General features: G+C 41.8%; 1 non-coding gene and 1 pseudogene across 1 annotated transcript; one reads left to right on the top strand and one right to left on the bottom strand.

Moving 5' to 3' along the window:
- Positions 1-47,568: 47,568 nt before the first annotated feature.
- LOC127212208 (testis-expressed protein 30-like) lies at positions 47,569-88,305 on the bottom strand (annotated as a pseudogene).
- On the top strand, positions 87,687-87,758 carry Trnal-cag (transfer RNA leucine (anticodon CAG)). The gene has a single exon. It is a non-coding gene; the product is annotated as a tRNA-Leu (tRNA).
- Positions 88,306-144,179: the final 55,874 nt, after the last annotated feature.

Below are 144,179 nucleotides of genomic sequence, written 5' to 3'. Positions count from 1 at the left end.
TGCATAACTTCATGCATCTGAATAAAATATGGAATCCACAAGTGAGAATGGTCCTTTTGAAGCCAGTTTAACTGATTTGCCTCTAGCTGCATCCATTTTCTTGCACATAGTGTAACTTTGCTCTCCTTTATGGCTGAAATATATATATATATATATATATTTCATATATATATGAAATTTCATATATATATATATATATATATATATATATATATATATATATATATATATATATATGACTGATACCTGGCTTAGTTCTAAAACTTAGCATAGTGAATGGTGGTGTCATCTTGGTGTGTTTTCTTGGAGTACTTTGTATAAGTACTCAGGAGTGCTCTGGGTATTCATATGGCCAATGTATGTCTGTGTGTTTGAAGAATATCTGAATTGATTTCAGAGTCCTTAGATTAGTTCACATACCCACTAGTAGTGATTAACTCTTCTCTCTTTGTGTACGTAATAAGTAGCATTTGCTGTTTTCTTTTTAAAACTTTTTATTCTTTATGTATTTTTCCTGTGTGTGTGTATGTGTGTGTGTGTGTGTGTGTAACATGTGCCTGGTGCCTATAGATGTTGGCAAATTGTGTCAGATCCCCTGGAGCCGGATGTTAAGATGTAGGTGCTGGGAGCCAAATCCAGGTCCTCAGGAAGAGCGTTTGCCAGTTGCAGACCTGATTTCCTGAGTGACTGAAATTCTTTCCAGAACATTCCTACAGTCCCTTGCCTACATTTTACTCTAGCGGTTTTAGAGTTTCGGCTCTGGTGCTGAGATTGCAGGTGCATGCTCAGCTTTCAGTATTTTATGTGAGTGATGGTGAGTGATGGCGATCAGCATCAGGTACACGTGCTTGCATGACAGGCACTTCACTGACAGCCATTTCCGAGCATTTGCTGTTCCAGCCTCATTGCCATTGTTAACTGGGAGGAGGTGAGCATCCCTGGTGGATCACGAGAAGGAAAAGGGGAAATCTCTGTGCTTAGGAGAGCATCTTTTGTGCACTACTGAACTCAGTGGGTATTGTGACTCACCCTTTAATACTCCCCTAACCCAGGAGAACAGAGGAATACACCAACTAAGTTCATTATGAATTCATTTCGTAGAAGTGCACAGTATAACCATGAGAGTAAGTGCAGGGACGTCACTTAAGGTCATGAGTTTGAGACTGGCTAGCAATATAGCAAGCTATCATCCCTTTAAGGAAGAGGAAAAGAGTAGCGAAAGTAAGTGTGATCAACGGTGCATGCGTGTGCATGCGTGTGCAGTCACACATACACAATCTGTGGCGGTAGTTAAGCCAGAGAGTTCCTTACATCAAAATTCAGCTTTTACATTTCATGCAGCAATGAAGCAAACATAAAGCTACTTGAACATTTTCTAACTAGCTTGACATTAATAGAAGTGCTCTCCGTTCCCCTAAGAGTGAGCTTAACCAAGTCCAAATAAGACTGTGCAAAGGAAATGCTCAAATCAATCATCAGAATGCTGTTCCCACCTGCCACAAGCTCCAAACTATTAAGCAGGCCTAGTGGGGGGAATGATTGATCTGAGCGCTGAATTTCATGGAGCAAATTACTGATGAAAAGCTGCAAGGAAAAAAATTATTTCTGAAGGAGCATCACAGCAGGATTCAGGCTGTTAATCCTCCAAGAGTCTCCTTCACGTGAAAACTGTTGGGTTTTACAAGATGATTAGAAACCCCAGGCTGACGCCCTCAATTTGTCATTAATGAGTTGCACATCCATGAGTGTTGCTTCAAATCTAAGAGCTTGAAGGACGTGTCTGTAAAAAGGAGGACGTTTGGATGGCAAGAGGTGGTGTTGGTTGCTGTTAACATCAAACAGTGAGGAATGCCTTTCCTCCGTTTATTTTTTTTCCATATGTAACATTGTGTTTTTTATCAAGGGGGCTGGAGACTGCTCAGTCACACAAGCATGAGACCCTAAGTTTGGATCCCCAGATACACAAAAAGCTAGGAGTGGCTGTAGGTGTCTATAACACTAGCTCGGGCAGGAGGCAGAGACAAAGGTAACCCTGGACATCATCGCTCAGACAGCCTACACAGTCCTGACCTTCAGCTTTAGTTTATAGAACAAGGTGGAGAGAGAGAGGGGGAAACACCCAAGGGCACTCATACACACACTTACCTACCCCACACACAAACACTCATTCACACATACACACACACACACAGAGACACACACAATAATCCGCATGGATTAATGAGGACCAAATGCTAGGATGCATAGAAATATTATCACAACACACGGCACTGCCTGTCACTGCTGACCCTGGATCTTCCACTAACAGCAAATGTGACCTCAATGTCCCGCATCCGCATTCCCTGTTGTGTACCTGCCACCAACTTTGCAGCTCATCCTCTAACAGCCTAAGGCAACTCCAAACAGTTCTCCTCTGCTAGCTAAGAGTGTTTCCGGTTTTCCTGCGTGGATGTATTATTAATCTGAACTATGCGAAATGGCCCATATGTAGCAGCTACTGCTGAACTTCATACAGCCCAGGCAAAATATGAGATCACAATGTCCTAATTGAAATCACAGCTACTGTTAAGCCTTCGTGATAAGATTCATATTGTTACACACCTGGCTTAAATTGCTCTACCTAATGTGGGTGGGACATCTGCTGGAAGTGCAATTCTGACTTGGTCAGCACTGTTCTGATTGATACCCCACTGTTCTGAATTCAGTGCTCTTGAATTCAGTGAAAAATCTTCAACAAGGGCTGAAGGCCCTCAAAGCATATGAACTTGGCCGACCACATGGATTCCGTCTAAGAGCTCTACGTTTTATCACTCTCATGACACAGCATGCTTCTGACGGTTTTGAGTAACACTAGAACCGGTCTTAGACAGTTTTGTATGGACATATAGTTCTACTTCCTCTGAGCACATATAGGAGAATCTGGGTATTGCTACCACTGCAAGTTCTTGGCCAGTGTGGTCATTACATGTTGAGAGACTATTCCTAATCCTATGTTAAGACTAGATGGTAGAGGACTTGCAGGATGGATCAATGGACAAAGGTGCTTGCTGCAAAGCCTGATGACCTGAGTTCAACTCCCAAACCAACCACATGAAAGAAGAGGACCATGTTCCAAAAGTTGTCCTTTGCCCTTGACACATGTGCAATTGAATGAGATAAAAGTGTAATTTTAAAAAAAGCCCACACACAAGAACAGACTGAGGGGCTAGAGAGATGGCTCAGTGATTAAGAGCACCACCTGCTCTTCCAAAGGTCCTGAGTTCAATTCCCAGCAACCACATGGTGGCTCACAACCATCTATAATGAGATCTGGTGCCCTCTTTTGGCCTGCAGGTGTACATGCAGACAACACTATATACATAATTTTTTTTTTTTTTTTTTTTTAAGAACAGACTGAAATTGGCATGGATGGGTGCTGGGAAATCAGTTGGAGAGTATTAAGGTGAGAAAGGCAAGAGTGACTTCAGCGGAAACCCGGCAGCACAAGTGACAAGAGGCGATACAATTCTGCAAGGGCACTGAAGAGAAAGTTCACTACTCTTCTAGATTGGATGTGAGGTGTGAGTCTGTGACGTTGTGTCTAAGAGAAAGCAAGGAGTCACTGAACAGTTCAAGATTTTTGTCTCGATGGTATGAAGAAGAAACCACCGGGCAGGTACAGGTGTGAGGAGGAAAGCCAGGGTGTGAAGTGAGTTGTTTAGTAGGAGACGCCATGGTGCACAGTCCCTGGGGTTTAGAGAGTTGTGAGCTGCAGATGTGTGGTTTCTAAGGTGATATATCGAGCCAGAATCAACTCAGATTCTTTTAAACCGAGGCCACAACCTCATCGTTAGCATTTCAACTTTTCATAGCTTCTATTTATTGATTGCTTTGGAGTAAATTCTCCATCTGTATAAAGAAATCCCCTCGGAGCACTGGCCTCTCTGTTCAGAGACACACCAATTTCATGGTAAGCAAAAGCTCCAAACTCAGAGCTCTGGTCTTGCCCAACACAGAGGTATTTTATTCTATCTGCAAGTGTATTTTCTCCAGTGTCCACCTTGTTCAGCACTGATCATGACTATCAATCGCATTCCATTTTGGCACTCCATGCCTCACCCTCATTGCTCTTGGGGGCTAAGAACTTTCTTCTAAACTGTACTAGTTTTCTATTGCTGTTTAAACAATGCGACACAAACCTAAAATGGCACAAGTTTACCTTACGTCTCTGAGTGTGGGGGCCACCAAGGCACTCTCAAGAGGCTCAACTCAGTGTTAGAAGGACTGCACTGCCTTCTAGATGATCCAAAGAAGAAATACTCTCCTTGCCTTTTCTAATTTTTAGATGCCAGCTGCATTCTTTGCCTCTTGGCCTCAGTTCTCTGTCTACAAGGCAAGCCTTCTTCCTATGAAAAGCACCCTTGCAGAACCCACCTGAATAACTCAGGTAAACGTCCCCATTGAAGAATCAGCTGCTTGATCATTTGTATCTCATCAATGTCTTTGCCTTTTGTCATATAGGCAGACATATTCAGCTCCAGGGATTGGAAATGAGGATGGGGGGCACAGGGGTGGCCTGGGGGGGGCGTTATTTTCATGACTACTGTTTGTGATCTATGGCTCTGAGCATAAAGCCTGAAAAGTAGAAGCACTCAATAGATGTGAACCAATCAACAAATGCATCTTTCAATGCCTGGCCCTGGGATTTTCCCTTTGTTAAGTAGCGCACCTGGCCAGCTCACTTCTGAAGAGTTTAAAATTAGCATCTCTCTGAGGGTTGGTAGGTGGCAGCAGGAAAGCCTGAAAGCGAAGCAATACTCCATTCCTGGTCTGAATATTGCCACCTGTATCTTAGTACGCGGAAGACTCTCCTCTTGAGCTGCATCCTAGGATATGAGAAGTATCGAGTTTAAGGCTGTGGAGCACATTGGGATGGAAGGGTACATTTGGTCAGGCTGAATTCTTGCTCCTGAATTCTACCTACCAGTGTTGAAAGTTCCTCCGTCTTACTTCAGTCCAGAGAACCGAAGGAAAGAGTTTATTTAAGCTTCCGACCAGAGCTAACACTGAAATGAGTTCCAAATGTATTGTCAAGAGCCTGTGTAAGTTTCAAAGTCAGGGCATCATAGCCTGGGAACAGAACAGCGAAACTCCTTGACCGCTCTATTCCTGTAGCACTTCACTTCCTCCCTGATAAGATTTATTTATTTAGTTATTTATTTAGTTATTTATTTATTTATGCTATGGATTCTACGTCTTCCCTGCTACTTCATTGGCTTCACAGGAGCATGCCTATGTGCCTTCTTACTCACCACTGTAGCCCAGTGCTTGGCACACATTATATACGCAGTGGCTGATAAGTGACTGTCCAATTATTACTCATGTCCATGTTGAGCGAGGGTCAGCTTTCATATGGTCTGCATGAATGAATGCGCACATTCACGGAGGATTTGGAGATGTATGCTTCCTCAAGGTTCCCGGGTGGGTGGCTCCGAATGTGATCCTTTGACGCGCTCTTCATCTACAGGCTTCTAGATCATCTCAGACACACCACTGTTTGTCAGATAACTGAAGCCAACTGTTCCTTCCCACGCAATGGAAATAAGAACACTGGGCACATCACCACAGTGCTACTGAAAATGTTACTGTGATGCTGACAGAGATGAAGTGGATGGAAATTTTCCCTTTCGGTGTGTCCTGGGGTTGAGTCTTTACCAGAAATCAAAAAGTAGATGTTACATGAGAACATAGTGTAAGGATGATTCACACATTGTATTCGTTTAGTTCTGATGTTGGTTTTTTTTTTTTTAATCTGACTCCTTTGCATTTGTGAATAATTGTGTGCAATTATTCAGTCTGTGATTCATCTTAAAATCAATTCCAAACACTTTATACTTTCAAAGCTAGGCTGGTTGTTTGTCATGAGCTGATTTCCCCGCCCCCGTGGTATTGTTTATGGAAGCACAGTAATTCCAAGGTGTTGCTGAGAGATCTATTTAGGAGGAATATTTGCAAAATGATATTTTTATTAAATTCTGCTCCAATATGGTGGTAAGAGCTTTGATACTATGATATGAAAATGGGGCAGTGAGGGGAGGGGGGACAAGCTCAGCTCTCTGATTGGATCTGAGACCTTCCTCATAGGAGGTAGCTCATACCTGCTACTGTCAACCTGCCCCAATCCCATGACCCCACCCCTAGCGAAGAGTTATTGGAAAGCAATGGCTGCTAGCGGACACAGAGTTGTTTTGTTTTGTTTTCCTGTTTTAAGGCCTCTAGTCCAGTTGCTTGTACCCTGCAGATGGACCTACCCCCACATGCCAACTAGTGCACTAACTTGATTCAGTAGGGTATATAGTGAAAAAAGAAGAAGAGTCTATGAAGTCGGGAGGGGAAATGTGAGGTGTTTCCCAGAGAACTTGAAACAGGAAGAGAAACAGGTATGACAAGGTACATAGCACGCATGTATGACATTCTCAGGGAATAGACAAATACAATAAAAATCATCTTTTAAATATGGAGCACACCAGAAAGACAGGCTACCTTAGTAGAGCTGATTCTTTGCTAAGTCGGCCTGTTGGTGTCGGAAAACTCCCAAGGTTGCCTTGGGATTGGTGCGCTTTTGAGTGTCGTTCTCAAGGATAACTGCAGAATGTGCAGTGCCTACAGGGAAGGCCTGGCAACAGCACCCTGGGTGCTGTTCTGGTGTGCCTAGGAATTTCCCTCCTAAGTGTCAGCCCATAAGTCACATGACTCCAGAGTCTGAATCCAGAGCAGGCTGATTTCTACAGCCCCTTGGACACTAACGAAGCAAGGCGTGTGTGGGAGAGACTCAGCCACCCCAAGCAACGCAACGTTCTTGAGATGTGGACAGCCACAATGAATCCTGGGTTTTCTTTGTCCCTTTCTTCTGTTGTGTGAGTAAGAAGCCTGCTCCAAGTAACTTGTAGATTTGGGAACAGCGTCTCACCAGACTCAGACAAGATGCTGACCATGGCAAAGGGAACTTGCTTCCATAGCTGCCAACTAAATCCCAACTGACGTCTTGACATCTTAGAATTGAGAGTCTGTATGAATCCTAGTGTGCCCTCAGTCTTACATTCATCTAGACTATATTCATAATGGAAATTATTTTGTGCACACTCACGAGTCGAGAGCCTTGGCCTCTTGAACCAGAGTTCCCCAGTGGGCCTCCCGTTTTGGTTACTCACTAGTTGCATAAAGCCTGGCAGAGACCCTTAATCTATCTCACCTTTCCCAACTATAAAATGGGAGTAAGCTGAGAGTACAAGCCATCTGCCTGAGATGCTGGAAAGATGAAATAAATCCATAAAGAGAATGAAATGCTGGGCATAGCACAAAATGAGGTCATTCGCTGGCACTCTTACCATTACCCGCCTCCCTTCCCAAATAGTGTTACACATGCTCACCTTCCTCAGAGCACCGCATCCCCTTGATAGGTTGGGGTCAAGTCGCATCTGAAGTGCCTGCATCCTCTTCCTCTGCCCCACCAGGGGGAAGTGATTAACAAGTGGGTACCAGAGGCCATGTCAGAGGTAGCCCTTACTCCCCACATTATGGTACCCACAGGGAGACTGTGCTGCCTATCTACTATATCTAAGCAGGGGATCTAGGTCCCCATCATACACAGTCTTTGGTTTCTTCAAAGCAGAAATTTTGAGAATAATATTTTATTTCCAGCACCAAACAACCCTACCAGCTCTCCTTGGTCTTCCAATGACCTACTGCAAGTCTTACCTAACAGAACCAGAGTGCCTCCTTGAGGCTCAAGAGAGCCTGGGTTCCTGACTCCTGCCTGTCTCCCCTGCAAACTCCACTCCAACCCAGTGCTGTGGGCCTCTGTCCATGTGGGCTCCTGCTGCCTCAGAACCTCCGAATCTTCCTTTTCTCCCAACCTTGATGCCCTTCCCTCAGTGTCTCAGTATTCGGGTCTTTCTTTCTTTTTCTTTTTCTTTTTTAAGAATTTAATTAATTTATTCAGATTACAATTAAATTGTTATCCCATCATTTGCATCCTCCCATTTTTCCCTCCCTTCCTCTTTCACCCTATTCCTGTGTGGGGACTGACTCGGGCATGAACTCTGGTGCCCCATATTTGGGTCTTTTGTGTGGTTAAGCTCTCCAGGTTTCTCCCTCAGAGGTCTCCACTCCCTCGCTACACTTATTCTCTATTAGGTTAGATGATGTGATTAGCCTATTTTATTGATCGAGTTTATTCTGTTAATTTTGTTTACCCATAAGCGTCTGAGTTTTCTATGCCAGAGCCTACAATAGACCCCGCACATGGAACAGAACATAGGACCAGTGTGCATCCCACTGGCAATTTTGTGCATAATATTAAATTTACTCAGACCATTTTTTTTTATGAGTGGAGCAATTTTGCATACATGCAAAATTTGAGAACACAGGCTCTGGCGTAAAGGTCCTGTAACAAAAAGTAACAGCCCTCCCTAAGATGTCTGGGTTCTAATGTCCAAAACCTCTGACTATACCTTCCAAGATGAAAGGAAATATGCACATGTATCAGGTGAAGAATTCTTTGATTGAGAGATTTTCCTGAAGCATCATTTGGACCCAATGTAAACAGCAAGGTGGGTTGTTGGTTGGTTGGTTGGTTGGTGTTTGTTTTGTTCGTTTGTTTGTTTTTGTTGTCATTGTTGCTTGTCTGAGAGGAAGGCAAAGCACCATGTGGGAGATGACAGCAAAAGCTGGTAGTAGCCAAGTGCCCTCTGAGAATATATGAATGGGGCAAGTCACAAATGCAACCAGCCTGTGGAAGGTGAAAAAGCAAGGAAATAATACTCCTTGGAGCCTCCAGGGGTGGCCTTGCTGACCAGGTTTTAGCCTCATGAAACTAATGTTGGACTTTTAGCCTCCACAACCAAAAATCTAATTAATCTGTGATGCTTTCACACATGATAATTATGATAATTTGTTAGAGTAGCCATAAAAAAATGATAATCCAGGGTTAGGGAGATGACTCCGAGGTTAAGAGGGCTTGTTACACAAGCCTGAGGATATGTATTCAAATCCCTAACACTAGCATAAAAAGCCAAGTATGCACTTATCCCCAGTATTGTTGGGGGTGGAGATAGGAGAGTCACTGAAGTTTCCTGGTTGCCAAGTAAGCTCTAAGTTCAGTGAGATACACTATGGTTGGTTGAGTGTAAACGGTTCCAATAGACTCGTGTATTTGATTGCTTGGTCTCCAGGTGGTAAAACTGTTTGGGAAGGAATAGACAGATGATAGATCCATGATAGATATGATAGACAGACAGACAGAACACATGTACACACACATATATTTGGCTGAGATGTAGTTAAGTGGTTGAATCTTGCCTAACTTGTGAAAGGCTTGGTTTGAAACACACACACACACACACACACACACACACACACACACACACACACACATTATGGGTAAGAAAGAGGAAATAATCAGTTGGAGAAATAAAGAGGTACCTAGGCATTGCCAGCTGGAGTTATCACAGATTTAAACGGTGTTTTTAGGAAAGGTCACCGTGGGAAGCAGAAAGCTAAGCCAGCACTTGTAGGTGACAAGGAAGCTGGTGCCACAGGTAAGAAGGAGTTCCAGGCAGAGGGAGCAGCCAGAGCAAAGAGCTTGGTGGGAAGATGCCCTGTGTGTCTGAGGAGCCACAACATGGCGAAAGCAGCTGGCACAGTGAGGAAGGGAGCAGAGGAGCCCCAGGAAGGAAAGGGCAATGGGGGGAGTGGAAGACTGTAGAACGGACCTTCTGTCTTTCCTTCGTCGCATGAGTAAGTGGAAGTGGCTTCCATTTCCTCTTCTACATCTCATATCATACTCTGAATCACTCTCATAATAAAGAGAGAGAGAGAGAGAGAGAGAGAGAGAGAGAGAGAGAGAGAGAGAGAGAACCCCATTTCTTGTTTTGAAATCACTTGGGTCAATTTGAAGTTAATTGACACACATGCACATTTGGTGTGAATCTTGGGTCAGGGCTTGGGTCAGGGTGTGCTGACGGACACCAAATTGTTCCAATGCGACCTTCGGAGAACAGCTTTTCCTAACTGAGTTACTTTGACAGGTGTTGACCATTTCCAGGTATTCTATTTCTACACTTCCTATTTTGCTTGCCCTACTCTTTCCTATCTCTATCGGAACTTGAAATAAAGGGTTGTTTCTCTCAACATTTGACTCCATAGCAATTGGCAAGATATCTGACCCACCGTAAGTACACAGCAAATGAAAGTTTGTTATATCATCGACAGAAACGTGGCTCCTCTGGTTTTTGTCAGTGATGACCCGGCTTGCCCACTCACATTCCCGGGAGGAAATAAAAATCATTTGCACTGAATTTTCTGTTATTCCCCTCAGTATTTACTGAGTGTCCATCTGTTCGAGTCATTTCAGAGCTTTCTGAACCAACCCTGGCATCACCATGTCATGTGTAATATGTGCACAGATACACTCAGTCAGAGGGAAATGCAAATGGGATGCAGTCCTTGCATTACAGAGTGTTTGTTTTTTGGGGTTTTTTGTTTGTTTGTTTGTTTGTTTGTTTGTTTTATTTTCAACTGAACTTACTTTTAAGCGATGACAACATGCACTTTGGGTCGGTGGGGGTTGTTCTCATTTGTGTTTGAAATCCCAAATTAGTGAGCATGATAAACTGCTATTATTGCTGGCGCTGGCAGCCTTATCCCAAGTGGCCAAGTGGCACTGTCTGACCCTCTACTCTGAGTCCTTCGTAGGTTCTCCCAATCCTCCCCTAATCCCTACCCTTTCCCTTTCTATTGACATGGAACAGCCCTTGTCAATACACCAATCACGCCAATCACAGTGGGAAGGGGGGAAGGCAGAGGTCACAGTGCATGGGGTTCAAGGTCACAGTGGGCGGAGCAAGGGGACCACAGTGCAAGTAATTCAGGTCAGTCCCTCTACTCAAGTCCACACATCTGCCAGGGCAGTGCAACTCGCGGCAGACATCAGGTACATTTTTTCCCTCATCCTATTCGTGATTATATACTCATTGTATACATAACTGTTTTAATTCTATGCTTTCTCTATGTAATATACATGTATTTCAATATGGCTGCAGGACAGTTTACTTAAGTTGCAGGTGACCCTCTTTCACTGTTACTATTTCCTAGAATATCTAGATCAAGATGAGCCCTTCCTTTCCTCTTCTGCCTTACTAAAGCATAAGCACAACTCCGCTCACAGCACAGAGACTTTCATAGACTCTTCCCACATCCTGCTCCCTGAGACTTTCTTACAGCTCTCCTAAGAATTCACTTGTCTCTTTCTTTCTTTTTTCTTTTTTTGTGGATTTCATATATGCGTACGGTATTTACACCAGTCTCTTCTCCCTTCTGTGTCCTTCTGCAATTCTAAAACTTGTGGCCTCTTATCCTTTAATTATTATCATTGCATAGATATACATATAAATTTATAAATATTTTTAAGATAAAAACTGATTTCTCCCAACACTCAAATTTTACTTACTACATTCAGAGTACTTTCCATTTCATACTGAATCAATTATTTGCCCAAAGCTTTAAAAAAGTTTTTTTTGACCATCATAAATTTCTCCTCACTCAAAACCATCTGTAATGCCTTCCAGTATCAGCAACATATTTTGATGCCAATGTTAACATGCTAAAAACAATCTTGACCTGTTTGTATGTGATTTTCCCCAAACACATTCTTAAAGTTGGTTCCTGAAATAAATACATGCGAATTTATTTTTTTGTTGTTGTTGTTGTTGAGATGTGTATGACACACTGCTAGATTAATGAATGCAGGAAATAAAAATTTGGCCTTTGCCTTCAGAAAAAATATATCCCAAGAAGAAGAAGTAAGAATTCAAAAAGGGGTAGAACACAAGAGACATCTGACCGGCTGTGTTTGGGATGTTGGGATTTAAGACACAACCAATGAGAAGTCATTAAAAACTACGTGAGTTGGTAGCAGTAAGTTGTATTTTGAAATGTATTGTGGTATCAAACTGATTGTAAGAAGTAAAGAAAGAATTGGGGGCGGGGGGAGAAAACTGATAGGATATTCCAGGAGCCACAGTGAAACAGAAGAATAGTTTCCAATAGGAAGGATAGGTTCAAATGCTAAATAACGTGCTTAATTATATCATGTGTGTGAGGGGTTTGAGGTGGCCTCTTGAGATTATGGCTTATATCATATGCAGCAGAAGGCAACATCACCTGCTAGGACAAAAATACCATTAAAAATCCAGTACCTAATAGGAGAAGACCAGCTTCGTGTAGCTGTTAAACTCAATTACAGTGTTATAAAAATTAAAACACACCTCCTTGCTCATACACGTGTCTTTCTAAGTGCCAGGCAACTCTGCCTGGGTAGCTCATGGTTGCCAAAATGGCAGGTGCAGAAGTGCAATATTCCCATGACTGCAGACATTTCTACCGGGCAGTACCAGACTAGAGGGAAACGCCTGTGGTAAGATAGTGCTGGCCAAGAGTTGCCATTCAGTTACTTATCTTTCCCAGGTTATTTTACTTACAACTATGCTATTGCCAAGAACCCTGCGCTCTCATTTAAGTATTCCCAGTTCTCTTTCATCTGATACTTCTCACAGCCCTTTGCGCAAAGTGAAGTGAGAAGACATGCTTAATCACCTCACCCCCATGTAGGTTATTTGTAAAGAAATATAGGTCATCAGAGAGGACTCGACATCCTCAACCAAGCTGACATGCTTTGGTCTTCCCAAAAATCACACTGCAAGAAAGGAGCTTGGTTTAAAATAATTTTAGAACCCATTCAAGAAGCACAGTGGGAAATCAATGAAAGAAATTAATAAAGGCCATATTTACAAGTTGATTGTTACTGTTGGAAATCAGTGACCAAGACCAGAGACCCTTCTCAGAGAATGTGACCAAGCTCTAAATTTTCTTCCCAACTAAAGAAGAAGCATGAACACTTATCTACCAACTCCAATTTTTTTATTGATGAATGGTTTGTTCCTGGGTTATTAAATGTTTACCCTTCTAACTTTCCTGGCATATTTTTGAGTGACCTTTAGCCGTAGGGTAAGTATCCAATCAAAAGACAAAGAAGTGATGGATATCTGTCTAAAGGACATCTCGCTTCTTCTCACAGTTCACGGAGACCAAAAATGAGCAAAAAAAAGAGATGAATTTTCCCAGAGTTTTCCCAGCTGTGCTGAGGGGCCACTTCAGAACAGATTTTGATGTGCTGAGTTTGTGTTAGATTTGAATTATTCAAGTGCAGAGATCCTGTGCCATGCATGTAATCCAATACACAAAACTGGAAATAGGATAAGTGGTCCACACCAAAGACCAGAAATCCTCCGCACACATAATATACTCAAGACCCTACAAATGGATAGTATGGTCTATATCTTACTACATTTCTGTTGCTATAACAAACACTATAAACTGGGTAATTTACAAATAATTTTAAAAGTTATTCCTGAATCTTCTGGATTTTAGAAAGTCAAAGATGAAGATGACAGCAAGCTCACTGTCTAGTAGTAAGGGTCCAGTCTTTGCCTCTAAAACAGTGTATTATCAGAAGTCATGACAGGCCAGGCCACTCTCTAAAGCCTCCTTGATGAGAGGACCAACTCTGTTCATGAGTTGAGCCTTAAAAAAATCTCACTTCCCCCAAGCCATCATAAACTATCAGTGGGACTCAAGTTACATACAAATCGAAAGGCAAGCAGGGCATATGTTGGTGAAGAAGGCTTTTCAGTTTCTGCACAAAATTATTCAAGCCAAAGAAAGAGGATTGAGGTATAATCCACCCTGCATGGCTTTGGATATGGAATATAGCACTAATATGAGCGTTTTTATCTGCACTTTGAAATGAGCCCTTAAGGTCTGTGTAGTTGACTTTGTTTGCAGACTAAAATGCAGCACATAAAACTGAGCTGAATTCAATATTAGGATGCTTGTTTTATTGATGCAAATATAGAGTTGACATTGATTATAGAAAATTGAGTTTTCTCTAACAAGATCTAAGAAATAGGAACAAGTAATCTATCGGGTCTCTGCACAATGTTCTCAGGATGTCTTTTCGTAAGCGCGTGGAGTACAATAATATAAAATTCATTGCCCTTTTAAAAATTTGGTTAAAAGTACAATAGAGGGAGGTAACCATGGTAGGGAGATGGTTATGTAAGATTTTCAAGTGTTTACAATAAAAAAGCAAATTAGATCAGGCATGACTCAGACAAAGAAATGATAAGCAATCATCTAAATTCAGTGAATGCTAGGACCGAATAACTCCCAGGTGTAAACAAAAGAAAGCCTTGAACTCCCAGCAGCCTACACATAGGAGGGAGGTCTGCAAAATCAGTTAGGAACATAATCTTTCTGTTTTTACAGGGTTGGGAGATCAGCTATCATGAGGCCTTCAGCAGAATGTCCAGCCAATTATTTCTGAAAATGACTTTGTTCTGTGTGGATCTGAGTTAGGGCCCTTTATGTAGGCAAAGCTCTCACTAAAATAAGGTGTGTGTGTGTGTGTGTGTGTGTGTGTGTGTGTGTGTGTGTGTGTGTGTGTTTTAGGGGAAGAGAAATAGAGGTAGGTGATAGGTAAATGAATAGAAGATAGATAGATAGATAGATAGATAGATAGATAGATATTAATAGATGGGAGATACTAATCAACAAAAGTAGAACTCTTACAAGAATATTACTGTTATTTTTATAGATATAAGATAAATTAGAGGTAACTAATGTATTCCTTCAATGTTTCAAAATATCATATCTAGGAAAAATAGTAAATTAATGAAACATATCCAAGAATGGATAAATTCAATGTGTTGACAACATATGACTCCTTAATCCACCAGGCATTGTTGATAGAACAAAACACAGAGTACAGTGTGGCAGTAGAGCAGTTTCTTGCATCAGACGTGAATGTTGGTCACCTGGAATTGCTCTGGAGATAAAGCGTCTGCTTGTTGAGTTTAATGAGATTCTGATGTCTAATAGCCCAGGTGGTGCCACTGCTGTGACGTCTGGACCACACTTGGGTAGCAAGATTGGTATAAGACCTGAAAGCAGAACTCTGATCCAACAATGACAGAAGGCTATGATAGTTTTCTGAGTTTTAAATCACTGAGAGTCGTGGCCACCTTAGCAAGATGAAAAGAAGGAAGTCCACAATGGCATGTGGCAGAGATAGGGTGTGTGTAACCCTCCCCCATCGTAGGATAGAGAAAGAAGCAAGCTAGAATAAAAACCAACTTTGGAAGCTCAGTCTTACACACACAGGCAAAGAGTAAAGAACCAGAAAGGCCTGACTGTAGCAGGACACACAAGGCACATTTACTTATTACATTATTCATTATCATTACTGCTGAGCTTAAAAAAATTTACACAGAAAAACTACCTTTCAAACATCATTTGTCTGAGATTAGAGTAAACTTTTAGAAACAGAAGTTGCCCAGTATACCCAATGCACTATAACAAGAAATATTTGCTACTACTAAATGTAAGGCAATCCATGTTTTTGCTTATTTTTTCATCACAAAACATCGTATTGGCTGTGTTAATGGTACTTTGCAATAGTCACGCGTGTCTTTAGCCTAATAAATCTTTACTTTTAAAAAGCTTCTCTCCATAGAGAGATGCTTTATTAAAGAAAAAAGTATCCTACCATCACAGCGGCAACCTACAGGGAGAAGGCTATTTCATCACTGTCTCAGTGGCAACTAGATTGGCGCATGTTGAAGATAGAGAAATACGAGTTGTGAACCAATTGGAACAAAGAGTGCTTCTCCACTTCCTCTCATATAGTGCCAACCACAGCTAATTTCCTGACAGGGCATCCCCCTTGAGAAGCCTGCAGCATCTTTTCTTCCAGATTCTCACCTTCTGACCTGCTTTCCCACCCAAGACAGCACAAGACCAATATCCAGGAGAAAACTCTGGGATGTATTCCCCAATTTGGTCCTTCCACAAAATAGTTAAGAAGTTAAATTTTCTTTTACAGTCAACGTACACATTCGAAATGCCATTTCTTTTCTATCTTGAAAAATGTAATACATTTAGTGTGCGTCACACTTGCCTAAAAAAAGAAAAGAAATCCATGATGAAAACAGATGTGGAATCAAGACCATATGCATCGTTAAAGAAGCAGTCTGACTCCCACGTGAAACACCACTGGGCACTGGCCACAGAGTTGTCATATGAATGTCAGAGACTCTAAATGACCAAGTTCTTGGGGCTGTGTGCCTCAGACCTTTAGCCACTGCACTTCTTGGCCTGAGATGTGGGGCCATGCTAGGGGTCCTGTCATTCTAGCAACCCTGATTTACTCTACCCCTTTCTAAACTTCACTTTTCTTGCATTTGGAAGGATAGAAAGGGAAAGGTTTGATATGAGCTAGAGGCAGTAGGGGGCAAAGGATACTTGACTCTGGTTTAAGAAAAGTCAGATTTTTTTCTCTCACCAAGGGGCTGGAAAGGACTGTGGCAAAAGCCTTACAGCAACAGATTACACATTTCTTCTCTCCTCTGTGGATATTTCCTTTAGGAACTTCATTGGGCAAGTGAGAGACATTAGAAGAACGAGATTAAAATATTTTAAATCTTAGGCCCAATTTCTAATTTTCAAGATGGTCATAAAGTCTGGAAACAGACATGACTATCCCCAATAAGCAATTCACAGATCTTGTATTATAGTACATGGCATGGCCAGTGATGAATGCTGCTACATTTTAAAGCCACACCCTATCCTTACTATATTACATTCTGTATCCATCTTTCTTAAAGGCCAACTAGGCCAGAAACATCGAACATACTGGTTACTATTTGTACTCGCTGTGGTCTGAGTGTTTGTGTGCCTCCAGAATCAAAATGCTGGTCCTCAAGGTGGTAGCATTAGGAAATGGGTCTCTGGTGATTCAATTATATCATGAGACCAGTAACCTCACTAGTGGCATTAGGGTCCTTGGGAAAGAAAGATGCTACTCATGGTGAGCTTGCTCCTTCCACATGAGAGGACACAGAAAGGGGATGGTACATCCTTAGTTAAGAAACAGAACCTCACCGGACAACCAAAACCACCAGTGACTTAAACACCCCAGTCTCCAAGTGTAAGAAATACTTTCTGTCTGTTAGCTATCCAGTGGATGGCATTCGGTTATGTCAAAATGAGCTAAAATTCTGAATAGCTCTTTTAAATGTCTTCTCATTGTCAACAGGTTGTTTCAAACCCCCATTTGTGTCCTAAGCACCAGAGTGAAATAAAAGTGATATTTACATGCAACCTTCTGGAACAACGTTTGGTATACGAAGTGCTTTTATTATAGTTGGGTAATCTTGAAAACACATAAGAGTCTGAGAGGAGAGAGGGTCGGCCACCAAGCAAAAGGCAGGGAGTACTCAGCTACATTTGAATTTCAGATGCACATTTCTCGGTTATAAGTAAACACCATGTCCTAGTTTTTAAAGAGTTACCACTGGACGCTGTAGCAGGAAGAAGTGACTTGGAAATTACACACTAGAAGCACACTCATGATTTGTTGGTGCAGTAAGTCACCATGGCAATCTAAAGGGAAAGAGACATGAGCCTACTAGGATGGAAGAATGTGTCCCAATGAGACACACACACGTGCACACACACCTTTAAGTTCATATTTTAAAAGAATACTTGAAATTCAAGGAGGATCTGCAGCCCAGAGTATTAGAGTATTTGCCTTTAGAGTGAAGGATAAATGAGTGGAAGCAAAAATACATAGAGAGAGAAGGAATGAACAACAAATTTCAGCAGGTGCCACTGCTCTCATTGTACAGCGGTTATACTGAAAATTGGTTTTAATGCATCAACCTCGTTCCAACTGGTCGTTTCCAGGGAGAGCTCAAACTTGGCTCCTCTGAGTCCATGTCTCATCCCTTGTTACTTGTATCTCCGGGTCCTAAGGCTACGTTCCTTTGCCAGACAAATAAACGCAAACCTCTCATTTCACAGCAGCTTCCAATCTACATGCTAATTTAAAGAGAGTGCATCAGTGTTTCTAAATTCACATTACTTCTTATTTCACTTGGTGTTTTATCAAAATATACCCACCGACCTAAAGTAAGGCTCATTGTATTCTTTCTTGATAGTCATTAAGAATGTTTTTAGAAAAGGGGAAAAGTTGAAGCCCAGGTGGATCTGAATTACAGCAGTAGCCTTGTCAGGTAATGACTGATTTAATGCCTCCTTTGATCAAAGTTTTCATTTGTATGTAAAGCAAGGACAGTAAAGCCTACTTGCACGACCACATGAAGAGTGAACAAGCTGAAAGATGGTGATATTAGTACGGACAACTTTGTTATGCTTAATCCATTTTTTAAAATTAAATAGGAGAAGAAAACATGTCAAAGCCTGGTGCTTGAGTTTGGTTTTGTTTTGTTTGTTTGTGATGGAGTCTTGCAGTGTATCCCAGGCTGGCCTCGGATGAACAATCCTGCCTGGTTTCTCCTATGTCCTAGGATCACAGGCATGTGAAACTGTACAGGCTTTTGTCATTTAAGCTTGAAAGTTTTAATCTTTGCTTTCTGTTGTTCCAAAGTTTATCAAGTAAATTAATGATAGACTCTGCTATGCTTGCAGACATGGGCCAAGCTAACTTTCCTCTCAGAGACTCCACCCAGCAGTGGACTGAAACAGATGCTGAGACCCACAGCCAAACATTAGACTGAGACCTGGGAATCATGTGGAAGAGTTGGGGGAAGGATAGAAGGACCCGAAGGGGACAAGAACTCCACAAGAAGAACAACAGAGTCAACTAATCTAGGCCCATGGGGACTCACAGAGACTGGAACACCAACCTAGGTGCATGCATGGACTGGACCAGGGCCGCTACTTATGCAGCTGATGGACAGGTCAGTTTTTATGAGGGTCCCTCAGCAACGGGAGGAGTCGGGGCTGTCACTGGCATGGACGCAGTTGCCTGCTATCGTCAGATCACTTTTTCCCAGCTGACCAGCCTTGTCTGGCCTCAGGAGAAGAGGGCACTCTTAGTCTTGATGGGACAGGAAGTGGCAGGGTGGGACGGCTTGGGGCAGAAAGGCTCCTTTCTCTGAGAAGAAGGGGAGGGGAGAATGGGGGAAGAAGATGGGAGGGTGTGACTGGGAGGAGTGGAGGAATAAGTATACATTAAAGAGAAGAATTAATGCTGTGACCATCTGTTTTTCTTTTTTGGCCTATTTACTGTTCATTGGATATCTCATGGGGAAGTTCAGTGTAAGTCAAAGATGCCTTCGTCTTAGTATTTCAAGTTTTATAACTCTGCAAACGTCCTATGACGAATTTCACACAGCATTGCTAAAATGAAACAACTGATTATTTCCTGAAGCATCCTCTGATGTTATGTTGGTACTTTATCCGATTTTGGAAATAAGTCTCAGGATTCATGTGAACACTCGTAGCTGGAAAAGCTGGCAGTAAGACTTTGGACCTGCAGAAGGCAGGGGAGCCATAGCCCATCTCTCTTCCTTTGTCAATGAGCTACACAAAACTGTTATAAACAACCCTATAAATCACATGCCTTGACATCTCCATTTGATAAACCATGTAGAATCCAATTCCAGCCATTTGATTCCTGTGTTCCCTTACACCCGAACATAAATCAAAGGATTAATAGCCCTAAAATTGATCTAAGTGCCGGTAAAGGCCTTGAAAAATTATCTTTGTCTCTGCACAAATCCCTTCATTTACTGTCTTAATGTGGTCTTTTCTTCTTTCTTTCCTGCACAGATAAAGGCTCAAGTGAACCTGCAGCCTTCTTTGTCTAGTGAATTACATCAGAATTACCCTTGAACTGGGGATTTTCTCGAGATGACTTGAGCATCAAAGAGAAAGTTAAGTTTGGAAAAGAATGTGGGGTATTAAAGGAAGAAAGGAGGGAAAAAATGGCAATGTATCTTCCATGCAGACAGCAGCCAGTTCTCAGGAAAACCAGCCTAGGCCATATTCAAAGTTTTTGTTTTAACTTTTTAAAAATGTTGCATGTATTTAGTGTCTGTGTGTGTGTGTGTGTGTGTGTGTGTGTGTGTGTGTGTGTCTGTGTGTCTGTGTGTCTGTGTATGTGTATGCATGTATATGTGTTTGTGTGTATGTGTGTATATGTGTATGTGTGTATGTGTATGTATATGTGTGTGTATGTGTGTATGTGTATGTGTGTGTATGTGTATATATGTGTGTATATGTGTATGTGTGTATGTGTGTGCATGTGTATGTGTGTGTATGTGTGTGTATGTGTATATATGTGTGTATATGTGTATGTGTGTATATGTGTATGTGTGTATGTGTATGTGTATTTGTGTGTGTATGCATATATGTCTGTGTGTATGTCTATGTATGTGTGTATGTGTGTGTATGTCTATGTGTGTGTGTGTATGTGTGTGTGTATGTTCATTCAGGAGTAACCATGTAACCATGTCATGATACACATGTAGAGGTCAGAGAACAACTCAATTATTCTCCGATTCCTGGCAGGAGTTCAGTCCTACGGTTCTGGCTGCAAGCAGTCCCTACTTACAGAGCCGTCTCAATGGCCCTTTATTTTAACTGTTAAGAGTCTTTGTACCCTCCTCGGGGCCTGAGAACAGCAACTTAACCCATTGCAAGTTGGTCTCTGCACGTCTAGACAAGCATTTCTGAGAAGAACCTACACCTGAAAGCATCCTGGCAGAAAGAGATACTATGACACCAGAATAGATGAGTCCCATGGTGGGTGATTTTGTTTTATTTAATTCTCCTAAGTTTAAAGTCAACCAAGCTTAAAACTTAGTTTCAGTATTCCCAATGCCAGGCAAAGTACCCACCTCTGTAACCTGACATCTGCACCCCAAATGTCTGACCCACCATGCTCTCCAGTGCACCCTGGACTGTGTCTCTTGTCAGACTGGATATCCAACTGCAGTGTGCAAAACTGTTGTGAAGTGGCAGATTCTTTTGAACTCTATTGGAAAACCACAGACCTGACATGTCGAATAAAAATGCCAGTGATATATGTCTGAATGAAACCTACCTCTTGGCTGATGGCTGCCTTATTCCTGAACCCACTTGCCCCCATTCATTCTCACTCACTCTCTTGATCTGTGTCTTCCTGCTATTTGTGGAGAAGCTTCTGGGCCCACTGGAAATGGCCAGATTTTTGTGAATGGGTGAGAGGACTTTCTTGAGGCTCAGCACTTCCTCATGGAGTCCATTGAGAATGAAGCCAATGTCCTCCTCCCCTCTCTCCTCATCTTCCTCTTCCCCATTTTCCTCCTCCTCCTCCTCTTCCTCCTGTCAGCCTTTCTCTGGCATGCTCGACTTGAGAACCATCAGAAAGTTGTAAGTATAGATATGGGTTCACAGGGAGCTCCTGCACACATATCCCTCACAATTTTATCTCCAAGAGTGTGGAGGGATTTGGGAGATACTGGCATATTAGCAAGCTCCTTCATTCGGGGAATAAAGCATTTACACCTTTGAATACAGAAGAATGAGCTTCAATTAGGTGATACATCGGAGGGCACGTGATTAGTGCCTCCAGTGCCACCAGGGTAGGATTAATGTGGCACTGGTTTCCTTTATTGATCAGCAATGACACTGGGGTGTGTATTAAGGTGACAGTCTCTGCTAATTCTGGGGACTTTATAGTTGTGGGAGCCTCTGAAATTGTAACAAGCCCCTTTTGACTTCCAACAACTTTTCAGAGTCAGGGCAGATGGAAGCAGGGGGCGGAGGTTATTGCTTAATTTCCATATGCCATGGGAAAAGGGTTCAGAATCAGAGCAGAAGCCAGCTGTGGGACTTCACAGCTGGCTCGTGGGCATGGCACCAGACATGGAGGACACACTTCAGCAGCAGTCCATACACAGAGGAGTCCTGTAAGGTCACATCGTCCTTAAAGGCCATCAGTTATAGCATCCAGGCACAGGAAGGAAAGTGATGGCCCTTGAGTGGTACAATAGAAACATGAAGCAAAGCAAGAGCTACTGGTGCTGTGAGCCCTAGACAGGGAACCAGGAAAGGCCACAACAAATCAAAGTCCACTAGAACACTGATGAGCTCACGTGAGCATCCATTACTAAGCTCCTCGTCAGTTAAAGCCAGACTAGAGAGTGATGAACCCAGGATCTGCTTTCAAGCCGTTTGGTAGCCATTGGGCTGGCTAAAATAACATCACGGGCTTCCTCCCAGGTGGCTTCTGGAGGCGGACAATGACAGTCATCGCCTGACCATTAGGTTAAAATACAGTAGCTCTGTCTCTCTTAGCTGCACGCTGCTGTTGCAGTGTTGAAATTGAGCCACAGTTAAGATGTTCTGTATCCGGGCGGCAATTCCCTTACTAAGAAGAAACCTATTAGTGAGAAATGGTTGTCAAAGCACATTTCATGTAGATTTAAGCCTAATGTCTAAGGACGGACCCTCTGGAGGGGTATTCTAACTTTTTATACCCAGTACCTTCATTCAGTTCACGGAAGCCAGAGGGTCTGTGAACTGAATGGTCCAGTCCTCTAATGGCAGTGAGAGCAGAACATAGGAACAGGAGATGCAGCCCCCAAAATTAAGTGACTCAAAAGCAGCAGTTGCAGAATGCCTTTGGTTCTGTACCTAGGCCAGAAGGGAGTTCTGGTCCACCTCCTCCTAAGGAAGCAGCATTGCCTAGAAGCTGTCTGTGAGGGTGGGGCCCAGATCTCTGGCCAGACATTATTAACGCCTTCTAGAGAACAACTTTGGATTTTATGGTAAAAAATGAATTCTATGTGTTCTCCAATTTCAACCCGTCTCCTAAATCATTTCTCCCTCTTCAGAGAGGGGAATAACATAGCCATCAGTAACAGCCCATTAGTGAGAAATTAGTTCCTTCCAGCCAAGAGGATAAAAATCTCTTATCTAAGTGGGGCCCTACATTCCAAGCCCCACAAAACTGAGAAGAGTTAACCCACTCAGGCTGGTCAGTCACCTGGTCAAGAGATCGCCTCTCAGGAATTACAAATGACTTTACAAAGATGGCCTCACCTTAAGGCATGTAGTAGGTGGAATAATTCTCTTTTTTAATAGATCTGTACTTTCCCTTCACAGAATTCCTGTCCCTATAGTAGCTTATAGGACCACAACTGTGTAAATCTCTCCATTCTTCCTTAGTTCGTTTTGTTCTTTGTAACTCTGTTCTAAGCACATTTTTCCTGGTATTTGGGCTTCTTTACTCTTTTGTTTACGTTGCTCCCCCCTCACCCCACACACCCCCATGCCCCACCCTGGTCATCTGCATCCATGCCAGCTCAAATCCATCAATGTGGTTTCCTTCCTCTTCTTTTTTTCCATCCTTTTCCTCCAGGTATTTACTGAGATTTACAGCTTTCCAGACCTGGAGTTTTTCTTTTAAATTATAATAAAAAATTTCCTAGAAAACAGAAAAAGATTATAGCGTTTTTGGGGGGACAGTTTTCCTGAACATTTCACTAGTAGAGTAGGGATTTGGTAACAGTAGGTGCAAAAAGTGAGTTGTTTGGCACCAACCTTTAGTCTCACTTTAGTGTCGACAGATGTTTTAGAAAACCATTCTTTAAACTGTTAGGAAGCAGCTCTGTCCTCCCAAGTGCCTGCTGACAGGTTAAAATTGAGCAGTATTTTTTTTGTCTCTTTTCAATTTAGGTAACAGGTAAAATAACTTCCTTTGTGCCTGACAGGATAATTCATTTTCATCACTCCATAAAAGCACTCAGCTCTTGGACAGCCTGCGATTTGACGACATTGCAAGCCAAAGGGAAATAGGTAGATAAAGAGCAGAAAAGACATCCTCCTTGGCCAGACTGTCACTTCCCCTTCACAAACGCATGCTCACAGCGGTGCTCAAGAAATAAAAATAAAATAAAATAAAAGCGTTTCAAATGAGCAACCGACATCAACCGTGCTGCAGCTCCCTGTATCATCCTGTTCAGAAGAGATGAAATATAAAATTAATACCAGTGTTGCACAGAGGGAAAATATCCGGAATACAATGAGGAGAGGACGATGTCTCTGTACTTCCACTTGCTACCTTAGGCCTCCAAAGGGTCACTCTGGCTAAGGCTGAAGGGGAAAGTGAGGTGTGAGGTAACTCAGCACCTGCCTCCTTCACCTGCTTCAGTCATTTGCAAGAAAAACGAAATGATGAAAAAGGCAAACGAATAAAGCCCTACCTGAGACAAGCTGAAGCTCAGAGGAAGAAAACACAAGGCTGCTTTGAATTTAAAAAGAAAGAGACTACTGCAAAACAAAACCCAGGGATCATCAGTGTAAATGAAGTTTTCCGCTTGACCTCATGTGGCTTAAAATATGATTAGATTCAAAGGTAGATTCAGAAAAAGAATATTGAAATGATGCTCATATGGGTACACTGTGATACTACACTGACCCTGTAGCTCACCCATATGAATTAACCTGACGCATTAAAGAGCATAAAAGCGCCACATGACAGGCATTGCTCAAGGATGGCGTCTCACAAAGCGCCAGGCTTTGGGGAACGGAAAGGCTTTAGCTCTCTGTAGTTTATTAAACTTTAATGTCATTATGAATCACTTGGGGATTATGTAAAAGTCAGAAACTTGCTCAGAAGATTCTAATGAGACCCCCTGTCCTCAGGATATTGGTGTGACTGACATCAGACTACACCTTGAGTTACAGGCATTAACCCCATGGATTTCTCCTCTTTCTGGAACTAACTCTGAGAATTTCCAAACAGCATGGAAGTCAAGTGGTGGCCAGGACCTTGTGCAATTACCAAAACATGGACACGCAAGTCTCATATAAAATGAAGGAGCATTTGCATAATGCCTCATGCATCCCTGCATAGGTTTTAAGTACAGTCTAGATTATTTATAACACTAGTGCCATGTAAGTGTTGTGGAAGCAGCCAGTGAGTTTTGTTATTTATGGAATAATAACAGAAATGTCTGACTTTAGAACAGATACAAGAGTTCTCTGAATTTCAAATTTCTGTGACTCTATGGAAACAAATCCCATGAGCAAGGAGGAGGCGTCCGTCCTCATTTGAATGTGCAGCGCGTGTAACCTGAAGGATGAAAATGGAAATCTCTGTGTTTATGATTCTGTATACCGAGCTACCATGCAAAACAGCAGATGTCTTCTCTCTGTGTCCTCTGACAGTTACATTATAGCAACATAAAAGCAGTTCAATGATTGGAAGGAGATTCTCAATCAGAAAACCAACTAAAGACCAAGAGTTAAGTTTTAAAGTAGTTTCTAGAATTCCTTTACCTAGGGCAAGGGGCAGGGGGCATGGCAGAGTCCCATCTGATATGAACACTGAAATGGAGACTTGGCTTTTGAAACACTCATTAGCATGGAGTGTCAAGTGTCAAAAAAAAAAATCAAAATTGGCTACATAGGGAGGTAGGGAGGATCTGGTAAGAATCGAGAGAAGGGAAAATATTATCAAAATATAATGTATGAAAAATTAAAGAAAAAGCCATACATTTGCCAGCCTTCCTATACACCAGTAACAATCATGCTGAGAATGAAATCAAGGCAACGATCCCATTTATAGTTGGGGAAAAAATAAACACTTGGAATAAAATTAATGAAAGAAGTAAAAACAAAAACAAAATAACTTCTACGATGAGCTTTAAAACATAAAAGAAAGAAAACTAACAAAGATACCTTGATGGAAAGACTAGCTTACCAAAAACAATCTATAGATTCAAAGAATTTCCCATCAGCATTCCAATATCATTCTTTAGAGAAAAGAAAAAAAAATATTAAAATTCACATGGAAGTCCGCCAAACCACCTACAGGCAAAATAATCTTGAAGGGGAAAAAAATAGACCTAATCTCAAATTGTAGTGCAGAGCCACAGTAACAAAAACAGCGGAGCACTTGCCTAAGAACACATGTACAACAGAGGAATAATATAGAAAATCCAGAAATAAACACACATAGCTCCAGCCACCGTTTTTTTTTTTTATAAAGTTGGCAAAAATGCATATTGAAGAAATGATAGCCTCTTCAACAAATGGTGCTGAGGAAACTGGGTAGATGAAATTACATCCTTATTTCTCACTATATGCAAAAAGCATCTCCAACTGATTAAAACATCTTAATGTAAAACCTGAAACCCAAGAATTCTTAGTGGAAAAAAATAGGGAAAATACTTCAAGATACAAAATAAGCAAAGAGTTTTTCAATAGGAGTCCAGTCACTCAAGAAACAAGGATGACAGTTGACAAGTGTGACCTCACTAAATTAAAAAGCTCCTGTACAGCAAAGAGTTAACTAAGAAAAGAGACTGATTCTCTGTACAGAATAAGAGAAAAAAATTTCCCTAAGTATACATCTGACAAAAAAATGAACATCTAAGCTATAAAAATAATTGAAAAAAAACCTAAAGAACTCAAAAATAAACAACCCAACCAATAAATGGGCTAATGAAATGGCTAGACAACACTCAAACAATGAGGACTTATTGTGTAAAGGCACTTGCTGTCAAGTGTGCTGACCTAAGTTTGATCTTTCTGGGCCACACATGGTAGAAGGATGAAACCAACTCCTCTGATATGCATGCCACATAAACATGCATATAAACCACAAAATAAAACAATAAAGATTTATTTTATTTGTGTCTGTGAATGTGTGTGTACATGTGTGCATGTGTGTGTACACGTGTATGCATGTGTGTGTGTATATGTGTGCAGGTGTGTGTGTGTGCACGTGTGTGTGCATGTGTGTATGTGTGTCTGTGTGGCCATGGATGACAGATGAGAGCATCAGATCCCTGTGATCTGGAGTTACAAATGGTGATTGGCTGCCTGACATGGGTGCTGGGAACCGAACTTGTGTCCTCTTGAAGAACAAGTGTTCTTAACTGCTGAGTCATCATTCCAGCTCCTGTCTGCAATACCCTGAATAAAGGCTAGGGACGACTTAATTACATTACTGGCAGTCCTCAGGTAGTTCTGGTGAAGAACCAAAACACCAGCTTTCTAAGTCATGCTACAAATCATTTTGGTATTTTTTAAGTGAGTTAGTTAATTAAGAAATTTCCATATCTTTTTGTATTAATCAGGGTTCTCTGGAGGAACAGAATCAATATCAGAATATACACATATACATGTATATATACATATTTTTCTTTATTAATTCGTTTTAAGCTGAAATGGTAACCATGGCTCTCTCACACTTGAAAGGTTGAGAACCTGGCAGCTGCTCAATCCATAAGGTCAGATGTTAGCAGTTTTTCAATCTGGTTCCAAGAACCTGGAGAGGGCTGGAGAGCCACTGATCTTTGGACACTGATCCAAGCCCCAGGGATATTGGCTCCTGATATCAGGGAAGTAAATGGCAACATCAAGAAAGAAAACAGAACGTTAGCATGAGGAGGGAAAACCAGGGATCAGAAGCAAATAAATCACCTTCCCTCCAATTAGCTAGGCTGCTTGCAGAACGCACTGCCCCGGTGTGGGAGTCTTGTCACATGGACAAGGGCAGTCAGGACATCTCGCCAACCGAGGCTCCCTACTCATGGGATTCTAATGTTTGTCAAGGTGACACTGAAACCAGCCATCACGTCTATATGGACTAAGTGAAAAGAATGATGTGAGGATTTGAGCTTATTTCTTGGGTTGTGAGGCCCAGTTGTGAACTCTTTTTAAAATCCAGAAATAAATGAGAGACATTCGGGCAGCTTGACATTGTTCTTGCTACCTTATGGCAACACAACGTTTAGACATTTATGGTGCTTCTCTCTGATCTCCAGGTAACGTTTGTCAGTCAGAACCACATGGTGTTTCCAACAGGATTATTTGCAGCCCAGAATTACTATCAATGGAAACCTTATCTTGTTACACTATTTTTCTGTGTTTGGTCTTCTGATACGTATCCATATGTGTATATATGTATATATGTATACACGCATCTATGTATATGCAGATCTGTGGTGTGATTTTCAGAAGTATTTGTTTACTATCGCCTAATCAACTCAGCAAATGCTTTCTTTCTCATCTAATATGGAGAATGTCACTTTGTTGGGAACTAAAATAGGAGGCATTCTTGACTATCTTACAAAGATTGAAATTGGTCCCCAAATAGTAAACAGAACTTAGTTCTATCTGACTGCAGTGTGAAAAACACCAAATTCAGCAGGAGCTACTGAATGTTCTTAATGTGTTACTTATGTGGTTGCTATGTGGGAAAACCACAACTAAAAACGGTTCTAGTTGGATGGCAATTCAAACAGATACATGCTATATTTGATTATATGATGAAACAAGAAGAAAATATTGGGGAAACCTGCTGATCTTTTCCCCTCTTCAATATCAGTTCTTAATAAACTAAACCCATTGTTCAGCAAAGCTATTATTTTGCTTTGAAGAAGGGGTCCCTCCCCCAACATTGCATCCTTGCTTTTTCGATACTCACGATTTCTGGACAGAGATTTTTATACTCACCCTATTAGCTTTATATTGCTTAAAGTAGCAGAAAAGCTAGCTGCTTTTATATAGAAAATATAAACTGTAAAATTCTACATTGCCCGATTAGATGTTACTGCTCTCATATTTAAGTTGAACCCTTCACCTAGTGGATCCAATGACTTGATGCTGTTACTTCATTGGAAGCAGCTCAAATTCACTCTATCCCAGTGGCTCGCCACCTTCACAGTGCTGTGACCCTTTAATACAGTCCCTTATGTTGTGTGGACCGCCGTCCCCCACACCCATGGCCACAAAATTTCTGTTGCTTTTTCATGATTGTAATTTTGCTACTGTTATGAATCATAATGTACGTATCTGCGTTTTCGATGGTCTTTGGAGGTCGTGACCCATTGCTTGAGAACCACTGCTCTAATCACCGAAACCAAGATGGTTCTGGTATGCAAACCTGTAATTTAAGAAGAATGCCTCTGTGTAGTTTCTGGGGTCACACACTAATGCTTGGTGGTCAGTGCTCTTGGGGAGTAGGAGGTTTCCTAAACCACATGTAGTGCCTGAATCACATCTCTGATGATCCAGTCCCCCCTGCTAGCACGTAGGGCAGCGTGCTGCCCAAGCTATGCCAATTCAGAATGGCTAACATGCCTAGCACCATGTAATTTTGATGATGGCATTCTTCCGGTAACACCGAAACTGCAAAACAAATCTGACACTTCGTGCGATGGATCATAGACTATACGTTATGCCAGTCTCAAATAGAACCATGACCCGTTCCCTCAAATGTCTGAACTTAAGATGCCAAGCCTCTTGGTCACTGTATTTTGTTGAATCTTTTTTCTTAAATTCTTTCACTGTTTGCTTGGTGAGCTTTACATGTAGCCAGCTACAAAGGGCCTCCATCTGAGGCTCATCCCATTCACACTCTAAACTTCATATAAACACGACGATTGTTGCACATGAAAAGTGATAAAGCTCTGGTTATCCTATTAGGTTTCGTTTGACAGCACAATTTTTGAGGTTTGTTTTTTGTTTTGTTGGGTTGTTTGTTTGTTTTTTGTTTTTGTTTTTATTTTTGGTGCTAGAGCGCAAACCTGGACATCACACAGGCTGAGTGCTTGTGCTATCTCTAAGCTACACTCTGAGCCCTTGACTTTTGTTAACGACTCCTGATGCTCCCTGCCCTCGCCCACTGAGGTTGTTGAAATTCTTCTCCAACTCAGCTAAGCCAACTCCTCTTGGGCTAATCAATACCTAATCCATAGTAGCAAGGGATCAATAACCTTAGGCCACCAACAAGTGAGGCCAAGAGTCTCTTTCTGCTATACATTTCATATGAATTGCATGAAAGACCCCTCAGTATCTACAGAGATATTGTTAAAATAGTTAGTTTCGATTTGTGGTACTCTTAATATCTTCCCAGGCTAGTGTCCTTGCTCCAAACTTCAGATTGTTTGATGTAGCTATTGATTCTGGCCTTGTTCTTGCCCGTTCTTTGCTCAGGAAGGCTGGTTTGTGCCCTTCGGACCTCTAGCTCCGTCATGGATCCCAGCTATAAAAGAAACAGCTACACTGGGGCTCAATGGGGGGGGGGGGTTCACATGTCACAAATTTGACTGTATACTGAATATCCTTTTGCATTAGATATAAAAATTTGCCTATAACCAAGATTAATTTAAGGACAGCCTTGTTGGTCATACTCTGGGCCATTGGCTGCCCTGGGCAGTAATCCTTTAATGGCTGACCCAGTTCAATCTTCATCTTCAAGTGCCTCTTCAACACTCTCCTGCCTAATTTCAACATCTTATAATATTTTATCTTCAAGCCCTTCAAAAATAAAAATAAAAAAAAAATAGGAAATGCAACTTCTGAGTTCGAGATTTGGTGTGGCATAACTTGTAAATGAAATTTTAACATGTGTTTCTAATTCATGCGGTGCCAGTCACTGTATCTTCATACCGATGGAGAACACCGCCACCCCCAGGAAGTATGCTCTTGCTGAGTGCGGAGCTGGGGAAATTACTTGTGTATTTGGAGCTTCTGGTACTGGGAAGGTTGAGGGAAATGAAAAATATTTAAAGCCTTATCCGAACTATCTGTGGAAAGTAAAGTGACCATAACAATATCAGGATATGAGAATAATATGGCCAGAAAGCAGAGACCCTTCAAATGACTACAGTCAAAAATAAAGACAGCAGCTTCTTAGATGTTGCCACCAGAGGCTCTGCCATGAATTATATCATTAAGGTATACGTTTCCTAGATAAAGTAAAAAAAAATATCCGAATAGGAGACAACAAATCTTACCTATAACATATTGTCAAGTGTTCTTCCCCAGGGAAGAGCTACACCATAGGTTACACAGCATTAGTGCCCATCCCTGAAATCATACAAGAAACATTATAGGGCCTGAACAGGTCGTAATTATATGTTTAAGAATACACATGCATGCACACAAATCTGTGAAAGAGCAGGACAAGGAGGACATGGGGGGCCTTGAACGGAGAGAAAAAAGGGGTGATATAATCTTATTTTTATTTAAAAAAATAAATATACTTTAAAGTGTTTACTTACATTATTTTACTTGTCATTTTAGACTTATTTATTTCAACTAACTCATTTTCCTTTACAGTTCATAAAGAGCACTCTGGTGACATTTCAATATGAGAGTGGCAGCTCTAAAAATTAAGTACTCAAAGTACAGTTTTAGAATGAAAAGCTGTTCTTAGACTAAAGTGATACATCATCAATATTTATACATATAAATATATCAATATATACTGACTTTTGTATAATTTTGTATAATTATACTAAACATTGGTATTCGGCTACAATTAGGCATGCAACTGAGATGAACACATTCCTTTCATTAAAAAAGAAAACTAATTCATCTAATAAACTAATGGTAATTCCAAACTGCTAAACATCTAACTTCATGATCAAAAGTATCTTTTAAATTATACTATATATAACTTCTGTGACTTCTTATGACACTATATGACAATGAGCATGAACTTTCATTCCAAAAACTTTCCTTTAAAATATTGAGTTTATTTTTAATCATCTCTACATGTACATTTTTGTGTGGATATGTAACACACGCGTGCAGATGCTCACAGAGACCGGAAATGGGTACTGGTTACCATGGAGCTGGTATTTCAGATGGTGGCAAGCTGTCCAACACGGATTCTGAGGCCTGAACTCTGGTCCTCTGTAGGAGTAACAAGTGTTCTTAACTGATGAATCACCTCTACAGCCCCAGCCAAAAGTTCTCATTGGGAAACTCTGGAGTTTGTCCACAACTACTAATTATGCTAAATGGCTGGGAAAGACAGAAATCTATATGGAGGTGTTCCCTCCAAGCTTTTAAACGTGCACCTTAGTTCAATGATGGAGACATTTGTGAGTCTAGACTAATACACTAAGAGTTAGTATTCTTTGAATAGTGTTCATTTCCTCAAAAATAATTTCCTAACTCTTTATGTATGTTAAAAATTAGACAAGCAATTATGTATGTTTGTTTGTGAGTAGGAATGAGACCAAAAGGTTATAGGAGAAATCCTACATATGCATATTTATATATACATATGTATACTCACAAATATATGAAATTTTCTCTTCCCTTAAGCAGTTAATGACTGTTATGAAAAAGTTGATGCCGTTACAGAAAATTTGGGCACATAAACAAAAGCTAAATTGTGTGGTTTAAACTTCAAACAAAGCAGGAGTTCAAAGAGAGGAACAAATGTGGGTTGTAGCTTCTTAGGGAACGCTGTGGGGAGGGAGACTGAAGACTGTATTTAATACTGTTGTGCAGGGCTGAATATGCTTATGAAACTTCCATTAAAGCATGAAGACCTTCCTCCCTGGGGGAATAAACTAATGAAACCATGAGCGGGGTAATTTTTGACCAACTTTTCAATTGGATTGACAGGCATGACACTATGAAACAGGATGGCACATTCTCAGTCGTACAGCTTCTGGAAATGTGCAGATGACCCAGAAAGAGGAAAGCTATTGTCTAGCCAGCCAATCATGTGGGATCAAGGCCAGGGATGAATGAGTTGCAGACGTCAGAGTAAATCCTCAGAGTGTGCATTCTCCTTTAAGCGGGGCAGGCGCAGGGAAGGGGACAATTGGATCTTGAGGGTGGATTGTCTTCCCAGATCTTTGGATGACTGCCTTTCTCAGGCTTACTGCAATTGCACGAGGCCATTGGATTGCCCCTAGCCATTGATGTTTACGTGAAATGACATATGTACTTCCTCTATACTGTATTAAGCTTTAAACCATAAGGTGACGGTTGAGCCACTGCATGAAGGACAGCTACCTTGAAAAGTTACCCAGGACTGCGCATCCCTAAGACTAAGAAAGACAACTACAGGCAAGGAAGGCACATGGCCCCGTGCTGATATTGTCCCCCAAAGTCACTTCCAAGGGCATGTGGCGTAGATTAAAGGCACACCTCCCACGTTTCTCCCTTTACCACTATGGCTTCATATCTCAGACTTAGATCCTTGATCCCAACACCTGCTTCACGATACACAGCTTGTCTCCAGCTTTGTCTTTTCTGATTGAATAAACAATCACCCTCCCTGTCCTGATTATTAAAACATCACCTATGCCTCAAGGGTTTGGGAATATCACCTTTTATTAACAATATGCTATCCTTTTGGATGATTTTTTTGCATTTCCTTTTTTTCATTGCTGATATTCTATTGAGGTACCAGTCACCAAAGGGCATCATGAAAGGGCATCAGCATGTAAACAACCATAAATAATTGTGAGGATCGCTACTCATAACATGCTTGTCTATTTCTGTCTCTTGTGTTTCTACCTCTGTTGGGGGGGGAGGAAAAAGAAAGCAGGCAAAAATCAGTCTAAACTTTTATTGGGATGATATTAAGTTTATAAATCAACTCGGGGTAACTGGCAGTTTTATGAGGCTGATTCGTCAGAATCAGACCAAGCAATGCCTAGTTTTCAAGCTTATTTCTGTGTCTTTCAGGAATGCATTCTGGTTTTGTCATGATAAGATTTGCATATTTCTTATTAAATATACTTTTCAGTGTTTCGTCTCATTTTTTGTTATTGTAAATGAGATGCTCTTTATTATTTTATGTTCAAGCTGATTGCCATATGTCAATCTCACTTGTCCTTATATGTTACTGTGTTCTTTATTGTTTAATTTACCCTTAGTGTTGAAGAGGTTTTATTGTAGAGTCTCTGGTATTTTTCCAAGAATGTGACTATACTGTGCTGAATGGGGAGAAATGGGTCTACTCTTATATAAAGATATTTGGCACTACCTAACAAAACTACATATGTACTTCTTAAGACATAGAATTTTCATTATTATGTAATTTGTTGTCTAAATATATCTCTAAAAATTTTAGAATACTTACACACAAGGCTATTCCTTGCAGTACTCTGTTGCTGTAAAATGTTGGCAACAACACTGCTAAAAAAACAATGCTTATTTTAAAATAAACTGCAGTGCATCTGCAAAATAAAGTACCAAGCATCTCTACAAAGGAATAAAGCAAGGAGATAAGCTGATTCAGAGATCTTCCTCTTATTTAAGAAAGAAGAAGAAAGTATTTGATCCATTGTGGGGGAAAAATGATGGCAGAGGAGATAAGTTGGGGACAAATGTGATTGCTTCCCTAGAGGAAGGAAATAAAGGCTGAGAGCAGAAAGTATGAAGGAATGGCAGATGGGCAGCGTGACTGTTCCTCTATGTACACTGGATGTACAGTTTTCACTTCTGAAACTATACTAATATTTTCCTTACTGAAAATTAAAAGAATAAAATGTTCAAGCCAGAGAAAATCAGAAAGCTGAAAGGAACATCTATGAAATGGAGGCTAAACAAAGCAAAGCAAACATTTCAAAAGAGTCACCTCAGTCCTGAGTGAGTAGAGAAGATAAATAAAGCCTCTTCATAAGAGATTTAAGGAGCATGCTCTTGGGGTAAATGCAGAAGGGCTTCTAAGCAAGTGTTGAACTCTCCTGAGTAGGTGGGCCCGGTGAGACATGAGTTGGCAATCCAAAACAATCATATTCTAGATTCAGCAAACAAATCATTATACTGCTGATAACGGTAACCAAGCTTCTCACTTTTGAAGAGTTACAAATAAAAGAAAATGAGCTCTGTTGTAACATATCGGTAATGGAAGTGGTATTATAGAATCATGGGTTTTTGGATAAAAATAGGTGGTAGATAGATAGGTACAGAGAGACAGGGAAGGAAGATGGCTAGGAAGGAAGGAAGAAGAAGAAGGGAGGGGATGGGGAGGAGAAAGAGAAGGAGGGAGGGAAATGCAAATCCACAGCATGTCGGTAAGTAGGTGAGTATATAGAAGATGATTGATAGATTAGGTAGACAGACAGATAGATAGATAGATAGATAGATAGATAGATAGATAGATAGAAAGATAGATAGAAAGATAGATAGATAGATAGAATATATATGATATGGAGAGAGAGACAGACAGACACAGAGAGAGAGAGAGAGAGAGAGAGAGAGAGAGAGAGAGAGAGAGAGAGAGAGAGAGAGAGAGAGAGAGAGAGAGAGAGAGAGAGAGAGAGAGAGAGAGAGGCCAGCTTTTGGAGAACATAGACAAAGAATAGGGTAATTCTTCTACCATTCTAACTTTTCTACAAATCTCAAAATGTATCAAAATATATTTAACTCATCTTGGCTAGAAGGCAAGGGTTTTCTGTAGAAAGCCACCTACAGAAGCATTTCCCACAGCCTGACTGTCCTGCCTCCCTCCTTGGCACACTTCTCAGGTGCACATAGGCCTGGGAGTAGGAGAGCAACATTAATTTGTTTCAGTGTCCTGTTTCTCAGGCACGTCATTTATCATCTCTGACCTTCACCCAGTGATGTGGGTGAAGGCCTAAGCAAAATGATCACTCAAAGATCAAATCCTTTTTGAAAATTCTTAATGCTTCTGTGACCAAATAACACACTTTTATGGAAATAAGTCTAACACAGAAATAAAATTTAAAATAGATTATTATGTGTATAAAGTTCTGAAAGTGAAAGCATGCATGGAGCATGAAAACAAGAGATCTGGAATTCAAAAAGATGAATTTTGGGGACTCAAGGATGGTTTCCTATGAGAGCCAGGCTAAAGCTGTGGCTAGATGCACAGTAGGAGTTGCCAAGTGGAAAGAGAAGATGGATATTTTTTATTCCTTTATATCTTCTAGGAACCAACAGAATTTAAGAACAAGAAAGGTTGCTTTTAGGCTAGCAGTGCAAGATCGCATGGAGAAATGTAAGAGGTATGCCCAGCAGTGAGTGCTATACCTCAAAAATGTTAAACTATTTTCCAAATTTATTTTTCTACTTAAAAGATATTAATATGTCAGTATTTTACTTTAAAACAGAATCTAAATTCTATAGTATATGTGGCTCACTATGCAAGTGTTCTAGTTCATTGTAATTACTCAGAAAAATGTGTTGAATGGCAGTACATTCATTACCCTGTAGCTCTTCGAGCTAATGACTACATATGATGAAAATCTCGCTGTGTTACAAAGGACCTAGAAGTCTCCATAAAATTACTACTCTCTACATTAAGAGCTGCCACAAGCCAATCTCGACACTGACAGGGAAATCCATCAACAGTGGCAGAAAGGAAAACTCTTCAAAGAATACAAAGCTTGGTGGCTGCTAAGTCATTTAAGCTTGTAGCAGAGAAAGCTGTAATGCAACACTGACAAACTATCCCATAGCTGAAAATCTGGCAATGCTATCTAATACCCCATGCCTTTAAATCAGAAGTGCAAATTCCTCCATGGTAAACTACATTATAAAACATCTCTAGAGCAGTAAATTTCACTCCCTTTGGGACTAGTGACTAACAGCAGCTTGATAATAAGAGAACAGCATGTGACTACAAGGTGAATCAATAAGAAACTTATGTTCTTAGTAAACTTGTGTTCACTTTGGGGGAGAGCGCAATCAAGTGGAGAAATGTTCAGAGTCTAACATGGAGCAGAAGTAGCATTAGCAATCTCTGTGACATTCTCCTGTAAACAACAACAAAGCAATCAGAGTAGGTAAGAAACTTTGAATGAAATATATATCCAAAAGAAATGCATGTGTCTGCCTGTGGCACACATCCCCTGAGATAAATGGCAGGAGCAACGCAGAGGAAGAAAACTTCTGATCTCTCCATGGCGTCCTTACTAAATTTGATCTCTGAATCAGTCAGCATCTTAATTGGCAACTAAATCCTTCTGTAATTCAGCCACTCCTTCGTTTCCAAGACTCATTTCTCACCACTCAGTAGCCAAAAGTAGCAAAATTCCATTGTCCTCTGTCTTTAGTGCTTTCATGTGGCAGACCTTCCCACTGGACACAGCTGTGATGGTTTAAATGAAAAAAAAAAAAAACCATCCTTTATAGGCTATTGTATTTGAACACTTGATCCCCATTTGGTGGCACTGTTTGGAAAGAAAAGTTTGTAGCCACATCCCACTTCTATTCACACTCTGACATCAAACATGAGATCTCTCAGCTCTCTGCTCTGGCTGCCTGCTACATTGCCTTCCCTTTGAGACCAAAATAAACTCCCATAGGCATAAGGTTTCTGTGCAGTTCAAATGGCGATTTCTGTACCTCCCATATCTGGTTGCAATCTTTATTCTGAGAATCTCCTATCTCAATGTTATGTAAACACTGCTCTCGAATTGTCCTCTGATATACCAATAAAGCATAATGTAGCCAATCACTGAGCAGGGAAGAGAATAGGGCTGGCCTTCCTGTCAGCCAGGGGAGGAGGAGTTAGAGGAGGAAATAGGGGATTCAGGTACCAGAGAGGTCCAAGAGAGATCAGGAGAGAGGAGCTGGAACAGGAGAGCTACAAAGTTCAAGTATCTCTGAGATGTACGCTGGGAAGAAGCCAAGTTAGCCTAGAAGGCTAAGAATAGAGTAATAACTGCTCAGGTCTTGTGCTGTGAAGTTTGCTAAAATAATAGAATAGAATATCAATTATTTGTGTGATAGCCAGCTTAGGAGAGAAACTGAGAAACAAGAACAGTTATATAAAAATAAATTTAATAAACTCCTTCTTCCATAAGTTGCCTTATCTATGACATTTTATCACATATTCAAAAAGTACCTAATACAATGCTTTCCTAAGGTTTGACACAAATACTGTGTTTCCGCAGAGCTACTACCAGGGTCCACTCCTCTAAATCTTGAGCCTTTGCAATTCCTTGGCTTTCGTTGTTCTTTTCATAACTTTCAGTATTTTGTCTTATATCCAGATATTGGACAAACATCACTTCACACTCAACAACTAGAGTATCATCTCTACTATGCTATGAAATAGGAAAATGAAGCAAACATCAGTTAGAAGTTTGGTCCAAACTAACTTACTCACGTCAGCAATACAAGACATAGCAAGTATTAATAATCACAATTTGGAACGTGTAAGTTTTCAAATGCAACACTTTGAATAAATGAAGTTTGGGTGCTTTTAACCAACTCCAGAAGTTAGCAGCGTGACAAATACGCCTCATAGACAGAGCTAGAAGATGAATGTATTTCCCAAGCCTAACGTCATTTGTGCATTCATGACTTGTTTTGTAAAAGGAAGAGATGCTTGTTAAAGAAGAAGATGTGAAGAATATGACTAAGTAGCTCTGTTATTGAGGAAAGCAAGCTACATGGCCGCAGGGGATCTGGCCTCCATGAAACCAAGGCTAAAGTTTCTCTGCATTTTTTTTAATCTTCATCTTTGGAGCAGCAGGAAGGTGTTCTCTCCAAAGCATGCACAAAAGTCATCTCTCTGATCTCAACATCCTTGCATGATTTTCTACTGACACACAGAACTAATTACAGAGCTGAAGAAAAATCCTCTGGAGAAAAATGGCAATGAGGATGGTACAGTATGGGTGGGGATGGTACAGTATGGATGGGGATGGGGATGGTGCAGTATGGGTGGGAATGTACAGTATGGATGGGGATGGTACAGTATGGGTGGGGATGGTACAGTATGGATGGGGATGGTACAGTATGGGTGGGGATGGTACAGTATGGGTGGGGATGGTACAGTATGGATGGGGATGGTACAGTGTGGGTGGGGATGGTACAGTATGGGTGGGGATGGTACAGTATGGATGGGAATGGTACAGTATGGATGGGGATGGTACAGTATGGATGGGGATGGTGCAGTATGGGTGGGGATGGTACAGTATGGATGGGGATGGTACAGTATGGATGGAGATGGTACAGTATGGGTGGGGATGGTACAGTATGGGTGGGGATGGTACAGTATGGATGGGGATGGTGCAGTATGGGTGGGGATGATACAGTATGGGTGGGGATGGTACAGTATGGATGGGGATGGTACAGTATGGGTGGGGATGGTACAGTATGGGTGGGGATGGTACAGTATGGATGGGGGTGGTGCAGTATGGGTGGAGATGATGCAGTATGGGTGGGGATGGTACAGTATGGATGGGGGTGGTACAGTATGGATGGGGGTGGTACAGTGTGGGTGGGGATGGTGCAGTATGGATGGAGATGGTACAGTATGGGTGGAGATGGTACAGTATGGGTGGGGGTGGTACAGTATGGATGGGGGTGGTACAGTGTGGGTGGGGATGGTACAGTATGGGTGGAGATGGTACAGTATGGGTGGAGATGGTACAGTATGGGTGGGGGTGGTACAGTGTGGGTGGGGATGGTACAGTATGGATGGAGATGGTACAGTATGGATGGAGATGGTACAGTATGGGTGGAGATGGTACAGTATGGATGGGGGTGGTACAGTGTGGGTGGGGATGGTACAGTGTGGGTGGGGATGGTACAGTATGGGTGGGGTGGTACAGTATGGGTGGGGATGGTACAGTATGGATGGGGATGGTACAGTGTGGGTGGGGATGGTACAGTATGGGTGGGGGTGGTACAGTATGGATGGGGATGGTACAGTATGGGTGGGGGTGGTACAGTATGGGTGGGGTGGTACAGTATGGATGGGAATGGTACAGTATGGATGGGGATGGTGCAGTATGGATGGGGATGGTGCAGTATGGATGGGGATGGTACAGTACGGGTGGGGATGGTACAGTACGGGTGGGGATGGTACAGTATGGATGGGGATGGTGCAGTATGGATGGGGATGGTACAGTATGGGTGGGGATGGTACAGTACGGGTGGGGATGGTGCAGTATGGGTGGGATGGTACAGTATGGATGAGATGGTACAGTATGAGTGGATTGCAATGTCAGCCCCACAGACCTTGCATGGGCTTAGAAAGCCAAGGGATTTTTTAAAACTACACAAGGAAAATGCACAATGAAGTCTGTGCTTCCTGCGGCCGCTCCCTCCCATACCTAGGGTAATTCGAACAGAGTGAGAAACTGCAGCCCCAGTCTCTAAGCATAGATGACAGTCTCAGACGTCATGGAGAGGAAAGGTCTAGGTCCATACCTGGGCCGGAATCGAGAAAACGGAAGTTTACAAGAAGCTGATGAACAGCCAAAGACTCACGTTGAAGAACAGGAAAAAGGAAAAAGGAAAAAAGAAAACCTTAAAACAGAATCATTACTCGCTGCTTCCTGACTATTGGCAGAAATGTGATCAGCCACTTCCTGCCACTGTACCTCCTCTGCACCCCGCCCCGCCCCCGCCCCCGCCATAAGGGCCTGTAGTTCTCAGAAACTTTATAAACTAAAATATATAGATCCTAAAACACCTGTTTATCTGAAGACAGTAAGCTAAAGAAAAGTCTCCAAGAAGAACACACTTCAGGGAGATGTGCCAAGTTGAAGCTCAAGCACCATGGTAAGTAATGGCAACAGAGCGAGAAGGATCAGGGGAGTACAAATGTCTGCCTCAGGCATTACCCGTTAGTTCCTGCCTCCCCTAGGTCCTCAGCCATCTTCCGATCACCTTAGCATGGCCTAAAAAGAGCTTATACTTCGTCCTTGCACTGGCCTTGACTTCGATACAGCTGGCAATGTGGCAAAGGATTGGATAGACCGGGATCTTTAGGACCCAGTGCACACAGTTTGTGTTCAGAGACATTTTCCTAGATCAACCACCATAGTCTGAGACATCTCCAACCAGATCACAAGGAAAACGGTTTCTGAAGCCAATTGATCAAAGAAAGTTTAAGACGACACAGAGAGGAACATTTTCAGCATTTCGAAAGAAAATCTAGGTCTGCTTCAAAACCCAATTGGAAATTTTAAAAAACACAAGGTTGGTCCGTAAACCATGCACCAAAGCCAGCAAGCCAACCCACAGTCATAAATAACAGACTGTCAGCAGATGGCTTGGTGCACCATAGAAGGAACCGGCAAATCCTACTGATAAGCCACTCAAATATGCTCTTATCTCAGTTCCTGAGAATTGTTTGGACAAGACAAACTGGAGGTTTTTTATTTCTAACCCCAAGAAGAAAAAAAAATCTATGCCAGGAATAAAACTTAAGGATTCTGTGATAACGTTTTCCCATTCTGTTTTAGCATTTATTTATAGGTTGCGTCTTATAAGCACTTATTGGTAAGCTGCAGTATGCCATTTCATACACGCACACAATGAGCTTCAATCATCTTCGAGACCCCAGTGTCCTGCTCCTTCCTCCCACTGTGCCCTTTATTCCACCTCCACATCCACCTGTTGTCATGTATTATCTCTAATTGCTTTTTCTTAATTACTATGTGGTATGTACATAAATATGTAAATACAACTTGCAGAGTCTACTTAGTCATATATATGTGTGTGTGTGTGTGTGTGTGTGTGTGTGTGTGTGTGTGTGTGTGTCATATATAATAATATGTATAACATGTATTAGGGTTGACCACTTGGTGTTGGAGAACTAATGAGGTGGCTCATTCCTGGAGAAAATTGATTCTCCCTCTCTGGACAGTCCTCAGTTGCCTGTGGCTCTTCCTCTGGAGTAGAGCCTTGGGAGGTCTCACCACCCCCTTCCATGTTAGCACTGGTGTTGCCATTATTCATGTCTTGCTTAGGTTACTGTAACCAATGCATTTATGCTCGTCCTGACTTAAAAAGAGCCATACCACACATTAGAGCTCCACTAGAAACACTGGAGGATATTTTTAAAGTAAATAATTATGAAATCTTATGTAACAATCCAGCTCATTGCAAGTCTATGAAAAAGATATTTTTTACACACTCAAATCCATTGCAGAACAATTTACAAAAAAAAAAAAAAAAAAAGCCAAACCCAGTCTCTTGGTTTTGTCTAAATTTTGTGTGGATTCTAAGTTGCCTAGGAGCTTTGTGGAAATGGTTTTTATTAACAAAACTGACAAGGAAGATCACAGATAAGAAGATACGCTCCCAAGGTTACTGGGTCATTCAATAGCAGAAGTCTCCCTGAGATTCACGCCCTTGACTTTTAAGTCTAATTCTTTGACCAATAGCATTTGAATTAACAGAACCCCAAATGGAACTTAAATCCTAATAATAAAATATGCAAAAAGCCTAATAGAGAAGTGAAAATGGTTTCCAAAAAGTTCACCTTACAGGCTTCAACAAGTCTGAGGCTATAATTTAAAGTTGACTATAAAGTCATGGTTATTTTAGGGAAACAAAGTACTGTAGAAAGGGCAGTCCTCCTAGCCAATGGGAATCCGCACAGCCCCCCCCCAAAAAAAGTGCCCTGCCTCTGAGCTGCAAATGCATACAACAGTGCATCCCTTACATTCTAGTAGATGGAAACTAGGTCATGCTTTAGAAGGATAGAACAACACAGCAGAAAGTTCAATGAGCATTGTGGTTTTCTCCTGACGTCACCTCCATGCACCCCCAAACATCAACATAAACAATGAGTAGTCACATTTGTACCTTTAACATAGTCATTGAAACCAGGAGCAAATTTCAAAGCTCATCAACTCCTAAAAGGACAACAGACACCTTGCCGTTACACCCTGGGCTCTACCGGAAGAAGCCCGTCTTGGTGTTGGCACCAAGTGCTCTTCCTTCCGTCAGACAGGAATCTCAATATTTGTGATCACAAAAAATAGGTGGTCAGTTTCTGTGTTGTTGAGGAGATGTCTCAGGCAACCACAAACTTAAATACTATTGAATCCACCCTTCATGAAGAACAAGATTGAACAAGATTGAAAGGTCATACGCTGGCTGGTTAAAAAAAAAAAAAAAATGCCCCTTCAAATCATGCCCACTGGAAACACAAACGAAAATCTGCACATGCAACAGCCTTCCTGTATTTGTTCTGGAACATGTGCTGGAACTTATGAAAAAGTCTCCCTGGATATTCGGGGTGTCAGAGGTGTGCCTCGGGACAGTCAGGAGCAGGTTGGCAGAGCTGAAAGCAGTCTCTACAGCAATGAAGGACAAGAAGAGTGACACTTGGGGAACTTTGCCGAGTTTGTTGGTCATCTAAGGGACAACCTGTTTCAGCATCTGTGTTTCTCCTCTTCTGAGTGTGCTTGTTAGGTTTGCTGTTCGCTTGTTTCCCTAACTCTCCGCTGAGCTACTGCACATCTCCTTGTCTTTCCTTCCACTCTTCTATCCTCCACACTACAGGGACCTCATTCCTCCTACGGTCAGCTTTGTTCATGTGACACGCCTTCCCCCAAACAGTTATTGTCTTTGCCCATCATGATCATTTAACCCAGTCACCAAGCTGCATAAAACACTTAAAAGCAAAAGAAATGAAATCTGTTGTTATCATCTGAGCTGGTAATTTGGTTGGCCGGCTTCTGTGAGATGCCTGCACAGAGTGTGAGACACAAACCCCATTCTCGACTGAACTTAGCTCTCCCTTCTGACTCCCTCTCCTACTTTCTGTTCTACACTATGCTATGCTATGCTACACTACATTATATTCCGTTACTGTATACACACACACACACACACACGAGGCTCGTCAGTTTCCACATTTTTCCTTCCTGTTCAATCCTGTCATTGCCACAAATGATATAAAGCCCCCAATTCCACCCCCCCTTCTCGGATTCTCTCATTAATTCGTTGTAGAGCTCCAAGCTTACATGCTCAGTCATCGACAACTGTTCCTCTCTTTCTTTAAAGAGTACATATCTCATCCTTTAAAGAATAATTTAAAAACTAAAGTATAAACACCCAAAGGAGAAAAAAATCAGTAAAAGCTGTGTTTTATTATGGAAGAATATTAGAGAAAGTAGAATTGACATTTCATACAAACATAATAGAAAGCACATATATAAATATATAGATATGCATGCATACATATTCACACAGCAAGTATGAAGGGATAGCATGTAATCCACATGTATTTTCTCTATCATATTAGGAAAATCACAGGATTTTTAACTCCCAGCATTTTCAACACACAGAACTTTCAACATTAAGCAACCTGAACAAAAATCATGAGTATCTTAAAAATATTCCTGATAAGAAAACAAGAAATAGACAAAGGTCTAATACCCAAAATATATAAGGAACTCAAGAAATTAAACACCACCAAACCAAATAACCCAATTGAGAAATGGGGCTTGGAACTAAACAGAGAATTCTCAACAGAGGAATATCAAATGGCTGAGGAACACTTAAAGAAATGTTCAACCGCCTGAGTCATCAGGGAAATGCAAATCAAAACAACTCTGAGATTCCATCTTACACCCAACAGAATGGCTAAGATCAAAAATTTAAGCAACACCACATGCTGGCGAGGATGTGGAGAGAGAGAAACAGTCCTTCATTGCTGGTGGGAATGCAAACTAGCATAGCCACTTTGGAAATCTATCTGGTGGTATCTCAGAAAACTGGGAATAGGGCTTCCTCAAGACCCAGCTATTCCACTCCTTGGAATATACCCAGAAGATGCTCCAGCACACAACAAGAAAATTTGCTCAACCATGTTCATAGCAGCCTTATTCATAATAGCCAGAACATGGAAACAGCCTAAGTGTCCCTCAGTAGAAGAATGGATAAAGAAACTGTGGTACATTTACACTACGGAATACTACTCAGCTATTAAAAACAAGGAATTCCCGAAATTTGTGGACAAATGGATTGAACTAGAAATGATCATAATGACTGAGTTAACCCAGAAGCAGAAAGACTCAAATGGTATATACTCACTTATATCTGCATACTAGTCCCATGAAAATCTTCACTTACCAGGAAACTGGGACAGAGGGGAGGACATCCTATTGGGACTTTAGATGAGAGAAGCATGGGAGAATAGCAAAGTAGAAGGATCCAGAGGGTCCTAGAAACCTACAAGTAGAACCTTACGATAGGCAGATTTGGGCCAAGGACAATACAGGCCATAAACTTCAAACCCCTCCCCAGATCTAGCCAATGGACAGGACATTCTCCACAGTTGAGTGGAGAGTGGGGTATGACTTTCACACGTACTCTTCTGCCTCATATTTGACCATGTCCCTGGATGGGGAGACCTGGTGGCACTCAGAGGAAGGGTAGCAGGCTACCAAGAAGAGACTTGATACCCTATGAGCATACAAAGGAGGAGGAGGTCCCCCTCAGTCACAGTCATAGAGGAGGGGAGTAAGGGAAAAATGGGAGGGAGGGAGGAATGGGAGGATACAAGGGAGGGGATAACCATTTAGATGTAATAAGAATAAATTAACAAAATAAAATTTAAAAAAGAAAAACAAGGAATAAAACAAGGCAATGTTGATGAAGCAAGGAATTAAAAGTTGGCTGCAAATATATTTCTACATCAATTTCTGGCTTGTCTACACATGATAAAATTAAAACATAAATTTAATAATATCTAAATAGGAACCAAATTAAAATATAAAAAAGAACTATTGGAAACAGATTTATTCACCATTATTAACTAAAGCTTTCAAACAGATATTTCAGTTTTATAAAAAGGAAAATGTTTTGAAACTTTTAATCATCTTTATGAAGACAAGTTTATGTCAATAAAATGTTAACCATAGCAACAAAAATAGAAGGTTTCATGATTGCTTTAAAAGAGACTGTCATCGGCATATCTCCAAGACACTTGGACATCTGTGCTTATTGCAACACTTACCCACAAGAGCTAAGATATAGTACCAACCCAGGAGGCCAACAACAGAGGTGGATAAGGAAAGTGTGGATGTGTGCACAGTGGGATGCTTTTCAACTACGAAGAAGAATGAAGTTATGTTCTTCATGGGGAAGTAGATACAACTGGAGGCAATTATATTAAGCAAATTAATCAGTCTCCAAAAGAAAGACATATGTTTTCTCTCATCTGCAATTCCTAGATTGTATATAATCACATGATCGTGTATTGAATGGAGAAGTAAAATTGTCTAAGTAAACACAGGGGGAAGCAGGGGAGGAGTGAAAAGGGAAGGTAGTGGAGAAATGGGGTGGGATGAGGAAAGGAGAGTGTGGGGAACAGCAGGGCAGGACATGCTCAACATCAAACACATACTGCAAGAAAATGTAAAAGGAAAATATTTAAGTGATGTTCAAATGATAAGTAAGAAACTGGGAGCTTCCTAAAGAAATGCGTGAAATGAAGACAGCATCCGGCAGCTGAGTCTCGGGAACCTGCTGTGTAAGAGTGCGCAAATTCTCTGTGCGCATATCGTGCCAAAACATTGTAAGTATATTACCAGTGGGCGTTCTCATACCCGCCCTTTGAAAATGTTCATTTAATGTGTTTAAAATCTTCCACATACAGGCACTGAGGTAATTTGTCTTATATTTGTTCACATAACTTCCATGTGTTGTACCCGTTGACTATAAGGGTAATTTGTTAACAAGTGACACTAGGACAAAATAATATTATGAAAAAAAAAATCAACAAAAGAGCTTTGTAAATGAAGGGTAAGACTGGAAAATAAATCTGATAACTTGAGGGTTCTCCTAAGGACTGTTTGGGTCTTTTCTTCTTTAAGGGGTGCTTGGGCCCCATCCAGGGCCTCGCACAGGCAGGATGATTTCTCTGGGACCTACACCTGCAGCCCCAATTTTTTGTGATCTTGTGATGTATCTTTTTCACTCAAACACAGCTGAGTTCAAGTATCAGACTGAGGAGACCCAGGGCCTGACCATGGCATTATCAGATCACTACGTGATTTACAAATGTCAGCCAGAAGGCAGTAACCATGGTAATACAATACTTTTAGCATAAAAGAAAGTAGCCAAACATGTAAATGAATTTTCTATTCGTATTTGAATTATAAATAATACCATATATTCACTATTACTCTTTTTCTTACACACGGGGCGGGGGGGAGGGACAGAGACACACACACACACACAGAGAGAGAGAGAGAGAGAGAGAGAGCTTTTTTCTATAATCCAGTGGACACTGTGGCTGTGGACGTGATGGCCACTAAAAATAGCTGAATATCTTTGAGAGGACACCAGTCAGAATGCACCCATGGTAAATTTCAACATGTGGCAGAGGCTGTTGTGAGGAAGATGGGAGAGGAAAAAAGGTTTTACTGAAAGCATAAAGCAACCAAATTGGAGAACTTCCCCTCATTAATGCTGGAGTATTTTAAAGCACCAAATACAATAAAAACAAGCGCACTGAAATATAAACTAAAATTTAGAACTTATGTCATTAGCATATCATAAAATAAAAGTCATTAACCACCACTAGACATTAGTAAGCCACAGTTGTTCTGAAAATTTATAGACACATTATCCATAAGGCGTGTTTTATGAACTATATTTCAGAATAATTTCTGACTGCACTTTGGGTTTTGGGTTTTGTTGTTGTTGTTGTTGTTTTTGAGGGGGTTTTTTGTTGTTGTTTGTTTGTTTGATTGATTGATTGATTATCTTGCAACTTCCAATTGACTATCCTCCTGCCTCAGACTCCCGAATGCTGGGAAAACAGGTATGTGCCTCCACAACCATCAACAAGATTCATTTTTATAAAAGGGCTCTAGTAGTAAAACACAGGACAAATGCAAACTTATTTTGTAACAAATGTTTCACTTTTCAAAACTTAACTATACTAATGAAAATAAGTTACAGACAACCTTCAATGCTTGTACATTATCTCTATATAATTATAACAGTGATTTCAAAAGACCGCTTGCAAAGGGTACTTACATAATACAATGTTTCAAAACTAGGGCAACATTGAAGAAAATGAGTCTGAAACACATCTCAAAATGCTGAGAGATACGCTCTGCTTTATCCAATTAACCATACATTTGTTGAAAATAATATGGCTTCTGATGACAATTATATCTTGTCTGTTTCAGTGATTTCTTGGATCCCAAACAAGATCTATGCAATTATTTATTTGAAAACATCATCTGTTGGCCGTCCTTTCACTGTCATGGAATGACTTGCCTCATGGGTTGTACTGGGAGCTTGCATTTTCTGGGCTTTATTCTTCCACAGGTTCTTTTCACACATTTTCCTCTGCTGAGGTTGACACAAACAGCACAGGATCCTTTATATGAAGGAGATCTTCATCTCTCAGCTTCTGCTGCTGCTTTGCATGGTGCAGTGGGTAAAAAGTACCAATGAGACCTCTAACAAAATCATGAGTGTCACCTGGCTCAGTAGGACACATTACAGAAGCAGCCACATCTGAACCCATCAAGTGACCTCCAAGAAGACCACCAGCAAGTGTGAATGCTCCTGAGGTGTCTAGGCAATTCAAAATTGCTTTTTATGCCTTAATTCCATGTACAGTGTTAAGGCCTTTGCAAGTAAATCTCAGGCCAGAGAGAGAGAGAGAGAGAGAGAGAGAGAGAGAGAGAGAGAGAGAGAGAGAGAGAGAGAGAGAGGGAAATGCAAGATGAGAAAACCAGTGACCTCAAATGAGGAAGACTCATATCTCTGGAAGCTCTGTCTGTAAGAATTATTCCAGGTGCTATACTCTTGTTAGGAACCAACCCAGTGGCATCCAGTAATTTATTTCCAAAGGTATTTTTAATTTTACCTCTGTGTGACTCCTTTTCACTGTCAAATAATAAAACACGAAGCACATTACATCTGAGAAGCACAGGGCCTCTCCTAGCAAATGCACAAATGAGCGCTGGCATCCAACCGCCCTCACTCCTGAACTCTGCCACTTGTTTGCTGTCTGTTCTAAGCTGCAGTCTCACACAAGTATTCAAAGTGAGGCATATGAGTGACATCAGAGTACACATGTCAGGAGACACCACAGAACGTCAGAATTGAATTTTCTCAGGGTTTTAGTGGGTACCTTTCCCGTTGCAGCCAAGAGAAACTCAAGAAAGATAGGATTTTTGAGAAAAATGGAAAAACAGCCACGTCACTGCAAAGTGTATGGCATGTCTAGTGACGCCATCAGTTCCTGGTCCCATTGGCCTTTGTGTCTTGGCTCATTTCCAGATAGGCATTGCCCATACCTGAGGAAAGACAACCACAGGCATTGCATATCTACCTGTCCTTGAGTCATCACTCAGAAAGAGAGAAAGGTGTTCCCCACTGGTGCTGGGGGCACAGCATTTGCCATGATTGTTTAGAAGCTCACTCATGGACCAATAGCCACACCACTGGGCTAGAGTTTCTGGCTGTCCGGTATGAATTATGGTCTTCTAGGTTGTTAAAATGCAGAGCTGTTGAGAAACAAGGAGAAAACCTTGATCCTTGTAAATCATGGTCTCCATCCGTTGCATCTGTCCTTAGAAAATGGCTACTCCAATGCATAAAGTAACCATGCTGAAAGTTAGTGAGTGAACCTCTATGTAAAATGTCCCTGTGGCATCTCTTCATCTTTGAACAAATTTTTCTGCATCTAAAGAACCGAGGAGAAAATGGGATTCAGGTGGCTACAGGAGCCAGCCAGCTTTTACTTTGATACAGTGGCCATTAAGTAAATGACAAGACCAGGCGAGACTGTGGCCCTGAGCAGCTGTCACAGCTGGAGGGGCATGTGATGTGTCCTTTCCAGGGTGGGACTAGCTGCCCTGAATCATCCCTAAGCTTACTAATAAAGGTGGAAGAAACATACAATATGAACCCATTAAATGTGACTATTGGGGCATTGCAGTGTAAAAAGAGTTAAGACAACGTCCTGAAATCATCACAAGTACCAAATTCCAACAGTCTAATTTTGGCTCATTTTCAAGGACAAGGTCTTGATTTCTTTATGAGAAAAAAATTCATATGACCATATCAGCCAAATGCTTTAATTTAAACAAAATGAGTATGTGGGATTTAAAATACCCCAGAAATATTTTAGTATAATTAGAATCTTGAACAAATTTTATATTTCCTGTACCTTTTCAAAATTCACGAAGAATTTTTCTCAATTTAGTATACAATTGTGTGCTGCCTAGACTCTGAGCATATGAATGTAGAGAAATCAAATAAATGAAAATATCTTTCCTGAACAGTTTACTTCTTATAAAAATTCCAGTGGAATTATCCTGAATAAAAATGTGAAAAATGAAAGTCATTCTCTCCTGCCAAACTTAAAATTGTCATTTCAAGAGTTCAATTGACATCTTTAATAAAGATTGGTGTTTCTCTCATAGGTGACATGTTTTCCTACTTATAGTTTGATCTTTAAAAACATGTCTACATTGAGCAGTCAGGACCTAACTGGGTTTCCTGCTAAAATGCAAACAATAAACTCAGCTCCTTTAAATCACCCCTCTGCTTTCAAACTGCAACTAGCACTGACTCTAATTTTGTTCACTTAGGTTTAGTTTCTGTCACTAGGCTCAGCAGTTCTGTGAGGCGCCTGGGACTGATGCTACTGTTTAAAAACCAGCGCCATTGGTGTGAATAAATTTAAGGATGTAGTTGTGAGCAAGCACCTCTCAGTTCTAGATGCAAAGATTACTCCATGACCTTATTAATTTTATCCTTAGGCTAGAAAGCCATACTGGCCACACTGAAGAAAGGTCTGCTTTGCGGCATGTGGTTTTCCTTCCTGGGTTTGGGTTAGGCTGCAGTCTGCAATCTCAACGTGAGATGTTGCTCCTGCATCCTGGGGAGGATGTGGGGAGTGATGCATACAGAAGGAAGATACAAAACTTGCCTCTTCTAGCCAAAAAGGCATCACCAATAAAAAGGAATTACTTACAAAAGTAGTACGTGAGAAATGGATATGTTGTTTGGCTAATAAAGTTCAGCATGCTATTCTATGAATAAATAGCACACAGTGAATAAAGTTCATTTGTACAGTTTGGAAAAGTTTTTTTAAGGTGGTATTGATATAATGACCCCCCTCCCCCACCCATCCATTCTAAGTAGCACTCTATTATTTTAGCATCTTTACTTTGGCTCCTGTGCTCTGTTCAGACACACTCCCTTTTCCTCATGGCTGGACTCTATCCTCTTCCAAACAAACCCACTCGGTCTTGGACTCAGAGTTGATTTTTAACTGGGTAGGAAGTTTTTAAGAGATAAATGTCTAGGGCTAACAGACGGCTGGTCCCAGACAATAGAAACGTGCTTGGCAGGCCCGTGGCATCTGGCACGTAGCCTTTCAGCTCCATCTTCTCCTCGTTTCACTGCAGCCCACCAGCTCCCAGGCTGAGCCTTTCCCAGGATGTTATCTTGCCTCCCTAGCACTGTGACGCCTCACCTAATTTATTCTTCTCTGGGTAACAACGTGCAGAGGCTTTGTCATCAGCCTTGCTCTCCGAGCAAAGCCAACTGCCGTCTGCTATGCATTTGGTTAGCACATGATGTACACATTAATAAGATGTTGTTCCCTCCACACAGATGCATGAGGCTAAAAAAAAATAGCATTATCATAACATCTTTCAGCTTAACTATTTTGAGGCTGCTGCACCCCCATATTACAAAGCCTTGCTATTTATACTATCATGCATATGGAAGACCCAACCCTCCTGTGAGATGTCAGTCCAATGTGCTCAGAGACAAAATTATAGGCCCCAAACTTAAACACACACTCATGCTGGCTGCTTAGCTTTGTTGAATACAAGCCAAGTTTATTAATAATTTTTAAGTCAGAAAGAAACAAAAAAAAAAACATTTTAATTTAATAAAAGATAATGAAGCAAGAAATATAGGCAAACTCCGCCCAAAAGGTGAACCTCCTGGGCCATAGGAGGTAGAGAAGAGCCAAGGGCTGCATGCACTGGCCCTGGCTGGGCTATAACTTAACATGTGATGATGGCTGTCTTCCTTTTTTTGAGTCTCTGTATTCACAGAGACATCGAGTGGATGTGCATTTTTACTGGCATGAGAACTTCTAAAATGATCTTAATGGTCTGTAGGAAAACGACAACAAAAACACTTTGACTTGACTTTTCAGATTATACGAAGAATTTCTTCTCCAAATGAATTTGATCTGTTATGAAGAAGTCTGTTTTTAGCAGCTGAGCGTGGCAGAAGTGTCCGTGTCCTCACCACCTATCTTCCCAGGAAGTGTAAGACGCTCAACCATATTGTTAGCTCAACTGGCAGAGACAGAGAGGACAGTCTGCAGGAAAGCGCTTGGTGCACATCGGTGGCTCTCAACCTTCCTAACGCTGTGACCCTTTAATACGGCTCCTCATGCTGTGGTGACGCCCAACCATGAAATTATTTTGTTGCCACTTCATAACTATAATTTTTCTACTGTTATGAATCATATGTAAATCTCTGTGTTTTCCAATAGTCTTAGGTGACTCCTATGAAAGGGTTATTTGACCCCTAAAGGGGCCATGCAGGTGGTGTATACTCATTTCACCCAAGGGTTACATAGGGAAGGGCTACTGTTTAAGGTGTTTCTGAGTGTCATAGCTTGGAGGTGGACCTATGGGAGGAGGATTATCTAGTGCCTCCTGTCATGACCCACAAACCCAAATGGTCCCCAGCGCGGAGTACTTCCATGGTTACCAGGCACAAGAAGGAAGGCTGCCACTCAGGACACTAGATGACTACTTTACTCCTCATCTAAAGCCATTTCCAGGAAGAACGTGAGACTCTGTTCTTGTGGGGACCTGAGGAAGCAGGCCTTTGCTCTTGGCCCGCCAGCCCTCATAACATCATTCCACACCAGAGACTAACACTTTGCTGTCACTTTTTTCCCTTTAGCTGAGAGTTTCTTGGGATTTCATTAGAAAGACAGAAACAGGACTTTTTCTTTTATTACAAAGACTGATTTATCTGTGTCAAGAGCAAGGTGAACTGTCTGTAATAGACTATCAGAATGGGAAAAATACTACCATGTGTGCGTCTTTGGTTCAGTGAGAGACAAAAGTTCTTTGCCCTGGTAAAGAACTGCTCTTCTGGAATTTGAAAACACTGGATTAAAATTTTAAGCCATAAACTGTATTATGCTATGCTTCATCCATAATACATATCTTCTCCCAATTCCCTCAACCTCTTGCAGGATAAGGGAGAAAAACACAAAATTATTCTTGAAATCCGTGGATCTCAAACTTTGTTGCACAGTAGAAATACAGGGAAGCTTTCAACATTCCCCCCAGTCAAGCTACATCCTAGAGCAGTTAAACCGGAAACCTCGAGAACCTCGAGGGTATGTTGCCGAGGTCTCTGGAGCCTTCAGAGCTTGCTGGGGCATTCAGGGAGGAACAGAGATGAAAGGCCACCTTCGGAAACACCCAGGTGTCCTCTGTTGCATGTCTCATTTTGAACCCAGGAATCATGACTTGAATATGAGAGTGATGATGTATTTAACAAGTGTTTCTCAACGTTGTCTTAGCTTTTCCACACACTTCTCACTAATAAAATCTACCAGGTGCCGGAACTGACCTGAAGGGACTCCTCAGTGAGGGCCCGAAGATAACATGGTACCTGAAGATAACACACAGGCTTCCAAAGGAGAGAAGCCACCATGCTCCTACCCAGCTATGACACCGGTGAACCATACAACAACCAGAATGGCATACGCACCCAATGCTGGTATCCACAAACTCTCTAATTGGATCTAAGACCTGCTCAATATGAAGGAAATCACAACTGATATTGGAAATTTAGTTAGCTAGAGAAGTCACGGGTCTTGGAGGAGAACCTATAGCTTTCGTTTTATTAAGCAGCACAGTAATTAACCAGGATAATCCCAAATATTTGTCCTTATACTTACAGATAAATGCAGCTGCCACCCGTCATCAACAAAACTTCTGTTTGCAACAGAGACCGTTACAGATAACCACAACCAATCAAAATGCAGAGTTTGCATCCCAGGCCCAACCTATATATTAATATAATTCCCGCACCTACAGCTCAGGGAATATTGCAGAAGAGAGGGTGGAACGGTTGTAAGAGCCAGAGGAACAGGAAGTTTGCTGTAAGACTGTATCTCTTGGGAACGTCCAAAGCTACATCCGTAAAGTCTCATTGCCTGTCTGTCTAAACATGAGCCAAACAGGGACAATAGACACAGTAACGTGGAGGGGGAAGCGCAGGAGGACTCAGCCCTATGCAAAGAACTAATGCAGGCAACCACAGGACACCGACACCGAGAGCAGGAGAGATAGTCTTCCTCCGGGAAGAAGAGCCCAGCACTTGTTTACCCCCAATGCCAAATTCCCAGCCCTGAAAATACACGCAGACAAGGAACAATATACAGACTGAGCACACTGCATTTATAGTTATGTATTTAGGATATACACACATATACATATATGTACACACACGTTCACACACAGAAATGTGATAATAGTTGATTTATAAAAGTCCACTAATTTGAAAGAAAGCAATGAGGTTATACGGGAGGGTTTGGAAAGCAGTGAGGTTATACGGGAGGGTTTGGAAAGCAGTGAGGTTATACGGGAGGGTTTGGAAAGCAGTGAGGTTATACGGGAGGGTTTGGAAGGCAGTGAGGTTATACGGGAGGGTTTGGAAGGCAGTGAGGTTATACAGGAGGGTTTGGAAGGCAGTGAGGTTATACGGGAGGGTTTGGAAGGCAGTGAGGTTATACGGGAGGGTTTGGAAGGCAGTGAGGTTATACGGGAGGGTTTGGAAGGCAATGAGGTTATATGGGAGGGTTTGGAAGGAAGAAAAGAAAGGGGAAATGATGTCATTATATTACGATCTCACAATTTAAGGAAAAGTTTGCTCAGCACATTTTATTAAGCAAAATAATGCTTTCAAGACCATACATCACATTTTCCAAATCTGACTACAATTCACATAGAACTGATTATTACAGCCAAGTATTTCCTGAATTGTTTCCATGTAAATATTTTTATTTGTGTAGTATCTTTAATATGGCTTTATTTGTCCTGTACATCTATTTTATATAGAGGGGAAATGTCGTTATTTTTATTTTATTTTTTCACACTGTTTGTTTCACATTCCTTCAAATATATATATATATGTAGAGAGAGAGTGTGTTTGCATGCATACACAGGCATGTGTATGAACACATACGTGCATGTCTGTGTGCATGCCATAACATGCACACAGAGAAGAAAGAACAAGTTTATGTAGCTCCCTCTTTCTGCCTTTATGTTGGTTGAGGAGATCAGACTCAGGCCGTGGGGCTTGGCTGCCAACGCCTTCACCACTGAGCCATCTTTCCACCTACACACTCTTTCTTAAAATGACAATCCCCTGAAGTAAACATATATAAACAAGACTGTCAATTTTATAACCAAGAAATTTCTTTTTTTTTCCATTCAAATAGATGAACGCTTTAAAAAACTGATTTCAAAATTAATGGGTTACTGGGAATTCAAGCTCTTCAATACTGAGGGTGAGAGTGTAAGTTTCTGTGACCTCTTTGAGAACTTAGGCTGTTAGAAATGTGAACTTGAGAGATGGCTCAATGGCTGAGAAAATTTGTTACTATTCCACAGGATCTGGTTCAAGTTCTAGCACCCACATGGCAGCTCACAACCACCTATAACTCGTGTTTCAGGAGACCTAGTGCCCTCCCCTGGCCTCTGAGAGTACCAGGCATGCACGTGGTACAAAAACACGCACACAAGCAATACAACCATACACGTGGAATAAAGATTTATAAAATAAAGATTTTTTTAAAGGAAGAGGATGAAGAAATAAGTGAGCTCTGAACTCCACCCTGATGCTGGTCAAGGGAAGTAATGCATCAGTAGCTACAGATGTAGATAAACAAACATAGATCAGAAGTAATTGGAGAAAGTATCAAATAGCACATCTATAAATAGAATACCCTGAAAATTTCAAGCTGAAGAAGCAGATATATATATACACACATATATATATGTATATATATAGGTATATATATATATATATACCTATATATATTTGGACAGATGAAAACATGCTGTGTGTTCTTCTCTTGGGTATGTAGGATAATATATATAATAGCCCAATCTTGTTTGAAAAACATGTAAATTAGTGAGCAGAATAGGAAGAGAGCTTTTCTGTATTGTCCAGAGTGTTTGCATTGGCATTAGCACAGGAGTGGAGTGCAAGAAAGCTGCAGCAACAGAGGAAAAGAGGTGTCTGGTTCTAATTTACTTTTTTATTATTAAACTGTTAGAATAAGCAACCATTGCTCTGTACTTCAAACTTAAGAGTAAGCAGGAACCATTTCCCTCCCTTGGCCCTCACGTAGCTTCAGAATGGAATTTTTACATCCTGACATGCAAAGAGGTGAACTACTTGCTGTTTGGGGGGGCATGTGTAGCATCCACCCCCCAACCTGCGCACACAAACTCCACAGGCCATCAAAAGTGTAGGGGTTTCCATCCCCCTCTCTCTCAAGGAACACAGTGCTGTTAATTGCTTGTCTTGTTTGCCTATCGTCCACTGTGGAGAAGGTTTCAAAATACACACCTGTCAATTCTCACTGAAAAATAAGGAAGAGGCGACCATGTAAGGTAAACAGAGCAAGCCATTGTCAGGAACAATAGGAAATCCGTGATATCTAAAATTGCACATTAGGCAAACATATGTCCTGGTTCTGTTGAAATCAGAAGTGGGACAAAAAGAACCCGGTAAGTATATTTGAGTCCAGTCTGAAATAGTTTTCCTTCCTGACTCATTATATCTAATTTTCCAAGGTAAATTCTAAAGCAAGCCTTCTTCTTCTTCAATGGCACATGCTGTGTGAGGATTCCTTGGAGGCAAAGGATGTGCCTAGGAAGCGGATGCTGTCTACTTCTGCAAAGAGCAAGTCAAACAAGGCTGTAGAAAAAACAGATTCGCATTCATCTGCTAGCGTTTTCGCTCAGAATTATTCATGTCGCCCGTCCCCTGCTGCGTCACCAGCTGAACTCCAGGCCAGCATTAAGGCTACAGTGTTTGGGGTGAGGGTTGGGGGAGCCAAACAAGTCACACAGAGGTCAACACACTGTGAAAATCATATGTCCCTCCCAGGCCACCTCTTAAATGTAGTAGGAATATGTCTACAAGGAGGAGGGACGTGCTGACACTTTACAAAAAGGAGATCTCCATTTGCCGCAAAAGATGAACAGTCTGAGACAGCCAGGGATGAGGTGATGCCCAGCTTATGTGCTCACATGGCACGTATCAGATTTCTGACCTAGGAAGCCTAGGGTACTCCCAACAACGTAGAGAGAGGGGGCGGAAACTCAATTCCATAACAATTGCAGCTCAGGCCAGCACCCTGGTCTCTAAGAGGACCACTGTTTTCCATTTCATAACTCAGAATTCTCTATCATTCCAGTGAGGCATTTTGTTTGGACTCTAGAGACCTGTGATGTCACTGAATTCAGACCCCACAGAAGGCAGCCCAGCCCAGCAATGCAATAATGCCATCTAAGACAGACAGACACTTGTCTGTTTGCTAAGGTGCCCAAGTGGTTGCTGACACTCATGGTAATGTTGTGCGGCTCAGAACTTTGCCCTCCTTAGTTGGAAATCTTCCTTGTACAAAGTTAAACTCACTCTTCCTATGTTCCCAGAAAACAGTGGAGAATTGTTGGTCATCACACAGAATGGGTATAGCTTATGAATAGAATCACAACCAATTAAAGTCTGAAAAACTAATTTATTCTTGTGTCAATCCAATGGCCTCATACCAATCTTTATTTTTCATATTTGGGATTATGTTTATATTGTACTCAATAGTGAATCACTGAGACAATTAGGTAAAAATATAAATTTTACCTAGTCTTAAATAAGCATGAAGACTTTGTTATTGGTGTTATTATTACATTTATTGTTATTGTTGAGCACAGACATGCTCTCCTGAATTCCAATCCATTTAACTTCCCTAAAGTCATCACAATGGAAAAGCATTTTTTATATATTTCTTGGTTTTGTATCTTTTTTTTATGTGTTGAAGATTAAGCCCAAGATCTTGTGCATGCTTAGCAAGTGAGGCAACTGGCCTCTAGCTCCACCCCTTAGAATTGTTTGTCTGTTTGCTTGCTTGTCCCTCTGTCTTGTTTAGTGACACGGTATCTCACTGTGTAGGCCAGGTAGACCTAAAACTCACTTGATAACCCAGGTGGGTCTCACACTCATACCAGTTTCTCTGCCTCAGTCTCCTAATTCTGGGAGTATTGGCATTAGCCTATCACACAGACTCCTGGGATTAATCATCTCTTGGAGCAATGTTACTAGAGCAATGTCTGCATGGGTGGGCTGCTCAGGACTTCCTCTTTATCCTGTGTCCCTGCATCTCAGGTGGTATGACATTCCAGGCTACATTTCCAACAGGAAAATACTTTACACTTGGACGGTGTTTCTTGCCCAAGTGTGAGAAAAAAATGTCTTACATAGCAGAGCTAACATGTGCACAAGAGATTTTATGGACATTTACTTACGGCTATCCACTGAAGAACCCCCTCCTAGGCCACAGTTTTCCCATGAAGCTGAACTTCATAATCTCAAGGACAGTGTATCTTACTTTAAATGTGAAACTAATTAAAAGCAATTAATTGTCCTCTCCATGTATCTGACTGTTTTGAACGATTTCATAAGGCAAAAAAATGCAAGATGTTGAGATTATTTTCTTTTCTTTAAAAAAGAACACAACGGCCATTGATGGACGAACACTCGTAGGCACTGATTCTTGGAACTCTGACCAGCTACGAGTCCCTGAGTTAACCACAAGTCACGGCAATAAGAGGCTTCTCTGGCCAAGGTTGAAATTAGCACAGACCTACGGGTATAAACATAAATATTAAGAAAGTAGTTTGACAACATGGCCGTTTAGGGGAGACCAAAAGTAGGTTCCTCCCTGGGTCCTGTGAGCTGGTCAGTGACCAACTCCCAATATGGTCAGCACTAATTGGAGTCAGGGGCTATAAATAATAACAATAATTTAAAAGGAGGACATAGAGCCAATAAGGAGATGGGCTGGCGGATCCCAGGGGAATTGGAGGGAGACAGAAGATGGTAGATAAGATCAAAATGCATTGTATACATGTGTGAAATTTTCAAAAAATAAACTAACTATTATTATATAAAGCATGTAATATAAAATTAATATTTCTAACATTTCTTGCTTAAATCCCGTAAGCCATAGGTTTTCATAATCTTTTATATTGGTCTCTTTTTGGGTGATTTTTCTTTATTTCTTATGTTTTTTTGTCTGATGTTTATTAGAGAACATTTTATAAAGATTGTGAGATGTGTGTGTGTGTTTGTTTGGTTGGCTGGTTTGGTTTTTAGTTTTTTTGCCTTTTGTTTTTTGTTTTGTTTTGTTTGTTTGTTTGTTTCGAGACAGGATTTCTCTGTGTAGCTTTGGTTGTCCTGGAGTCACTCGGTAGACCAGGCTGGCCTAGAACTCACAAAGTTCTGCCTGCCTCTGCCTCCTGAGTGCTGGGACTACAGGCGTGCGCCACTGTGCCAGGACAAGATGTGTGGATCTTATTTATATATGCTCATCCAGTATTTATTGGATACCTATTATGAGTATTATCCCATCTCCTTCATGAAAATCTTCCTCTCTTCTCCATGGTGAAGGTTCATAATTAGAAAGCTGGTTTTTAATAGCTGGCCAGTTCTCCAAAGTAGCATCCTCCTTTGAGGCCCGTGGCTACAAAACAGTGATTGCCAATCAAAATGATTTCCAAAAGCCTAGCGTTTATCTTTCAAGTTATTACTCATGTACATTTTAAGATGAACAGGTTCCTTCTTGTTTATTAATCAGTTATTCCTTGATGATCAAGAAAAACAATTTCTTCACATTGTTTCCATAAATTTTGCTGAGAGAAAGGTCTAGATAGAAGAAAACATTTTACCTCTGATTTCAAAACCATGGATGCCGTCTGCCAGTGTCTGGGCAGGAAACAGCCCACTCAAGGTGAAAATACTCACAATGATGCTGTGGGAAAGATCCCACAGAATGTCGTACCTACAGTAGTAAGGCAAGCAAGACTAGGCTCAGCTCAGATGGGGCAAAGAGTCAAAATCACAAACATGGCATGGGAAGAATGGCTTTTATCAAGACACGAGGATCCAATAATAACTAGAATAGTCTTATAAAGAAGAGCATTTCTAAAATAGGCACCTTTTACCACTTCCTGATTAGTTAATAGGCATGGCAAGTCCGGTGGCATTTCGAACAAGCTATTAGACCCATTCAGAGAGACCTAAGTATATTGACTTTGGAACTATATTAGCTAAACTGAGTAATGTCAGCCTCTCTTACTGGTTTGTGAGGCCATGGAGAAAAAAGAAGCCTGCCTGTGGTGATGCGAAAGCAAGTATCCAGACCCCCAGATTCATAGGGAGTGGTGTTACTGGAGGTGTGGCCTTGTTGGAGGAAGTGTGTCACTGCAGTGGGCTTTGAAATTTCAGATGTTCAAGTAAGTCCCAGTCTCTCTCCCTCCCTCCCTCCTCTCTCCCTGCTGCCTACAGAACGGGATGTAGAATTCCCAGCTACCTCTCCAGCACCACCATGTCTCCTGTGTATGTCCTGCCATGCTCCCCACCATGATAACAACAGAATAAATCTCTGAACTGTATGCTAGCTCCAGTCAAATGCTTTTCCTTATCTGAAATGCCAGGGTCATGGTGTCTCTGCACAGCAAGAGAAAGCCTAGCTAAGATGCTGCCTGGACCTCGGCTTTCTTGTCTACGTGGCAGAGCCAGTGGGTCTTGTCACATGCAGAGAATGAGCTGCAGCAGCATTCGCAGAGCACTGTGGGAACCCCTGCAGGGTGCAGGTGCTCGCTATTAACCACTATTATCACTAGCAAATAAGGAGACCACCGTCCACACTCAGAATGCGGCCTCTGTCTCTGGATAACAGTAAATCCAGTAGAAAGGAAGGCACCAAGGAAAGGAGATGGGAATGCAATCACTAATCAATGAAATGTAACAACCCTCTATGTCTTTCTTATAAGATGTGAGTCCATGTAGCTCACCAGGATCTGCTCCTGGCCTTCTTCAGTTCTCCGGTCTTTTCAATCCCCCTTGAAAAAAAAATCAGAGGAGGAGGAAGAGGAGAGTAGAACTTAGAAGCCATGCAGGGCCGCCTTCAACATTACGTGTGTCAGAGAATCACCTTGAACTTCTGACCCTTCTTTTGCCTCTACCCTGGAGTGCTAAGAGGACAGGCAAACATGTCTATAGCCAGGGCTCCACACATTCTAGACAAGTACTCCACAGACCAGACCATGTTCCCTGCCCCTCTGCCCCTCACTACATATTTTTCAAATCATCTGGTGCAGAAGAAAACATATAATTATGTTGGCATTCTTGAATTTACACATATGATATCACCTAGTTTTGGTCACTGAGATTAAAAATCTGCCTTTCCAAATGACCCCAGGAACAGTTTATTGAGACTATTTAAAGAGACCCTCCCCCCTTCTGCCTGGAAAACTACCACAAAATCATTGAAAATATAATATTTTTGTCCCACTAGAAAATCTGTGTAGTAATGTGATCATTCCAGAAATTTGCTATTTTGTGGTCATCAAGAGACAAAATGTTCAGAGATACAGGACTGGAAAAAAAGTAGAAATCAAAGACCAGTACCAAAAAAGTAGGTGTGTTTTACAAGAGAAACCTTGTAAGAAAGTCTTTTATATTTTATCGTGTTTCTTTAAATTACATTTGTCTTACACATTCATTTTTTTCCTTTTAACAGAATTTTAAAAATGCAAAGTGAACTAAATGTGAAAATATACAGAGAATGGCTTTTCAAATTTTTAATAGAGTTAGGTTAGTTGACTACTGCCAATGACTTCAATGGTTTTGTCATACAGAGTTTTTACCATTAAAAAATTATATTTCCTTCAGAGTCCTCTTATTATGATTCCTTTGGGTATAGAAGAACAATGGTCTGTGTTTTACAAGCTGTCCTACATTATAAACAGATGTTAATTAGGCATTATTGTGAACAGAACACAGGGTAACAACCATGGAGAAAAGTAGACTTCAGTCCCGGTCTTTCCAGGCATTAATTACATGCTGTGGGAAAGGAGAGCATTGAACATTCGCCACAGGGAAAAAAAAAAATGAGGGGGTCTTGACCTGAGGATTAGGGAACCAAGAGAGACAGTGGGATTAAGAGATGGTTGAGGAGTTGAGGAGATGGTTCTGCAGGTCAGAACCTTGACTCTGCAAGCTTGAGGACCTGTGTTCAAATCTCTACCACCTATATTCGCCTGTGCCCTGCTGCTGCCTGTAATCCCAGCATGGCGTGGGTGGGGGTGGGTGGGGGGCATGGGGGATGGAGGTCGTGGATTCTAAGAGCTCACTGGCCAGCAAGCCTAGTCAAAAACACAAGCTTCAGGTCTAGTGAGAGACTCTGCCTCAAGGGAATAAGGAGCAGCAAAGGAGGATAGGTGACAGCATGTTTTGGCCTCAACTGCTCATGCATTTGAACACATACCTACATACTCACATATGTGCACTGTGGGGGGAGAGAGAGTGGGAGGGAGGGAGGGAGTGAGGGAGGGAAGGAGGGAGGGCGGGAGGGAGGGAGGGAGGACAAAATAAGAACAACGAAAGAGATGGCTAAAATGAGGAGTGAGAAAATGAAAACATGGATGATCAGAGGACTGTGTAAAGGGTAAGTAGTGAATATAGTATGTGGGCGAAGGAGAAATGGAAATGAAAAAGGATTATTAGAGAAAAAATTAAATGTAGCAAAGAACCGAAAGAGAGCACACACTTCAGGAGCCGTACATGTTGAAGATTTCAGACTCTTATACACCAAATGAAGGTCAACCACAGAATTGTTTGAAACATATGTTAATCAATGGTTGCCAAGAACCTACATAAAATAGCTAAAAACCAGAACCCAAATTATTTTTTTTTAACTGGTAGAATGTATGAAGAAAACTAAATAATATAAATATAGTAATTCAGCTTCAAGTTCCTTCCTTTACAGTCTGGATTTGCACCAATGCTTTAGGGCCTTGTGTGAGTAGAACTCATACATTTATTTGAGAAATGGAACTGAAATACTGTAGCCTTCTTTTTCCATTTTTCCACATTATACCTAACTCTCGTGAACATCCAGGGTCCTTCTAGCATCCCATAGCTGTGGTACGCAACCTTCAGAATAACCTTCTTCCGTTGCCTGGCAGCAGTCTACTGAGCCTTAAGAGCTACTGAAATGCAGCTATTCTCTGAGGCCATCAGTGACACTCTTGGTTCAGTGGGTCATTCTGTCCTGCAGCACTATGCTTTCATCTCTATTGCAGAGTCCCTGCAGTGGCAGAATCACCTATTTTTTTGTACATGGCTTTGTCCAGACTGAAGCTGCAAAGGGCAGGAATTCATTCTTATTTTTGTGGCTCAAGGAACTACCTCATCCTTTAGAGGAGTAATTTATTTTTGGTCCAGCTATTAGCTGGTACTGCTGGAATTGGGTACTGCTAGTCTCTCATACACTGAGTAGAAAATGCTTTGTGTTCCATCAACAACCATCAGCCTCAAATAAATGACCATGGCATTAAGTTACTTTCCTTCCACACATCGATTTATATATAAGCTTGTCTACACACTGGGTCTCGGCTAGATTATAAATGAAGATGCTGGTGACTGGCACTTTTATCCTAAAGGTTATCCTGAGTGCCAGAAATAATGACCAACAGAAAGGAAATAGCCAACAAACTTATCTCCTGTCTGCAACCTAAAGTTCTACAGTTCAAACAATGAATAAAACTATAATATTTTTTGAGACAGGGTTTCTCTGTGTAGCCTTGGCTGTCCTGGCTTTGTAGACTAGGCTGGCCTAGAACTCACAGTGATCCACCTGCCTCTGCCTCCCAAGCACTGGGATTAAATAAAAATGTGCACCACCAAGGCCCAGCGAGAAAAATTTAAAGTCATAAAATCCATGGAAATATTTAGCAGTTTATGCCTTTTATTCTGTATTTGCAACGCTGCACTTTCTTTCTAAATGCTAAGCTTTCGGTCAGAGTAATCCTTGTGTGTTAGCATTAGTTCTCAAACTTTATTACTGGTCAAAGATAAAAAAAAACTCAAGCACTTCACTGTGGGCCTAGGTAACACAAATGAAGCCCAATTGATTGACAAACTGACCAAACTCAAGGTCTACATTGGATAGTCGTGGTAAAGGCTGACTGTCTCACTCTCATCATTATTTTTTTAATGATTGAGCATGGTTTTGTTATTGTTGAGACAAGTTCCCAAATGTGTGGACGGACAATGCTCCACCTCATAGTGAACAGTTTCCTCTCAGAAACGAGAGACTCAAACAGAAACTGCCAAGTTATGACTTTGGCAAGGCTACGTGCTTTTTACACTGAATGATCCTCATCAGCAGCCTGCTGAGAATAAGATTTAGGGGGGTGAGACTTCTAAAGTCCTTACTTGGTATCATATGCAACACTAAATATGCCATCTGTATAAACAGCGCGTCATGACCCTTCCCAAAGAGCAATGTCTCTCAGACCCATGCTCGGCTCTTGAATGTGCTCTGATTGACTCAGCAGGATGGGGAAGAAGTAACACTTGTGTGACTTTTGAAGTTTAGCACAAGGAGAGTTGGAAGCTTTTGTCTTTAGCCCCAAACCACCACAGAGGTAGCCCGAACCGCATAGGACAATAAGCTTAGAAGAGTATGTTGGTGAACTCAAATTTACAAGCCCAGCCAAGCCCAGCCATCAAGTGACCCTAACCCTGGCATCAGGTCTACGCATGGAAGATTGATGTAGCCGTACTGCCCAGTCGAGGCCTCAGATGGCTCCTGCTTTAGTTGATAACAGGATGTAACCATACAAAAGATCACTAATAATAGTGATGACGGTGATAACAATGACGGTAGTGAGGATGGTCGTGATCATGGCGAGCAAGGACCAGTCAGCTCATAGAAGCCTAAAGAGTTCTACCCACTTTATTATTAGGCACAGTAAAGCAGAACACCACTGTGCCCTGAGACTGTAGAAAAGCAGCTGATGAGAGAAACTCCATCTTCTTCCAGGCTGGGAGGCAGAGCAATGGGAACCGCTGTCCCAGTTCTAACAGCAGATGGGTCTCTCTCCCTTTGCTTTCCCTCATACAAATGCGGGCAGGAAAGTGGTGCGGACAAGAGCGCGGTGCTACCACCAAGTCGGGAGTGAAAATTTTTACAGGACGTGAGTCTGAAAAGTGTCACTCTTCCTTTTCTCCTCAGGGCTCACGGTCCCCCTTAGCTAGGAGGGACAGAGCAAGTCTGTTTTGCACCAGGTGACAGTGACTTTACCTCACTATATAAGCACAATAACTACTAATTACTGAGTACAGACGTCACCTATGGCTTCTCTGTGAACTTCAGTCAGTAAATGCAAGAAATTTCAAAGTAGACACTTCGGCCGTTCTTGGTTTGCACTCAGTTTTGGTCCATTGTAGTCCAGTCTCTTCTGTGCTTCTAAGCTCACAATCCAGAAACTTGAAAACTCTCAAAGGTGCTTTCACTGCCAGCACCCTTATTATCATTTTCCTGTAGGTTCATGATAAACTGCTGCTCTTCCTTTAGACCTGACCTGTCTAGCTCGCTCCGTGTAAGAAAACAGAAACGAGAGCTCAAGAGAATCTCGATTTCTTACCTCATATGCCAGATGCACATGCAGAAAGCAAAACAACAAAAGGCACATCTCTTTAAAACTGCATCTTTAAGTTTTATACTCAATTATGGATATGCATGCATGTCTCTGTGCAGGTGTGGGCACATGTGTGTAAGCACCCATGGTTGGATCCCTTGCAGCCAAAGTTACAGGTAGTTGTGAGCTGCCTGACATAAGCACTGGGCACCAAACTCGGGTCTGCTGCAAGAGTAATGTATGCTCTTATCCATGGAGCCCCAGAGGTATGGAATCTTAAAGGACATGAAATATAATAGCTCATATCTCACCAAGACTTGCACTAAACAGCTTTGCCATATATACAGTTTTTAGTTATGCAATTTTATTAATGATAGTTTGGTTTTAAAATGAGGCTCTTGGGGTTGCCACAGTCTATGCTTACCTTTGATAAGTGTGAAATAGTACTCTGAATTTACAAGCCAGGAAAATTTCGTTTCTCCTTTTGCCACTTATTTCCCAGTGCAGGTAATTCTACTTGAGACTTGTAATGGAAAACTTGAGATCAATAAAGAGTTGGGGGGGTCTGTTATTACTGATGGTAAAGAAGCCACAAGTGAAATATATCTGTTGAGATGCTCTAAATGCATTGCTTTTTAATTTTTTATTTAATTTGTTCTCATCTACAAAACAATAAAGAGAAGAGACCTTTTCAGACAACCCAATAGCACTGGGAAACTTATTTTCCACCTGTGTCATCTTTACATAAAACAAACAAACAAGCAAACAAACAAATCTACAAAGGGCAAGATCTACTGAGGTGCAGGAGCTTCCAAACAAGATGGCTACCTGAGCTGTAAATTGCCCATTGACTTTGTACTAATAAATCACTTTTTAGTGGCTTCAGGGTGGTCAGCATGAGGGATCTCTAGGCTGCCATTAACCCTTCTGGGTGCCAAAGAAGTGGTGTGCTCCCAGGGACAGTAGAAGCCAAAAGGAAATTGCAAGCATTGACCGCTCTTACGCTCATGCGGCTTTCCACAGCAGGAGAATGATCGGATGCTTCCCCCGCCCCCTTCTGTTGCCTTTCTACAGCACATCTTTTTATTTTCCACCTCTCCCGACTCCCAGTTTTTCTTGCTTTGCCCATTTCAATAGGCTAAGTTGATAGTCCTTGGACCATTCAACTTGTAGATCAGTATATAATACTAAATACACACTTAGTCTACTTTCAGACACAACACAGAACAACAGTTAGAGGGACTGCAAAACTGAAATTGGAACCTCTCCACATTCTGAGTCTACTGAAAATAATGAAACAGCCTTACGGGGCGTCAAAGATGCTTCTGTCTTTGCCTTTGGAGAAGCAACACTTCAGTGCTCTAAAATGATTGTAGGCCTCCATACATTTCTACTGCCAACGCCTGTTAACCCCAAGGTCAAGGGTCAAAACTTATGCTTGTAGAAGTTGTGTTTAGCACATAATCAGACTTCAGAAGTCAATGCAGAAGTAGAAGTTGGGGAGGAACGTACTTTGTAAGCTTCTCCTTATCAACTTGGGGTTCACTCAAGGTTGAGGGGTCACTTAATATAATACTTACCTGGTTTCTAGCTATAGAGAAGGGACCTATTTTGGAACCAGGGTAAGGAAGGAAGGAAGGAAGCACTGAGCATCAGAGTTGCAGCTTTAGGTTTTGAAATTGCTAGAAACTGAGGAGTGCCTGATGCACCCACTCTCTCAATGCAGCTTGAAAGACTAAGAAATATGCCTGCAGTCAACCGCAAACCACTTCTCTGTAACTAAAGCCCTCTGAAGCCTACTACTAAGTAGACAGTTTCCCTCCAACACAGCCAGCAATTTACCGACCTCCTCAAACCATCCCCTCGTCAATGTGGAACCCTCAGAGCCCCAAGAAACAAACGGTGGTGGTTTGAATTTCCAACCTTTGAGTCATCCAGATAGCTGTGCAGCAGCACAGGGTACCCCAGCGTGTGGTGTGGAAAGTAGCACCAGGCTGAGAACTGCCACCAGTCTGCCACCAGGCAACTACTGTGGGGCAAAACCCACAGATTGAAAATCTGTTGCTGTAATTTTACAGGATAACTTTATGTCCATTTTTTAAAATCATAAACACATTTCACTGTGCCTTTCCTAGCAATTTATTTTGTTTTTATTATAAATAATTATTTCTCTATAATGTACTAGAAAAGCTTTGCCAGTTTTAGTTGGCAAAATATGCTTAAATGATGTAGTGTGTCTCTTAGTTGTGAAGAATTCCTTTTGATAAGGGCAAAGTCAGCCGGTTTTGTCTTTCTGCAGATAACCTCCTAAGTGTCTATCTGTGGTGTTCGTGCCTACCTTATGTCTTTGCTCCTTGAATTTGTCCAGGTCCTCTTGAAAGCAAAAATCAAGACAGGATTAGAAATAAAAGAGATTTATTAGGATGACGCCCAAAAGGGTCTGATGGTGAGAGACCATCAAATGTCTCAGGTTGAAGCCGGAAACGGAAGAGTCAGGTGAGCAGGAGGAAGGGAGGAGTAGGGGAGAGAGGAGCAAAGTAGGGGGGTAAGTGAGCCGGAGGTAGGCAAGAAGATGCCCTGAGTTAGAATGCACAGCCTTCCTAACCAGGCCTGACACTGACAATCTATCATCTCAGCACTTGGAGGCCAGCGGGGTCAGGAGTCCAAGGTCATTCTCAGTGACACTGTGAGGATCCGCTATACAAACCCTTGTCTACAAAGAAAAGGAAATAGAGGAAAACAAAAGAATGCAGAACTCGCTGCGAAAAGTCAACGAGAACGGCACAACGTCTGTCCTTAGCCACCACGGGAGTTCTCTACCTCGCCAAAACAGAGCTTGGAACTCTTGTGATGTTAGACTGGGAACAACATTTAGAAACTGAGACGTGGGCACAAATGCAGTGAAGGATTTCAAAGCAGAGAGAAGGAGAGCTCGCTACCAAGAAGAGACTTGATACCCTATGAGCATGTACAGGGGGAGGAGGTCCCTCTCAGTCACGGTCATAGGGGAGGGGAGTAAGGGGGAAATGGGAGGGAGGGAGGAATGGGAGGATACAAGGGATGAGACAACAATTGAAATGTAATATGAATAAATTAATAAAATATATTTAAAAATAAAATTAAAATAGCAAAGGAAAAATAAAAGGTAAAAGATGTTTATCTAAAAAAAAAAACCAAAAAACAACAACAACAAAAAAAAAAAAAACAAGGCAAGTGCAGCAACCATTCAATTGTGGTTTTGGTAGTCACCGCTCCGAGAGGCTTATTTCCTGTGACCACCAGCCTGCTCCTGATTCACCAAGACGAAGTGGCCTCCAGTTTACCTGTGCAAAATAGGTTGCACCACTTCAACCCACCCTTCCTCTCTCTAATTACTCCTCGGAGCCCACTGGACTGGGGGACTGGGGCAAAGAGAGTCTGGTACTAGTTAGCCTGCAGACAAGGCTACAGCACAGCAAAGGGACAAAGAAACACTGATGTTTCTGCCTCCAACAATTTGAAACAAGCCTTTGTTGTTCGTTCAGCTGCCAGGTTGCTGATTATAGGTTGTTGGTTACAAAAACTCAAACCTTAGAACAAAAACCTTACTCTACAATTCAGCGATGCCAGGAAACCTCTCACTTCAAGGATTTGAGGGATGTTACTTAATCCACAAATATATCTAGTTCTATTTTTAGGAGTTGGGTGCAACCCTATTTATATTTCTCAATTGAAACTCAAAGGTGCGGATGCAGGTGAGCTTTAACCAAAGTGCCTGCATTATTGAAAACTCGGGACACATTTCCTAATATGTCCTCCTGTGTGTTCCTCAGCACTTAATGTCTCTATAGCAGTTCCTAAACAGACACGAATGGGAACAGCTCCTGTCCCTGTGGTAAGAAGTATGCATCAGTGCTCCACAGAGAACCACGCCTGAAACAGATCTATACTCAAAGAACTTGGAGAAATGGTAAAAGTTGACAGGAGCACCCAGCTTTGGCTTCAGAGGAAAGCAAGATCAATGCTCCCTCTGTTAAGGTGGTCTTTGTGGGCTCTCTTGATATATGCAGTCTCTAAGGACCAATGGACCCGAAGACAAGACCAAAGCTCCATTGGTAACAATACCAGGAATGACTTCATTTGGAAGTCATGAAGGGAATTAATGCTACAGAAAGCTCCTGTGCCCTCCTCAACCTGCCTTTGGTTTCCATCACTGGCTGGAAAACTGGAAGGTTCTCACTTCATTATGTTCTAGCCCAGAGGGGGGAAAATGGTGAGCAGAGAAGCATAAATAAGAATTCAAGAGTTAACGCACCATGAAAAAATTTCAACTTGATCTTTTTTTTTTTTTTTAATTGTTTTGTCTCTAGGCTGTCTTCTGGGGGTCATTAAATGGCAAAAAAAAAAAAAAAAAACCTGCTTGAACCATTTAAAACATAATGAATGTATTGGATTGCAAGAACAGGGGCCTGGAGCACATTTTGTGATGGTGGCAGCACTATGGACAGTGGGTAGAAGTGTCATCCCCAGTCTAAACAACATTAAAGAAAGTCCCCAGGGAGTCCTTCTAAAAGGAGCTTTCAGTGACATCTGTAATCGCCTTCTCTGAAGAAATCATCCTGGAAAACGGAACGTAGCCTAGGCCATTTTTACCGTCCTGTTTCAGAATTCTCCAGTGTTTCTAAGGGAACAAATAGAATGTTACTCAAATCAATGGAGCATATATCAGTGAAAAGTCTACATCGTTGTGTGCTATCAGATTAGGTGCAATAAAAGCAAACATACGGAGTATTTTATCACATCTCCTAAAAACGAACTGTTCCCATAAATTTTAAATGGGGAAACTAATTCTTTTAACGACCAGAAGTTAACCCCAAAACCTGTATTTTCTCAGTCTAATTAGGATAATTGCTTAGTAAATCATCCAGTCCCCTAAGAGATGTTTTGCTTCCATAAATGGATTTCCAATCATATGTAGTGGCTCATTAAGCTCTATGTCATAGAGTTATAAGCAATAAAAGCAAAGCCCAAAGAATAAAGACTATGAGATGGGAACCTTTATGTGGGCCTTGACCCTTCACTTTGCTGTGACAGCAAAGGCTCCATTAATGTCATATTAGTCTAAAGAAACTCAAGTTAAAGAGTAGCACACTTCCTCCAAGATACTGGAAAATACATTAGATCTGTCTGTCTCAGATGGTTCTATCAGGCCTTGAGTTCATATGGATTTATTTCCCTGAAGAAATCCCAAGTGGCCATGGAAAGTTCCAGCTTCTACATAATAAAGAACAACCATTACAGTGGTACTTGTCCCGGAATTGGGTACTCAGGGTAAAGCACCTCCTGTACAAACAGGTTCCGTGGGCTGCCATCCATGGCAGACAGGTTCCGTGGGCTGCCATCCGTGGCAGTGGTCTGCATATGTCACACGGATCCACACGTGAACCTTCCAACGCTGCCTATGAATAAACAGGAGAAGATATGGGTAAGATGCTTCTGTCTGGACCACTTTACCCTCCCAGTTATATTCTTATCTTTGTCCTTGAGCGGTAGTTACGTTTCTCTATTTGTAACTATTTCCCAGCTGAAGTGATCATAATTATAAGCAGACAATTAATCTGGTATAAGCTCTACAATGAGATGTTTCTGCCTTCAAACACTGGCCAAATGTTAAACACAGAGGGGGAAAAAAAGCTGACCAAAGTGAGAGCAGAAGCCCTCAGCAAAGCCTTTGCATATTGAACCCAACAATGTAAGGGAACATAATAATACAGTATAAGCAAGTGATGTTTATTCTAGGTGTGCGAGAGAAATGTGATACCTTAAAAATCATCCTCATTAATAACCTAAAGGAGAAGGTTATATAATGAGTCATATCACTTGACTTGTAAAAAGCATTTGGCAAAACCAATTCAGTATTTAAAAATGTCTCGACCCTCATCATAGAAACTTCTTTTTTCAGTAGATAGCAGTTAACAAAGCAAGCCACAACTGGTCAAGGTACGGAAAATACGAGACTATGGAATGCTCAGCCCTAAACAGGCCATCTGTACCACACTCCTTCCCCTCAAGGCTCAGGGAACATTGTAGAAGGTAAGGCAGAAAGACTGCCAGAGGCAGAGCAGTGGACTGTGAGGAAACTCTTTTCTGGACACAGCAGGACAGTTGCACATGTGAATTCACAGCAGCTGAGACAGTAAGCGCAAGACCTGACCAAGTTCAAGCAAGACCAAAGCCTAGCATGGGAAGGGCAGGTGGTCGCAAAGTCTCGTTGCTAGCTAGGGAACCATTGGTAAGTGGCAGCCACCAGAACAGAATGAGTCTGTTTCCTTTAATGGTATAGATGCTGGCAGGCCAAGCAAGCATCATTGGAAGGCCACACAGCTAAGAGTGTGGGCAACAGCAAATGTACTTGGTGGGTTAAAAAAAAAAAAAAAAGACACAAAGTTGGACAGGTATGAAATATCAGAAAGGATGGGAAGAGGAGGTGAATATGATCAAAAGACATTGTACAAAATTCTCAAAAAAATTAATAAAAATAGCTGAAATTGTAGGTATTCTAGGCATAGAGAGAAATATTCTCCATCATTAAAAATAAACAAATAAATAAAAGCAATAAACCCTTAAATCAATCCTTTGGTGAAGTTAGCTATAAAATGTGATTCAGGAATAGACAGATACCAGTTATGGCTTGTTTGGACTATGAATTTACCTTGAGAGAACTTTACAAAGTGTTTTGATCATTAAGGTGTGGAAAAGAAATTGCACCAGCAAGTGCTGAAACACAGCATGCCATGGCTTATGGACGTCAATAGTTGTCAAAGTGACAGTAACTATTTCATGTGGGGATCATCATATAAAATCTGTGGCTTTCATCATGAGATAGCCGCCCATCTATGAATGCTTTTAGTCTCTTCTGCTTCCCGTCAGTCATAGACTGAGTGTTCCTGCACTCGGTCTGGCATTTGAAGAAGACAGAAGAAGCCAGGATTCAATGCCTCTGGTCCCTGGAATCTAAGGTTAGTGTCTTCTGAGGGTTCTGTTTAAATACCTTGTGTTTGATGGAAGAAATCTTACCGCAGAGCCTTTTACCCTAGTTTTCATAAATGGTTCTATGTAAATACAACAGGGAAGCACTATTCTCTGTGCCTGGCTAAAGGCTTTCTGCTGAGAGGTGCAGTTGGCATACAGGCAATAACCAGAGTTATAGTTATGTCTCTGGCTCATGCCTCAGAACCAGAGGCAGATACTCTGATAATTTCCATTACATCAGCTGTAGGGGAGGGCCAAGGAAAGCTATCAAAGAGAACCTACAGGTCAAATACAGACACAGGCTTTAAGGTCTTTTATTCTTCCTCCACTGTGTTCTATAGGGAGCATCTCACATGGATAGCCCAAAATAAATCCCTGGCTTCCAAAATAGCCATCCTCCAGTCACCACTCAACCTAGGGCTGAGGTTTTAAGAACCAAACGTACAGGCTCGAAAGAAGGACATTACCTCAACCACTCTGAACCCCCACCTCTTAAAAAGTGGTGAGACCAGAGGAAGGAGAGAACAATCCAGAATGCAGGGCACACAGATATATATGTCCAGGTCTAAGGTGTCATGAGGGCTGATGCACTGCCTACAACAACCTTTGTGGAAGAACTTTGCCTCAGACAAGTCATATCCCGTCCTGGATACAGCTTGTACCCATGGCTGCTTGACACTGTATGACATCCTGGTGGCCTCATCTTTTGTTTGTTTGTTTGTTTGTTTGTTTGTTTGTTTGTTTTAATTTATTATTGTTACATCTCAGTGGTTATCCCATCCCTTGTATCCTCCTATTCCTCCCTCCCTCCCATTTTCCCCTTACTCCCCTCCCCTATGACTGTGCCTGAGGGGGACTTCCTCCCCCTTTATATGCTCATAGGGTATCAAGTCTCTTCTTGGTAGCCTGCTGTCCTTCCTCTGAGTGCCAGCAGGTCTCCTCCTCCAGGGGACATGGTCAAATATGACTGGTGGCCTCATCTTAACTCAGAGGGAACGCTAGGACACTATCCTGATTTCAGAGATCCTCTGCCACCAAGGCCTTTGCTGAGACTCTGCAGTTGCCATCTTCTTTGACGCGCTCTGCTTCCTGCCTTTCCCCACACATCTGGTATACATTCCACTATACAGTTCCTGCACTTTATCTTCCTATCTGAGTCCACCTTGTCAACCTGACCTTCCACAAAGATTATAACAGAATATACTAAGGAAAAGTTACACTAATCCATTTTTAATGTGTACACACACATTTTATATATATATATATATATATATATATATATATATATATATATATATATATATATATGGAGAGACAGGACAGAAGGACGGTATCAAGCAAGAAGAAAGAAAAGAAAGAAAGAAAGAAAGAAAGAAAGAAAGAAAGAAAGAAAGAAAAGAAAGAAAAAGAAAGAGGGCATGGACATCTTTTATGGCCTCTCTGGACCAGTTAAGCATCCCAGTGCTCTTATGTAAGTATTTTCTTCTTCTTCTTCTTTTTTAATCAAACAACATATCAAGAAAATTATCTCAAAGCTGCAGATCTACACATGTATCTGCTAATATGGAGTAGAAATCTAACAGCATAGAGCTCAACCTCACTGAGTTACCTTTGCCTTCTTCCATAAGGATCACTTCCTACTGTCTCCAGACAGCAGTTCATGATCCTAGCATGAAAAAAAAAAAAACCCTTCTCACTGTATCCACCATCTTTTAGGAGGCAGACATCACTACCTCTATGACAAGGAGAAATGTTTCTTTCAAGTTCCCAAGATGGAGGGAGCATGAGCGATAAATTCTCATCAAACAGTCAAGGGACACTTTGCTCTTGGTTTGCTGGGCACTGGTCCCAGGGTACATTGGCGGTGCAGACTGCAGTTCCTACTTTCACTCCATCAGGAATACTTCTGAAATGTCTCCCTCCCCTGCAGGGGCTTCAGAAAGCTTCAAGCAAGTGAAAACCTGGTTATACTTCTGGTTCTGTAAATTCATAAAAATTTTTTAAAAACTCTAGTAGGGAAGAAATGCAATTTCCAAGAAAGGAATGAGATATATAGAAAATAATAAAAACTCATTCTAGAGGGACTAAATCAACCAGTTTAATTTGAAAGGAGACAAAGGAAGGGAGGATCTCATTATGAAAGAATTAGAGCCCAGGTCAGTAGTCATGGTCCTCAAGGAGTCCAATCCTCATGGTGGCAAATTGTCCTGAAAGTGGCCTTTCAATAAAGGGAGACCTTCAACATGGGACAAGGAGGGATATGGAAGAATTAAAAGAATCCATGGGAACCCTTGAGACCAAGTATAAAGAAGACATTTGAGTCAAAAAAGCCCATCTTCTGGGTGTGGGAGAAAGTATTTTTTCATTAAAAATCCTAAGGAATAGTGATGAACTGGTTAAACAGAAATTCCTCCTGCATGAGAGATTTCAAATTACAGCTTGTCTCTTTCTATTATTTAAAGTTTGGAGATGCCCTGAAGTTGGAAAAGTGTTAATAAAGTATCTTATTTTAAAAAATAAAAATTTATTTTCTATGCTAATCAACAACTTCTCTGTGTTGTCATGGGGCATACGGTCTTCTGGTCACTTACAGCTGAGAAAGAACCTTCAACACGTGGGACAAACAACAAAGAAAGGATGATGGCTGTACCAGCACTCTGCTGTGACCTTGGCTGCCACCGTCCATCAGAACAGACTCTGCTCCATCAGTACAGAGCAGCATCCCGTTTTCCCATGCCATCTCAGAGCTCTACACCTCCACCCTCTTTGATACCTCTGTGTACTTCTGTGTCTTCACACACTCCAAGAAAACCTGGGTTTAGTTGTGCTGTATCAGAGACCATGAGAAAACCTACCATTAATCATTTCTTAGAAAATAAACATATCCCACTTGAAAGCCCATTTTCATTTTTTAAGAGGCAGTGTTTTAACAGAAGTATCACTTCTTATGTTTAAAAAAAAAAAAAAAAGTTCCCACTGCACGCTGGCAGAGCTCCCCAGCACAGCCAAGGCAGAACATCCTCCATTTATGGAACTCTTGCTGTGTGTCAGACATTGTGCTAAATATCTTCACAGCGGCATCTGTGCCGTGGTACAGTCTTCTCCCTCAGTTTCAAGATGAAAAAGAAAATATGACCTAACACTCCCTGGATGGTCCCTGGTGGGCAAAAATGAAGCAGAAACTTTGCTTCTTGGAAGGCATACATAGAAGGTCACAGTTTACCAGATTTCGAGACTCGGAGGGTGTCAGCAGCCACAAAACACCACCAGGAACTGGTCCCAATTTCTGTCAAAACCTTGGTCTTAGTACTATTGCTGTCCCCCCCACAAATCAAACAAACAAACAACAAAAAAAACCAATTTACTTTGTAAGAGGCTGATGACTCATAGCACCTTCATTCCCAGTTCTTGGTTCCCGTGGAATGAAGTAAGCTATTTCTCCATTCTCTTCAGGTGAAGAAGATAGCTAATCCTGGGATAACTTCATTCCCTCTCATTTTATATAGTCCAACAGATTGTACCCGTAAGTTTCTCCCACAGCTGAGACTTAACAGAATGATGCAAAAGGCAGAGAAGCTAAGTTTGCAAACTTCCATCTTCTTGAACCTGATGCTAAGTTGCTTATCCTCCGAGCTTTTCAGCCAGCCCTGTGTTCTGCCTCAGGAGGCTCAGACCTATGGACTACTCTAGTGCACCTTTTCCATTAGTGCTGGTCAGATTCATCCACTGGAAGTTGTATCAGGATCCTAAGGCAAGAAGCTAGTACAGGTGATCAATTATCTCCTGGTCCAGCATCCTGGGAAGCGTGGTGACGATGCCTCTACTGATAGCCATGGCATCTGACAGGCAGGACATAGCTTGGGTCCTAGCACCTCCTTCATCTGTCCCTTTAAGACTGGCAATGGTAATGAACTCCTATTGACACAAGGCTACCCATCATCCCTCACCACGTCTCCTAAGCCTTATGCATCCCCACATGTGCAATCTTTTCATCTCAACCTTCTCAAATTTCCCAGTCTTAATGCACCATCTGTTTCCTGTCAAAAATCTTGACTGATACAATATTGAAACTGTTGGCAAAAAGCTACAACCCTCACCAAAACTTTAGTATAAGACAAACTTAAGATACAGTTTTGAAAATTGCAAGAGATAAACCTTTTATACTGTCAAAGTTATTTTTCTACGTTAAAATGTTCTAAATATATTTATATGTTTAAAAAAAGAACAAATTCTAAGTTAATGAGTGGGTTACTCACTGACTCAAAATTAGATAAAAAGAGATATGTATCTCTGTCTATATAAATAAAAATATTATTGTTCATATGTCATATAAAGGGTTGGCTTATTTTTTATGATTACTAAGGTTAGTATGTTCTGACCTCTGTTCTTTTGAGGCCACCTAGCCACACCAAGGCTCTGCTTTCTTTTTTTCTTTCCTATGTTCTGACATAAAAGCCCTTCTTGTCCCAGAAATCTGGTGTCTAGGCTTTGCTTTGTCACCTAACGACATCGACCTTGGTTATAGTGTATAATTTCCCTGAGTCTCGACTGCTATTGTGGATTGAATGTTTATACCACCCACCCATACTTGTTCATAAAAGAAGCCTTGAGCCAGACTGTCAAAGAGTCTGGTGATGGAGTCCTTTGGAGGCACTTCAAGCTGTAATCTTGGGCCCTTGTGGTGGGAATTAGGATCTTATAAAAAGAGAGACCGAAAAGCTTGCTCTTTTTCTTCCATGTGCGGCCACTATCTCCAAAGCCTGTATTAAGAATGTACCCTGCCGAGCAAGGTCACTGGTTACATAGCCTTGGTCATTCTGGCTATCTGAGCCTTGGTTTCACTACTAAATACTAGACTAGCAACAATGTATACTCCGACTAGGCTAGCAACAATGTACGTTCCAGGGCCTTCTATGAGAATGAAATGAGATAACTCAAGGTTTTTAGCACACTGGTACTTAGCAGAGCTCAGTATTAAAGCATCATTGTCAATGCCATAGACATACAAATGTGAGTCGCTCTGACAAAGATAGAGGCGTCTCAGAAAAATCAGTAAGAAGAGGAGGCAGGACTGTATTCCATATTAGCCTTCACTTACCACACCCAAATGTCTAATCCATTGTTAACCATATGAGTGTTTATATTCAAGTCTTTGATGATGTATTCATATCTGAATTTATGACTCAATCTCAGTGTATGAATAACAATCTAAAAGCTATATCCTAAGCAGTTGTAGGGTAGGTATACAAAGTGACCTGCCTAGTAAGGAGGGATCTGACAAGGTATTTTTCTGAGTTCACCAATTGCATCTTAGGACAAAGATTAAAAAGTAGAGATGATGAGGAGACCTGAGAGATTTTTGCACTCCACTTGTCGTGTCAGGATGGATGGGCTTGCCAAATTCTGTGCATGTGAACTTTATGGAATGGCCTGCCTAGCTAAGCTGTTCATGGCTTAGATCAAAACTCATACTTGATTTTACACTCTCAGCAGCATCTCTGAGCAGTGAGCATGGAGCAGAGTTCGTCGCACAAATACTGTGTAAACAAGGGCTGAGTAGACAGCCTTTCACTCTGTGTGTCCACTAAAGGAGACTTCCTGGAAAAGCAAGACTCTGAAAAGCTATTTAAATGGGAAACACACAAGATAGAAATTTCATACAAGGATGGTCTCCAGTGAGAGAAATAACCTCAAGAGAACTGTATTTAGAATCAGCTTCTCACAAATTGTAGACCTCTTCTTTGATGTTCTTATGCAGAAAAAAATTGTTAAGAAGAAAGAGGAGAGGAATAAGGGAAGTAGGGAGGAGGAGGAGGAAGAGCAAGAGGAGGAATGGAGGAATGGAGGGACACACCTTACACGCTGTGGGAGAAGGTAAAGGTGCACTAGATGGCTACTCCAGAAAAGACAGATTTTGCACTCTCAGCCTGGGGGATGCAGAGACATGTATGACAGCCCAAGTCAGACCCATGTGAGCAGAAAGGCAATCCAAGTCTGATCCATGTGAGCATATAGTACTACAAACTGCTGGGTTATTTCCTCCCACTGATCTTTTCTCCATTTGACAAGTTTCACTTGTTCATTATCCCCAGCCTTGGGAGATCCTGCACATTCAATAATCTCAACTGCTGCAGAGTCACAGGAGATAAGAAGGAATTAGAATAGATATCTTGCACCTATGACTCTCTATATAAAGGATGTAAAACACATAAAGGAGACTGGATTTTAAAAAGAAAATTAGATTGACTCAAACACACCCCAATCTAGAACATTGTTAATAAATTGTAACACTGGTTAGGAGGAAAGACCCTAAGTGAAACATTTCTTACAGGATGTGAAAATGACCAATACCTTTAAATAAATCAGTGTCTACCACTGACTAATGGAGTAAGTCAGCTCATTGCAAATTGGGGTTGGTAGGATAACCCACGGGAAAGTTAATATAACTAAATAAGCCATATTTATACTTCTAAATGGCAGTGGAAACCTCAAAATTAGTACACCTAGCATATTTGGTGCTTATGTTTATTTTTCATATACATAAGAAACCCAAAGAGAGCTGATCTGTGTCTAGTGTGCCCTCAAATGAATGAATGCTCTTTCTAGTTTTCTATTCGTCTTTGAGTATAACCCTCACATAATAGGCTTTCAAGATAACTGCTGAAGTGACAACCATCCTGTTCATGTCTCAAACTAAAGAAAGAAGTCAATATTAGAAACTTCCCTTTGAACCTCCGTGACTAAGATTCTGCAATATGACTATACCCTCCTACCTGAATGGAAACTTAATTTTTAAAAAATATCTATCTTAGAGCAGTAGAAGGCTAAAAGTTCAATAAGGGATGAAGAAAAAGTTCCTTCACAAAGATTAAGGTTTCTCATAATAAACTAACCATGTAGTTTGTGGCCTGAGTCATAGGCTCTGAAGAAGTTGAAGCCAAAGTGAAAATTGGTGCTCTTGCCTAATAAGCTGGTTTCCACAGGGCTCTTGAAAGGCCTCCTGCAGAGGAACTAAGGGCAGGACGTGTTCCAGTGTTAATCAGTGCAGTGTCAGTCACTGTGCAAATGTGGTCAGGAGCAACCCGGAACACATCCGCACGAGACTATATAGTATAGCACAACGGTGCAGCTTTTCATGCCTACTCTGTCATTCTCTCTCTCTCTCTCTCTCTCTCTCTCTCTCTCTCTCTCTCTCTCTCTCTCTCTCTCTCTCTCTCTCTCTTCCCCCCCCCCCATCATAATTTTCCAAGCTAACCTGAGTTTGTTCTATAGTCTCCAGAGGGCTGGGATTCCAGCATGACTCGAGGTGTATCTTTTGAGAGGCCCCAAATGCCCCCATGTTAGCATTTAGTTTATTTTTTTTTTAACTATCTTCACTAATTTTTACTTTCTAGCAGATGAATTTAAAATATAAAACAGAAGTACTAGCTTCCATACAATTTTTATGACTTTTTATAAAGTATTTTGTTACATTTTAGGGATATACTTGTGGGTTTTTTTTTTTTTTAATAACCATTCGTCAAAAATATCAAGCTAAGACATAAGCGTGTCTTAAAAGATTGAAGTCTGAGAGCCCAGAGGGGTTTGCCAAGGAAGTGTTTTTGTGAGACTGTATTCTTCCCAGGGCACTTGCACAATACACCATCCAGACTGAGAATCTGGGGGAGATAAACATCTGCCGTTACAGGCTCCCCACATAGCTCGGACCAATCAGGACACCATATGCACTGTGGCCTATGTAAACTGCACTCCTAGAGCACACCCCCATAGAGCAGCCGTGCAGTTGCCATGGCAACAGGTACAGATGGACAAGGATGCCCTTCTGAAAGTACCGCATGGCTACTACTGAACACAATTTAACATTTCACTCTCATAAGTCTTTTTCCAATTACATATTTTAAAAATTCAACATATGAACAGAGTTGTCTCTCTTCTTAACAACAAAGAAGATAAAAAGCATCATAAAAGTCTGGTGACCTTTTTTTAACAGGGCATTTGCATCATCTCCCCTTTCCCCCTGACCCCCTCCCTCCCCCTCACGTCCAAGGCTCATGGAACATCATGGAACAAGGGGTGAGAAGAATGTAAGAAACAAGATCAGGGAAAGGTACAACAGAATGGTGTCTTCTGCACATGGCATAGCCAGTGCGTTCATGAACTCGCTGCACCTGTGCTTATCTGCACAAGATTGGGATCCTTAACGTGTCCTCATGGATTGGGGAGGGGCCTGAAAGGCTCCTCCCCCCACCACTACCCCCAGGGAGGAACTATGGGCAATTAAAAATCATTAGTGGAGGACACGTCATTTTCTTCAGTGGTGTAGAATAGCCTCCCGCCAACTCCTGTGCACGAAGCTCTTCTTGAACTCAGCGGGCCACAGAGAAGGTCACGAAAATAGGAGGGGACATATTGAGAAGAACGGTTGTCGTAGGAGGTGATGGGGGATACAGACAGAGGGTAAGATCACTAAAGTTCAACACAGACGTGTACAAAACCGCCAAACAAAAGATTTTGTTTTTTAACCTTAGTGATTTATGTAGGGTCACACATTTCCTTAGTGGCAGAAGCACTGAGTGTCCCGATGTGTACTATGACAGTACCCAAACAGACAGGCCCAAGTCTCCCTTGAAGGCATAGACATTTTGTACCAAATTTATTTTTACATACGTCATTTTTTGTTTCTTCTTGTTGTTATTCACATAGCACAGAAGCCTCAGGGACAACAAATGATTAGTTTTCTTAATTATATGGTTAAAAGTAAAAACTACTTTCAGCTCCCCTCACATGAAAACCCTACCTATCCATATATATATATATATATATATATATATATATATATATATATATATATATATATAGAGAGAGAGAGAGAGAGAGAGAGAGAGAGAGAGAGAGAGAGTTTATTTTACATATATATTATATATATAATAAATTATTATTTGAGTTAAATTTATAATGAAGGCTTAGAATCCAGAGATGTGTTTTTCATTGTAACTGTGTTTTAATCCCTAAGGTCTCTTATTAAAATGACTGGTTTAGACCTTAGATGCCTTTTGCTTTAGAATTCGATACCCGCCTGAACAAAACCCCACTCATACACTCTGAAAGGAATCATTTGTTTCAATCCTGATGGCACAGTAAAGGACAATGCCAGACAGTGTGGCTAGCCCACATGACAAGGCTGCCCCGAAAATAGGAATCCCAGAATATCTCTTCATGAGACTGGCAGCTGGAAGCTTCTCAGTCGCCTGGGACTGCTATAAACCCCAGACAAGACTTTGTTGCTTGCCTCTCCTTTCTACGTCTGAAATCTCAACAGCTACTTTGAGACATAATACTAATAGATCAATGTTTCGTGCAGCTATGTACATTGACAATCCTGTGGAACTGTCCTTACTGCCATTATATGCTCATGGTGTCATTTTCAGAAAAAAAGTTTAGGGGCTTTTGCTGCTCTCTCCATCTCCTAGGCAACGCTGGTCCAAAGCCCAGCCTCTGATGCATAGGGTTCCATTGGCATGTGGGAAACAGTGACTCTGAAAAATCCCTTGAACATCTAGGAGTCACAGAGGAGATTACCATTTGCCACACTCAGCTTCCTCCAGATGAGGCATACACAGTAGCTGACACTGGCCACCTGAAACCATGTGTCAAGCCCACCTCCCTTGAGCTCAGATCAGCCTTGGCTACTTCCACAGCTTAGCCAAAGGAACTCTTGGTCCCCAAGTCACAGAAGCTGAAACAGCATAAGTACAATCTGAAGAGCCATAGTAAATGATAAAGGTCTGGGCTACCTGTCCGTACAGTTCGCTCTGTCCTCTGTCCATGTCTGTCTTCTTGAACGTTGCGGATGGGGTTTTCTGAACGTATTACTTGGTGAGTGTGTCAGCATCCAGCTCAAATGGAAACACTGAGACGTGGTCACTGAATGTCCTGTGTCCAGCCACGGCCCTTTATCATGTCTGACAATAAAGAACTCCATTCAACAGATGACGTGGCCCTGCTCTCCAGCTCGAGCATCTGTGCTATGCTACCACTGGACCATGCCATAAGTCTCGCACGCCTATTCCACCACTGGCATCTCTAACACAACATCTCCTGTGCACAGTGTCAAACAGGCAAGGCTGCTGCTGCCACCTTGTACCATTTACAGGATCTTTTCCTTCTGAATCCTGCCCAAACCTGGAAGCCTCTATATCTGAGCAGGTCACATCCAAGTCCTCAGTATCCAATATGTTACCTCCCAACCCAAGGAAGTGGGTGCTTTGGGTGCACAAAATAATGATTTGTGCGTCTTTGGCAGTGCAACACACAGTTATTTGTCCTTGGTTTGGAAAGGAGTATTTTGGCAGATAACACGCATGGCATGTTACCACAAAAGTACCACTCATGGCAGTACCATAAAGGAAGGAAGGGAACACATTTGACCTGTGAAAGCCTAGAAAGACATGCTTACAAGAAATCATCAGCTCTTACACAGGACTCCTGAGCTCCGCCTGTGAGTCTCAGCATCCGATTTCATCAGCTGCTGGGGTAGAGTGGGGCAGGGGCAGCTCTCAGAGAATGGTTAAGTTAGGCTCTTGTCCCGTGTGTCTTTCTGGGTCTAGGTTACCTCGCTCAGGATGATCCTTTCTAGTTCCACGCATCTGGCTGAAAATTTCATGATTCCTTTGGGTTTTTTTTTTTTATAGCTGAGTAGTATTCCAGAGTGGGAGGGAAGGATAGAAGGACCCAGAGGAGACAAGAACACTGCAAGAAGACCAACAGAGTCAACTAACCTAGATCTAAGGGGGAGAGCTTACAGAGATGGACACACCAAGCAAAGAGCATGCATGGAGTGGACCTAGGCTCCCTACACACACACACACACACACACACAGAGAGAGAGAGAGAGAGAGAGAGAGAGAGAGAGAGAGAGAGAGAGAGAGAGAGAGAGAGAGAGAGACATATATATACACACACACATAGTCAATGGACAGTTTGATCTCTGTATGGCTCCTCGAGTAAGATGAGCGGGTACTGTCTGTAACATGACCTCTGTTGCCTGCTTTTGACCATTTTGCCCTAACCAGACTGCCTTGCGTGGCATCAGTGGATGGAGAGGAACTCAATCCTGATGACACTGGATGTGCTGGGGTGAGTTGGTGAAAAGGGTTCCCCTTTTCTGAGGACAAGGGGAGATGGGAGGGGGAAAGAGGATGGGAGGGAGGGACCAGGAGGAGAAAAGGAAAGGGCTTATGATTGGGATATAAAGTGAACATATAAATTAAAAATAAATTTAAAAAATAGAAAAAGTAACAAAACTCAAACAAAAAAGGAGAAGAAGAGGAGGAGGAGGAAAGAAAGAAAGAAAGGAAGGAAGGAAGGAAGACAGACAGAATTTGCAGAGCAACTCAAGTCTTGAAGATTTCTAATTGTTATTCTTATTACCAGCATCTAACAAACGACATACATTGAAACCTTTCTGAAGCCCATTGAAAGAGCGTGGCCTGCTAGCCCCTCCCTAATCAATCCCATTCTCTCTATGTAATCGCTCTGGACACTCACAAAGGCTGATGTCGGAGCAGCCCACCACCCTAGAGCACCAGTTGCTTGAGGCACCAAGCCTAAGTCTTCACACTCTTCACACGTAAATGCACCTGCCCCCTGCACAACTCTCACCATGAAGCCAGAGGCGGAAGCCTGAAAAGGAAATGAGGCATACTTCATGAAATATTTCAAAGACTCGTGATTTTGAGTTTCTGAAGAAGAGAAAAATAATAAGGGCACCTTAAGCAGCTAGGAATCTAGGACCTTCCTGAGAACTAACGCTTAGTATGCTGTATTTTGAGCAGTATTTTAAATAGAGGGGTGATTTTTATCCAGGTAGAGTTTCATAGGATCCCACAACTAGGCAAAACAAGAGGTGCCCAGCCATCTGTGATTAAAGGAGGGATCAGGCCTGGGTGTCCTGCACCATCTCTGTTTACACGCTTGCTTGTTCCAGTTTCACAGCTGAAGCCAGAAATAGCCTTAGCATTACTGCCTCTCCATGGTTGCCAGCCTGCAGGGCAAGTCACCCGCTCCTGCGTCAGGCACTGCTCACCAAGTCAGCGTCAGCATCTCACTGTTCTCCTATGCTGCTAATGAGCAGATCTGTAATAGAGAGGTGGAAGGGAGTCAGGCTACCCAGCACCCGCCTCCAGTTCTTCCCTGGCCAGGTCTCCGGCCTGCTCAACCCTTTCTCCCTGCTTATGCCTTCTTCCTCATCTCAAATGCTAGGAGGGAAAGGAGGGCAGGACCCCAACTCTGTCTCTAATGGCCAGAATAGAGTGGGGCAAAAAGAGAAAAAGGAAGAAGTTCATGGAATTTGAAAGCAGAGGGAAAGGAGGCTTACCTCCTAGACATTCTTACCACCCTTCCTGTTACAGAGTTTTTCTAGCTTATTCTAAGTTCTGAGGCCCATGTACCTGTCCATTGTACTTCACATCCAAAGCCTCCCAGAAGCATGTTTCAAAAAAAAAAGTAACAGTAACTGAACCTTTCTTAGTACAGCAGAGCTAGGGGAGCTCAGTCTTGTCAGACCTAACTGAAAGCAGGAATCAGAGCACGCAAGGGAACCCACGTGTGATGATGGTGTGCCCTGGAGACGTGAAAACATAATTTAGCTGTATTTCATTCCTGAGACCACCATGGGGTGTCGGAGTTATCCATACATTCATGACACCACCACATGTAACACTCTGCTATGACAAAAACCTGCTCAAAGCCCCCAAACTACCACGTGCACTAAGTATAAAACCCACGAGGATGCAGTACCACAGTGCTTGTGAAACAATGGACTCCTGATGCTGAGGACTCCTGACACTCACTGGGTAAGAGAATTTGTTACACAAACGTGAGGACCTGAGTCTGAGTCTGCGGCGTCCGTGTGAAAAGGCAGGAATAGTACATGTGCCTGTGACAGCAGCCTTTGATGGTAGAGGTAAGTGTCGTGGTGTGAATGAGAAGGACCACCATAGGCTCCTAGACTTGATGGCTCGGTCACCAGGGCATGGCACTATTAGGAAGTGAGGCCTTGTTGGGGGAAGTGAGTCACTGGAGGTGGGCTTTGGTGTTTCAAATGCTCAGGCTAGGCCCAGTGTCTCCCTCTCTCTGTCTCTGTCTCTGTCTCTGTCTCTCTCTCTCTGTCTCTCTGTCTCTCTCTGTCTCTGTCTCTCCCTCTGTCTCTCTCTCTCTTTCTCTCTCTCTCCTGCCTACAGATCCAAATGTAGAACTCTCAGCTCCTTCTCCAGCACCATGCCTGTCTGTGTGCCACTACGCTCCCTGCCATGACAAAACAGACTAAACCTCAGAGCTGTAAGCCAGCCCCGTTTCAATTCTCTCTTTCATAAGAGTTGTAGTGGCCATGGTGTCTCTCTTCACAGCACTGACTAAGACAACAAGCAACTTCTTGGAACCCGATGCTCAGCTAGCATAGCTGAAATGCAAGTTTTGAGTTTGAGCTAGAGACCCTGTCCCAAGAGAATAAAACATGGAGTGATAGATGACGCTACTGGACACTCCGTGGTCTCCACATGTGCGTGTACATATGTGCAAGTGTGTAAGCCCACAGAGATACAACCAGTACTACACACATACATAATATATATAAAATCACAGAGACATATATATATGCACACACAGACTCCTTCCGTAGACTACTTTGATTTTTGTAGTTTTTATCTGTCTTTATCCTATCCAGCATACACTATTTTTCAAATGTAAGTTTTCTCTCTCTTTTTTTTTTTTCTCAATCTATAAACTTTGTTCTCTAGGGTGAGCATACCGTAAGACCATTTGCAGTTGAAAGGTTATGTTTTTCTACTTTTATAAATCATTAAATTATTTCTTTGACTTTTTCCTTTTTTTTCTTTCAAGACCTCTTTTAATTCTAATTCTTTGTATTATACTCAAGATTAATTGATCCTCTGGCTCTCTTATTATTCCTCTATTGTTTGTACTATCTTCCAATGCTGACTTGTTTGATTCACCACATTTTTTAGTTTAAAGTGTCCTCTCCTGTTAAATATTATCTCTTATAATCTACTGCTGCTATTCTATAGATAGGCTATCTTATTTTATGGGTCTGTAGGAAAACATTAAGTGAAAATTAAGTATTTTTCTCTTGTTTCTTTCTTTTTTCCTGCTTTTTTTCTTTCTACTTATATTTTGATACAGAGTCTCACAGTACAACCAGGCTTCTCTTGAACTCCTGGTCCTTCTGAATGCTAGGGTTATATTTGAGGTTTTATATATATGGGATTATGTGTGTGTGCCATTGTCTGTTTTGTTTTGTTTGCTTTGCACGTTGACTTTGGGGGGGTAGCATTGAGACAGGGTTTCTCTGTATAGCCTTGCTGTTCTAGACTCACTTTGTAGATTTGTAGACCAGGCTGGCCTTGAACTCACCCCTGCCTCTTCCTCCCGAGTGCTAGGATTAAAGGCGTGCACCACCACGCCCGGCACACTTTGACATTTTTAAGTAGGAGTTTTCCTTTATTATCTGCCAGTTTACTGTCCATATTCCAGCTCTGGTTGTGCAAGAGCCACATACTGACTCCTGGCTGTGCTACCTTGCAGTGTCTTGTCATTGGCTTTATTCTTGGAGACTGACAGGTTCAGAGTGAGTTGACCTTGTGTGATATCATGTGCTTCCTGACCTCTTTCTTTTCCTTGGCTTGTTCTCCAGCTGCATTGCGCATCTGCAATAAGACTTTTCCTTTGTAAGCTACCAGCACCCAAGTTACTGCCTCAGGGTCCTTATCTGGAAGAACTGATCCTGCAAAACAAGTAAAACCCTTACAACCAATACAAGAGGCTCCCTTGTACTATAAAATTATCCCGTCCCAGTTTCTATTCCCAACGCCGCTATCAGTGGCACTTAGACAAATAATGGGTGTTTTGAAATATGTGTTAAGAAATAAAAGACCATTTCAACAAAGGAGATGGGAAATAAGTTTCTCTTTTACGTAGATATTTGATATTGATGCATAAAACTGGACAAGGATTTCCTCAAGTTGCAAAAATTATGTGCTTCCAAGGAGACAATGTCATATAAATTTGTCACAATCTAATTCATTAATGCATGAAAATCAGAGTAATGTATTAAGTAAAAAAAAACTGACAGGCAAAAATAAATCCTAAAGTATTTGAATAACATTAGGAAACTAAAATTCCTCCCTTCCTAATAAATGTCAAAACATTGAACATTGTCAATTATCCAATTTCCTACATTTTAAAATTCTAAGATTTTTTTGTAAAATAGAGCCTCTTAAATTCTGTAAATATTGTACTCCACCACAGAGAGAGAGAGAGAGAGAGAGAGAGAGAGAGAGAGAGAGAGAGAGAGAGAGAGAGAGAGAGAGAGAGAGACCCCTGACCAGGAACATATACATTCTCATCACTGTGGAACAAAACAAAATAAAGAAGAAAGTGCTTAAGAATTACAGTCTTGCATGGGGTTCCATGGTGTAATGGTTAGCACTCTGGACTCAGAATCCAGCGATCTGAGTTCAAATCTCGGTGGGACCTAATAAAAGAATTATAGTCTTGATTTACAGATGACTTAAAGGGATTCTCAATAATTATTCAGAACTTACTTTGTATAAGTCCAGGCATTAAAAAAGAATGGCTCATCCACTTAAGGCGAGGGAAAGCAGTTAGGCCACACATCAGACGGATGGGAGTGAGCCACAGATGTAGCCAACTAGGAAAAGACAGGGAAAGAAGTGTTGCTTATTTTTTCAAAGTTACAGAATAGACCCTATTGAACCGTGTCTACACAGCTAGGCTAGAAAGGCAGTACCTGCTCTCTATAAAGAATTCCTAGCCAGTCAAGTAAAAGCCAGGGCTCCTGGTGTTTCTGGCAGGCATGAGAGGGTAGCAGGCCTTGGCACTGCCCAAGGATCCCTTAGTCCTCAACATGAGCAGGATGATTGTTCTGACCAGAGACAAGTTGTGTCCTTTTTGCTGTCAAGGGACGTCTTTGTGCTATGCTAGATCATAAGATCAAACCCAGAAGTACTAGTTCCAACCCTACCTCAGCTTCATCAGGGCTAAAGCCCGAGTCCACACCCATTTCAGGTCCTGTTTAACCCATTGAAGGCCCTCAGCAAAGCCTCAGACACTAGCCCAACACCCACAGCCTGCTCCTTCATCACCGTAGGCCTCAACCCTCCCAGCACTATTCTGGCCCTGATGGCTGTAACGGGCTCCTTTTCTATGCCTTGTTGTCTGCTTCATGGTTTGCATCATGTTGCTGGTAAAATGTTGAGGACCGCCATGAATTTTAGTAGAGGGCATCTCAAATCTTCAACAAGAAACAGCTGTTCCAAGAAACAGCCACCATCGAAATAGGCCTAACCAAAACAATAGGGATTTTCTAGAAGTACACAGGGTGTTTAATGGTACCCAGTGGACAAAAAATAAAAGAAAGTAAAACAAAAAACCAACCTAGAGCCTCAAAAGGCAGCAACAAACATTGTACCATGCATACTCATGGACCCACAGTCATGCCTTCTTTCTTAGATCCCCCATACAGCCAACTTCTCTGGCTTTAGTATCCTCAGCAGGCCCAGGCCTGTTTCCACATGGCTTTTCAATCCCACCAATGAAAGGCTGTTGTCTCATAGTAAATTTGATGGGCTCCATCTAGTAAACTCGACCACTGACAACAAAAGAGCAATCAAGTTAGTACCTCTGGAAGGTTCTTTAGCACTATGGGAGGGCTATCATTTCCTGCATGGCAAGGAATGGTTTCTACTATACTCTCTCACAGGAAGCTCAAGGGATGAGTCATTGGAAAACCGTTTTTCATGGTGCTAAAATTTTATATATACTCTAAATTATGCTTTATTGGCATCGCACTTATTGAAAATCTTCTAAACCTATATTGCAAGATTCCCTGCCTTCCTAATCAGTATGCCGTGGGCATCTGAGCTTTTCTTTTATGACTCAGCCATCCTTATTATCATCATGTACTGTGCATTTTGCAGTACAAAGAGCCTCGGATCCTTTGGAGACTCACCGAGCTATTTTCACCCACGTAAAATGGCATAAATTGTTCTGTCTGAGGATCATATGTCTGTTATCATCCGCTTCCTGTTGCTTTCGGTGTGTCTATCTGAAAGCCCTTCGTCTCATGTTTAATTTATGACTGGTATGCTCCCTGTGGCTTTTCAAATTAAATCACACAGGCCATTCGTTACAATCCATTAGTTTGCCAGAACAGTAGTGCACCCAGGGTCCTCAGTTAATGAGGGAAAATATAAAAATACACAAAGTATTTGGATGGCCCGTCACTCATGAAGCTATCCTCATAGTGAAATAGAACACTGTTCAAGGTGCGCTTCCCAAATCTTCTGACTTAGTTAGCCTGACCCCTCTGCAAAGGGGGTGCAATGAAAGTAAACCTCTTCCCACAGTTACCACCAGGTGAAAGATTTTGGGAATTGGTCAAGTATGCCTGCCATAACTGAATAGCGCTTCCCGGTAGATTTTAATATGCACCTAAATTAGTTGGGCTGCTTAGAATACAAATTCTGACTCAGTAGAAGTCGACGGGGACACGTATCTGTTTGGTGAACAGGCTCCAGGAAGTGCCTGATCCTGGTAACAAGGACGTTGCGTGTTTTCGGCTGCGGCCTGCCGATACCTCAGATCTTTGCAAGGACACCACGGAGAGATTCAGAGTACGGGAGGCTCCGTGGAACAAGGCACAGATGTTACATAGACATGCAGGACTGTCAAGATGACGGGAATGGCCTTTCTGGCTAGGGAGGCCTCTAGCCTTCACAAGCCTCAGCACGGTTGTGGGTCTTAATAAGCTCAAATGGTCATCTGAGGGTAGGGTCATTTGGTCGCTGGTCGACGCTGGGTGTCACTCTGAGAAAGACTTAATGTTTCAAACTGAGCTGAACTGAGGACCAGGATGGGTAACAGTCAAAACCAGAGAGCCCGGACTTAATCTGCTACAGTATCTTGATAAGAGAGGGCTCTGAAAAGCACAAGAGGAGAGTAGGAGGAGACACGATGAGATGTCCTTCTATCATCCTTCCTGTCTGTGTTCCCCTCCTCACCAATAGAAAGGACCGACCGTGTCCTCCTAACCAATAGAAAAGACGGACTGTGATCCCTCCTAACCAGTAGACCGACCTCGATTTGTGGCTTTCTAACCTTTTTTTATTATTATTATTAATTTATTCTTGTTACATCTCAATGGTTATCCTATCCCTTGTATCCTCCCATTCTTCCCTCCCTCCCATTTTTCCCATTATTCCCCTCCCCTATGACTGTTCCTGAGGAGGATTACCTTCCCCTGTATATGCTCATAGGGTATCAAGTCTCTTCTTGGTAACTTGCTGTCCTTCCTCTGAGTGCCACCAGGTCTCCCCCTCCAGGGGACATGGTCAAATGTGAGGCACCAGAGTACGTGAGAAAGTCATATCCCACTCTCCACTCAACTGTGGAGAATGTTCTGACCATTGGCTAGATACCCAGGAGATGCTCCAGCACACAACAAGAAAATTTGCTCAACCATGTTCATAGCAGCCTTATTCATAATAGCCGGAACATGGAAACAGCCTAAGTGTCCATCAATAGAAGAATGGATAAAGAAACTGTGGTACATATACACTATGGAATACTACTCAGCTATTAAAAACAAGGAATTCCCAAAATTTGTGGATAAATGAATTGAGCTAGAAATGATCATAATGAGTGGCTTTCTATCCTTTAGTTAGAGACACGATTATTTTCTGAACATCTTACTAAAATTCTAGCCCTTCTATCTTTAAGCACCTCTTTCGTATTTGTTTGGCATATAAGACATTCTACTTTTTTTTTTAATCTAAAGTTTTGGTATCTTTATTTAATGGAAGTTTGACTTAAAAAATTGACCAACTACCTTAAAACTTTGGGTGAAATTCTACTGTTAAATGTTATGATGCAAAAGCAAGTATATGACTAAATAATTTTTAAACCGATGTCTTATGAGCATAAACAAGAATATGTTATAAGAAAGTGTCAAAGATAAAAGTGTATTAAAGTCGAAATAATCAATATTATTAAGCTCAGTAATTTCTAATCTGGAAACTGTGAAAATAGCAACATGAATCATGGGCTATTTTCAATGTTCTTACTGGCAGAGCCATTGCTTTGTATAAAATTTAATCAAACATGTATAAGACTGTGTTGTGGACTAGTATACTGCTGGTCACCTGTCCATGATCAGAAGTTGTGGACTGATTATGGCAAGAAAACCCATTCACGGGCATATTAAGGAGATCTCAGACTCAAACTGAATAGATTTTTATATACAATCAACTCTCAATTTAAAAATCAGCTGAGAATTAATACATCTGTCAAAATATAATTATTAAAGACTTTGAATACAAGGAGAGAATGTTTCTCCCAGAGGCCACAGGTTATTAAATAAAACTTCAAATACCAAGTGTGGGTTTCCTCCTGGGAGTTGCTGATCAAGGAAGCAAAGGCTTCCAAAACAATACAGGCAGTTGCCGTTTCTCCTGGCTGCCCATCAGAACATGATGGTAAGACTCCACTATTAAAGATACCACACACTTCGTCCATAGAACATGGAGAAATAAATCTTGATCTGAGCTGGATGTGCCCGTTACTATGCAGACTGCAGAGAGAGAGAGAGAAGTTATCAATAGTCTTCGGCAGTTGTGAGCCCTGCAAATCACAATAGTGATGTCATCCTGGCAGGTGTGCCTGTTGGTGCACTAGGGGCATGGGCATTAGGAGAGTCACCTACCACTTTTTGGTTGGATTCAAGGCTCATTCCACAGGAGGGAATGCATGCCTGGGACTGTAACCCTGGTTAAAGGATGGTAACCAAGGAGATCATGAATCCTAGTGGAAAATGGATGCCCTTCTGTTGACTTGTTAAATGGACACATGGCCAAATTGTGTTCTAGATATTTGTGCTTATACCACAGATTATTAGATTAGTGCTGTTCTCAAACTATATCACAGAAGCTTCCTATTGCAACCGTGATGGTTAATGTAGAGACTCACAACTTGTCAAAATACTAAGAATAAGCAATAGTGTAGTATTCAGCCCTAAATAAGCCATCTCCACCATCTCTGGTTCTCAAGGAAAGGAAAAGAGCCAGAAAAATAGAAAATCTAGAAGATGGAGGGGTATGTTACAGAAAGATATTTTCTGAATATGGCATTGCCATTGGACTCATGAGCTCACTGAGGTTACCTGCACAAGACTGGCACAGAATTTGGCCCACCATTATTTTATTACAGAGGTGAAAAAGCTAGTGAAGGATATTGACAAGTGACTGGGAGACAGGGTTCCACTTCCTTCAGGGAGACAACCCCTGATGAATTGTCCATGCTTCTGGAAATAACCCCATGCTCATGCAAGCAACACTAATTAGGCTCACTGGGACACACACAGACACACACACACAGACACACACACACATAGACACACACACGATACAAAAGGAGCAGGGACTCGTTGAGAAGAAAGGTTTCAGAGGTACTAAGATCAGTGATCATTTAAGCTTCTTTTTTATTGACATAGTCCATAACTCATATTTATCACACCTTTATAATCTGGGGCAATATTACAATGTAAAAGCATTCACAACATAGATGAACTTGGTACAACATTCCTTCAAGAACACGATGGCTTAGAGTTATTTAAAACTGTAGAGTTCACAAGAGAAAATTAATAAAAGAATTTTTTGGAAAGTGATCAGAAACCTTATCCAATTTAATGGCTTTCTTTTACACATAGGGAAATGGTTTTCAGAGAGAAGCGAAACATCCAAAATCAACAACCTGGAGTGCTAGAAACCACCTCTTCCCTCAGGGCAATTGCTTCATATACACCGTATCTTCTTTTACAACACGGAACACAATTGGTGGAGACAGTCTACTCTTACTTTCCATCTCGCACATGCCATGTGCCTACTTCATTTAAACGTCATACAGATCTGCTGAAGCTGAACTCTCAGCTCATAGATCCAGTGGCTGCCTATTTCCCTCGCCACATTAGCACTCCCCAGATCCTCTGTACAAAAATGTGAGTGTACAACTTGATAACTTGATTCATTTCTTTCCTCAGAACTTACATTCAGTCACTGACAAGCACTGCCATTTCTGTATACCCAAAACATATTTTCCACCCCAATGCTTCCTCCCCCACCTTCATTCGTCCTACAATAGCTCAGGTACCAACATGTCCCGTGTAAGTACCCACAATAGCCTTCTGTCTGATTCCTACCCTTCTCCCTGCCAAGACCTTTAAAATTCACACAAGGAAATACAACTTTCCTAGCTTAGAAATCTTTGGGCGGCATCTCTACACACAGGCTTTCACAGTACTCTAACTACTGCCTTTTGAGGCCAGATATTTCTTTGTTGTAGGTTTCATCTTACACATTGTTGCGAGTCAAGAAGCACACCTGGTTTCTACTGTGAGCTACCAGTCACAGCTCCGTGTTGATAGTGGGAAATTAAAAATTTAAAAAAAAAAGTCTCAGGCTTCACTTCTGGTGGAGTACCACAGCTTTATTTGCATGATTAACCTAAGTTTTCACATTAAAGAGATGAATAAGATGACTTTCAAATTTCCCAAGCTCATTCCATACCTTAATTTTCTCTCAAAGCCTCTCAGAAGCCTTTCTCACTCTGAAACTGACCTACACCACCCACTTCAATGGAGAAGTGCGTTTTCATACTTTAGACTTGGCTTCAGGTCTAGGTTTCAGTCGTGAAATTCCACAGAGACTCCAATATGGAAAAACAAAAACTTGAAATGATGCAGCACTAGCATTGTTGCAGTAGCCGTGCAAGAAAACCAGGGTTATAAGCCCAGGAACACTAAACTGGATCTGTGACTTGACTTCCTGAGGTCACGGATTTTAGTGTGTGGGTGGCAGGCCCCATAATAAAGGCCAGCTATGCAATGGGCCAGATCTGGCTGGGAAATGTTAAAGTCTGCCTGGGGAATAAAGTTCTCTGTTCCGTTTTGTTAAAGAAAATACAAAATCAGGAAACAGATTCAAAAAAATCGTACATAAAAACAAATGTAACATTCTAATACACTTGATATCAAAACATAGATATCATATTCCCAGGAATAGCTCCAGGATGTCAACACTTTGAATGCTGTGGTGCCAAGTCTGCTTCAGGTCAGACCACCCGTCTTGATTTTAAGAAAGGGGTAGCTTTAGGTTCCTGCTCTGGAAACATGTATCCCCTGCCAAGTGGATCTTATGGTCTCATTCTAGTATCTTTTGGCCTTGGTACCCAGGCTTTAGAAGATGTAATGAGGAGCAGAGTGTCCCAGCATGATTGTCATAGCCTGATGCAGATAAGGAAGTTCAGCCAGGCACTGATCGTCACAGGCTGACACGGTTGCCTTAAAAAATTAGCCTAAGCAACAACACAAACCATCCCCAGAAGGACTTGCTACATGGTTTGCTTTGGCCTCCACAGAGCAGACGTCACTGGTGGAGCTGTGACAGCAAAACTCAAATACACGTCCTTGTAAGCAAAGCCTCTGTTTCACTGCCTATAAGGACTTCCTAGGAGAACTCTAATGGATTTTTACCAATATTCTTTGAGAAGTTCAACATTCTCATGAGCCTTGTATAAGTATGGCACAGCCAATGTTAAACACTTAAGGTGCCTTTGGGCGTGGTTCCAGATTTTACAGATCTACGTTGTACATGGTTTATAAACAATTGATTAAAGCATTGCTTCATGTTATGTAGAGGAAATTGGCTTCCATGGAGCTTAAGTTATTGCACATGTTAACCCAGGTTAAAGAGAGAGCTAGTATTAGTAATCCAACTATTGGTCTGTGTCCAGCCAACTCTTTAGAGTATTTATACATGGAACATCCAGCTAGACACTGCCTGAACTAGAATTTGAAAATGGCACTTAGAATTCTCCAAGCTGTTCACATTTGAGAAAAGAATGGAAAATCCATGTGGGTATACCAGATAGGCAAAGAGAAGAGAAGAAAAAGTTAATAATCAAATTATAAGTCCAAGTAAACATTCTACAACATTGTTACAATTTTGTTATTAAAAAAGTTACAATTGAAGCTCCGTAAAAATATTTTAGGAAAAAAAAATGAGTTGACATGAAGCAGAACAGAATTTGAGGGCAGGCTAGTATGTCTATTAGGTTCATATTTATCCAAGCCATTTGATGACCATTCATCTAGTGCCTACAAGCCCGGGGTTACATGCTGAGAATATTGAAATGATTAAAAGCATTTCATATCAAGATAATCACCACCCACTGAGAAAACAAATGAACAATAAATCCCCAGGCCTTAGTATAACTATGTTTAAGTATTATGGAAGAAGAATAGATAAAAAGTTTTCCTCTTGCCAGGGTAAAGTTCCAATTAGGGGAGATTTTGACAGTGAAACTCAGTCATAATTTCTGATGCACCCTGTAGTGGTAATTTGGCAAATACCTTCCTAAATGTTATAGTAGGGTGTCAGGTAAATCCGTGGGTAACACCATCGCTGCCTTTTTCCTTTGTTCAAACTGCTCACTCTGCCTCTGAACAGAAGTGGATTCTCACGTGATGATGCCTTGGAAATACAGCCTCGGCTAGAGCTAATGCTAGAGTTGTCAATATGGAAACTGAGACTGATTATTTTCATATATGGTCCCAAAAGAGTAATAGTTCTTTTCAAGACAAGAAAAAGCATTACTTAGAAGAAAAAGTGGGGAAGAGCTTAGAACACATTGGCGCAGGAGACAACTTCCTGAACAGAACACCAACGGCCTAGACCTTAAGGTCAACATTTAATAAATGGGACCTCATGAGGCTGAGAAGATTCTATAAGGCAGGAAACACTGTCAGCAGAACAAAGCGACAGCCTACAGACTGGGAAAAGATCTTTACCAACCCTACATCTGACGAAGGTCTAAAATCCAAAATATATAAAGAACTCAAGAAACTAAACACCACCAAACCAAATAACCCAATTGAGAAATGGGGCTCAGAACTAAACAGAGAATTCTCAACAGAGGAATATCAAATGGCTGAGAAACACTTAAAGAAATGTTCAACATCTTTAGTCATCAGAGAAATGCAAGTCAAAATGACTCTGAGATTCCATTTTACACCCATCAGAATGGCTAAGATCAAAAATTCAAGTGACAGCACATGCTGGCAAAGATGTGGAGAAAGAAGACACTCCTTCATTGCTGGTGGGAATGCAAACTTGTACAATCACTTTGGAAATCTATCTGGCACTATCTCAGAAAACTGGGAATAGGGCTTCCTCAAGACCCAGCTATTCCACTCCTTGGAATATACCCAGAAAATGCTCCAGCACACAACAAGGACATATGCTCAACCATGTTCATAGCAGCCTTATTCATAGTAGGCTGAACCTGGAAACAGCCTAAATGTCCCTCAGTTGAACAATGGATAAAGAAACTGTGGTAATTTACACTATGGAATACTACTCAGCTATTAAAAACAAGGAAATCCTGAAATTTGTGGGCACATGGATGGGACTAGCAATGATCATACTGAATGAGCGAACCCAGAAGCAGAAAGACTCACATGGTATACACTCACTTATAATTGGGCACTAGCCCAAAAGGTCCCACAAAAGGTCCTGCAAACCTACAAGAACATCGTGATGGGTGGATCAGGGCTCAGGTGGCTCTGCTCAAACTATTGCACTAACCAAGGACAACACAAGGAGTAAACATTGAACCCCTCCTCTGATCTAGCCAATGGACAGGACATTCTCCACAGTTATGTGGAGAGCAGGGACTGACTCTGACATGAACTCTGGTGCCCCATATTTGACCACCTCCCCTTCATGGGGAGGCCTGAGGGCATTCAAAGAAAGACTAAGCAGGCTACCAAGATGAGACTTGATAGCCTATGACCATGTAGTAAGGGAGGAGGTCCCCCTCAGTCATAGACCTAGGGGAGGGGGATAGGGTGAAAGCGGGAGGGAGGGAGGAATGGGAGGATACAAGTGATGGGATAACAATTTAGTTATAACCTGAATAAATTAATAAAATTAAAATTAAAAAAAAGAAAAAGAAAAGTTGCTTCAGATAACAAATAAACGCTAATTAATCAGAAAACGTACTGAGTAGATATGGTGATACTAAGAACTGTAAAATATGCTTAAAAAAAAAAAGGAAGAAAGAATATAAAGCGCCTTTTTTTTTTTTTTTTTTTTTTTTTTTTGCATTACATTCTTCCTCATCAATACAAAAATACTGCCTACCGTCAAGTTGGTGCAAGGAAATAAAAGGCTATATTCCTGGCGTTTAATTCCATTTCTGTTTAGTCCTTTGGATTTTACGAGCAACATCTGGATATGACAGTTCTCCATTCTACTTGTACTAAATGTGGCGTTCCTATTCGTTCTTGCACTGCACGCAGGATAAAGAGACTATGGATCGCATTGATGATCTGCAGCACGGTATAGAACTACAGCAAAGCCCCCTCTTCCTTCTTTCTGCGCCAAGTGTTCGTCCTCCTAAATGCACCAGCTGTCTTCACACCACCCTGGGAAACAGGTGACTATTACAACCATGGTCTGATTCAGGATTAGACATCAAATTAGTGCATAAGGTAGACCCAAAACTCAGAAATCTTTTTTCATACTACTTCATATATTTTCTTTCACGCCAGTAGTTAGCAAAAGGCAAGGAACAAAGATATTAGACTCTGTGTGCTTAGTTGTCCCAGTCTGTGATTGCTAGACTTACCAAAGAGAAAATATGGAAGCTATGGTGACGTACTGACTGCAAATAAATATTGAATAATTTTTAGTATAATGATGCTTTATGTATGCTGTTCATCTGAAACTCAAACGGTGGGATTCCTATTTTTTACCTGTCAATTTATCTGCCACAGCCACTCAATTCTGCCATTGTGTACAAAAACAGTCACAGACAATATGCATTCCAATAAACTTTAATTTACAAAATCACGGGCTAATATGCCTAGGGATGGTCATGATTGGCCAATATCTACTGTATTTCACCAGCTTAGTCTTCACTCACAGATGGCCTGGAAAGAAAAGCCAAGCTCATATTATCTTTATATTTGATTGCTAGATCATTTAACAAGTAAACTTTAATTCATATCTTTCATTGACCATGTAAATGGCTCACTTTATCAAATTATAATAGCAAAGCACTTTGGACTTTCTCCAGTTTAAATTTTCACACTCAGAAGGCTATAACTACTGACTCAACTTACAGAACAGCCAGCGGGTAAGAAGCCACCTGTTCGGAGATAGCCAATCACTTAAATGACACTGAAGAGTTATTTTGATTGATTTATTGAAATGCTAATATCTAAATGATAATTTTCAACATTTTATTGATTCTTTATGAGTTTTACATTATACACTCCAGTTCCATTCCTCTCCCTGTCCCCGCTTGTCTTCCCTCTGCCCTTGTAATATCCCCAAAAGAAAATTTTTTAAAATAAACAGAATAAAATAAAACATAGAAAACATCTTGTCGTGGATGCTGTAACATGTCACTGTGTCCCACAGTATACCTCCCTGTCCACACTTCTTGATTTGTAAACATTCGTTGCAATGAGTCATTGACCTGGTTTGAGGCCTCTGGCTTCTGCCACACCATCAATATTGACTCCTCCTCCACGTTATCCTGTTGTTGCCTTAGGTCATGGAGATCCTGCAGCTTTGGATCAGCAGGACCAGCCCCTCCATGCACTCTAACAGTTCATAGATGATGTAGATTTTGAGGTGGACCAACCCAAAGCCTTGGATCTGAGCCTGGGTAGTAGCTAGCTGGACAGCCCATTGCCTGTCCTGCATCAGCACAACCATCACTGCTTGGCTAGCCTACCCAATGCCACCACCAGTGGAGGGAGGTAGGATCAGCTCTCCTGCTGTTATGCTCACCAGTACCCATGCCACCAGAGCCAGCTCCATTGTGTTGCCCAGTAAAGGCACAGGGCCCACTCTCTCAAGTGCTGCAGCTGGCATGGGGCTGGGACAATCTCTTTCTCCTGTTCTCATAACCGCAGGGATTCCTCACCCTTCCCTTCACCATCAGGGCCAGTTCCACTCTGTTTCCCAGTGAAGGCACAAGGCACACTCAACCAGTGAGGGGCAGGGCTGGTTCTGCACAGCCCTTGGATATCTATGTGGTCCCTGGTGGCTACCCAGACCAGGTCTCTCTAGTGCTAATATGAGCCACTGATATCGACACCGACCTCTGCCACTGATGCATGGGCTGGGACTTCACCATAGCCTCCAGTGGCAGGGCTGGCCACTCACAACAGCCTGCTCCTCTCCACTCTCACATCTCCAATTCCATCTTTCCTCATAATGCTCAAAGTGTTCAGCTTCTCTTTCTCTCTCATCTGTCCACCACTCACTGGTCCACTGCAGCTGGCAAGCCTCTGGGTAGCCTCCTCTGCCTGCACCACATGCTATGGCAGCAAGCAGGCCTCTAGGTGTCTACAGCTCAGCCATGTGGCACAGCTGTGGGCAGGCCTTTGTGTGTTTATGGCCTGCCCACCGTGTGGTGACAGGCAGGTCTCTCAAAATGCTACGTTTTTATAACTAGGATGCCCCTCCCTCAAGCAAGTGAAGAATAAAGCAATAATAGGCCTATAAGAGAAATGAGAGCATAGCTTGCTCTGCGTCTTGTCTTCCGAGAACTCAGTATTTGTTCTTCATCTGTTCTCTTCTGTTCTTACTACTTAACCTGTTAACACTTGTTTACAGTGAAGACGCGTCATAGTGGCACAAGAGGTCATAGAGCCCAACAATAAATACATTTCTGCCCAACTGCAAAATATTTTTTCAATTAGCATCACAGTGAGGGATGAGTTTTATAACACATAAGTCAAACTTTGGCTTTTTCCATCACTGCAGAACACACCAAACAAAAAGCTGAGTCGTTTGAAGGTGAGGTCGTGAACAGCACGAGGTAGGCAGAGGAAGTAGATGCAATAAGCTACGACTATCTACTCTAGACCAAAAGAAAAATCCTCAAGACTGCCTATGGCCCAACTTTTTCTGAGAGTGTCTACTTTCTACGGAAGTAGATAACGGTAGGACTGCAGGGTCTTAAAAATACTAATCTTGCCTTGACACAACAAAGCAACTTCCCAGGACAAACGCACGTGGGAAGCAGCATGGGACACGCAAAGGATGATGGGAAGGCAACTGAGAACCTGTCAGGATGAAATTCTTTTTCTTTTCCTCCACTTTGTTATTAAATTAAAATTATAATGATTTCCTAACATCATGTGGTACCACACCATTTTAAGACAAAGAATGCCCTGTGATGTTCAACGGATGCTCAGGTCGGTTAGTAATGAGTGACCAAATCTGAAAGCAAAGGAGCCAGATCAGCCTTCTCCAAAGACAGGATAAAAAAAAAAAAAACTGTCACGAAACACCTCAAATTCCTTAGAGCCAGAGAAAGGGTGACCCTAGCCAATGGTCAGAACAGTCTCCACAGTTGAGTGGAGAGTGGGATATGACTTTCTCACGTACTCTGGTGCCTCACATTTGACCATGTCCCCTGGAGGGAGAGACCTGGTGGCACTCAGAGGAAGGACAGCAGGTTACCGAGAAGAGACTTGATACCCTATGAGCGGATACAGGGGGAGGTAATCCCCCTCAGGAACAGTCATAGGGGAGGGGAATAAGGGGAAAGGGGGAGGGAGGGAAGAATGGGAGGATACAAGAGATGGGATAACCATTGAGATGTAACAAGAATAAATTAATAATAAAAAATTATTTTAAAAAAACAGAAATTAAATGGCATTGAAATGCTTTAAATAAAACGTCAAAAGATGTATTAGAAAACTATTTGCCTCCAGGAGCTATGATACCTAATAGTCTTGGGAACATAGGTATTGGTGTTTATAATTCTAAAAATATAAAAAAAGATAGGCATGGATAATAAATATGCTTGTGATACAAAAGAGTGGCCTTTCAACAGCACAGGTCACTAAAGAAGAGGAATGAATTGGACCGGGTTCGTCAGCAAACAGTCAGAAGCACTCTTTCTTCCTCTCTCCAAAGTGGAGGTTCTAGTCAGCCCTGGGGCTGCGGTTACTCTAGAAGATTCTGTTATTTTATCCACTACATGTGCCATAAAATATGTTCATTTTTCGATGTTGGCAACTTCCTTCTTCATTTCTCCTTAGAAATGATTGTACCATCTGCACCTCCTTTTCCTCTTCTCTAGAAAGGAGAAATATAACCAGAAAAAAAATTTTTTTTGATCTTAACAAATAAACATTCTGAATAAGCTGAAGTGCAACGGGTAACAACAGAGAAATATCACACAACCTAGACAGACCTGCAGAGAAAGCCGATTATTGGGGGGTGAAGGAATGTATACACGCAGCAGACACACAGAGAAAAAGACCTGATGCCAAGCACAGCAGTGATTCAGGAAGCCGAAACTTTAAATGCCCTGAAGGGTCCTCCTTCCCGCTTCAGTGTTGGTCAGTTTGAAGGCAGACAGCGGCTTGCTTTTGACTCAAGTCCAGTGGTTGAGGGAGAAGCTGGCTACCTTGGGAATCCATGAGCTTTGTTAGGCAGCTATGGCTCCTCTCCCTCTCTAGCTGCCAGGAAGACTGACTAACTCCTAGTCTCTCGCTAGAAAAGAAAAAAGTTTAGTAGGAGAGTAAAGCTATGCTAGAATTCTCGTGTTATAAAGTATAGATGAAGGTATGGAGTGGGTGGGTGTGGGTGGGTGTTGTTTTACTGATTTTGTATAATAAGCAATGCCTATAAATCTTTACATCTGAGAAAAGCTATCTTTCACCTTTTAAAAACCAAAGTGAAGCATTTCAACCCATGCATTTGTTTATGCATTATTTCAGTAGCTACCCCCTACCTATTCCAAGTTCAGTTCTTGCCTTTGGAATCCAATAGCGGCCAACTGACATCATCACTCCATATATGCTCTTCAGTGACAGAAATCAAAATAATGAATCAAGAAATTTCAGGTTTCTTGTGGCTTTAATGTGTCCTATGATAGACATTATAACATAAGATGTACTCATCATTAATGTGGCAACTAGAAAGAAAGAAAATAGAAAGTATTTCTTTATTAGGATCTATGCCATAATGGAGGGTTGTAGTTAAAGATTCTCATTGGTATAAGAAAAATCTTGAGTATTTTAGGCAGGTAAGTTTTTACCACTTAGACAATTCATAGGCTCACAACAACTGAGCAGAAGGTAGACTTTCCACACACACCTTCTACCTCCACATGTGTATAGTCACCTTCTTATCAATATCTTCCAGCAAAATGGCATTCCCTTCATGAAGCTCATGGACCCATATGTCTTGACATAACCACCCAATGCCCACAGTTATTATTATAATCTATTCTTGTGTTGTACATTTTACCAGTTTGGGAAATTTATGGTGAATTATTTCTTACCCATCACCATAGTAACATAGAATCTGTCCATTGCACTAATAGCCTGTGGTTTATCAATTCATCCCCCTGCCCACCCTAATGCATACCAAATACTAATCCTTTTACTATTTCCATTGCTCTTGCTTTCCTAGAAAACCATGCAGCTGGATTCTACAGTAGATGCCATTTTCAGGTTGTTTTCTAATAAGTAGTATGCATTTAAGATTCCTTTATTCCTTTTGATGGCTTAATTGTTCATTATGTTTGTTGTTTAATAACATTGCATTGCCTATAATTTCCACAGTTCAATAATTTAGCTACAGAAGAATGCCTTTGTAATTCGCAAGTCTGAGCAATCATGAGTAAGAATGCATCCATAGGTAGGCTTTTGTTTGGACAAGTTTCCATTCCCATAGGTAAACATCAAAGAGTAAAATTGTGGAACTGCATAAGAAAGTGTCCTCCTGCAAAGCAGCTGTAATACAGGGAGAGTTCTAGTGCTCCACACAGTCGCAGGCACAGATGCTGTCATGCCTCGTATTTGTGCAGTCCCAAATGCTGAGTGGTGGTAGCTCATCACTGATAAGTATGCTGCAAAGAATCCTTTATATGACTGTTTCCCATGGATATATCTTCATTGCTAAGATGTCTACTAAGGCATTTAATTCTTTTTTTATTTGGGTTATTGGTTTTCTCTTGTTGAGATTTTAGAGGGATTTTTTAAAAATCTTTTTTGTGAGTGTGTGAGTGCATGTGTGTGTGTGTACATGTGTGTGTGCATGGTTTGTGTGTGTGTGTGTGTGTGTGTGTGTGTGTGTGTGTGTGAACAGCTGCGTGTGTGTGCCACAGATTAATAGCCTTGTCTTGCTCTCTTATTGAGGCAGGGAATGGGCTTGCAGAACCATGACATCCCTTAGTCAGGTAGTCTAGCTCCCCAGGTTGCTCCAGGGCGTCCCTCTCTCTGCCTCTCAAGCACTATGATTCCAACAAGGACATCATGCCTACCTGAGTCTTCTGGATACTGAGGATATGAACTACAGTCTTCACTTTTGCCTGGCAAGTACTTCATCCATGAAGCCAGGTCCATAACCCTGGAGACTTTAGAGGTTTTACATCCTTAGATAACCATTCTGGATCCCATCAATCTTTTCAGGAATATTTTCCCAGTGCATAGCTTCTCCTCTCATGGCATATCTTTCATATACTGTAGTAAACATTTTTTATTTAATAAAGTGCATCTTGTAGAAGATTTCATAGATTATGACTTTGCTCCTGTATCTACCAGGTCATGACCATGCTCAGAGCCATAAGGTCTTCTTCCACATCTCCTATGAGTTGCACTGAATTGTGTCATGTTTAAGTCCATAATTCTTTTTGAGTCATTTTGGTGAAAGATAAAAAGTCTTAGTCTAATTTTTTTTCTTTTTGGATGTGTATGTCAAGTTCTTTTAATGATGCTTAATAAAATGACTATCTGGGCTTCATTGCATTGATATTTTTTCACCAAGGATCAAGTGACCAATTAATGAACTCTCTGTTCTGTTCCATTGACTTATGTGTCCTTGTAGCAGCTCCACACTGCAGGACTGATAAATACTGACAGTATGATCAGAAGATGCACATTATCTTTCTTTCAACTTTGCTCTTCTTCAGCACTGTATTGGCTATTCCAAATGTTCTGGCGCTGTATGTTAAAAGTCGGAATAACTTTGTCAATCTCCACAAAATATATTGCTCGAATTTGAATGAGCCTCCTCATTTTCTAATTGACACACGAAACTGGATTAGTTTATGGGACACCAAATGATATTTTATGTGTATATATTGTGTAATGTTTAAATCAGGATGTTTTCATTGAATTCTTTTTGACACTGAGTTGTTTGCGCACCTGTGTCCTCCTGATAAAACTCTTGTCAGATGTAGACTTTGAAAATGTTTTCGCCCACTCTATCAATTGTTGTTTACCATGTGGTTGTCTCTTAGCTGCTTATTCTTATTTTATTGCCTATAAATTCACCAGTGAGAGGCCTCACGGTTTTTGTTTCAAAATTTTGGTATGAATTCAATTTAATCAATATATGGCTATTTGGATACCTCTATCATTGTGACTTTTGGTTTCAAGTTGTCAAGTTGATGGGTGTAGGGCTCTTAGGGTTGTTCCCTGCATGCCTTTGTCACTTCCTCAATAGCCATGCAGTAATCCTCTCACTTTCCCTTCTGATGAAACTCACTAGCATACTTATTTTTTTTTCACTGTAGCTAGACATTTATCAATTTTGTTGATTGATTTCATCGGTTTTCATCTGTTGGTTTCTTGTTTTTAATTTAATTGACTTCTGACTTATTTTTTATTATTTTTATCATTTTCCAAACTTTGGGTTTAATTCACTTTAAGCATTTAAAATCTATGAATTTTCATCTAAACATAGCACTGCTTTGTTGTAACCTAACAGACTTTGATACAGCATGCCATTTTCATTTAGTTGAAAATATTGTTAGACTTCTTTGCGCTAGTGTTGTCTAAGAGAGTGTATGTTTGATCTTCATGGGTTTAGGGCTTTTATATCTACTCTTTCACTACTTCTATTTAGTTCTATTCAAGAGAGGTTTCATTTGAGTATTTTTTGTTTTTTCCTTTGCCTTTACTTTTGATTTGTGAAGTTCAAATATGATGTGCTTTATTGTAATTGCTTTTGTTCTTACTGTCATGGAGGTTTCATGATCTCTTGTTTTGTCCTGTAAGGTGTTTTCTGCGTTTCTTGGATATGTGATTAGGAAGCAGACGTTGGGTAGATTTCAGTTCAGAATTTATTTGTGGAAAAATGGCAGTAATTGTTGCTTCAAATATTTGATTTGGTTTCTTCCTTTTTTTTTTTTTTTTTTTTTTTTTTTTCTCCCTCTGGTATTCCCACTATCCACATCTTACAATGTTAATTGTGACACAGTTCTCAGAAATTCTATCTTCAAGCTTTTCCTTTTTTGTTTTTGTTGCTATTGTTTTTGTTTTTGTTTTGTTTTTCAATTGGAGAAGCTCCAATTGATCTGCCTTCAAATTCAGATTTCTTTTCTCTGCTAGGTCCGATATACTAATAAACATCTTAATTTCTGCCATAGTAGTTCTCTCTCTCTCTCTCTCTCTCTCTCTCTCTCTCTCTCTCTCTCTCTCTCTCTCTCTCTCTCTCTCTCCTCCCTCCCTCCCTCCTTCCTTCTTCCTCCTACCTCTTCCTCCTCCTCTTTCTTCTCCTCTTCTTTCTCAGTCATCCCATCTTTCTGACTAAATTACTCATTTCTTATTCTGTGTTTGTCTACTTTAAACATTAAAACTCTTAACATATAAATCAGTGTTGTTGTAAGTTCCTGGTCTAGGAACTCCAGCATCTTTGTTATAACTGGTTCTATTATCTGTTCTGTTTCTTCAAATTGCAGGCATGTATGCTTTGTTTTAAAGTATAGAGGATTGGTTCCTTTTCAGTGTTTGAAAATGTTTTATTTGTTTTTGCCTTTCAGCATACTTTGTCACTTTTATTTCAGCCTTGGAAAGGCTTTGTACCTGATAGGTCTACAAATCAGCTTCATCCCTAGCTCTTGAGTTTTTAAGACACCATCTTGCTTGGTGGACTTCTAGTGGACTTGAAAATCTCTCAAGTAGAAACCTAGGCAACTATCAAGGTCTAATGATGTCATGCTTCTTCAAGAAGAAGTTACAGCTAGTACTTTACTAAACCAGGATAATCCATAACTACATCCCAAATATCTGTGCTTATACCCACAGACAAGTGTAGGCTAGCCCCCTCATCGAGGAACCTTCTTTTTGCAATAGATAGAAACCAGTACAGAAAACTACAACCAATTAAAATTCAGAATTGGGGAGCCCAGTCCCAAAGGACACATCTGTAAAACAATTCCCACAACAAAAGCTCTGGGAACACTGTGGAAGAGGGAGAGAAACATACTGTCAGAGTCAGAGATTCGATGTGTTTCAGGTAAGATTCTATCTCCTAGTGATGTCAGAAGCTACACCCACAAAGTCTCACCAACATGACTGCCCAAACTTGAGCTGAACAAGGATAATATCAATAGATATGTAAAAGTGGACTAGAGAAAGCCCAGGATACCAGGAAACTAAGGAGTACTGAAAAGCATTGGTCACTCCTGAAAACATACAAGCAAGGAACATTTTAAAGGTTGAGCAAGGTGTATTTATATACTTAGGAGTATATATGTATATACATATTTACATATATATAACAATAATTAATGAAGAAACATGGCTTTGAATCAGAGTAAGGTGGATATATTAGAGGGCTTCAAGGCAGAAAAGAAAGGGAGAAATGATGTAATATATAAGCTTAAAAAATAAAGGAAATAATTTTTAAAATATCCTTCTTTGGCAATCTTGTTTTAAAAAGCAGAGTGCTCTAACATATTTCAAATGTTCTTCCTCCTTCTCTGCTAAAGCTAGAAGAGGAGGAAGAAGTATTTTCCTCTGACCGCCTATGATTGCCTGGCCCATTACAGGGTTCAGTCTGTAGTTTCCACACCAGGCTGGCTAAGCTTCTAACAATGTGCCAATTAGTCCCCTTTTTCCTGCATTAGCCTTAGAACTTAAGCATTTTCCTGTCTGCTTAGGTAAACTATGACACTGTAGACTGGTGTCTCTCCAGACCTGAAGGCTGTAACTTCCCTGATGTCCTGATGTCTCTCCCAAATGCAAGAAGAGTTGATTTTGAATATGGTTTTTCTTTACTTTGCAGCAATTTGGGATAAAGTGGCAAGATCCATACCCCACAGAGACAGAATCAAAAACTAAAGTCCAATACTGGGGACTTTTAATTTAAGTTTATCACCTTACCAGAATATATTGAGTATAGAAAAAAATAGATTTTATTTATCTAGACAGATACGTTGAAAGCAGCCTTGACAATGAGTATCTAGTGACAAAAGATAAGGGCTCAATACATATAATAAATACAGTCTGCCAGCCCTCCAAATAAACACTGGGTGCTCAAAAACTGTGGTTCAGCAACCTTAGGACTTCTATCTGGATTTTAGATCAGGAAATTCAATTATACTAGGTACTTTATGTAATTAATCAACCATGAAAAGATATCGACTTCTTCAAAGCAATTAAACCAACAAATGGTTAGACTTAGTAAACATGTAACTATGCTGATATAGTCCACATGATAGGTTAAGATGAGAAAACACAACAGAAACAAACCACAAATACTTCTAAGGCAAATGTAAAGGCTTTTTAAGTCTAATGTTGTTGAGACACCTAAAGTACAAATGAGACTATCTTTGTTGTAACAAAATTCCACAGACTCAGTAGTTTATCAAGAAGATTGGAGGCTGGGAGTGTGGCTCCATAGGCAGAGTACTTGCTAGCATACACAAAGCACTGGGCGTAGTCCCCAGCACTCTATATTCTAGCCATGGCATTGCACGCTTGTAATCCCAACACTCAGAAGGAGCCAAAGAGTCTGCAGCTTAAGGCTATACTCAGCACTCAGCGACAAGGCAAGTTCGAGGCCAGGCCACAGGAGATGTCTGTATTCTTTATGAGAGAAGAGCAGGAATGTACATCTCACACTTAGAGAGTCTGAGATCAAGTCCCTACCTGGCTGTCTATGGAGGGCTGCCGCTCTCTGCTTCTAAGACAGCAACCATGTGCCAACGCCAACCGAGAGAAAAGGGGTGGGTTGCCCTCACATGGAGGAAAGCAGAAAGGCAAGGAAGCTGCCACTGACATGCAGCGCCTTTGTTAAGAGGCTTAATCCAGTCACATGGCAGGAATCCTCCAAGTCCGGTCACCTCTCAAAGACCCCTTAAGATGCCACTGATGACTGTCACATTGTTCGTTAAGTTTCAACACACGAGTTGTAGAGGGGACACGGTCAATCTATGGCAGGGCCTTGACAGAGCAACAGATGCTCGCCATCTCAGCCAACTCGTGGATATGGAGAGAAAGAGCCTGTGTGTAGGCTGAGGCTAACCATCCAGACAGCTGCAGAAGCAGGCATGACCACCCATATGAAACAGAACAGAACTCCTGGTTGTGAGCGGGCCCCCAGAAGAGATGAAAGTCACATATTGCTCAATGCCAAACATGAGGTGCCCAACGATAGAAACATGTTCTGACAAATCCAAGCCAAAGAATGTCTCAGAATTACTTAAATGTATGCCTTTTTTTGAGCTTATAGGGAAATTTTTATCTCCTGTTTCCTATCGCCTGAACTCTTGTTTCTATGTTACACAGAAGGCCAGACCCTGCTGCCTCTGTCTGAAAATAGTTGGCAACTCAGAGGAGACATATTTCAGAAACTTTTAGTATATAAATGTCAAATCAAATTAGGCTCATATTTCCCCCTTGGTTGAACTATAATTCAATGAGAGTTTTACTATGTAAATTCACTGGAAATCCCCAGGCTCTATAGCTCTGCCAAATACTCTGCATGCGACAATGGCAATCACATTGTTCCAATAAGAAAATGCTCTGTCTTGAAGACAGGACTGAGAACTGATATAAAATTCTAATGCCTTCATCTTGCCCGATACAGTGCTATCTTCAGAGAACACACAGTAAATAAAGCTCAGAAGGGTTGCTGTTCTGTGCCAAGTTCACCAGATTGAACTTAGCAAGAAAGCTTTTGTCTCCCTAATACACCCCTAGCACCCCACTTCCCTAAGCTTATTTTCATTGCCTTCAAACAAAGGGTGCATTTTATGTTTGATCCTTCCTTTCATACAAATATTGCCCTGTGCATAATCTTTCAGGATTAGCTGCCAGTTTCAGGGTGAGCAATTGGATGTGCGTTTCACATGTATCAGACTATCTTGATTAATGGAGTAAGGCGAGGCATTGGAGATTGCTTGTTCACCACACAAGGGACTTGGGGGATTAGTACCTAAGCGGCCTCATACAATCAATAAATGAGTTTGTCAACTTTCCAAAAGCATAGAGACTTTAAACAGCTTCAAACCTCTTAACTACCCATGAAACGCACGCGTTAACTTCATGAAGTTGCAGGCGAGATCGCTAATACTCTCAAAGGATGGCGTTTATTCTAATTTCCACTTTGCTAAGTGCTGTTAGATAACTCCTAAATGACATGAAAGTTCAGAGTCTTTGTTTCCAGCAAGCATTAAAGGAGTCCCTTTGAATTACATAACTTCAAACCTAAAATACTTTCCTGTTCGACTACTATCTACTTATAAAAGAACTTAAGCCCAGTTCAGCCAATGTAATTCTTTCTCTCGAGTCATAAGGAAAAATTAAGCCAGATTTCTGTTGCTGGTCTCTTGTGACAAATCTGATATAAATGAAATGATAGTCAAAGATGCTATGGAAGGCCGTATCCAAAACTATTCTTGGAACATAATAGATTGAGAACATCTCCCTGGTTCTCACAGCATCTCTGAGTGGAAGAGATTCAGACATCACGTCATGTACTCTCACCATACTCCCAACTGCATGGCTCCTTCTCCAAAAACCCCAATAAAATATGTGTAGATGCCTGCATGAGTTTTTAAAAGACAAAACACAGCAAGCAACATAAGTACAAATGGTTTCATAGCCAGGGGCAAAGCAGTGCAGTTTTAGGTACGTGCTATAAAGATTAAACTGATGATACAGACCCAGTCTGAAATCCTTACAGGAATGGTTTAGCAAAGCTTGTACTCAATAGTTTAGAGTAAATGAGAGACTATGAGGTGGCTTGTATTGAAGGAAAGATGTGCAGTTTTTAGGACAGCGTATGTAAGAAGGGTTCTGTCTGGAGACAGGGAGCTCTTTACCTCTCTGTACCATCCTTGGCCTGGGTCCTTGGGTTTCAAGCTTGACCACATGGCTCAAATGAGTGTTAGTATACGATGTAGCTTCTGTATTTACTGTGTTTAGAATCTGTTTAGGTAGAAACACACACACACATACACTAGAGACTAGGATATTTATAATATATAGAAAAATCTATATTAAACAGTAATAGGCTAAAATCATAAAGCACCTATGTAAGACTTATGGCTTCTCTATTTGTTCCCTTATCTTACTATCCTTTTTAAAAAAAAAAAAAACCTCTCTCATTTTTATATAAAAAATACTGTTTATTTTTCCATTGTTCTTTTTCTTCTCTAAGAAAAACTTAGGGATGAGATGCAAATAAGAAAGAAAATGAGGTTCTTGAGACTCTTGGCAGGCCTGCCTTCAGAATCTTGCACATTTCTCTGGCACCTGCAACTCAAATACACATCTCACCCCCTTTCGTTTCAACAGACTGGACTTAAATATCTGTACTTATGTCCCCAAGTCAGAACTCCTGATACAGGAACCTCAGTGACTGGCTTCAAAAGATCAAAGTGGCTGTTACCATGTATATTCTCCATACCCCTCCCCCACCCCAAAAGGATGTAGCAACATGGAGCCGGTAAGTTTAACCTTATTTGGAGAAGGGGTCCTTTTTATGCATGACATAGTTATGTCTTTTAAGATGAAAACATCATTTAGAGTCCCAATAGGATGCCTTCCCCTCTGTCCCAGTTTCCTGGTAAGTGAAGGCTTTCGTGGGACATGCCCCTTGGGCTAGTATGCAGATATAAGTGAGTATATACCATTTGATTCTTTCTGCTTCTGGGTTAACTCACTCATTATGATCATTTCTAGCTCAATCCATTTATCCACAAATTTCGGGAATTCCTTGTTTTTAATAGCTGAGTAGTATTCCATAGTGTATATGTACCACAGTTTCTTTATCCACTCTTCTACTGAGGGACCCTTAGGCTGTTTCCATGTTCTGGCTATTATGAATAAGGCTGCTATGAACATGGTTGAGCAAATTTTCTTGTTGTGTGCTGGAGCATCTTCTGGGTATATTCCAAGGAGTGGAATAGCTGGGTCTTGAGGAAGCCCTATTCCCATTTTTCTGAGATAGCACCAGATAGATTTCCAAAGGGAGAACAGCAAAATAAAAGGATCCAGAGGGTCCTAGAAATCTACAAGTAGAACAATATGATAGGCAGATTTGGGCCCAGGGGTCCCGCTCAAACTAAGGCACCAGCCAAAGACAATACAGGAGGTAAACTTTAAACCCCTTCCCAGATCTAGCCAATGGTCAGAATATTCTCCACAGTTGAGTGGAGAGTGTGATACGACTTTCTCACATACTCTGGTGCCTCACATTTGACCATGTCCCCTGGAGGGGGAGACCTGGTGGCACTCAGAGGAAGGACAGCAAGTAGCCAAGAAGAGACTTGATACCCAATGAGAATATATAGGGGGACGTAATCCCCCTCAGGAACAGTCATAGGGGAGGGGAATAATGGGAAAATGGGGGGGGGGAGGAATGGGAGGATACAAGGGATGGGATAAACATTGAGATGTAACAAGAATAAATTAATAAAAAAAAAAAGATGAAAACATCTTGATTTTCATTAATACCTGGTGGGCATTAATCCGAGGACAAGCGCCTTGTAAGAGAAGGGAAGACATACAGAGGAGAAGATCTGAGAACAGAGGCGGTGGCATTTGTCTGCAATCCAAGGAACACTACTGACTTCCTGCAGCCACCAGGGTTAGAAGGACACAGAGTGGATTGTCCTTTGGCCTCCAGAAGGAGCCAACTTATAAGAGCTCTGCCTTTGTGCCTCTGCCCTCCAGAAACACAAGACCAGTTTACACGGTTCTCAGCCACCTGGTTGTAGGCAGCCACGTGAAACCAATACGTTCTCTAGTAAACAATTTAAGTGATAGCAACACGTAATTGTAATACCATGCACTAACCACAATCACCTTCTCCACCACAAGAATTTCAGGGCATTGTGGGTGGCTGGAGGTTATTTTTTAAATAGCACTCAAAATCTCAGAAGTATTTCCCCCTGTGGCTGAGAGTGAGCTCTCTGTCATTTGCCCATTACCCATCATCAATTTCCAGATAAGAATGATGCCCTCCCCTATCCTGATACCTCGGTCCCAGGGATCGAGAACTCAGGACTGCTATCAGAAAGTATTATAGCACAGAGAGTACTTCACAACGGCTAGTGAGGGGCTTGAGAGATGGCTCAGAGGCTAAGAGCACTGACTGTTCTTCCTGAGGTCCTGAGTTCAATTTCCAGCAACCAGATGGTGGCTCACATCCATCTATATATAATGTGATCTGATGCCCTCTTCTGGCCTCCAGGTGTACATGCAAGTAGAGTAGTGTATACATAATAATACATAAATAAACCTTAAAAAAAAAAAAAGCAGATACTGAATACGGCCACTGCCTGAGCCAACATGCTCTGCTCTATATAGGTGCAAGAGGAGACACTTAAATTTATTTCCACATGAAAGATAATGCCTTAGAGTGTGTGAAAAGTGGTCCTATATAAGCCCTAGCAGTGGAATGCCCTGGTAAATCAGCATTCTCTCAAAGCTGCAGATATCAAGTTACCACAGAAAGAAACACAGTGCCAGCTCCAGACACTGGCAGCTTCCCCTCTCGCCTTGCTGGCTTACATCTGAGCACCCAAGCATCCCCTGGAGCATTCATATATGAAACTTGACCAAAGGAAGTCCCAGTTGCACTTTGCCTAAACCAATCTGTTTTCCTTGCTAACTGATTCCTACAGTGCGTGATGAAGACCAAATCTACCTATCTCTACTGATGTCAATTCATCCCAGCTTTTGGCCACTTGTCATCTTTAGAACAAGAGATACATACACTTTTTTGTCATTTACCATGTCATTATATCTAAATAATGTACATGGGTGACATGATATTAGGTAAGAATCTCCCTTCCTAGAAGTAAAACCCCAGAATGACAGCCAATTCAACTACACTGTAAAAGTAACTTTTATTCACCTGAAGTAACTATCTTCTCAGAGGCTTACTGCCTCCACCTGCTAACGTAGGCCTAGTCCTGGAAGCTTCTAGCCAACGTTAAACTAGACCAGGCTGGCCTCGAACTCACAGTGACTCACCTGCCTCTGCCTCCCTGAGTTCTGGGATTAAGGGCATACACCATCGTACCTGGCTTGGACACTTTGCATTTGTACTTTAAATGTCTACTTAGTTATTTTCTCTGAACAAGGAAATAAGTCTGCCCTACAATAATAGTCAGGGCTCTACTGCATTGCTGCCCACCTTTGAAACAGATTTCAGATTGTGTCAGTCCTGCCAAGATGCTAAAGCCTTGAGAATTATAGCTAGGGCACCAAACTGTACTTATTATTCCTGTGAGCTGCAGTTTTATTCTATGGAACATTCAGAAAGATAGATGCTGTAGCAATATTGCTTTCAAATCTTGATTATCTCTAGAAAAAAAATGTTAAAACGAGGAAAGGTAGTAACACAGCAGAGAAATGAAAGGGACGCCTTGGAGTTCACAGAGAATGCCATCAAAAGCACAGAGCTCCATTTCTAACCTCCTTTCTTATCCTTTCTCCCCCTTCTTCATGCCTCCTCTCCTCTTCCTCCACCCCTCCTACCCCTCTGCCTTTTCTCCTCTTCCTCCTCCTCTCTGCCTTTTGTTGTCTCTCCCTCCTTTCTGTCTCTCCTCCTTCTCCTCTTCCTTTCTCTTCACATCCTCCCTAGTGGCTATACAGACACCGGAAACATGGCATCTGGATCCAGCACACCACTGCAGGGTGTCTTAGAGTTAAGTGCTCCATGAGGATTTCAGAATCTTCCACTCCTCCTGAGACCCAACCCAAAGCTGCTCCTCCAAGCATCCTCCTAGGGTTGGCATCCCCACCGCCAATCACCACCATCATGGAATAACCTAAGTATTCTTTAACCAAATTAATGCTCATATGACTGTAAGTACAATTTATTTATGTCATGAAGGTCATATTAGAAATTGTTAATAGTTAGCATATACTAAACAATGCTGTTCTAAACGCCTTCCTTTCAAATAACTTTAAAGGAAAGGGTCAGCCCCATGTTATCAGTGATGCTTGATCCAAAATGGAGACTTTTAAAAGAAGTGACAGAAACTCAGAAGAGCCTGAGAGCATGCTGCATGGTGAGATGACAGAGGAGGACGACAGCAGTCAATGGTGCAGTTTGACTATGGGCCTTCAAAGTCCCAGAGGCAGACCACTACGGCAGGCAGCAAAGCCAAACCAAGAAAACAGAATAAAGTGGTATCGAGATGAAAGAGTCAGCAAAGCCTTCAAAATCTACAGAAATGTGGACACTACAATTGAAAACTCTTTGGGTTTATTCATCCTTAAAATTATAAAATTAATGTAATTTTATCTCCTCACAGGCTTTTAACTAGCATTTGTGACCTCAAAACATTAGGTACAGTAAAGTCAATATTAGGAATCCCTAAGAAGGATGTAATATTTAACAAAGCATTGGCTGTTTAAATATACAAGCACCTGGAAAAATAAAACTATATTAAATCTAATATAAAGGTGGTGAACCAGAACACCAGCTTATTCACATGAATATTTTCATTGCAGGTGTGTCAAAGCCATTGTCTAGCAAAGTTCAGAATGACTTCAGACATCATCCTAGAGTTCCTTTACTTATTGTATATCTGGAAATTCTTATTGGATGTTGTACAATTTAGAATCTACAGATTGGGCCAGTGAGATGGCTCAGCAGGTAAAGATGTTCACTGTACAAGTCTAATGACCTGAGTTCGATCCCTAGGTTGTATGGTGAATAGAAAGGCATGATTCCCAAAAGTTTTCCTTTAACCTCCACGCTAGCTCTATGTTACTTGTACATACAGAGTAATAATGCATAATGATAAAAACCATTAAAAATTTTAACAGTAAATATATATAATGCTATCTTCTTCCAGAGAATATGAATCATTTCCTTTGCTGGGCAGACACACACGTGCTCGTGCACGCGCACACACACACACACACACACACACACTGACAGTTTAGGCCACATGTTACCATGCACTAGGCTGTGTCAATGTTGAGTGACAGCTTTAGGAAGTCTCCGACCATCCCTGCCATGCACCTACACCTGAGGGTGAGCTCCACATAGACGTCTACCACGCTGGTCAGGTACCCTTCTGTTAGTGTGTCCATCATAACTCGGGCCCTGTCTCCTCAGTCTAAAGGCCTGCTGGCAAATACACTCTGCCCTATATTTCTGGAATGTTGGAATGTTCTTAGGAACGCATCCATATAGCACCCCAGTGTAACAAATATCTTAAGGGAGGAATTGGCAAAATGCTGAGTCTTCTTCTCTACCTTCTCCTTTCCAAAAGCATCCTGACTCTGCAGCAACCCATGGCTTGCTTGTCTAGTCCCACCGGAGTGATGGTTTCTCTCCCACCATTTAAGAACCCTCTGCAAAGCTACTTTGCTGGATTTTCAGCCTTCTGCCCCATTTCTATAATTTCTCAATGCCCAGGGATAAAATTTAAACATTAAAAAAAATCTTTTGCAGAAACTCTTTTTTCCTCAGATCTGTTCTTCAAGTACTGACTGCTCAGTAGCTCCCCCCAAGAGCTTGAAGAGGATTCTTTACTCTTCCTTTGCTAAATCCCTTCACCTTTGGTCTGAACATTGGTCTTCTGTCAGTATCCAACCTCGTGTGGAAGCAGGAGCTCATGGTATGTGAACAATTCAAGTAACAGGAAATCTATTGGCCGAAAAAGGAAAAGAACAGATGCACAGCCTCACAAGCCATCAGGACATAGGACATTAGTCTAATAAATCCCATGGGAGCATCAGGTTAAGAAAATACTTAATATCTAGTAACATGGAAATCATGCCAATTCAGGAACTTCCTGGCCTTGTTGGACGGAGTGGGAAAATGCCACAGTTATATTGAAAGCAACTAGCAAAGAGTGGCGGGTGCCCTATGGGAGTGGACTTTGGCCTGTGTTACAACTTCCTGTGCAGGTGTATTTACCATGGGGTTGTTTGCAGAAGGCAATGGGGGTCACTTAGGTGACCATCCATAGGCCAGAGACTGAGTACATGTGGTATATGTTCACCACAGTGTGCTATGAGACTGGTAGAAACGATGGACTGAATGCTAATATCAGCGCTTATGTGCATTCAAAAGTGAAAAACAAAACAAAAACAAACAAAAAAGAGCAAAACAGATACCCTGAACTCAGATCAAACACATATACACATTTTATATTTTTAAAGATACCAAGAACACAAATATGTCAGAAACAGTTACCTGTGGAAACAGTGTTGACAACAATAGGAGATAAAAGAGTGAGAGAACTCTTTCAGAATTCTTGCCAGGTGCCTGGCGTTGCTCGAAGTGCTTGACATCAGCTGATTAAATCCATTCTGCCGTGCTAGGAGCCAAGCGCTATTATCACTCCTTTTTTACAGCGGAGGAACTGGAGCACAGAGTGGTTATGTAACTTGCTCAAGGTCACACAGAAAGTGATGGAGCTAGAATTGAGCCCTAAGCAAACTGGAATGGGAGTCTGTGCTCAGAAATGTGAGCACTACAACTCAGTCTCTGTGTGTTCTCAATAAGGAATCAACGTGGTGTCTGTGTATTATCAAGTGCAGATCACTGAATAAGGCAAGCTGCAGTGAAGGTCTCAACTCCTTCTCACTAGGTCATCTCTCATGAAAACTATTTTCAATTCCACACAGCACAGACCACTGTAGGTGTGTAAACACCATTTGAATAAGAGGGATCTCAGCAGAAGTGTATGGTCTTACACTTTGTGTTCCGTTTATTTGAGAATCAGGGCCATGGTCTTTGGCTGTGTGTTGCCTTATATATGCGACTACAATGGCCTCTAGAGATTGGCTCTCATGAAAGCAAATTGAGAGACATCTCGCAATGTCTATGAGGAAGAAAAGGGCCAGTAAAATGAGCCCCAAGTCCCCAGCCTTGGAGACACTGCAACCAAGTAATGCAATGGTAGACAAAGTGGCCAAGAAGAGGCAAAACAGTCACCAGAAGCTCATAAGAACAGCTGTGTCAGTTGGTGATCATTGTTTGGAGAAAAAGAACGAGAGAATTGGAGAAAGACGGAGCCATAGAAAAAAGACAAAAGAAGGCCACAGGAGAGTGAACACTGGGGACAGAGGAAAAAAAAGAAAGGGGAGGTAAGGAGAATCATTCATTTGACTGCAAAGAAAACTCTCTCTCTCTCTCTCTCTCTCTCTCTCTCTCTCTCTCTCTCTCTCTCTCTCTCTCTCTCTCTCTCTCTCTCTCTCTCCCTCTCTCTCGGTCTGGTCATTCATTGTGAGATACCCGGGCCATTCACCTGTTTGCTTCTAGATCTACTATATATCTACTGCCTGTTGTCCCCTGCCACAGGCAATATTTCGCAGGGGGCTGCCGATCACAGCCTTCATGTATCTTCCTGCCAAGTTTCTGGAGAGATTTATCCATGCGTAGGAGGTGCTGCCCCTGGTGGGACAATGGAGAAGATGGAAAAGCCGGAATCTCCTCACTCACTCTCTGTCTCTCACCAGAGGTGGTCAGCTCAGCCCCGGCTCTGCCTCCTCCAGCATCACAGCTCCCACCAGATGCTTCCAGCCTGCTGTGCTCGGCTCCTGAGCTCTAGTACCACCACCTCCTCACTCAGCACTCCCTAAGTCATCCGCCTTCCCTTGAGTCCAGCGCCTGTGTCTTCCTTCTATGCAGATCGAGCCCCACAGGCAGTTCCCTCTACTGAACTTTAGATACCACACGGATTTCCTCCCTGGGCCCCATCTAATGCATATAGCCTTTCCCGCCTGTTGCAAGTTCTGTGCTAAGCAGAATAGTGTCCATGCTACGCCAAGACTCTACTTCCTAATCCCAGAGATCAACGCATACACCCATCTCACAGGGAAGTGAACTTACATGGTTAAGATAAACGTCCCCAGATGAGGAGCTTGTCTTAGATTATTCACACGGTCCTGTGCAGTCATAGGCTCCTAATAAGCGAATGGGGAAGACAGGAAATGTGTCAGAAACAGAGTTCTGATGGCAGAGCCAAGGTCAAAGTGATAAGGTGGCTGGGAAACCAGCCAACGTAAGTAGCTCTGTCAACTAGCGAAAGCAATGGGGAGGATTCTCCCCTTTATCTTTTAAAGGCCCCTCAAAACAGCGCTAGATGTACAAGACATCCATGAGATTTCTGACATCCAGAATTACAAGCTAACAAGTCTGCATTGTCTGGAGCCTCCACGTTTGATTCCTCTGTTGTAGCAGCAATAATTAGTTAATATACTGAAAAACGTTATCTAGGAAGAGCACACAGACTAGGGACCAGGAAATAGTAAACAAATCATACAGACCTACAGAAAAGTAAGACTCCTGCAGTCTCAGAGAAAGCAAAAGATATATAAAGGGTAACCCATTCACCAAAAGCTAGTCTCAAAACTCAGTCTCAATAGGCACAGTGCAGAGGCAGGTCATGATAAAAAAAAAAAAAATAGCATGATAAAAACTCAAGCAGAAGGTCACACTTCCTCTTACCAGATGGTTGTTAAGAGGTTTAACACCCAACTTATAGTCAACCTCTGACTACAGCATAGAACAGAGGTTTCCAACCTGTGGATCACACCCCTTTGCGGGTCAAATAATGTGGAGAGCTCCTGAGGACCACACCCTAAGATGGCACCTGGCACGCCGCCAGAGCCGCCTCTGTAGAATACAAACAAGTCCTTATTTGGATATAGCCCACGGCCTGCGGTAGTTCCGCCTTCGTGGACCTATGAGGTTGTGAGACGTGGCGTGAATGGATTGGATGATAGTATGCCTTATTAGTGCGTGACGGGTGTGGTTCGGGGGAGTTGCTTGCACGAAGAGCTTGAATAAACTGCTTGGAGAAGAACTTGGTGGTTGCGTCTTTCTTGCTGGCCGAGTGAGACGCGACAAAATAACCCTTTCCCTGATAGTTACATTACGATTCATAACAGTCACAACTTACAACTATGAAGTAGCAATTGGAATAATCGTATGGTTGGGAACCATCACAACATGAGGAACTGTATTAAAGGGTCCCAGCATTGAGAAGGTTAAGGAGCCACTGGTCTAGAACCTTATGTTATCTACCCTCTGGCGTCTAACCCCACTTTGTTACATCACACCTCCTTTTCCCTTTACTTGCATTTATTCAAATTTACTTTTTTCTTTCTTGACCATACACACTTGTAAAATGCTAAGATCCTTTTCAAACAAAATAGAGTATGAATAAATTATCAATAATGGATGCTAGAGGCAAGAGAAAATGGAAAAGGAAAACATCGTGAATGGCAGACATCTAAAGATCTAATGCAATCACAAGTCAATTCTGGAGTGAATCTCTTTCCAGTTCGGTCAGGTTATATGTTGGCAGTACAACAGTCAGACAGGGTGGGGAACGTCATCTGCATGTATCCTAAGATAGAGATCTGCAGTATCTGGAAATAGAGGAACATATCCACCTATCTCCAGGTAATACCATAGACAGACAGACAGACGGATGGATGAACAGATGAATGGACGGATGGACAAATGGGCAGACGGACAGATGGATGGACAGACAGACGAATGGATGGACAGACAGATGGATGGACGGATGAACAGACAGACAGACAGGCAGACAGACAGAAGGGAAGAATGACTGGTGAGATGACTGAAAGTCACAGGCAGTGGAAAATCCCAGGTTGAGGATAAAGGTAAGAAGTAAAGAGACATGTTCAGATGTGGTCCCTGGCACTGACTGTGTGTTTGTGTTCTGAATTGTTTTTTTTTTCCAGAAAATGAAAAGAAAACACACACACACACACACACACACACACACACACACACACACCACACCTTCAATGCTGCACATGAAATGGACCTGGGACGGTGTTTGAGATTTGTGCGTGCCCCTCCCTAACTTAAAGCTAAGGTCCGCAGGCTGCCCATTAGTTCTAGACAGAACCAGGCAAGACTTGAGCAGCTGCTCTTCATAAACAATTAGTTGAAGATTTATAACGCACAGGATATAATCACTACCCAAATTAATGCCACAGACTAAAGGCATCAGGTAACTGATCTACAGACCAAAAATATCCTGACAGCAGGGAATATAATTGCTTATTTATACAAATGGCCTGTGCACTCAGGCATTCTGTGTAAATAGATCGGTACAGCCATTTCCAAGACATTATAATCCATTAGGTAAATTAGACATGCTTTACAGTCCTAATGATACAATCCCAGGACCAAATCCCTCCAGAAACATTTATCCAACTCTGCTCTCAGACAAGCCTGGCTCTGCGTGAGGCCATTCAGCTGAGAAAGCTATGGCATGCTTCTATTTTGAGAAGCAGCAAGCGCAGGGCCTTGAGGTTCAGAGTGCATACCTTACCTTATTTCTGTGGCAAAACAGTAACCTGCTCTACAGAAGCACACCTGCATTTAAATGCACCACACTGTGGCATTTTTAATACCAACCATCACCCTAGTCTCCACTGTTAGTGTCTCCCGAATGCCCAGGGTCGGGCCTCCTTTCTCCTACGTGCTCCTGTAGCTGCTGGTTGCCTGAGGCTGGCCGTCCCCAGGCTTTCTCCCAGGCGCTGGTGTCTCATCACTGCATCCTTTTCATCGTCTCATTGGTTGTAGACTCGTGTCCTCCGCTCACTTAGTAATGGGCAGACGGAGCTACTTCTTCGCAGCAGCACAAGTAACGTTGCTCCTTCACCACAGTTGTTAGTACATATTTTCCCACTTATTTATTGGAGAAGTCTGAAAGAAATAAGTCAGGCCCCTGATCCAAAACATTCCATGAAACGCCTTTGCTTATAACCAAGGTGACCTTGGATTTCTTTGTTCCATCTTGAATGCACTGTTCTGGACCAGTTCTTAAAAGCCCTCCTTTAGCATCCTCAAAGGTAAGTGTCTCGGGTTTGGACAATAGCTGTACTGTTCAAATACAAGGTAAAACAGGATGATGACGGCTTAAAGCTCTTCTCCGTGTCGAACAGGCATCTCTCTGACCACAACCTACCAAAAAGCCAGAACTCCAGGAAATCTCAAAGACCAACCAACTATCCTGACCCATTTTACCTATGAAGCACTTACAGGTCTGGAGTACTGCCCTTTAGAATCACAGAGCCATTGGGCTAGAAGAGACCACGCCCCCACCCTCTCACTCCCCTACTCCCTAACCCCCCATCCCCGTTAACCCGCCCCCAGCCTTATTAAGCACCTCGACAGTTTTATTGATAAGGAAACTGGGGCTTGACTTGCCTATGACTGATCAGACACAACTGTTGTTGCATCCTAATTGTTGACCCAGGAAAGTTTTCAGTGACAAGAGCCATGTAATTAAGAAGCTGTGGATGCGGACGGTGGTGGTGGTGGTGGTGGTGGTGGTGGTGGTTGTTATTGTAATGTAAGGAATAATTTTTGCATTGAGCCTTGCCTTCCCCCGATACCCAACAGCTGCGGACTGCACAGGGTTAGGGGTGCAATCTGTTCTTGGGGAAGCGCTTTAGCTAAATAACTCAGAAAGAAATCACACGCACAACCCCGACTTCATTAGCACCACCTGTGAGCGTAAGAAAAGGCAACACAAGCACATTTTAAATAAAACCTCTCAGCCAGAGCCTCATGGCCAGCTGCTCAAGCAAGGCTATAAGTGGGTCCGGCACACTCTGACTCCTTCTGCAGTCCACCGAGTTCTGAGTAGGGCTTACCTCTTCCGGTTCCTCTCTAGCCATATTTCCTCTCTTGAATCTTCCTGCTGGGAATTGGAGGTGCCATGCTCGGGTTTCCTAGTCATTCCTGGGTTATCTCAATCGGAAGGGGGATAAATAAATCAGTCACCTTAAGCAAACTTTTCTCAAAGGATTCCTGCCAGGAATAGCTGCCGCTTGACAGCAGCGGCTGGCCAACTTCTAGAAAAGTATCCTAGGAATAAGATGGTGAGCTCCATGCTTCAGACTGGCTCAGCCCTTGAACTCCCAACTGTTCAGTCTGATCCTAAATCCAGGTGCTCCTCTGAAGATGTTTGGCCACTGTGATGACAAAGCTCTGTAATGGCTGCCTTTCAGTAAGGGAAGTCGTCGGGACATCCCACATGAAGGCTGTCCCCGCAGCCTGTAAGTGCAGCGGGGAGGCTTCCCTGAGGGAGTTCTGCCTCCCGCACGCACGCGGCTACAGATCACGCCCCAGCCTTCCTTTGGATTTTTCAACTTGCCTTCCTCATGCTCACAAGCACACAAAGCAATTCCTTGCAATCAACTCTCACTATACAACTCCCACTGGTGCGTTTCTGCGCTTAAGCCCTGTTATAAGGGATGCTAGAGACCCTTGGCGTTTGCTCCCACTTGCTGCTGAATTATACAGCGGAAAATAATGAGGTAGGTTTCTATTTGGCATGTACTTCTGGCCTAACCAGTTCCGGGCCTTCCAGAACGCACTTACTAATACCAAGACTGAGCCCCACACCACATCGTTTAGATTAGAAATCTGGAGATATGGCCTGGGCAGGGCTTTTCATATGCTTCCGGAAGGCTCTAATATGAGTCAAATTTGAAAGACATTGAACTGGGCCGACTGAACTTATTCTGCCCTACATAGTCGGGACAAGGTAGTCTGGCAGCCCAGTTACCATTTGTGAATGCTGCCGGCAAGACTCCCGCAAAATCTTAAGAGCAACTGTGGTCTTGTAGTAAGAGTTCCACATTTAGCAAAGAAACACATGGGACATCTAATTAAATTTGGAAAAAAAATAGTAAAAGAGGAGGAAATTTGAAATTTATGAGGAAATTATGAATATAGAACATTTAGGACATTCTGACAGAATCATGTGCTTCATGACAGAAGCATGTGCTACATACTTTAAGACAAAATTCTGGAAGACAAAGGCATGCTCTGTGTGCACAGGATGCCCTGTCAACCCTCTAGTCTCTGGGCATCCTCAGAGCAAGGTCCTCTTTCACCAACTCCTTTGATCTCTTTTTAATCCTACATGTTGTCTCAGAGTCCTAGCTATATGAATAAACATATCCCTCCTGTCCCAAGTCCACAAAAACAATAGATTTGTTTTTATAAGAGTGGCTGGATTTCTAGAGGGTAGATGGGAAAAAATGGGTCTAAGGAGCAAAGAAATAGTGTAACAACAGCAGCTAAAGATTCAGTATGACATGCCATGTAGAACATTGCCATGGAGGCCTTTCTCTTCGTTTTCCTCCCTTAAACTCAATCTCCCATTCATTCCTTTTTTTTTTTTTTTTTTTTTTTTTTTTTTTCCTCTTTTTTGTTTTGGTGTGTGGAGGGGTGTTCAGACAGGGTTTCTCTGTGGAGCTCTGACTCTCCTGGAACTCTCTTTGTAGGCCAGGTTGGCCACATGAGATCCTGCCCGCCGCTGCCTCCCAAGTGCTGGGACCAAAGGCGTGCACCACACCCAGCCCTTCCTGTTCATTCCCAAAACAGAATAGATAACTGAGTGATGCTCCAGCTCCCTGATCTTCTTCTGCCTGAAGTGCCTCAGCCGAAAGATGCCACAAACAAACAAACAAACAAAACACATTCCTTCTCGATAAGGATTGAGTCCCTAGAAAGAAACTACACACCCAGTTTAATAGTTATGCTAGGTTTCTCTATGTTAAAAATAAATAAATAAATAAATAGTAACTTTGGAGTCCTCTGCGTTTGGGCCACTCCTGTTTCTGTACTTCCAGTTTTTCATACAAGGTGGCTGCTGTTGTTTTTCCTGAGTGGAGCCAATTTGAAGTAGGGAAACTCATTTCCTGCACAGTCCATTAGCCTGGGATGGTAGCTAGAATGCACAGTGCTACTAACTCAGCCTCTGGGTTTATGGAGCTTTCCAGAGCAGACTGATCATCGTAATGATCTGAGCCGGTTACAAATTAAAAAGACAGTAACGCATCCTCACCTCACACCTAGAAAATCAAATCCGTGAAAAAAAAAAGTTTATTTCAACAATTAACCAAGTTTAGAAGACACAGCTCTGTACTCTTGCTGGCCCTGTTAAAAAGGCAACAGGGCCACTCTCAACAATGCAAGATGAACAAGAACTGTTTCTGCTGAGGAGATGAAGTGGAGATGCTCCCTGTCGTTCACCTCAAATCTCCACGCACATTTGAGTCTCACACGTGTAAGATGGGTGTGCTAGAAGAATCTCCAACCATTCTTCCAGCTCCACGACACTGACTCATCAGAATCTTGGAATTTTAAGGGGACATTTAAAGTTGGGGGATCTTGGTTTTTGTGGGAACAACAGGCATTAGAGGTAGGAAGTAGTGACAAGAGACCGATGAGGATCTTCTGTGACAGTTGAGTACACTTTTGATGTCTTTTCATATCAAAGCGGCTAGATTTAGGTATGGCGACACAATGTATAATCTCAACATGAGGAAGTCTAAGGCAGAAGGCTGTCTAGGGAGGGCAGCTGCACTATTTTAAAAGATCTCTCAAAGATATTTTAAAAGGTTTGTGAACAAATGAGAAAAGTAAAACCCACAAATATCAGTTGGAATTATATTTTCTCCATGTTGCTCAAAGTAAGTTTTTTTTAACTGTGATTTGTGGTGACCAATTTTTGTTGTTGTTGTTGTAGTTATGTTCAACAAGGGAAAGCAATGCCTTAAGTCTCTCCTAAGCCTGCATGCTAAAGTCTGTAATGGAAGGAGGCCCAGGGCCCCGGAGCAGTGGCTTCTAAGCTGAGACACAAAATGTGGGTCCTTAGCAGTGCCTCTCACAGTATGAACACAGACAAGATGGGGCAGTGCGACCTTACAAAGATGGCTGTGAATTTCTACCTTTCAGACTGTCATGTGTCCAATTATATGCGCTCCCAAATTCACAGTGATGTATCAAGCTCGGCTACCTCACAATGTGACCTTATTTGAAAATAGGGCCTTCCTGGATAGCACTTAAAAGACGGGCTTATGTTGGAACACACCATCAACCCCCTGGAAACTAAGAAAAAGAATTCTCTCCCTGCCACCTTCAGAGAGAGCATGGCCCTGCTCACATCTGGTCTAGAAACTGAAGCCTTGCCTTTCTGATAGTTAAGACACTCAGTTTGTGGCATTGTTTCAGTAGCCCTAGGAATCTGATGTTTCAACCACAGGTCTCTTTGAGGCCAGATCCTTTCCATGTGTGTCAACTGAGCAAGAATTCCAGACACTGCATTCAGAAGTAGACAGGAGGCTCCGGTGTCTCACTTGGTATTAGCCAAAAGCCTAGTAAGCAGTCAAGAGATTTGCGAAGTTGTAAAGTAGTGCCCCTCTTCTCTAACTCGTTTGATCATACAAACGTAGTCATTTCCTAAAGCATGTTGTCTTTATTTTTTTTTTTAATATTTTTATTTAATGACTTTATAGCCTGATCTCAGCCCCCTCCTTCCCAAAAATACTAAACAGAATTCTGTTAGGAAGAAAGATGGCAGGGAATTCTGCTGGGTAGGCAACTTGCAGTAACGCTGTTTAAATCCAAACAAGGAGACAACATGGAGGAAGACTTAAAGGCATAAATTGAAGAATCGTATTTCCAACTAAATTTTCATTCCAAGCCAGAGTCCCTCAACCTCCCCTCAGCCCCAGATTCTCTGGTTTGGGCTCAGGGAAAACCATCTCATTTTAAGTGACCAAAGTAAGCTATAGCGTTATAAAAACAGATTTTATTTCAAAGCTTAATGCCAGTGGCAGAGAAGGATGTGCCATCTGCCACCATCTGACCTCCACTGCCTCTGCTTATTTGCACAAACTGCAAAGGACCTAATCATGCTAATTCAGCTCCCCAACTCCTCTAGGAGACACACTTTGTTTTTGAGGGCCCTCTCAGCCTTATACTGCCCCATTCGTGTACGGCCATGAGAGTGTGTTCTTGCATGCATGTCAGACATCCTAGACACAGACGAGCCATGATTTAAGAGCAAAGAGGGAGTTTGAAGTCCCAGGGTTTGGTTTCTGACTGAACAGGAGACAAAAAATGTCCTTCCCTTACTGTTTGTCACAAAGAAGAGCCTGGGTTTGGAAACCCTTGGCAGGCATGGCATATTCTAATTCATCCCCACCATGTGACTCCTTCTGTCAGAGCCCAAAGGTCAAGGCACACAGAAGGAGTTGGAACTCCACAAAATTGTCTCTTCATTGAGCACAGCAGAAAAACAATGAGAGCACAGAGGCAGAGCAAGTAATTAAATGAAACAAATCACGCTGCCGGGGAGGCAATCAGCACACGGAATTCTCTACTTAAAGGAAGGCTGCAAGACAATCTCGCCCTCTGTAGTCGGGAAACAATGGCCCATACCAGAGGTCTCAATGTCTTCATCTTCAGGACCTATGAATATGGCAAGAGGGCATTGTCACAATACTAGCAAAGTAAGGAAATTGAACTGAGAGATTATCTTGAGATTCTGTGAGTAGGTGCTCCACACAGAGGGCCACCCACAGCTCCCCACTCAGGGGTACAGCGGTCCTGGAGTTCAGAGTCCACAGCTGCATCCCTGCATTTATATGCCACACCCTCTTTAGAAAGCGTTCTTGCCACTGATGAGCCTTATGTGTTAGGTCCTGTGCTGTTCCTGAGTGAAGGTACGTTAGAGGATTTGGAATCCAGATGGGGGAGTTTTCTTTTTCAATTGGCCCCCTGATTTACATATATGATATAAATGTAATACAATTCACTTACTATTATTTATCAATCAGTCATTATTATCTGACAATATGTAAGTTTATACTTTCCTTCCAGCTAACAGACATTTGATAAATGTTTCTGTGTGTCAGTAATCTGTGAGCAGTGTTATTTAGGATGAGGGAAGGAAATGATGGCCTCTACTCTTGAAATACCAGCACCTAGTTAAGGAAGTGGATTACAAACACTATCCTCACAGTCTTCTAAAGTGAGGGGTGGATATGGTATATGAATTTTTTCAATTAAAAACAAAATAGACTTGGTTAAGAGAAAAATCCATGTCCTAACACTTTTAAGGTTAAATACTGTCAAAAAGAAGACACAGCCATCTCAGTGTGCGGCATGTCCTGGGGAAGGGAGTCATTATAAAATGAGGTGATCGATAGATTAGCATACCTATAGCACATTGATTACTATAAACATAAAATAATTTATTTCCTTACAATCCTGAGGTCAAAACTCTCAAATCAAGATGCTACATTCCTTCTGGCATCTCTAGGAAGAATGTATTTTTATTTATTTATTTATTTTTAGAAAAACCGTTGTTTCTAGCTTCTATGTCTTCTTGCATTACTATGCCTTCATGGTCCATTCAGCCAGCACTTGTATCACTGATTTCTGTTTCTATCCACCCTCACCTCAGTTCTACAGTATTAACAACCCAGGGGTGAATACCCAGTGCTGGCTAGGCCAGTGCTCTTCCCAAGGATTCTTCCAGGGGATTGACAGCTTCTTGGTGCTGTCTCTGTAAGGGCATGACTGAGGCTGACTTCCTGTTCAACAAGCAGAAGCTAGAAGCCAGAGGTCAAGCCTTAGAGGGAAGCAGAGGTGAGCGGAAGAGTCTGGGCCGAGTCAAACCCTCACTGGCTCTAGGAGGCGCCCTGCTTGTTTGTTTGTTTGTTTGTTTTTTGTAGCCCAGTGGCTCTCAAGTTTCGTAATGCTGCCATCCCTTAACACAGTTCTTCATGTTGTGATAAACCCTAACAATAAAATCATTCTCATTGCTACTTCATAACTATAATTTTGTCACTGTTATGAATGGTATTGTAACAGTCTGTTATGCAGGATATCTGATATGGAACCACCCCCCAAGGGAGTCGTGACCCACAGGTCGAGAACCCCTGGCATTCAGAAAGTTAGACTATTCATTCTCCCTTCAGTCTGTCATCCTTCAGCAGCAGGTCCTAAGCAAACCCCAGGCCCAGCTTCATCTGCACAGCATACTCCCTGTACTCTCTGAAGAGGAGTCTTTCCTGTCCATGTGCATCATTCTGTAAGGCTGCAACTTGCCTGAACTCCTCAGCCTCCTGGCAATGATGTCCCAGGATGATTATGTCTCCATTGCCACAACACAGCAGCCACCTGCAAGAGGCCACCAGAGATAGCAAGCATTTCCTAAGATACTGCAGGTTCCTTCAAGATATCCAAAGGTCTGCTCATCATGAAATGGCCCCCTTTGCAATTTTACAAGTCTTCTGTTGGACTGGTTTTGGTTTTTTGGTTGTTTTTGGAGACAGGTTTTTTTCTCTATTCAGTCCTGGCTGTCCTGGACTCACTTTGTAGATCAGGCTGCCCTTGAACTCACAGAGACCCACCTGCCTCTGCCTCCCAGAGTGGGGAATGTGCCACCACACCCTCCTAATTTAACATGTTTTTACTGTTTTTCATAGACTGTTGTGTGGCAGATAGAGTGTTTAGCCCAACCATTCATATGGAGCTTCAAAGAGGCGGGAATTTCTTGAAAAGGCTCTGATGTGGTCAGCCAGTGAGTCACTGATTTAGTGTCTTTCATTTCCAACCCTTCCCCTCCTCAGTGGACCTGTGCAAGTAAATAAATCAAACCCAGACTGTTTCCTAAGGTGCAATGTTAAGCTCTACAGGCTCATAGCAACTCATTGAGTAGAACCTTGACCTTCATTCGGCCAGCACTGTTGAGAGTAAACGGCAGCAAAAAACATTAACTGAGGCCTTACCAAGGGCTGACTCATGTAATATATAATTTAAATATGAAAGAAAGGAAACAGAACAACAGGAATTACCATTATACTTAGTGTGAAGAAACAGACTAAGAAAAATATGATCTTGCTCAAAGATACAGAAAAAGTAGAGAACTGAAGTTTACCTTGAAATGCTAAGGCTGTTTCTAAAGGAACCAGCTGACTCATTAGTACTTAATTCTTTCTATAGGGAGTAACTTATGATATAAATATAGATTATATAGATATACATAGAGGAGAGAGCACAAGTGTGGGAGGTGTTCAAGGTAGAGGAAAATGAACACTCACTGATCGGTACCTGCAACTTTCATAGGTTGGAATCACTTAACAAAGTATATTTCTACCATGAGGCATTCTTTATTGGAATATATAAGCTGAATATTGTTAATATCTGTGCCTAGGAAATGTTACTGTAGGAACGTATTGATAGGAAATGTTTATTGTAACTGAAAATTTTTTGGCAAGCTTTTTTTTTTTTATTCCAGTTTTCCTGTGCATTCAGAATTTTACTTTTAGTCACTTGTCTGGCATGTGACTTGTTTTTCCATTTTTTTTTTTCCCCTAGAAGGTAAAATAGATGCCATATCACCTCACGCAGGACCATTTTCAGGGCCAGAGGTCCATCTCACGGCTGCTAAGGATGCTAAGCACATGGCTCATAACTGTGTCTTTCACTGGAAATTCCCTCCACTGATGAGGAACTGACTTACCAGGAGCCACCCTCCTCACGGGAGTACAGCCCATAGCCCATGGCTGAATAGTTGGTAACACTAAACCTGCTTCCTTCCAGTCTGAGTTTGGATCTTAGAAATGCCATGCCAGACCCCCAGCAACACTAGATAAGATCTCTGTTGGGTCCACCTCTCTGCCTTCACATTTTCTTAACTCTACCCAGTTGTCTTTCCAGAGAGAACTCACAGTAAACCTTCTACACACAGCACAGCTCAGAATCTACTTCTTGGGGAACTCGGAACAAGTGGGACTTCTTTTTGCTTGACATACACTGGTAAGCACTACATTTCCTATCACTGAAATGTGGAAGTCTTGACAAAATGGTTTCAGAAAGCTCAAACTGTTCACTGTTGATCCACCACGCTTTTCAAGGATGTCTTTTATATTACTCATGCCTAACTACTGTATGCTTTTCAAAGCCTTATCAGTGTAACTTCTTGGTTCTGATGACATTAATCTGAAGGGCGTAAGCTCTGACTTCTAGAACCTATTAGTATCAGACCTAAGAGCATCACTCATCAACTGGCCCAAATTCTCTTGCATCAGTTGTCTGATTGGCCAAGTAGAGATGATATTAGTTTCTATCCCATAAATTTATTTGTGGAAGGTAATGATACCAATTAATATAATGTGATTTCTACTATTCAGTAAATATTGAGTGTATGAACTGATGACATGGCCACTCTATGATATGGTTAAAGGGGGAGGTCTTTTATTGTAACTATGAGGGAGAGAACTTCCAGAGGCATCTGGAAGAGTCTAGAGCTGAGAGAGAAAGTAGTGGACCTAACATGGCCAGTGGGCTGGACCTGGCCATGAGACAAACAGGACTCTGACATTCAAACAAAATGTGCTGAGTATGCATCAATGTAAAACTACTAATAATTGAAGATAGATTTGTAGTATATTAAGTTTTGTGCCTCAACAATAAATAAATCAGCACAGCATTATCTTTAATTGTGCTCCAAAGTACCAATGCTCCTCTAACCCAATGTTATTTGCTTATAGTTTATCTATTCACAGGTCTGAGATGTGTGTGGACTTATTAAGATCCTGAATATTCCCATGTTTCTTCTAGGAAAAAAAAAGTTGAACACAGAGCCAGTGGCTGAGCACTCTGACTAAGATTTTGGAAGAAGAGAAACTAAAAGAGCAAAGCATAAGCAAAGTACTATTTAAAGCACGAAGACCATTTTCACGTGGTCTTGTAGCGTTCCAGAAGTAATTTGCACAGTTCATGTTCTAGTCACACCTTTACACTAGTACGCCGTGGCACACACAGAAAGGTGAACACCAATATTATCAACTGTTCTAAACCTCAGCATTATGAGTTTTGTCTTGCGGGACTGGGTGATGGGAGGATGGCATTTCCCAGGTTTGTTTACAGGGAAGTATGCGTTCCTTTAGAATGTTTCCAGGGTTGATGTGGTTGGTTGGAACTCATAATAATAAACTCAGAGTCACCAAATAATGTGTTGGTGTCACCTCAAGGGGGGGGGGGGGAACCCAAAGCATGTTCCCTTAGTGCCATCTAACCAAGAGCAAGTCCAAATTTAAATCATCGGCTTCACGGTCCTGGAATCTTCCATCCTCCTATTTGTCTGTTGTATGATTCTGAATCTTTGTCTTCCTGAAGGCCTTTGTGTCAACCTGTCCCTGTGTCTGTGTTTGTGTCTGAGTGTCTTTCTGAGTGTGTCTGTGTCTGCCTGTGTATATTTCTCCCTAACAAAGGGCTTTGAACTGTTTTATTAAACATCTCAGACAGCATCACACAAGGGGGGGGGGGAGCAGTGAGGATACCTTAAAGACATCTTTAACAGAGTTTAAGAAGGAGTTAAATCACTGCCTATAATTGACTCCAATTGACCCAGATACCAGACAGTGTTACAAATACCATTGTTGATCAAGCAAAGTTGATCAAAGCATAAATGTTGAAGTCAAGATTTATAATGGATATTCATTTTATACGGCTGCTTTGAGACTATATTTGCTGTTATCAACAAGTAGTTTCCATAGCACTTACTCATTACTCTAGGTTAAGGCATGAAAAAGTTCGTATATTACAGCTTTGCCATAACTGTTGTAAAAGTTGCGAAATCCAGGGCAACTAAGGTTAAGTTAGTTGTTACATGGTCCTCTTAAAGGCAGGTTAGACAAGCAGAATAGTACACAGTAGGATAGCAGTCTTGCGTGACCTTGGGCTGTATCGTTAACTCTTGCTATGAATTCCAGCAAAAGCCCAGCCTCTTACAATGTAAGAGATATCTTCAGCATAGTAGTGCATTAGCACACTTAAGCAAGATTTACTCACAGAACCAAGTTTACGTCTAATCTAAATTTGGTTCTAAAAGCACCTGTTGATATAATTTTGCACAGTCAAAGCAAGGTGCATTCCTAGTGCTCGTTCCAAGCTGGTACCGAAAGGGAGCTTTTGAAACACCGTTCCTTAGTGTGCAAACATACAGGCTCTCGGGCAAGTTTCTTCACCCTTCCACATTTTCCTGACACATGTTATATGTAGAACAACAGAAAGAACCTACAGAGATCTTCTAAGAAACAAACAAAAAAAATGTAACACATATGAGGTTCTCAGAACCAGGAGCAAAACATAATAAAAAGGAATGGATTAAAAAAAAACTGTGGTACATCTACACAATGGAATACTATTCAGCTATCAAAAATGAGGACATTGTGAAACTTTCAGGCAAATGATGGAGCTCGAAAAGATCATCCTATGTGAAGTAACCCAGACCCAGAAGGACATGCATGGTCTATACTCACTTATAAGCAGATATTAGTCATATAATACAGGATAACCATATTATAATCCACAGGCCTAAAGAAGCTAAATAACAAGGAAGACTCTAGGGAGGATGCGTACTGCTCATTCAGAAGGGCAAATAGAATAGACACTGGAAGCTGTTGAAGAGAGGGAACAGGACATGAATCTACCATAGTTGTCCTCTGAAAGACTCCACCCAGCAGGGGATCGAAGCAGAAGCTGAGTCTCACAGCCAACCTTTGGGCAGAGTGAAGGGAGCCTTATGGAAGAGTGGAGGGACAGAAGGTCCACAAGAAAATCAAAAGTGCCAACAAATCTGGGCCCAGAGCGGCAGCAGAGACTGATGCACAAAACCAGGACCATGCATCGAGAGGACCTAGGCCCGCTGCTCAGATAGGAAGCACAGTCTCCATAGGGATCCCCTAGTAAGGAGAGCAAGGCTATCCCTACCATGGACTCTGCTGCCTGCTCTTTGATCATTTCCCCCTTTTGGGGTGCCTTACCAGGCCACAGAGGAAGAGGGTGCCAGCAGTGCTGATGAGACTTGATAGGCTGGGGTCAGTTGATATGCAAGAAGGCCTCCTTCTCTCTGAGGACTAGGGGAGGGGTATATGGGAAAGAGAGAGAGAGAGAGAGTGGAGGTTACACTTGGGAGTAAAATGAATAAATTTTTAAAAATAAATTTAAATAAAAAAACATTGAGATGTAATAAGAATAAATTAATAAAATAAAATTAATAAAAAAAATGTGAGTCTTATCCATTGTAACTTCAATATTATCAATACTATTCGTCATTGCTATTACTAAATATAAGCCTATTGCATGTACCTTATATATTCAAAATTAAGTCACATCTTTATTTACATAATGTATGATATATATAATCTTTATATGTTACTGAGCTCTGACAATTACACTTGCTTTTATTCTTTCTTTTTACCTAATACTTTTGAGAATCTCATACAATGTATTTTGAGGCTGCTAATGTCCCCCAAATGCCCCCCCAAAGCCACTCCCACTTCCCTACCCACCCAACACCATGGGGCTCTCTTTTGTAAACCCATCAAGTGCAGTTTGTACACTTTTTTTTTCTCTTCTTCAACAGCACAATGGGAACTTCCCATGAGACATCAAAGGCCAAGTAAAGCTTCATAATTCTTCCTGTTCGAGAACAAAGAAAATATGTAATTCTTTTTATTCCTAATTGGTGACGCTTGTTCAGTTTCTAGTGGAAGAAGCATAAAGCCCCAAAGCTGGAGTGACTTTAAAACGGAGTTCGTTTTGGAGCCTTCCAAATTTCTGGAGGGCAAACTAAATTGCTGGGCCTAATGAGACCAAACCTTAGGATGATTACCAGAGCTACTCACAGGGTACGACACTTGGGGAAAAAAAAGTTTGTTTTCTAAATATAAAACCCATAGTCTTTTAGATCTCTTAATTTTTTCCATGTAAAAGGAACGCATAAATGAACATAAATAATACCAAGGTAAACACAGCCTGAAGAGTCAATATTCTGTTCAGTTAGTGATGGCGATTTCAATGTTAACAGCTTCAGGGCAAGGAGCCAGAAACTCCAACAGGTGCTTGTAACTGGGTGACCAACAAGCATGCTGGAAAAGACTGGGCTACAAGGAGACGTGAGCCGCGGCCCCTCTACAATCACAAGCAACTTACAGCCACGCCAGCCCGACCCAGACACAAGCTATAGGCCCAGAAAGCCCCTCGAGGAGTCATTTGTTTTAGGAAAGTCAAAGAAGACCAAAGAACACTACGCGCTGCTGAGACGTGAGCACCACCGGCCTTGCTCCCGTCTGTTCTAACAGGTCCAGTGTGCGGCGAAACGTGAGACCTGGCAAAGCTGGCTTTAGCCTTCCTTTCTAGCTCTTCATCCACCTCTTCCCTGCCCAAACCTCCTCCCAGCAAAACTAAAAAGGAGCCCCTATCATCATCTGAAGTTTCCATTTATCCACATGTCCCTCTAAGCTGCGAGTAGAGGAGGGGCTCTAAAGGACTCGAGTAGAGGAGGAGCTCTAAAGGACTCGGGGAGTCAGGGGCACTCAAGGGCAGCAGTTTCAGCTAGCCAGAGTGAATAGGCTGGGGGATGTGGTGTGTGACAATGCTTACGCATTGCTTGCGCGCTTGGAAACTGCTAAGAAGCTGGCTTTCTGTGTCGTGCCACAAACATCTGAGAAGTATATAAAGTAATATGCCTATGCTAACTAGCTTGATCCAGTCATTCTGCAATATAGACACATTTCAACTGTCTTGTATACCATAAATATGTATCTTTTATTTGCCAATTAAAAAGCGATTTTCGTTTTATTTATTACTTCCTTTCTTTCTCTATTTATTACTTTATTTATTTATTTATTTATTTATTTATTTATTTATTTATATCCTGATCAGAGTTTCCCCTCCCTCCTCTCCTCCCAGTCCCTCTCTCTCACCTCACCACCCCCCTAGGCCTCCTTCCCTTTCTCCTCAGAGAAGGGGAGAGACCTCCCATGGATAACAACCCACTTCAGCATATCAAGTTGTACTAGGGCTGGGAGCATCTTCTACTGAGGCTGGACAAGGCTGCCCAGTTAGGGGAAAGGAATCCAAAGCAGGCAACAGAGTCAGAGACAGCTCCTGCTCCTGCTGTTAGAGGTCCCACATGAGGACCAACCTGCACATGTTATATATGTGTAGAGGGCCTAGGTCCCTCCCATGCCTGCTCTCTGCTTGTTGGTTCAGTCTCTGTGAGCCCCTGTGGTTGATTCTGTAGGTTTTCTTGTGGTGTCCTTGACCTCTCTGGCTCTTTCAATCCATCCTCCCTCTCTTCCATAACATTCCCCGTGCTCTGCCTAATGTTTGGCTGTGGGTCTCTGCATCTGTTTTCATCAGCTTCAGGGTGAAGCCACTCAGATGATAGTTATGCTCGGCTCCTGTCTGCAAGTATGGCAGAATATTGTTAATAGTGTAGGGAAGGGCTCTCCTTCATGTCATGGGAGTAAAGTTGGGCCAGTCACTGGTTGGCCATTCCCTTGATTTCTGCTCCCTCTTTATCCCTGCACTTATTATAGGCACTTATTATAGGTGCTACAGCTGGGTTGGTACCCCCATCCCTCCATTGGAAGTCTTGCTGGTTACAGGAGGTGGATGTCTCATGTTCCACATCCCACATTGCTAGGAATCTTAGCCAGGGTCACCTTCACAGATTCCTGGGAGTTTCCACAGTCCTAGATTTCTAGCCTGACCCAGAGATGCCCCTACTGGTTCCAGTTCTCTCTCCCACTATCCTCCTCACACTTAATTCCTCCTGTTTCCCTCCCCCACCCCGTTCTATCCCTCCATATCTATTTTATTTCCCTTTCTTAGTGAGATTCAAGCATCTTTCCTTGGACTCTCCTTGTTACTTAGCTCCTTTAGGTCTGTGGCCTGTAGCACGGTTATCCTGTGCTTTATGGCTAATATCCACTTATAAGTACGTACCATGTTTGTGTTTCTGAGTCTGGGTTACCTCACTCAGGATATTTTCTAGTTCCATCCATTGGCCTGCAAATTGCATGATGCCTTTTTTTTTTTACTAGCTGAGTAGTATTCCATTGTGTAAATGCACTATGTTTTCTTTATTCATTCTTCTGTTAAGAAACTAGATTGCCCCTTTTCTGACCATGTCCCCCGGATGGGGAGACCTGGTGGCACTCAGAGGAAGGATAGCGAGTTACCAAGAAGAGACTTGATATTCTGAGAGCATATATAGGGAGAGGAGGTCTTTCTCAGTCACAGACATAGGGGAGGGGAGAAGGGGAGAAATGGGAGGGAGGGAAGAATGGGAGGAAACAGGGGAAGGGCTAACAATCAAGATGTAATATGAATAAATTAATAAAAAAAAGAAACTAGATTGTTTCTAGTTTCTGGCTATTACAAATAAAGCTGCCATGAACACAGTTGAACAGATGGCCTTGTAGTATGGTGGAGCATCTTTTGGGTATATGCCCAACAGTGGTATAGCTGGGTCTTGAGGTAGAACTATTTCTAATTTTCTGAGAAACATCCAGACTGATTTTCACAGTGCTTATACAAGTTTGCACACCCATCAGCAATGGAAATGTGTTCCCCTTTCTCCACATCCTTACCAGCATGTGCTGTCACTTGAGTTTTTGTTATTTGCATTTCTCTAATGACTAAGAATGCTGAACATTTTTTAAAAGTGTTCCTTGGCCATTAGAGATTCCTCTGTTGAGAATTCTCTGTTTAGCTCTGTACCCCATTTTTAGTTGGGTGGTTTGGTTTGTTACTGTCTAATTTACTGAGTAAATTATATATTTTGGATATCTTTATATATTTTGGATGTCAGTCCTCTATTGAATGTAGGGTTGGTAAAGATCCTTTTCCCATTCCCTAGGCTCCCATTTTGTCCTTTTGATGGTGTTCTTTGCCTTACAGAAGTTTTCAGTTTCATGAGGTCCCATTTATTTATCAATTGTTGATCTTAGTGCCTGAGAAGTTACTGTTCTGTTTAGAAAGTTGTCTCCTGTGCCAATGCATTCAGGCTATTCCCCCCTTTTTCATCTATCAGATTTAGTGTATCTAGTTTTATGTTGAGGTCAATGATCCACTTGGATTTGAATTTTGTGCAGGGTGATAGATATAGATCTAATTGAATTCTTCTGTATATGCAGGCATCCAATTAGACCAACAACATTTGTAGGAGATGCTTTCTTTGTTCCATTGTATAGTTTTGGCTCCTAGTTCTCCTTCTTCTTCTTCTTCTTCTTCTTCTTCTTCTTCTTCTTCTTCTTCTTCTTCTTCTTCTTTTAATCAGCACTTTAATTCAAACAAGTTTAACTCCAGGTAGTACAGAAGATATTTGATTGCCTTGCTAAGTTTTTATTCTATTTTCTAGATTTTGTAAGTCTCTTTGCAAAATACTTATAACCCTTTGTAGTCCTTTCCAGCAACTGATTTCTATCTTTCATAGATGCCATCCCACTCAGCTGTCACATTTATAAAAGAAGAAAGTCAAACCACACAGAGTGTGTCTCTTCCAGGCCTTGAAATGGTCTGAGCCTCTTCTTGTTCTCTGATTGATTTTGGTGAATAATTTGTTTAATTACTTGTGACACATAGTAAATGGTTATTTAATAACTTCCATTAATTTTCTTTCTTTCTTGTTTTTGAGATTGCCATCTTACTTTGTGGACTATCCTAGGCCAGATCTTACCATGCTTCCTCCTCTGAGTCTCAAACCATTGATTTTCTATTCATTTGAAGCCATCTCAATTTTGTCAGTATTGGGCTATGACATGACTGATTTGAGAGTTCCCATAATAAATATTACAAATACAATTTGTTCTTAAAAGGGAGCAAAATAACTAAGTACAGTGTCTCCATGAGAATAGAGATGGGGCACTTCCCCAAACCTTGATAAGTTAGCTGCTTATAGTCTTGGGCAGAGAGAGCTTTGGCTTCTGGTGGGAGGAGGGAGGAGAAAGGCCTTGTGTGTGTGGAAGTGGGCAGGTGGAGTAACTGTGTATTCAGTACCACAGGTCAGCTTCATGTTTAAAGCAATTAGATCTTAGGGAGACACTGATAAGTCCCCTTATCAAATTATTTCCTTCACATACAGTTTCTTTGGAGAGCAAGATATGCTATTTAAGAAAAAGGTCCAAGATTATAACAGAAGCATGTACTTTCACTAAGAGCCGTACACAATCGTCTTCTCTCTCAAAGAGCCTTGATATAATCAAGAAGTATTTATACACCTATTGCATACTCATATTCTTCTTGCATTGTAAACAAACCACAAAATGTCAGGTCCCACATGCATGAATATACCTGATATCAGTTCAGCCTGCTGCTAGTTGCAAAGTACCTTTATGCTAACATTTCTGTTATAAACGCAATAAGTGGTTATCATTATCATCATCATCATCATCAAAACCTTCATTTCACAAATGGGAAGCTGCTAATAAGAGAGCAAAGGCAATGAGCTCACATTCTTTCTGTGCCCAGACCATTCGCTATTGGCGTGAGTGCTGCAGGAAGACTGGTACTTATGCCCTGAATAGTCATCGGAGGCATCCTCTAGAATGGACCATCACTGTTAGGCAGGACTTGCCTACTATGAAGTCTCTCTGCTCACAGGTGACCCGACAGCTCAGGAGGCACTCCACTGCAGCATGCTTCTTTCTACTGTGACCTGCCAGCCAGGTAGATTACAAGCACAAGGAAGCCTGCATCCTTTGGCTCAGTCTTCCTTGGTGTTCCTCAACACTTTAACCTTCACCACTCAGCCCCAGCTAAGCACCACTCAGCCCCAGCTAAACACAATTCACATCTGCCCAGGTCTACACTCTGCGTAACAGCTGATGACCTTAGCCCCTCCTTTCCTGTGTGCATCTGATCCAAGAGTTGGCACTCAAGCTCCAGGGCTTTGATTTGTTGAGGGCCCTGTCAAGGCTGGCAATGGCAGGAGTGAGGTGCTGGTAAGAGCGTACACACCCACACCAGGTGGCTTTAGACATCTTATCTCAGATACCTTGTTCATCAAACCTCACCCCCTCCGACACATGGTCACATCACCTCCACTACAGACATGGTAATAGTCTGCTCATATACCCTGTCTGAGCAACTTATAACTCTGAAATTCTAAGAATTGGTTTCTTAAGCATTTCACAGGCGCTTTGGGGGTGCCTACTGTATGCTAGGCACTGTTTTAGTTCTTACAAATAATAGCCTGTTTAATCCTCACTGGGGCACACTATCTCCCTTTCATAGGGAGGAAAATGATGCAAGGAGGTACCCACATGAGATCCCCTATTAAAAAGTAGGAGCTAGAGATTGGGCTCAGTGCATCTCACCTCAGCATCCATTTCTCACCCGCTCACTGCAAAGAGATTTCTTATGGATGGAAGAAAACCAGAGGGCAGTGTGAGGGAGTTCTTCAATAAGTGTGTTCAGGTTGAAAGGATAAGAGTGACCCAGCAGAGCGATATGCGTGTGCGTGAAGCAAATCCGCTGGTAAGAAATCAAATATATCTATTAACTTAAACATCTATCTTGATTTAATAGAGATGAGATATGATAGATATTAATCTCCACTCAGAAATTTCGACCTAACAAGATGGGAAAGATGCTTACTTCAAGTTTGTCAAATACAAATGGCCAAATCACTATGAGTGTAACATTTATGTAATTCCTGATTGTCTCATTGTTCTTCCTGCTGTATGCAGTTTATTTTATTCATGTATAATAATACAAGTGTATATGTTTTAAAAAGACACATAATAAAAATATTTTAATAAAAAAACAAATAAAAATTGTATTGAAAAGGTTAAAAAAAAAAAAAGAAATCAAATATGATTTGGGGTCCCCAGGCTTCTCCATATTCCCAGTAGTGTGTTTTTACTCCCCAAGCTCCTCACATCAAAAATACTCATTGTGGGGATATCTGCAGTCTTTTACCTTCCAGCTCACAGCCAAAGAGCATGTTTATAAGCATGTCTAGTTGTCAACAGCAGAAAATTTTATGGATCTACAAATACAGACAGTGATCTGACGGTTATTTTAATTACTGTCGTTCAATCAAGAACACCCAAGATACTTTCCAGGGGTGGGTTCAGAAAAATAGAAAAATACTCAAAAGTTTTACATCTCAAATATCTATGACACCCATTGTTTTGGTGGAGTTTTAGAGGTTAGTTTCTCATTTTTTTCCCCTTAATTTAGCATTGTCATCACGTGGCTGGGCCTCCTGAATAGCTCGCTCACACTCATCTGTGGGTCTTTTGTGTGGCAGCCCCACGCACATCTCACCATTATGCATGGATCCTGGTTTGCTTTATGACTTAGAAAGAAGTGGTAATGTTATGGCTGAAGAATTCATTATAATATTAGAAATTGTGCTAGCCTCAGAAAGGCCAATTGTTCACCGCCCTGTATTGCAGCAGCGTCCTCCCTCGCGGAGCATTTGACTATCTGGGTGGGCTCCTGGCAATAATTAAATTGCCATCTTCATTAAATCCTCAGGGGAACCAGCAACAGAGGGTAGCAACGGCAATGCCTAGAGTAGCGTTTAACCATCACCAAGAGGGTGACCTGAAGGTCTCTTTTGTGCTCTGTCTCTGTTCTGGCCTCAAAGCTAAAAAACATGAGCTGATAGAGCATCCTTTGAAACCCGAGTGGTTTACTGGGCTCTTGCTTACAGCAGGCTGCTGTTAGTCTTTGACACTTGATTTGCACAATTGGGCAGTAGCTTTGGAAAGCACATTAAAGTCGACTTCAAACGCCAATAAGGATCAGGGTTTGAATGCTCGGCCATGTATCTCAGCTTGAGGAGAAAAGAAGAAAGAGATTGGGAAGAAAGAAAGCGTTATGGAAGCCACCGGGCCCAGGCAAGGCCAGCCCTATCAAGAGTCAGCCACGGAAGTGAGAGGAAGCCACTCTGCCCTACCCTTTACAACTGGCTACCCACAGATTCTGGGAAAGGAGAAATCACTGTCTTAGTTTGTATGTCTCAGATGAGCCACCAGACTCCTACAGATAACTCTAAACCCAAGGTGACATGGATGGCGAGTGAATACAAAGGGAATAAACATAGATCTGAGAGGCATTTACAAGGAGTGGGATGGAGAAATAGGGAACTGGGAGGCGAGAGTGGTCAGTAATGCAGGGTGAGCACACGTGAAATTGGAAAACAGTAAGAAAAAAATTTTAAAGACTACAAAAGCCTGGATTACTGAAAAAAAATTCTTAGAGTTTATAAGTAAACATTAGTTCCACCTCCTCCAGTTGGTTGGGATTAAAAAAAGAAAGAAAAGAGGAAACACCTTTAAGCTCACATCTCCTATTTTAAAGCTAAGAGGCCAAATATTAAGCTGATTTCTTCCAATAAAAAGCTAACAACAGTGACACAAATAGTGGAAACTTGACATAAGTCCCAGCACTCAGCAGGTGAAGGCAGGAGGATCAAGAGTTTGGGGTCAACTTGAGCTACCTAGAAAGTTTCAGGCCAACTTAGGCCTGAAACATAGTAAAATCCTGTATCAAAAAAAAAAAGAAAAAGGAAAACCCGAGGTCTACAGTTAGGGCTGATGTGGCAAGTCCCTAACTCGGGGCTCCGGGGCTCAGTTGCTATTCTGAGGCCCTTGTCTTTTTTTTTTTTTTTTTTTTTTTTTTTTTTTTTTTTTGTAGGCCAAGCTAAAACTTAAGATGGACCTTTAAACTCCCGCCATCATGCCTGCATTCCCAACCGAGGCCAGATACGAGAGCAAAGAAAGAATAAAGAAGCAACGTGTCCCATCCCTGGAGGCCACTTTGGAAGTCACAGCGGGCTCACGCTTCTGGTCACGTGGGTTCCTTGTCCAAAGTTAGTCCCCCTCACCACACGTCAATCACAAGGAAGCAAGAAGAGGTAGTCATGTACTTCACCTCAGCCCAGCACATCGCTCAGCTCAGGAGGCAGCAGAGAACACGCGTGGAATGGCAAGGGGCAATGTGCGCTACGGAGGTCTCCCTTCTAGGAAGTTTAAGCATACCGATGAGATCCTAGTATTAGAATACTCAGCACATGGCATGGAGATCACACTGCCAAGGAGTGGGCAGCCCCCATCTTCAGTCTAGCCCATCCCCTGCCACCTTGCTTTCCGAGTTGATGACAATGTTCACCAAGTGAAAACTGACCCCTACATTAGATAAGGTCTCTAGGTTTCTAGTTCACATGCTTTCCTGTCTCCGTTGTTTCCAGAGGTGAATTACTTTTTGTTTTTGTTTTTTGAGACAGGGTTTCTTGGGCTCTGGTGTCCTGCACACACTGTGTAGACCAGGCTGGCCTCGAACTCACGGAGATCTGCCTGCCTCTGCCCATCCCCCCACCCCAAGTGCTGGGATAGAAGTAAATTGCAAAATGCTTCCTAGTGAAAACATTCACTAAAAAAGTGAAGTGTGATGACTGTTACTAGACATAACTGTTGTTTGAGACAAAATGCCAAGCTCACTTCTGCAACTGCTAAACACATAACTGTTGTTTGAGACAAAATGCCAAGCTCACTTCTGCAACTGCTAAACGGGTGGTCAAGGTGACAATGCAGAGTCAGAGCTGCGCTTGCAACAGACAGCCAGCAGAGACTAAAGGTTAAATGAGATGCCAGTGCCAGCAGGACTATACCAGCCTTTCACAAATACTGTCACCCAGGCATCATAAGAATCCTATGAGATAGGTGCCACTTTAAAAATTAATTTTTTTTAAAAAAGGCCTCAAGTCTTTTACTGCTGTTACTGGTTTTTAATGTTCCCTGAAGGCCCATGTGCTAAAAGCTTAGGCTCTGGTGCAGTGCTGGTCACAATTATTTGAAACATGACAAAGTAAGAACTATTGGGTGTTTTTAAGTCATGGAGGGCTGGGCATGTCATCAAATCAGATTTTTTAAACCCTGGCTTCTTCTTTCTCTCTTACATTTCACATGAAAATAATGGGCTTGCTCTATGGCAAGCAGAGGAAGACCAGACTGAGGTGTCTATCGTTTGACACGGGCACAGCCATGTCATGGACCAATACCTCAGACTCATGGGAAGTCAGTAAATCCCATCCACATCGGGCTCAGAGGGAAGACAACGCCTTCTGCTGGTCCATGTGGCCTATAGAAACTAGAAACCTCAGCTTCCCCCAGTGTGCTCATCACCTAAGGATGCTCACCTACAGAGACCAGGCCTCCTGAGACCAGCTAACTCCTCCTTCCCACTGTGCCAGACACAGTTGGTGCAGCTCCATCAGAGAGTGCACAGCCCTCCGGGCCCCAGCTGTTCTGTCTGTGTGTTTTTCATTCCTGCGATCCCTCGCTGTCCCCAGTCAGGTTTCCAGGGCCAAGCTGTGTAGCATATGGCATTGCACCACTGTTCTTCCTCCCATGGTGTTCTATTTTACCACAGAGGCAGCCAACATGGGCAAAGTCCCTAAAACTTTGAGCCAATGTAATCCTATTTTCTTTATAGATACATGATCTCAGGTGCTAATTACAGTAGATGAAGAAGACTGAACACGTTTACAATATTAAAACTGAGGTCCAGAAAGGCTTTAAGAGACTCATTTGTGATCATACTCTTAGAAATGGCAGAAATAAATAAAATATTGCACACACATAATACACACCCAACACACACACACTGAACAAAGGAGAAAGCCAAGCCATCATCTGAGGAGAAGAGACCAATACTAGAGGGACAGGGACAACCTGAGGACAACCTAATGGAAAGGGAGCCTGAGATCAGACTTCAGACTTACTCTCTGCCCTCTGTCAGTCACCTGCAGGTGCCTACACTCAACGGGAAACCCAAGGTCAAGTGTGTCCTTGACTTCAATGAGACAGTCTATATAGGTAGACATCTCAGAGAAAAAAACAGAGTTGAAAAAAGAGGACTTCATCCAAAGAGGCAGAAAGCCACCCAACACAGAAGACAGACTCTC

This window comes from Acomys russatus, chromosome 30, assembly GCF_903995435.1.
Source record: "Acomys russatus chromosome 30, mAcoRus1.1, whole genome shotgun sequence".
Taxonomy (NCBI): Eukaryota; Metazoa; Chordata; class Mammalia; order Rodentia; family Muridae; genus Acomys; species Acomys russatus.
The sequence above is the reverse complement of the archived record's forward strand: the minus strand, read 5'-3'. Positions and strand labels throughout refer to the sequence as shown.